At 57.9% G+C, this 133,550-nt stretch overlaps 9 protein-coding genes across 10 annotated transcripts in view; 4 read left to right on the top strand and 5 right to left on the bottom strand.

Moving 5' to 3' along the window:
• The window catches only part of TAT (tyrosine aminotransferase), a 5,954-nt gene extending 4,243 nt beyond the window's left edge, over positions 1-1,711 (bottom strand). The window contains exons 1-5 of the mRNA XM_056862647.1: positions 1,486-1,711; positions 1,289-1,393; positions 810-877; positions 422-580; positions 1-42 (exon numbers count right to left, since the gene is read on the bottom strand). The exon at positions 1-42 is cut by the window's left edge and continues 97 nt beyond it. Of these exons, the coding sequence (XP_056718625.1) occupies positions 1-42; positions 422-580; positions 810-877; positions 1,289-1,393; positions 1,486-1,711 (600 nt within the window). The remainder of the gene's footprint in view (positions 43-421; positions 581-809; positions 878-1,288; positions 1,394-1,485) is intronic.
• A 15,049-nt stretch (positions 1,712-16,760) lies between these two features.
• On the bottom strand, positions 16,761-40,260 carry AP1G1 (adaptor related protein complex 1 subunit gamma 1). Of its 2 annotated transcripts, none has more exons than XM_056862644.1 (23): positions 40,141-40,260; positions 32,999-33,202; positions 29,986-30,110; positions 29,366-29,507; positions 28,401-28,497; positions 27,499-27,582; positions 25,289-25,386; positions 25,016-25,096; positions 24,804-24,902; positions 24,074-24,129; positions 23,047-23,160; positions 21,623-21,763; positions 20,979-21,033; positions 20,473-20,595; positions 20,250-20,339; positions 19,978-20,105; positions 19,348-19,452; positions 18,720-18,861; positions 18,337-18,463; positions 18,009-18,098; positions 17,745-17,905; positions 17,324-17,422; positions 16,761-16,924 (listed from the first exon to the last, which is right to left on the bottom strand). In XM_056862644.1, exons 2-23 carry the CDS (start codon positions 33,197-33,199, stop codon positions 16,823-16,825), a joined length of 2,460 nt encoding a protein of 819 aa, XP_056718622.1. In that variant the 5' UTR covers positions 33,200-33,202; positions 40,141-40,260; the 3' UTR covers positions 16,761-16,822. The 2 variants fall into 2 exon arrangements, with proteins under 2 accessions (XP_056718622.1, XP_056718623.1); XM_056862645.1 differs by having other exon boundaries at positions 25,289-25,384; positions 27,506-27,582.
• A 1,146-nt stretch (positions 40,261-41,406) lies between these two features.
• ATXN1L (ataxin 1 like) lies at positions 41,407-43,489 on the top strand. The gene has a single exon (XM_056862646.1). The coding sequence runs from the start codon at positions 41,407-41,409 to the stop codon at positions 43,426-43,428; it is 2,022 nt and encodes a 673-aa protein (XP_056718624.1). The 3' UTR covers positions 43,429-43,489.
• Positions 43,490-45,302: 1,813 nt separating this feature from the next.
• ZNF821 (zinc finger protein 821) lies at positions 45,303-51,185 on the bottom strand. The gene is made up of 8 exons (XM_056862426.1): positions 51,146-51,185; positions 50,279-50,392; positions 50,018-50,169; positions 49,496-49,603; positions 49,046-49,212; positions 48,014-48,711; positions 46,894-47,032; positions 45,303-45,336 (listed from the first exon to the last, which is right to left on the bottom strand). The coding sequence occupies exons 1-8, from the start codon at positions 51,183-51,185 to the stop codon at positions 45,303-45,305; spliced, it is 1,452 nt and encodes a 483-aa protein (XP_056718404.1).
• A 1,298-nt stretch (positions 51,186-52,483) lies between these two features.
• On the top strand, positions 52,484-56,158 carry IST1 (IST1 factor associated with ESCRT-III). The gene is made up of 9 exons (XM_056862649.1): positions 52,484-52,571; positions 52,890-53,070; positions 53,190-53,277; positions 53,518-53,601; positions 53,746-53,856; positions 54,325-54,519; positions 54,650-54,742; positions 55,359-55,385; positions 55,885-56,158. Exons 1-9 carry the CDS (start codon positions 52,484-52,486, stop codon positions 56,107-56,109), a joined length of 1,092 nt encoding a protein of 363 aa, XP_056718627.1. The 3' UTR covers positions 56,110-56,158.
• A 2,112-nt stretch (positions 56,159-58,270) lies between these two features.
• PKD1L3 (polycystin 1 like 3, transient receptor potential channel interacting) lies at positions 58,271-79,670 on the bottom strand. The gene is made up of 32 exons (XM_056862425.1): positions 79,546-79,670; positions 77,098-77,900; positions 76,757-76,855; positions 76,546-76,586; positions 75,923-76,417; positions 74,965-75,096; positions 74,582-74,758; positions 74,195-74,322; positions 73,962-74,094; positions 73,719-73,844; positions 73,014-73,242; positions 72,646-72,833; positions 71,386-71,616; positions 71,171-71,272; positions 70,758-70,936; positions 69,804-69,950; positions 69,321-69,511; positions 68,861-69,060; positions 68,303-68,471; positions 67,914-68,097; positions 66,651-66,885; positions 66,450-66,549; positions 66,191-66,337; positions 61,864-62,049; positions 61,389-61,689; positions 60,418-60,551; positions 60,122-60,246; positions 59,758-59,918; positions 59,327-59,537; positions 58,721-58,822; positions 58,485-58,616; positions 58,271-58,381 (listed from the first exon to the last, which is right to left on the bottom strand). The coding sequence occupies exons 1-32, from the start codon at positions 79,668-79,670 to the stop codon at positions 58,271-58,273; spliced, it is 6,024 nt and encodes a 2,007-aa protein (XP_056718403.1).
• A 426-nt stretch (positions 79,671-80,096) lies between these two features.
• On the top strand, positions 80,097-83,546 carry DHODH (dihydroorotate dehydrogenase (quinone)). Its single transcript, XM_056862424.1, has 9 exons — positions 80,097-80,123; positions 80,239-80,457; positions 80,557-80,756; positions 80,872-80,954; positions 81,064-81,251; positions 81,532-81,645; positions 81,806-81,959; positions 82,047-82,206; positions 83,492-83,546. The coding sequence occupies exons 1-9, from the start codon at positions 80,097-80,099 to the stop codon at positions 83,544-83,546; spliced, it is 1,200 nt and encodes a 399-aa protein (XP_056718402.1).
• Positions 83,547-85,971: 2,425 nt separating this feature from the next.
• DHX38 (DEAH-box helicase 38) lies at positions 85,972-97,757 on the top strand. The gene is made up of 26 exons (XM_056862648.1): positions 85,972-86,384; positions 86,612-86,802; positions 86,877-86,990; positions 87,173-87,332; positions 87,506-87,624; positions 87,720-87,796; positions 89,088-89,243; positions 89,382-89,543; positions 89,646-89,753; positions 90,109-90,230; positions 90,315-90,452; positions 90,552-90,738; positions 90,881-91,066; positions 92,474-92,614; positions 92,949-93,059; positions 93,161-93,277; positions 93,872-93,979; positions 94,062-94,174; positions 94,721-94,929; positions 95,026-95,180; positions 95,263-95,418; positions 95,507-95,641; positions 96,273-96,398; positions 96,507-96,602; positions 97,408-97,529; positions 97,621-97,757. Exons 1-26 carry the CDS (start codon positions 85,972-85,974, stop codon positions 97,703-97,705), a joined length of 3,807 nt encoding a protein of 1,268 aa, XP_056718626.1. The 3' UTR covers positions 97,706-97,757.
• A 305-nt stretch (positions 97,758-98,062) lies between these two features.
• On the bottom strand, positions 98,063-115,941 carry PMFBP1 (polyamine modulated factor 1 binding protein 1). The gene is made up of 24 exons (XM_056862423.1): positions 115,891-115,941; positions 114,550-114,622; positions 112,003-112,265; positions 107,555-107,707; positions 107,114-107,329; positions 106,817-107,038; positions 106,577-106,732; positions 106,372-106,494; positions 106,152-106,278; positions 105,827-105,984; positions 105,502-105,748; positions 103,529-103,718; positions 103,257-103,410; positions 102,975-103,142; positions 102,734-102,895; positions 102,489-102,656; positions 102,209-102,367; positions 101,942-102,109; positions 101,777-101,839; positions 101,201-101,310; positions 100,903-100,977; positions 99,497-99,590; positions 98,416-98,511; positions 98,063-98,212 (listed from the first exon to the last, which is right to left on the bottom strand). Exons 1-24 carry the CDS (start codon positions 115,939-115,941, stop codon positions 98,063-98,065), a joined length of 3,546 nt encoding a protein of 1,181 aa, XP_056718401.1.
• Between the last annotated feature and the right edge of the window lie 17,609 nt (positions 115,942-133,550).

Genomic DNA, 133,550 nt, shown 5'->3' with positions numbered 1-133,550 from the left:
GGACTCCATCTGCTTCAGATCAGCTTCCCAGGACTTCTCTGGCTGGTGTGAAGAAGAAAAACAGGGAAGAGTCCGGTGTTGCCCCTGCTCTGGCCTGCCAGAGGAAGCCACTGGAGTCTGCTTTGGGGCTGGCCGGCCCCCTTGGGCCCAGGAGATGGGCAGCAGGCAGGCAAGAAGGAAGCCATCCTCTGTCCTGCGGGAAGACCCTTGATGTCCTCCATAGCTCAAGGCCAGTCCAAGGTCCTGGCGAGTGAAGAGGATCACAGTCCTGGGGGGTGGGCACACAGCACCTCCACCCCTCCCCCTCCCTCCCTCCCAGCTACCTCTGGAAGGAGAGGAAAAGGAGCCCTTGCGGGGGGGGGGGCTGCCTGCCGGTGGGGGGGGGAGCAATATTTGTGAGCCTAGCTGTGCCACATCTTACCAAGAGGTTGTAGAATTTCACCTCGATTCCCAAGGAAAGAGCCAGGGTTTTGTAGAGGGAGAAGCCAGGGCGTGGCACCAGGATGTTCTGACCGGGGTTGGCCAGCACAGCCAGGGCAAGTTCAATGGCCTGGCTGCAGCCGCTTGTCAGAATGACATCCTGCCAAGAGGAGAGTGGGCAACTGTGAGCCTGGCAGCAGGCAAGCACATGCTGCCCTGCAACATTTGGGGCGCACCCTGCACCAACAAAGGCCACAAAATGCCCCCTTCTGAGCTAGGGTGCCCTAGAAAAGATTAAGAACAGGCAGGCAGGATCTCCTGTATGATGATGCCCCCCCCTGCTCACAAACACACACAGAGAGAGAGAGAGAGAAATTAAGCTCTGTTACCTGGGCTTCTAGAGGAGCTTCTGGGCAGCTGTGATACTTTGCCACCACCTCCCGGCAAGACTGGTAACCTGAGGGGGGAGAAGAGTGAAGAAAGGGCCTTTGGTGCCCTTGCTTGACTTTTCAGAGCTCTGTGCTGAGGGGTGCCAAGTCCCAGTCAAAAGCGGGTGGCTCTCCCGCCTGCCCCAGCTTCGACGGGCAGCCCAAAGGCTCTTGTCTGCCTTCCTCTGGGTCATGTGGCCTGACCCACTAAGTTGTGTCCCACGTCCGGTTCCCTTTCCCCTTGAGCAGAGGTTGGGGTGGGAGGCTGCGAGGCTCTGGCTACATTGGCCCCCTCAAGCTCATGAGGATGGGTCCTGCGGCTGAGGAGAGCCCGTGCTGCTGCTCTTCCCCATGCCTCCCCCCAGCCAGAGGCAGAAGCCCACCAGCCCAGCAGGGAGACCTGGAAGGGGGCAACGTGCACTGTGAAGGTGCCAACGTACCCACAGAAGGGGCGTAGCCATTGCAGTCCCCTGTGTCAAGGGCGTCCTTCATAGCCTGCACGACTTCCTCATCCGTAGGGAGGTTGCCAAACACTGTCGGGTCACCTGTGGATAAATGGGGAGGGCAAGATCCCGGTTGGTGGCAGCAGCGCAACGCCAGCTCGGCCCCTGGCTGCACACCCTGCCCTCCGGCTTACCTATGGATAGAGAGATGAGGGGCTTCTGAGGATTGGGGGCCACTTTCATGCTGTCCACAATGGCGCGGATGGGGTTGAAGGTCCTCTTGGACATTTCGGAGGCCCTGACCGCCCAGTGGGGTTTGCGGCCTTTCACTGACCCTGAAGATGGGCTCTTCCCGCGGAGGCTAAAGTGGACATCCCGGAGGGAGGGCTTCCCCTTCACCTGGATCAGGTACTGGTCCATCTCTGGAAAGGCAAGCCGCACACACCTGCGCTGGAAGTGCAAAGAGAAGGTGGGCAGAACAGTGAGATTTGAGTCCAGGAGCGCCTGAGAGACCAACAACAGTTCTGGGGTAGGAACTTTCATATGATTCACAGGAAGCTGCCTTATACTGAATCAGACCCTTCGGTCCAGCAAAGTCAGTATTGTCTACTCAGACTGGCAGCAGCTCTCCTGGGTCTCAGGCAGAGGAGGTCTTTCACATCACCTGCTGCCCGGTCCCTTTTCATTGGAGATGCCGGCAGGGACTGAACCTGGGACCTTCTGCATGCCGAACAGATGCTTAGCCACCGAGTCCACAGCCCCCCTGGAGAGTCAGAGCTGCCTTCCTCAGACACAAGTAGGAATCCAGATCTCTAAGTCTTTTTATCACATCAAAAGGAGTATCATAAAGAATGCTTGTAAAGGATGCAAAGATACAAATGCACATTGTAATCAGCTTGGGGGAAAGTTTGTGGGGCAGAAAATTAGCATCTGTTGTGAGATAAGAACCCTACGTCCCTATTCAACCCAGGGGGCCCATTGTTCTGAATTTTGAATGAACTCAAGTTCAGCAATCTCCTGTTGTAGTCTCCCCTTGAAGCCTGAGTTCAGAACAATGGACCCCCCCTCAAGGGCTGAATAAGGACCTCGTGTTCTTATCTCACTACAGATGCTAATTTTCTGTCCCCAATCATTTTCCCTCCTCACTACTCAAGCTGAATACAATGTGCATACTCATAAGAACAGGGAAGAGCCCTGCTGGGTCAGGCCAGTGAGGATCCATCTAGTCCAGCATCCCGCCTCACACAGCGGCCAGCCAGTTCCTCCGGAGGTGGCGTTTCCCTGACGTTGCCTTCTGAACGTGAAGGTTCCCTTTAGTCTCCATGGCTAGCAGCCACTGATAGACCTGTCCTCTGTGAATCTGCCTAAAACCGTCTATGCCCCGAGGCCATCACTACATCCTCTGGCAGCAAACGCCACATTTTAATTACTCATTGTGTAAAGAAGAATTCCCTTTTGTCCATCCTAAATCTACAGCCTGTCAGTTTCATTGGATGCCCTAGAGAGTGCTAGCATTTTGGGAGGGGGAGAAACAATTCTCTTTGTCAACTGTCTCCATCCCATGCATAATGTTATAAACATCCCCACCCCCCCTAATCATCTTGGTTGTCCTCTTCTGTGTTTTTTCCAGCTCCGCAATGTCTTTTGGAGATACAGTGATCAGAACTGCACACAGTATTCCAACGCCTGTCGAAGGAAGTTTTGACTCTTGAAAGATTATACCCTGAAACTGTTATTGGGCTCTAAGGTGTGTACTAGTGTGGGTGTGTATTGGGGGAGGGAGTACACACAGCGCTATTGTTGTTTTTAAAATTCCCAGTCCTCACATATAAGGGCAAGTGTCCAGTAGCACCTTAAAGGCTAACAAAAATATTTTCTGGTAGGGTATGAGCTTTCGTGAGCCACAGCTCACTTCTTCAGATACAGCTAGAATGTGAATAACATCTAAGGTTATGCAAATTTCCACTAATCTCCCCCTTCCTCTGCAGGTTCCCACTAGGCTGTTCCCCTAGAAGAAGCGCATATGAAGAGTTAGGAATAATCATCCGGTAAAGCCATTTTTAAAGATTATTTAGCCTTTAAACGTAACATTAATTTGTTCAGAACAGTTCAGAACAAAGGAAAATAATTTGACATGATAATAAATACTGATTTTTAAAAAAACCTTTAACAGGGCTGGAAGTGTCTCTGCGTCACGGGTCATTCCTGCTGCCCTTTGGATGCCCGGGACAGCGTGGCTCAGGGCAGACAACTGGCTTTTATCGATCACCCTCCACTCTTGGTACACATGTCAGGAAAACAGCCTCTAGATGGGTCCAGCCTGTGAGCACCTGGTCACCAGAGGGCCCCCCTCCCACCCCCACCCCCCCGCGCATTTCACCTCTCAAGTCAGAGAGAGCAAACTGCCCCCTCCCCCGGGGGCGGCAGCCAGGACAGAACCAAAGCCCCCGGCAGGGCGAAGTGGGTGTGGAGAGCAAAGGGCATCTTTCGCCACAGAACCAGAGGCCACCTGCAACCAGCCGGGAGTCACTCCAGCCGGCCCGCACACAGTGGCGTGTTCGCTCCAGAGGGCGGCTGGGTTGGTCGGCAGGAGAGGAGCCAAGTCCAGAAGTGCCTGAGAGACCGATAAGATCCCCAAGGACCCAGCTTGTGAGCGCTGAAGCTCTCTTCATTGGGTACCTCGAAAGCTTATGCCTTAAGAATCTTCTTGTTCTCTCAGGTACTACTGGACTCAAAATAAGCTCTCTGCGTATGTCAATTTTCTTCATTTATACCTTGCCTTTCTCTGCTTTGGGGAGCCAAAGCAGCTTACATTGTTCTCCTGGCTTCCATTTTATCCTCACAACAGCCCTGGGAGGTAGGACAGGCTGAGAGCACATCACTGGCCCAAGGTCACCCCAGCAAGCTTCCACAGCACAGTGGGGATTCAAACCTGAGTCTCGAAACATCTCTCCGTCCATCTACTGGGACTTCCGTTCCATCCAGGCGCCGAGGCTGCCTCCGCCTGCCCTGCCCGCTGCCCCGGGAGCCCCGGGGGCCACCTCAGGTCACGGCTGCCTTGGAGACGCGAGCTCCAAGTGCCACTGGCCAGCCAGCACCGGGCCTATTCTCCACTCTGCCGCAGCCAGCCAAGCTACCGCTCTTGGTTCTGGGCGCTCCGAGTGGCCTCAGCCCCCAGTGCTGAGGAGGGGCTGCGGCTCAGCGGGTCAGTCTGGGGCCCCTCCAGTGAGACAGAGTCTCAGGGACGTCCTTGTAGTGCCCCAGCCCCAGAGGACTCAGAAGAGACACGGCTGACCCACCACCTTGGGCAATCCTCTGCGGCTGCATGAGGTTTCCCCCACCTGGCATTGCCCGCACATGAGGTCAGTGTTTCACACCACTGGGATGCCCAGAAATGCATGTGAATCTTCCATGAACGAGCAGTGTGCCACCAGGAACCCCTGACCTGTCTGTGCATTTGCTCCCTCCCAGGACTCCGTCACTGGTTCAACATGCCAGGGGCACTGCAGAAGCTGAGATGCACCCACACACCCACTGCCCCTCGCCATACATCCCCCACATCGCTGTCCTCCCCTTCCTCCATCAGGAGCTCAGAGCAACAGACATGGTCCTCTCCTCCTCTGTTTTACCCATGCTGACTTCTCCACGCACCAGGTGCCTTACCTGATAAGTCCCGGAGGGTAGGTGCTGCTCAGCACAGGGGAGATGGTGGCACCCGGTGCCCCTCCTGGCCTGCCCGCTTCTGCAGCTGGTCCTGTGATGAGGAGGGTATTCCACACGTAAAGCAGCGGAGAGCCCCGATGCTGCCTGGGTGGGGAAGAAGCCTTTTATGCCCGACAGGCAGAGAGCAGCTGGCAGCGCCCACCCGCCAGGTTCCAGCCAAGAACGGGGAGTTTGCCTGGAGGCTTTTAGCCATTGGCTGATGGGGAGGGCTGCGCTCCCAGCTGGAGCCAAGGGTGCCTCCAAACATCTGGGGCAAACCCTGCTTGCACATTAACTCTCTCAGAAAAGGGCTCGGTGCCACTCCGGGCTGGCTTGTAGAAGCCCACCCTTGCCTGGAAGCCCCTAGGGTGGGGATCTCCAGGGCTGGCCAGGCTTCCAGTGCCACAAGCAGCAAACATCTGCCAGCAGCCTCAATGGGACCCTTGGCCACTAGCCAGAGAGATGCGCAATACCCTTCTGCATAGGTTCCAATGGGTACGACAGTAACCTCACAGGGCTGAGTACTCACTCTGCCGGGCTTGACGCAATCCCCGCACCCAGCCCCTCAGCCGCAGGTCCACGTTGCAAAGCATTAACAAGTTCCAAATGTGCTCCCCCCCTGCACACGCTAGCCAGAAGGGGAGGGGGCTCTGCTCCAGCTGCCGGGCGCTCCCCCACCCCTGCAGCGGGACGAGAAAGGCTCAGGCCTCCAAGGCAGGGTCTCTGTTGGGGCGGGGGAGGCCTTAGCAGCCATCACCGCTGATGGGCAGATGGAAGTGGACAGCCCTGGTGCCCAAGTATCCTGGCACAGAGAGCTGGCCAATGAGCCAAAGGGCATAGGGCAGCCAAGGGACCGTCTGCTTTGCTGCCAGCCTGGTTTTGCCCCTGCAAGGAGGCAGGAGAGCGGCTGGCCTGAGGAGCGGGGTGCTTGAAGAGCCTTGGGCAGTGCCCAAGGACCATCTCACTCCGTGCCCCACACATCCCACACCTAGATGCCAACCTCTCTCCCCCAGACTGCCGGGCTTCAGACTACCCCATGGCCCAGGCCTTGCCCTCTCTTTCCTCACCAGGAACACCTCTTGCTGATGCCAAAAGGGCCTGGCAAGCATGAGGCCCTGTGACCCTGGAGGAGGGAACACGGCCTTGAGCGCCCCCCCACCCTGCCCCCTTCGCAGTCCGCCTGGCAACACGTCATCCGCCCCCCGCCTTCCCAGGTGATGCAACTGTGTGCCTTTGCCTCTCTCCCAGTGTGGGGCTGCCAGTCCTGGGAGGGGCGTTTCCAGCAGGGGCAGGTGGGGCACTGGGGTCAAGTGACAGTCTGCGTTACGTAAGGCAGGGGGGGAGGGAGCGAGGGAGGGGGGGAGGGAGCGAGGGAGGGGGGGAGGGAGGTCTTTCCGCAGGTGCAAACATCAGCCTTGTGCTTCTGGGGCGACCCCAGCTTCTGAGAAGGCCCCAAGAGGCAAAGAAGGCTGGGAGAGCAGTCAAGGGAAGGGGGCTGTCAGCACAAACCGCCCCCCCCCCAATCGTAACCCATCTTTGGATTGCTCTTGTCTCAGCAGTGCTAAGCACATCTGTGGCTTCTCCGGTCTCTGGCTCCTGACGCATTCGGTGGCCCCCTTCTGCCGGCAGCCTCGTCTTGCCTGCCTGAATCCCCAGGGCTTTCTCAGGGGATGGACCTTTGTGTCTGCACACACACCTGCATGCCGCAGGACACCATGGTAGCCATCCTCTGGGCAGTGTTGCCGGGTGTCCCCTTTTGGCCCCGAGGTTTGGGTTTCAGGCCCAGGCCCGTTGGAGGCCGGCAGCAAGCCTGGGCAGGGGATGCCTTCCTCCAGTTGGGGCAGACAAACCTACTGATGGGGGGACCTGTATGCCCCAGTGGGCGAATGCCAGCTCCCTGAGGCCATTCCAGACTGGGAAAACAAGGGGGCCCAGCCTTTGCAAGGCAGTCCTGGTTGGGATCAGCCCCCCAGCAGCCCCTGCTCGATCTGACAGACTTCCGCTTGTGCCTCCTCCTCCTCCTCGGGGTGCCGCACTTGGAGCGAGTCGGCGGCAACCATGTGGCAGGAATCAGCTGTCTCCATTTCGCATTGAGCGCATGGCTGCTTTCCACCATATTTGCCGTGTGCGTGTGGCAAACGGGGTGTCCCTTCCAAGCCCTGTAAGCGTCCCTGGCTCTCTGGGTAGAACTGCTGGTGGTGGGTGGAAGTGCTCCCTTTTGGGATGGTTGTTGGCTTCATTCCCAGCCCAACTTTCTCGCTCAAGGCAGGCCACAAGGCCCACAGCGCTGTAGATGGGACCAGGGAAGCAGGGCAGCAGGGCTACAGGAGGATGGCACCACCATGCACTTACCAAAATGCTCACAGTTGTCATGAGCCATGGTAACATGAATCGCAATACAGCTCGTCCAGGGAACATCATCAGCCCCTGCTCGTGGGGAACCTTGCCCACGGGCCCAGAAACAGGGCCCTGCTGGTGCGCCTGCGGCCTTTGGGAAAGAGGTCGGGTACTCAAGAGCTCCCCGGGTGCTTCTCCCAGCCCCGTCCGGAAGGTGCCTGGTCTGCCTGAGGGACGGACAAGGCAACCCCCTGCCCCTGATCCCCCCACCCTTCCCTTCCGCCTCTTGGGGAGGGGCTGGGGGTGCCACAAGATGTCCTAGCCCACTCTCTCTGGCAGCCATCAAGTGGCACCAATGACAGGCAAGATGGAGGTCTGCCTTCTGGTCCTCATCCAAGACACACTCGCCGTCTTGGGCAGGGCTTGCGTTAGGGGACGTTCCCCAGGGCAGCGGTGTGCAGTGGGGAAGACAGGTGGGCTGGAGGCCTCTGCCTCTCACTTGTAGAAAGCCCCCCACTCCCTTTAAAGCCAAAGTCAATATTGGGTCGTTGCATCACTCCTGTTTGCGGTGTGACTTCACATATCCCCCCCTTGCCTGTTCTGCTGTGCCTGCCCTCTGCCCTCCCTGCCTCCACGGCCTTGGTGCCACAGAGGGCTCTGCAAACAGCAGGGGAGGGGAGGGGAGGGGAGGGGAGGGGAGGGGGCAGCTGGGTGCCAGGGCTTGCCAGGACTGGAAGGGAAGGCCAGAGAAAGGAGGCCTTCCTTTCGGGCTCCCTCCCTCCTCCCTAAGCCAGAGGGGCCAGACCTTAGAGAGACCCAGCCTGGAGTGGCTCATCCAATATTGCCACTCAGGTACAGTTGCCAAACTCCAGGTGGGGCCTGGAGTTCTCCTGGAATTACAACTGGCCTCCAGAGGACAGCAATCAGTTCCCCTGGAGAAAAGGGCCGCTCCGGAGGGCGGGCTCCATGGCACCGCAGCCCCTCTCCAAGCTCCATCCTTCCCAGGCTCCCCCCCCCCCCGCTCACAACCTCAGATTTGCCCCCCAGGGAACTTTTTGTGTCCCCCTCAGTATTATAGACTTCCAGAGTTCAGTAATCCGCGTCACATCTCTTTTGGCTCTTACCTGCAAGGTTTATTCTGCTATGTGGGCAGCGGCCACGCCATTAGCACAGGCATGGGCCAGGATCCCAAGTTTCCTGGATGTCAGTCCGTGGAACAGAAATCAGATGATGAAAGGTACCCCTCTTGGCTGCCCCTCTGTTTCGGAGCACAACTCCAAGTGCGGGTTCTCACCTCTAAAGCCCTCCACGGCTTGGGGCCAGGGTACCTGAAGGACCGTCTCCTCCACACTGCCCATTAAGCACTGCCTGACAAGCCCTGCCTTCAGAGGTGAGGTGCTTGCGAACCAGAGTGGGGCTTTTTCAGTGGTGGCCCCTCGCTTGTTGAACGCCCTTCCCCTGGAGGCACCTACCTTGCTTTCTTTGAGGGGCCCGGCCAGAACGTTTCTGTTCACCGAGGCTTTTGATTAATGGCTTGGTTTTTTAATCAGCATTTTAGTCTGGAAACTGTTATTTGAAGCCATCAGTGACCTGTTTTCATGCTCTGTGCCTTTATGCTAGGCCCGGGCCTTTTTTTTTTTCAATGCTGGATTTTAATTGATATATTGAAACTTTTTGTTTTTATTTTGTAAGCTGCCTCAGGCAGAGAGGCGCCATACTTTTTTTGTAAATAAAAGAGATGATGTGCTTGTGTTGAAGTATTCCTATGTGGAAGAGCCAGAGCTTGTCAGGGGATTCTGCCACGTCTGCAGAATCAGGGCTGTGCTCTATTAAGGCTCTATCCAGCAGCTGCTTCCAAGACTCTGGGCAACTCCAAAAACAGCTGTGCTCAAATGAAAAAAGAAAGGCTCGTCACAATTGTATAGATGCACAGAATCCCACTGATTTAGCTGTAGGAAAACTATCACGGTGGCAAGAAGATGCAGAAAACCCCTTTGAACACATGAAGCTGCCATATACTGAATCAGACCCTGGGTCCATCAAAGTCAGTCTTGTCTACTCATAACAGCAGTGGCTTTCCAGGGTCTCAGGCAGGGGTCTTTCCCATCACCTTACTTGCCTGGTCCCTTTAACTGGAGACACCGGGGATTGAACCGGGGACCTTCTGCATGCCAAGCAGATGCTCTGCCACTGAGCAACAGCCACTCCCCTTTGAAAACTCAAAACCCCAGAGAATCCAGCCATAGCTACTGAAAATACAGAAATATTGGTGAGGGGTACCAGATCGACCAGGAAAAAAGGCTCAGTCTGGGGCACACAGGGGCAAAAAAGAAGACGTCCGTTTTGACTGTGTGACACAAAGCTTAGGGTTCCAATGTGAAACTTTCTGAGTGACCTTGGACTGGCCACCCTTCTCAGTCTTATTGACCTCACGAGGTGGCTGTGAACATATAATGGGGAAAGGGGAATCATACACACCCTTTTAACTCCTTTGAAGAAATAAGGGATGCCCTGCAGAGGATGTGCCAGGCTGGCTTCCGGTTGTGTTGGATGAGAGGATTCAGACTAATGGATATAAACTACAGCAAAGGGCTACATTTGAGGAAGAACCTCCTGATGGTGAGGCCTGTTTGTCACTGCGACAGTCTCCTTCATGGGGTGGTGGATTCTTCACCAGAGGTTTTAAAGTAGGTATCAACTGGATGACTACTTGTCAGGGATACCTACAGTTGTGATTCCTGCATAGTTCAAGCCTGAAGTTTCCTTAGAAGCCAAAATGACCAAACTGCAGATATCATACTCTGGTCACATTATGAGAAGACAAGAGTCACTGGAAAAGACAATCATGCTAGGAAAAGTCGAAGGCAGCAGAAAAGAAGACCCAACATGAGATGGATTGACTCTATAAAGGAAGCCACGGCCCTCGGTTTGCAAGATTAAAAAAAAACAAAAAACGTTTTTATTTCCTTCAAAAATAACAACAGAAAAAAACAAAGAAAACGTTAAGAAGAATATACATAAAGACAAAAATGTAATAACAATGGTGACGGATCTAAACATAGGTTACTATAAATGGTTTCCAAATATCTAAAAACAAGTCCATGCACAATTGCCGTTTATATGCCATGCGTTCAAATATTGAGAGTTCTAAGGTCCTCAGTCCACTGATTTACCAGAGGTGGGCTTTTATTTTTCCAGTGTTGTAGTATAAATCTTTTCGCTGTAGTAAGGGCACAAAGGGTCCGAATGACTGGACACACCCAAAGCATATGTTTAAGGGACGCGTCCGGAGAGTTACAACACCAACAATTAAGACACTTTACTCATTCCTTTGCTAAAGAGTCGCTGTGGTGTTCGTTATGTCTTGAACATAATTTCTGGTTGAGTAAGACTCAACTTAAAATCCACAGTGCAGGTATAAGATTTAAGGCCATATCCCATTGCTTTGGCAAAATAGGGCAATCTGGTTCCTTATTCCATTCATTAACGAGACCTTGCATATCATATTTATTAATCAACATCAAATATTTATAAACAAATATTGTAGGCACTGTTTTCTGCCTTGATTCAAGGCTCTGTGCTTTCTACCCTTTTTCTTTCTTTCTTTTTTTTTGACTGGTTTTGTTAGGGCCCCATAGTTGGGGCGCTTTTGAGATTGGGTTATTTAAAAGACGGGCTCACCCAGTCCCATCCGGAGGGATATACCCTCCAACTAAAAGAGTCAGCTTCAACAGCCACCCACCAGGATTCCAAAGGAGAGTTCTTCATCCACGTGGATGAGCATTCTCCTTCAGACAGCCCCCCGTGGTCATGACTTCAGCTGGCTCCGATATCACCCCCTCCCCATTTTCCAAAAGAAGGTTTCCCTGAGTTGAGGCTTCATTTCCCCACACCGTGACCATCCAGATTTTTCATGACCACAATAAAGGACTGTTCACAGGATGTCTCATCATAGGGTTTTCAAGGTAATGGTTGTTCAGAAGTGGTTTACTGTTGCCTTCTTCTGCGCAGTACTAACCAGGGTTATTAGCTGTAGTGGCACTGCCGTTGTCTACAAAAGATCCTCCGCCAGTGTCACCTTCCACTACTGCTGCTGCCCAGTAGCTAGCCTTCAAGGATTCCTTTGCCCTCATCACCACTGGAACTGCCTGTTCTCTTCTGTGGATGTGGCCATTGATCCCTGAAGTGGGTGGATGCATCTTCATCTGGTGTCTCAGCTGTGACCATTCCGTCTTGAGTGACTCTGCTGGGAGTCTAGTCTCTTGTCAGACTCTAGACCCCATATGGTATTGTTCCCAGCTTCACTGACACACACAAACCCCCTCACCACATTAATGTGTGCATCCAAAAGGGGGTGTGCATCCCAATTCCCAAGAAAGGAGATGTCAAAGATTGCAGCAACTATCAGACCATCACATTAATTTCTCACGCAAGTAAAGGGATGCTCAAAATCCTTCAACAAAGACTGTTACCATATATGGAACAATAAATGCCTGATGTTCAAGCTGGATTCAGAAGAGGAAGAGGCACTAGAGATCATATTGCAAACTTACGTTGGTTAGTGGAGCATATGAGAGAACTTCAGAAGAAAATCAGCTTGTGTTTCATAGATTACAACAAAGCTTTTGACTGTGTGGATCATGAAAAGCTGTGGCTGTTTTTAAAGGAAATGGGCGTGCCACAACATCTGATCGTTTTGATGCGCAACCTGTATTCTGGACAAGAGGCCACAGTTAGGACAGAATATGGAGAAACAGAATGGTTTCCAATTGGCAAAGGTTTTAGACAAGGATGTATTTTATAGTTCATAGTACTCCAACGCATCTAATAAAACTCTAAGATTGTTCTTGATTTGTCTTCCGGGAACAAAACCCGCTTGGTCTTCATGAATTAGATGTTTAATTAATTTTTTAACTCTATTTGATAAAACAGAGGCATAAATTTTATAATCCACATTCAATAATGAGATTGGTCTATAACTTGTTACTTTTTCCGCGCCTCTTCAAGTCTTGTGAATCAATGAAATGAAAGCATGTGACCATGTTTCAGGTGATACACCTGTATCCAATATTGTATTACAAACCATTAAAAAAGGATTCAGCAAATTCGATTTAAATATTCGGTAAAACAGAGCCGTTATTCCATCTGGTCGTCCTCCCTGCTCTCTTGAGGAAAGAGGGAAAGAGGGCCACGGGCAGGTGAGTGGGGCAGATTGGAACAGAGGATCTAACGTGCCCTAAGATGGCCAAGCCTGGGACCCCTTCCACGTGAAGGGGCTGCACAGGAGACTCTTCTGCTGGGTCCGTGCACGGAGCAGTTACAAGAGGCACCAGAGACAGAGGTGACCCAGTAAAAGTGTCCATGCAGTTATCTAACATAGACGAAAAAGGGTTTTAACTGGCACAGCTCTGAAAGGTGAAGCTATTCCCCCCCACACACACACTCCTTACAGCCAAAGAAGAGTCACTCCTCCTCCAGCATCCCTAAAACCTGTCTGAACGGCAAGAGGCCTGCAGCAGCTCAAATATGGACACGTTGAACTGGGAATAAGTTGTCACAAGCCAGAGCTCCTGCTGGTGGGTGTGGTCCACTGTAATGCCACGGAGGTTTCTCACCAAAAAGCTTAACAAGCTCTCTTCTCAGTCAGGCATCCGAAAGCCTGCAAATTCCGGCAGAAGACCACCGCTGGTGCTCCATTCCAGCACCCAGACTGGTGGCACTTTGCCAGAGGGGGAGCTGTGTTTGCCGTCTTGGGGCACCTTATACGCGAAAAACGTTTTATGCTAGCAGAAGCTTTGTGGATGTGAGGGTGTGTGAGATGGCATGGGTCTGAGTGGGTCTTCTCTAGACATCACAGGCGATGAAGACGGTGTCAGCAGCAGATCCTGAATAGCCCTTCCCCCTTGCAGCTTCCCCTGAACTTCGTGACCTTCCCAGGGCATCTAGTGAGCCACTGCATGAAACAGAACTCTGGCCTGATCCTGTATAGCCATTGTTATAGTGCTAAGAACTTTTTAACCTTCGTAGCCTTGTATGTAAATCCACAGCTTGCATCTGATGAAGTGGGCTGTTTGTTGTCCACAAAAGCTCCTGCAACAATAAATCCTGGTCTTTCCACACCGCAAGACTCCTTTTTTTAAAGGCCCAGCGTTTTTATTTCATTTGTATCCCACCTTTCCACCCAATGGGGACCTGAAGTGGCATACATTGTTCTCTCTCCCCACGACAGACCTGAGAGGTAGGTTAGACTGAGAGCATGAGACTGGCCCAAGGTCACCCAGCAAGCTTCCATGGCAAAGTGGGAATTCAAACCTGGGTCTCCACGCTTACTACACCACACTGGCATAAAGACAGCCCTGCTTAGCACCTGAGCACCGAAGGTGGCAGTGACAAAAGTCCCGTTGGCACTCCCCTGTGCTGGTTTCGTCAACGCTCCCAATGCCCAGCAGAAGGGCCGAGCGCCATGCCACAATCATGCCTGGCGGGTGACAGTTGACATGGCAGGAGAAAGCCCTTCATTTTGGTTGGAATTTACAGATGAAAGGCACTGGATCCCAAGGGCCAAGCCTTGAGAGGCATCCCACCCTGCCTTGAGTTTAAGAAGAGTTGGTTTTTATACGCCGACTTTCTCTACCACTTAAGGGAGAATCAAACCAGCTTACAATCACCTTCCCTTCCCCTTTCAACAGAAACCCTGCGAGGTAGGTGGGACTGAGAGAGATGAGACTAGCCCAAGGTCACCCAGCTGGCTTCATGTGCAGGAGCAGGAAAACAAATCCAGTTCACCAGAATAGCCTCCACTGCTCATGTGGAGGAGTGGAAAATCAAACCCAGTTCTCCAGATCAGAGTCTGCCGCTCTAAACCACCACACCATGCTGGCTCTCAGCGCCCATAAAATGTTTGCAATCCTTTAAAAAAACACGGTCCCACCCTGCTCCCGCCCCCCACAGGGCCAGGCAGAGGTGTTGAGATGGTTCAGAGACCTGAGGCAAAGGAGCACTTTGTGGCCAAAAAGGAAGGGCGGGGCTAAGGACCAAGATCCGGCTCAGACAGTAAGACCAATAGAAGGGTGGTGGTGGTGGAAGTTACAGCTGAGGCTGGTGCTCACCCCCCACCCCCGAGGCAGCTCATCTTCTTGGAAGTGGAGTGCAGATGAGACATGGGCAGCACTGCAGGGGAGGCTCAGAGCTTGAGGGGAACTCGGCCAGCCTGGGGTGGGGGGGAAATCAAGGGGTCCGGTAAGCTCAGTGTGGAGGTGGCCGGCCCTCGGGGCTCCCTCCCCTTCTGCCTTCTTCAGCTCTGTCTGAATTTTTAATCCAACCGCTTGATGGTTTCCCCTCTTTGGAGGCGTTACCATTCATTACATGCAAACCACCTCTGATTCACTATGGGAAGAAAGGCAGTAGATAAGGACTAAGGTAAGTAAGAGCATCTGGTCTCACACAGCAGCCAACCAGCTGCCCAGGAGGGCCAAGATCCAGGACACAGATCCCAAGGCCTCCCCCAAGGTTGCCTCCAAGCACTTGGCTTCAGAGACAGAGATCTCCTCAAGATAGACAGTCTTCCTCCGGTCACCACAGCTAGTATTCATCAATGGACCGTCTACGGTCACTCTCTTAAAATCCCCATTTATCCTTGTGGCCATCACTATTCCCACTGGCAGTGAATCCCATGATTTAATTACTCGTTGAAAAAAGATTTGCCCACCAACTTTCATTGGGTGCCCCGGAGTTACAGTATTTTAATTAAGGAAAAAAGGAAAAGCATTCTAACCCCCTCAATCTTCAGGACTTTCCCCAGCTTCTTCTTCTTCTTTCTTTTTGAGAGGCAGCGACCAGAACTCAAGGCAGCCGACTGGCGGGGTGTCTCCCCAGTGTCTCAAGCACAGGAAAGCCTTTCCCAGCCCAACCGCCTGATTTCTTTTAACGGGATATTGCCAGGAATTGCCGCTGCCCTGGCCCTTCTAGAAGTCTGTACCAAATGCCTCCAACTGAAAGCCAGGCCTCATTCAAACCCTGACATCAAGGGTGCATCTGCCTTGGAGGAGGCAAGAGGCCGGGGAAATCCCAGAGCCTCTAAGCAAGTCAGCTGCTCTCATTTAAAGGCAACTGTTACTAAGCAGCAAGAGCTCCCCCCGCACCAAACCCTACACACACACACACACACACCCCGCGCAGCCTGCCCTCCAGTGAGCCCCTAGAAGAGATCCCATCCATGCCTCAAGAGCCAGACCTTCCTTGGTAAAAACGCCTCCCTTCCTCAGGGATTCACATCCACCCACTTGGGTCAAGGGGGCCAGAAGTTGTGCTCTCAGCCACCACGTTCATTGGGGGTCCATGGTAAGCCAGTTCCTCTCTCTGATCCTAACCTACCTCAAAGGGTTGTTAAGACTCGGGGGGGGGGGGGGCGGCGGCAGGATGCCACCCTGCACACCTTGGGACTGATCACTCTCCCGGGAGAACCGCAGTTTGGGGGCCCTGGGCTTGCAAGACTGGAAGCAGGACGTCTTGTTCAACCGCACGGTCTTTATTTCAGTGCCAATATTACAGATACAACACAAACGTCCCAGGAGGAGAACGAATTCAAATGGAATCCAGGACTCAGACAGGAAATGAAAAGGGCCAAGGGGGAAGCGACTGTGCAGCGAAATCTGGCGATGAGTCTTCCTGCAGGCAAAGAGGGTGCCCCCTCGCCCTCTCTCTAAGCACCTCACCTAGCAACGAGCATTTCCTTCCCACCCACCTACCACAGCTGGCAACGAAGGGCCAGGCCCCCCAGCAGACCCAAGGTGTTGGGCGGGGCGTACTGAAGAGCCAGCCACTGGCTGGAGTGGTCCATCTTGTCCATCCTGGCGCTCTGAGAGCGGGGCAGCAGCCAAGGCTCAGGGGCTCCTGCTCACCTCCAGCCCCGAGTTCTCCAAGGAGGGAGGGCTTGTCCAGAAGAGCAGACCCCACCAACCCACACTCACCCCTTGCTCAGATCCCAGCCACTACCCTACCCGTGGGGTGTGCAGTCAAGCGTAGAAAAGGCCCCCAACATCAGGGAACCCAAAGAAAAAGGATCATTCAGCATCCTTGGAATATGCTTCCAACAGGAAAGTGCCTGAAGACAGTAACCCAGCCAGCAAGGAACCACACCAAGGCCCACCTCACACACACCCTCACCCCGGAGAGAAGACAGCGGCTGCTCCCCGGTGGCCAAGACAGAGGAGCGCACACGGCTGCCGTGGGTCCCCTCTCCCTTGCCAAGCAAAGGGGGCATGGCTTCAGAGGCAGGGATGGCTCAGCAGCCCGGAGAGGAGAGAGAGTCAGTGTCTGAAGAGAGATGCTTCCAGGTGAGCAACACAAGTCCTCCTGCTCGGCAGCAGCAGCGGCTCTCATCAGCTCCCCAGGGCATGGTGCAGTTGGGGGGGGGGATGTCTGCAGTCACCCCACCCTGCCCAGAGTTCCTTCAATCAAACGGGCGGGGTGTGAGGAGGGAGGGGCCAGAGCTCACTGCCAGGACTGAGGGGGGAAATTGTTGACTTCAGCCAGGTCCTGCATCGCGGCTCCCTTGTGATTATACGTCAGCTTGATCCGCATGCGGAGCTGTTGCTATAATGAGAGCAGAACAAGGAGAGGTGAGCATCTCCCTCCAAGTGCTCCAAGACCCCCCAAGACACGCCCCCGCCCCAGAAGGACAATTCCCTTCCGCCAACCGAGCACCCAAGGCACACACCAAACCTTCCGAGAGGACCCCAGAGCTCAAAAAGAACCCACAGGCTCTCCCCACCCTAAGATACCTTTTGTTCTGACGCTGGCCAGGGGAGAGAAGGGGGGACTCTGCCCCCTGCCCCAGTGTGCTCAAGAGCAGCATGCAAAAGCTACTGATGAAGGGCTTCTCAACCCAAGTACTCTCTCCAGCCCGAGGGGGTCAGAACCCTGCTGCTGTTACAGGGCAGGAGAAATGGGGTCAAGCTTCCTCCCCCACCCCCAGGGCAGCCAGCCACTCACCTTCTGTGGGTTCAGGACTTTGATGACCTGAGTGAGGGTCCCCGTATTAAACGCAGGGATGATGCTGCTGCTGGGAGACAGGAGCTGCAGCTGGAATGTCTGGAGGAGAGAAGTGGGGGGCACTCTCACCGGGGGTCACGCCAGAAGAAGCCCCCAGGGCTCACCAGTCTGCTTCACCCAACAACCACCCCCCTCTGCCTCAAGTCTACTGGAGGCAACAGGCTCCGTTCCAGTTGGAACACTCTCCTCTTTCCCTCTCCCAGCTGAACACCAACTCACATCAAAGGGGTGGGGGTGGGGGAGGGCTTCATTTTTGGCTGTGGCGGCTAAAAGGGACCTTCCTGACACCGCCTCCCACCCCACTTTGGAGGAGCCCTGGCCGGCTGGCTGTAGCACTGCCCTCCCACAAGAGCCCACTTGCCTTTGGTACCGCAGCCTGGAAAACAAAGTCGGTCATGTCCAGCTCCGTGCTGTTGGCGGCCTGGATTGTGATCACGGTGACGATGGGGTTGGTGTTGGAGCGCTCAAAGGCAAAGTCGATCTTCAGCCCATTCTTGCTGTAGGCTGTGATTGTGGGGATGCCTGTCAGGAGAGAGCACCGCTCAGAGACGGGGCCACCGCACCCCCTCACCCTGCCCCAAGGTGGTGACAGTCTCCCAAGCAGGGAGCACGCCGGCATTCCTACCAGCAGTGATGTCGTTGAAGATGGGCTGCGAGGAAAGGCCATCCAGCAGAAAGGAGGGGTGCGGCATCTGTGGGGCAGGGGCCGGAGTGCCTACAGCAGCAGACAGACCAAAGCAAGGGCAGCGTTCAGCCGGAGCCCTCGAAGGCCCGTCCCGGCAGGGCTCTGCCAAGAACCTCCTTCCAGCAACCAGGGCAGAAGAGCCAAGAGGCCTCCCCTCCCCACCCGGCACCTCACCTGGCGGGTTGAGATCCCCCAGGAGGTCAAGCAGCTCCCCACCAGCAGACGCTGGCTTGTGTGGAGGGGCCTCCCTCCCCACCCGGCACCTCACCTGGCGGGTTGAGATCCCCCAGGAGGTCAAGCAGCTCCCCGCCAGCAGACACCGGCTTGTGTGGAGGGGCTGTCGGGATCACAGGAGGGATGTCGTTGCTTCCCAAAAGGTCCAGCAGATCGTTTGCCTGAGAAGAAACAGCCCAGCCACACCCAGCCAGCCCGTTAATACACCCGTGTTGTCTGTGCCCCCGAACCCTGCCTAGGTGCCAGAAGGGTCTGAAGGCAGGATCGGTCCCACAGGAATTTGCCACCCACAATTCCTGACATGGGACTAAGCCCTCTTCCCCCCTCCAAGGTCCCCACGGGGTTCTGCATGAGAGCCCAGGAGCCCCAAACCCACTCTGCTCACTGGAGGGGAGGGAGATTTGCCACTTCTGTTACCTGGCTGGTGGGCTGCAGGCCTGAGGGGGGAGGCTTGGTCTCCAAGACTGCTGGCTCCACCTCCCCATTGGGGTGAGTGACATCTGTGGGGCCATTGATGGTAAGTTTTTCCATCACTGGCATTCTTTCCAGTAGTGCTGACCTGCAAGACAGACACCAAAGGTGTGGCCTTCAAGGCAACTCACTGGCTAGGGGGACCCTGGACTCCGCTGGTCGGTTCCGGCGGCAGCCTCACTAGTCCCAGCCCTGCAGCGTATCTGCTAAGCAAACATGCCCGATCAAGATACCGCTCTGTGGCACAGCTACGCCGAGCCAAATGATGCCTGCTGCGGACCCCCGAGCCAACCCCCAGCAGGTACTGGTCCTCTTCAGATGGGGCGCCCCTTCCTGTGAGGCGAGTAGCCTGAATGCTAGAGACGCTTCAATAGGTCACCAATACATTCTGGAGGCATCTGGTTAGAATCTTACACCAGATTTACTTATATTTGAGTATATGCATTGGAAAAAGGAAAGATCTTGGACCCCTGCCAGGTGACCCACAACACGTGAGCAGATTCAGCTCCAGGCTGAAGGCGGCCCACGCTGCCACCAGCCGGGTCTGCCCAGGGATGGCCCCTTCCAGGCTCACCTCATGTGATCGTACTTCTTGAACAAAGCGTTGTACTCGACTGCCCTCTGCTGGAGCTCCACATCAATGCTGCTGCCATAGACAGACACCACCTTCTTAATGCGGCTGGAGGAGAAGAAGAGCACCGCTCAACGTCTGAGCTGCGCCCAGAAACGGCATGGGCTGGGCGGACCTCTGGCACTCACTGGACGTTGACCCTCCCGCTTGCCATTATTTCTCCCTTCACTGGCTGGGGGTGTGCCAGTGAAGTGGCATCAGCTTCAGTGGCTGGCTGGCTGGCCACAATACCCTCTTCTCTTGTAAGCACTGAGAGCAGGTGCTGCCTAGCCAGGGCAGCACTCTCTTTCCAGTCATCACTGCTCAGGGCAGCCCACCCTACATGGAATCAGGGAGGCAACTCGGGCCCCTCTCCCCCCCTCCCTCCGGGGTCCGTGGGAACAAAACATGCTGCCCTGGTGCACACGGGTGGCAACACTGGGCCTCATCCGCACACGGGAACAGAGGATTCCTAAGAAGCATGGAAGCACGCAGGGTTCCCTGCACCAGAAGGCCACCTGCGGGAGTCCAGGATCAAGATGAGGGCGCCCCCCCAGAGCTGCCCGGTGCTGGTGCCCATCAGAAGGAACTCACTTGACTGTGCAAGCAAACCGTGTGGACAGCTTCATGGCGGCAGTGAGGGCATAGCCTCGTGTGACAGAGGCAGTCATGTTGGAGATGAGGACGCTTTCCAACATATCAAGGACTTCGTCCTCCGTGACCTGGGCAACCAAAGGCAAAGGTGTGGTGTTTGGCACATTTCCCCCAGGCCCAGGAGAAAAGCTACGGGCAAGGGGCCCAGCATGCAGCTCTTCTCAGGTGCAAACCTCCCCAGGGGTGCCCCATTCCTCTTTCTGCAGGAATACCTGGATTGGCTCCTCCTCCTCACACTGACCAGACACCAAGAGGTCTCCATACTCTCCTATGCACCAGGCAGCCACCTGCACCAGAGGTTGCTGGCAGAGATAAGAGAAAGATCTCAGGAGGCAGTGTCAACAAACAGCTCAAAAAGTCGATACCATCTTGCAGCCGCAGAGTTCACACCACACGCTCTTTGGCAACGCAGGCAGCATTACATGGAGCACTTACTTGGGAGTAGTCACCCAGGATGGCTTTGTAGAGTCGCTGTACAGTGTAGGCGTGCATCTCCACGCTATTGGTGATCAGCTGGATAAGGTTGGGAACGGCATCATCACGAACATAACTCCCTGCCTGGAAGAAGGAGACCACATATGCAAGAGGGGTTGACAAAAGCCACTGAGGAAAGCCATGGGAAAGTTCTCAAGAGCTGATCTGGAGTGGGAAACCACAGGAGCTGCCTCAGCCAGGTGCAGCACTCCAACTAGGGCAGGGCCTCCCTCCCAAACACTGGAGCCAGAACCAAGCCCTATTAACTAGACAGAAATCTACTGAATATTACAGTTCTGCCGTGCCTTCAAATTTGCTCCAAGGAAACTTTCAAGATGCACAAAAAACATATTGCAAATACGCACAGCCCTCTACCAGATTCAGAACACCGGTGCAGATGGTTGCCAAGCTACCACAGGTTGTGTTTTTGCACACACAGTGGTCCTCCTGCGGATGGGAGCACTTACTGTTGTCAAGACTCTCATGATGGTGTCTATGTGCCAGCGCTTGGAAGGAGCATATCTGGAAAAGCAAGGACAGGCGCAGGTGGGTGAGGAGGGTCCCTGCCCCAGACGCTTGGCCATGCGGGCCAAATACCCATTCCCCCAGCTGCGGAAGGCCACACTGTTGCCCTTTGATTCAGTTTCCCCACATTGCCTTGTGGAATTATGCAAGGCAAAGAGCGACATGCTCTGGCCGCCTTAAGGTACAGCAGCTTACTTCCAAGGAGCAAATAGTACTACACTAAAGTCAACAATGAAGCAAAGTCCCTAAAACCTACTGGGGATGGGGGCTGCCCCTCACATCTGCCTGCCTCATAGAGACCAGAGGCTCAGGTGCAGCCACAAGGGTGGAAGCTTAGCAGGTGGGGGGGGGGCACCGACAGCTTTCTACTCCTCCTCCTTCCATGGGGCAGCTCAGGTGACCGAGCGAAATCCCTTATTGAGACTCTTAAAACTGCAAACACGTTGGAAGCCGTAAAACTTGCCACGAGAAAGCCCACAGAGGCCTGGAGCGGGTCAAACAGGGCCCCCCAAAGACCTGATGCAGAGCTGAAGCATGCAGAGACGCTTGCAAGCAAGGGAACAACCCAAACCCCAGGATATCTTACTTCTCTGCCGCAAGGAATATTCCTGATGCACAGTCTGCCTTGAACTCCGGCTCACAGGAATCCAGGAAATAGAGTAGCTCCTTCATCATTCCTCGGATGTTGTTCCCATTAACGAGAGCAAAGCTTAGCTCCATTGCTCGCCTGAGAAAAGGGAGAGGAAGGTATTTTTTCAAGTCACAGCTGTCTGCCCATTCAGTCCTAGGCAGCCAGAGCATCTCTGGGTTCATGGATGTGATTGTTCAGCGGCTTGAGTGTCGCCACTGCGCCAGGAGCTCTGAAGGTGGATCACTCGCAGGCCTCACCCTATAACACCACCAGCCAAGACCCTTCCCTCCTGGAGCACCCAGATATCCTGCTGGGACGGACATTGCCATCCTCCTTCTGCATCCTGGCAGTCACAGAAAGACACTAGGGGATTTGGGACAGGGAAGCAGGAGGCATTTTGCCCTTTGGGAATCTCTTTAATACCAAAGAGCACGAGGGAAAGAGAGGCTGGCTGGGTGATGGGAGCTTCTGCATTTGCCCCCATGGAAAATATGGGCCCTGCTATAGAGGCTGACAATCCCTGAAAGCAAACACCTGCCTCTGGCAGTTCTAGAGAGCTGTATCTCCTGGCCCTCAGGAGACAATGCAGACAGGGCCTCTCCTGACCAACTCTCCAGCCCTCCTCTACACTGTCTCATCTACATCTTGTGTAATGCCCCCCTCCCCATTCTACAACTAAAATACTGAATTTTACAGCAAATATTGCAACCAGCATAAAGTCACACAAATGAGAATGTGGAAGATTTATTCTGAATGCAGAGTCATCTTCTCTGTCACAACTCTTCTTAAAGAATCTTTGCTTGGTTGGTCTACAGACTTGTGCAACGGTAGGCTGTGGCACAGATGCAATCCCAGGAGAGCCAATCAGGAAAGATACGAGATTTAAGGAGCAGACAGAAGCATTTAAGGAGTTCAACAGTCGCAGCAACGGGGGGAGAGACACCGGGACAGTCCAATGGAGGGTGAGTACCAGGAGAGAGCGACACTCCTACAGAAGAGGGGCCAGGCTACAGAAAAACCTCTCCAGTTGCTAGACAGGGAAGCCAACTCCCCACTCCCAAACCACCAGGCCATGCAAAGCAGGCCACCTCCCACAAGAGGCAGATGGGCTCTCTGGCTGTGGGCAGAATATTGCCAAGTGGCCACGAACCTGAAGACATGACGTGTGCTGTGGTGATTATCTTGAAAGTAATGTTAGCAGCTAGATGCATTTAAAATTAGGTTGCTTCTGGAGAGGTCTCCCACAAGGAAAAGCCATGCATCTGCGGCATAACCGGGCTCACTGGAAATGTCAGGGTGGGCATAAGAGACACCCACCAACCCGCAATCCCGAGCCTCACAACAGCGGTCACCTCACCTGCCAAGTCAGCCCCACTCACCGCTTAATGGAGACATCCAGATCCTTCAGGCAGTCCACAATGGTGCTTCTGTGCCGCTGGACCGCGTTGTGGTCCGTCTGCACAGTCTTCAACAAGGAAGTCAAAGCTACATATCTACGAGAGAGGAGGAGGAGGCAGGCAGCCGTTCTGCATCACCACAGGGGGGAAAGAGTTTGGGGGGAGTGGCAGGGGGCGGAGCTTGTAAAAACAGCCACCCTAAGCCCTCAGGGGATTTGTGCCAACTCTCTATATGGAAAGCGGAGCATGTAGGAAAGTAAAGCTCCCTTTCGAGCTTGGCCTGCTCATCTTCTGGTGCCCCTGCTGGAACGTGACCCAGGCTCCCACATGGCAGACTTTATTTATTCAGTTTATTTTATTATTATATTTTTCTCCTGCCCTTCCCAACTAAAGCTGGGCTCAGGGTGGCTAACAGCATAAAATTTATTACAATTAAAATCACAAATACCATATGAATACTTAAAACCATAAATAGTAACAAACAACAATGGTGCCCTGATCACGGCTCTCAGATGATGTTGCTGTTCCCAGGATCAGAGAAACCAGGCACGCCCAGCATGGGGAGCCACAAGATGCGGATGGATGGGCATAAGAGAGGATTAGGGGGAAAAACAAGTAGGGAAAGGAAAAGGGGGGAGGAAGGGGGAAGGGAAGAAAGGGGAGGAAGAGAAGGGGGTAAGGCAAGGCCGGCTAAGAGAACTGTTGCTGTCCTCAACCATAAGCCTGGCGGAAAATCTCACAGGCCCTGCAGAACTGAGCCAAGTCCTACAAGGCCCTGGTCTCATTAGACAGAGAGTTCCATCAGGCAGAGGCCAAGGCTGGAAAAGCCCTGGCAGACTCTGGATATGTCCAGGTTCAGGCAATCTGCACCTAGTTAGGCCGCCCATTCTCAGAAGGAAGGCAGCATCATTGCCACGCCTCAGAAATTGTTTGTTGGGGACCTGGGGTGTCTGTCAGGGGCCCTGGGCATGCCCCGGCCACAGGGGTTTCCCCAAACTCTTGGACTCACCTAATATTTTTGTCGTTATTGAGCAAGAACCGGCCAAGGATGTTTATGGCCAAGACCTGGAGAGAAACACACACACAAATAGTGACTTTATGATCTTTCCATAGCCAAATCACGCCCCTACAAACCCAGGGCCAGACCCAGGGCTAGCTGCCCTCAATGTGCTATGCATGGGACCCCCTGGGAGGGAAGGAAACAATTTCCCGCACAGATCAGATACTGTCCTGGCCTGACGTACAGTTAATGCCCCTGCCTGGCCTACGCAGGGAGGCCCTGCTGAAGACATCCGGTGGTGACTTCATTATGAGCCGGTCCCCAGAGAGCAAGTCTGGTTGCCACTGGAGAAACAGCGGCTGGAAGGCCGCGACGTAGACGCAGGCAAAGACTTCTCTGCTTTTCCAGAGTGTGAGACTCGATCTAAGGGGCTGATGCTACAGGAAGGCAAATTTCAGGTGAACTTTTGGGAAAGCCCCTTAACACTAAGAGCAGCTGGACAACGGAACTCCCCTGCTGAGGTCCTCAAGCAGAGGCTGGCTAGCCTCTGTCAGCGATGCTTTGGACTTCTGCACTGAGCCCAGGGGGAGCTGATGGCCTTTCAGGCAGGCCCCTGCTAACTTGACACTTGGCCAGAACGCCGCCTGGACCAGGCTTCCAACGCTCTGCCCCATGAACACAGCAGAACTACCCGATCCCACAAACACAGCAGAACGTCTGACAGGGGAAGAGTCCATACTCGCAGGCCACTCTCTGACTTGATGTCCATAATGGTTAAGACGGTCTCGTACAGAATGGCGTTGCCCACGTTTTTGCTGGTTTCAGTATTGGTGGCCACCTGGAACAGAGGAAGAGAGCCAATCTCGTTTGGCAGGCCTTCCTCCAGACCCGGGCCCAGCCAACCACCTTACTGCGTTGGCTGGGCAGGTGGCAGCCCCCAGATGCCCTCACCTGGGCAAGAATGTCATTCATGGCTTCACTGGAGTCATCATCATTTCGCCCAAGAATTCTCAGCAACCGGAGGATTCGCACCTGTCAGGACCAAGTACACCTTTAAGCCACAAAGACACACAAAGCTCTGGCGCTGAAGCTGGCCACAGGGTCCCTCTGGCGTTTTGAGAAGAGCGTGACACCCCACCCCACCCCCAGCTTGCCAGGAACCTTTCTCCCTGCCCATCAGTGCCAACTGGCAGTGAGACTTGGGGCTGGTCACTGAGTTCTTACCTGCAGGAAGGGATCACTGATCCCAGAGACGTCATGCTCAGGGGAGTAGCCAGACATGATGAGGTTCTTTAGGATACGAACTAGTTGAGGGACTAGCTGTAAAGAACGCAGTATTGTCAGGTGTCTGTCTTGTGATGCCGCTCTTCCTCAAGATGGAGGTGTCCAAGAATGAGGATCTCACCAAGCCTGTGCCCAGCTACAGAAAGGAACGCTCACCACTTGCCTCTCTCACCCCAACATCCCTTCCCAGAGCAGACAGTTGAGGCTGGCCTGCAGGCTCTCTGCTGAGAGTTCATGGGCAGCCCGCCCAGTGGGCAACTGGTGTGGAGGAAACCACTCACAGCAGACGGAATGGCTTGGCTGGAGCCACAGCACTCTGGGAGCCCAGCGGGTGCTTTCCTCCGCCTGCTCCTCCTGGCCAGGGAGAAGGGTGCCAGCCAAGGGACCTTCCTTGGGCATATGGCGGGGGGGCCCTCTAGAGGGGCAGCTGGGCTACCGAAGCCACTTTGAACACAAAAGCTCCAGGCTGCATTTCAGTTTTGCTTGTCCAGCTGTGGTATCGATAATTTTCATTTTCACTGTTACAGAGGATGTTATTTTACGCCAATGTTAATTTTTGCACCATGGTTTTATTTTTCAGTTCTGCTTCAGATTTTAAAAAACCCTGAAAAGCAGGATACAACTACCTTACATAATAAATAGAATGTCAGCTAGCAGGCAGGGGGCTTAGTTTAGGACTGAGAGCCTGGCAGAAAGTCCCAGCCCAACCCCTACTTCACTGAAGGGGGCCTTAAAGAAGTCACTCTCTGCCTTCAAGTCACAGCTAACGTACGGGAACCCAGGAGGGCAATCAAGGCAAGAGACAGACAGAGGTGGTTTGTCATTGCCTTCCTCTGCACAACAACCCTGTACTTCCTTGGTGGTCTCCCATCCAAGTACAGATCAGGACTGAACCTGCTTAGCTTCTGAGATCTGACGAGATCAGGCTAGCTGGGGCCATCCAGGCAAGGGCCACTCTCAGCCTGCATGTGTTCAATTTGCTCTCTTGAGGACAAGGACTATAATGCCTCCTGCTCTTCTTTCAACACTCTGTGTGAGAGGCAAAATGTGATGGCAGGGGAAAGAGGCACTTTATGCTAAAACCTGGCAGTCAAATAGCCTCTGAACGGGCAGGCAGCCTTCTCTCAAGGGGGCTACTGTCAGCATGAGCAGGAGACAGGAGGCAAGGGGACGCCTGGTGCCCGGTAGCTAGCCAGATGTACAAATCCCAGGGCACTCTTTCCAAGGCCAGAGTCCTCACTCCCCCATAGGGGAACAGACAGCCCCACAGCCCCACTTTCCCATCTCTTGGAGCCCTGCATAAGCATCGACTGAATGCTGCTTCCCGTACCCAAGCAAGAGATGCCAGAGACCCCACGGGTACCCCTGAAAGAGCCATTCAACAAGGGAACAGGCGGTAAACGAGATCCATGGCTGCCTTGAACGTGAGGCTTAATTCGGACATGAACGGAGTTGACCACAAGCAAGTTAGACAAGCTGCAGCATTAGTGCCATGAGCAGAAACCCCTCAACAGGCCCGCGGCAAGCATGCACTTGGGGTGGGAGGAGGGGAAGAGTGAGCACCTCTTACCTTCTCATTCTAACTCACAGCAGGGTTCCAAACAGAGAAAAGGGACAAAAGAGATGAAGCAGGCATTAGGCCAAGGAGACGGCTCACAGCATCCTCCACCACCACCACCACCTCCACCAGGGCACCAGGCGGGACGAGCAACGGGGGCAACACCAGAGGCACACTTGCAGCCAGCTCGCCCGGGGGGGGGGGGGAGAATGATGGCATAGCTCCCTCCCCTACTGCATCTGGCAGCCACCAAGGTCAGGCAGCAGGAGAAGTGCCAATCCTCCACTGGTCCAGATGGGAGGAAAGGAAGGCCCCCTCCCCTCTGGCTCCTGGGCCTTAGGCAGACCGAGGGAGCAGAAGCTGTTGGCCCATTTTCCCGTGCCACTCAGTCCAGGAGCAGAAGCGTGAGAGACGCATCTCAGGACACACCAGAGGCTTCAGTTCCCAAAGGGGTCAATCAAGCGACAGTTTTGCCCGCTGCTTGGATGGAGCATTTGCTGCTATACTGCAACCCCGAGCAACCAGCCATGGGAGCAAACAGCCCCCTCCAAGCTGGGTCAAGGCTTGGCTTTGCCCACAGCAGCAGGATCAGGGCTTACCTTTCTAAAGTGGGCAAGCATGTCTGGACTTCTCTCACACATTTCAGTGAGGAGGACAACAGAGGTGTGGAGCACACCTGCCAGGAAAACAAGAGGACATGGAGCCCACCCTCTTCATACAGCAGAGCCCCAGGGACTGGCCAGGGCTAAAAACAGACAATCCAGAGAGGGACGACAGGATCCCCCCATTTGCACGCTGGCCTCTGAGCAGCACTGCCTGGGTGGGACCTCTGTGCCCCCACCCCCATTCACAGGAGTCCCCTGCATGGACCCCAGGGCCCCCTTGCGCTGCCCAAGCAGCCCTAGGCCAGCCAAGCATTTTTATTCTGCTCTCAGAAGGCAGGGCCTCTTTGGACCCCGAGGCCAGGGGCTCCAGGACCTGGCAGCACACGGCCCGCTTCCTGCTCTTGCAGGAACCCAAAGCAAAGCTCAGGGACAAAAGCAGCTTCGGTCTCCCGCATCCTCCTCCTCTCACAACACAGACTGGTAGAAGTCACCTTCTGCGCTCCCGCCCCCCGAGCAATGCATTCACATTCACACCACAGCAGACCAGAAACACACACTTGCTGGGGCCTAGAGAGGCCTGCAAACCCCAAGGCTGGACGACAGCCTTTGCCTGGGGGGACGGGCTGCCTTCATTCTGCCAGCCAGGAAAAGGGGCCACACCACCGTTCCCAGGCTGAAGCACAGCAAAATGGGAAGCCAGGGCACAGGGAAGCAAAGGAGACACAAGGCTCCCCTTGCGCAGGCTGGCCCAGGGCATTCCTCAGCCATACACAGGAGCTGCAACGCTCCGCTTCTCCACCGTAAGCTCCTGCCACTCTTCTTCCCCTCCCCACTTAAAACAAAAGAAGCAGCGGGGGACCTCCTCGCTACTCTCGACAGAAGGCATTACCATGATTCTTCTCATTCAGCAAGTTTTTTGTGGCTGGGAGGAACATCTCCATGAGCTCAGGCACCTTCCTGATGACGTGGACAGCACACAGGGCTGCCTGCAGAGGAACAAGGGGGAAGGCCATTGGACACCTGCAAATGCAGCCTCCCCCACCCCCACCCCAGTTCAAGAGCAAGAATGCCTTACTTGCATCCCCCCCTATTTTGGGAACTCTAAATATGGGCCAGTGGGAGCCTCCAGTGGGAAGGACACTCTAGCCTCCCTCCCAAAGACACAAGAGGCTCCCTATTGTTGGACAGGATCATAGGTGACCTCACCAGCTTTTTAAGGCTAGCTCCGCCTAGCCTGGAGCTCCTCCTCCTCTCTCCAGCCAGCCAGCCCCACCCCACCTGCACCTTCTCAGACCTGGAGGTACCCTAGCACACCTTTCCCTGTTGCCTCTACCACCACCACCACCCCATCTCCACTTCCCCTGCCTTATGGCACCACCTGCCTCCCTTCTCCTCTCATGATTCCGTCTCCCTCCAGGCCCGGCCACACCAGCAGCAAGCCCCCCCACTCATGTCCCCCAGCTCCATCCAGGTCTCCACAGAAGGAGGAGTCTTCCCTCTGGCGTGGCTGCAGCCAGCGGCTTCAAACCTGCTCCCGCTGGAAAGTGGCTTACCAAGGACACTGGCAGAAGCAGCCCCTGCCCTGCCCTGCCCCTCCACAGCAGCGGCTCTCCCGTTCCTGCTCTCTGCCGTGATGGAACTCAGGAGAGGCCAAGCAGGCTGCGGAGGGGCTGTGCAGGGGGCACCACAGAGACTGGCGAGGGAGGACGCCAACGCCCGTCTTAAGAGAATGAAACTGCTCCAGTTTCACCAACCTCAGGGGGAAAACCAAGTCCTCTTATGGGTCTTTGCACTTCCCTTATCACCACGTGGGTGCTAAGCAAGGGACCCTCAGACCATCCAACAGTCAGATACCTTTTTCCTCAAGTAAGAGTTGGAAGTTTTCAGGAGCTTCTCCACCTCCCCAGCTAGATCACGGCACATCTCAGAAGAGCCCATGCAGCCCAGGGTACAGAGTGCGAGGCCCTGAACATACTGCGTGCTGTGGTTAAGGTCGCTAGAAGAGAAAGAGAGCAGCCAAGTGAATACCTGGGCCACAGGGCTCTCTGGGCCAGGGGCAAGCTATCCTTCAGACAACTGGAAAAGGGCTCCAGCAAGAGGTGGGGCTGTTCTGCCTGCTGGGCATGTTCAGCAAGTTCAGCACAGGAGGGGTCAGGAAAGCTTTCACTACCTGAGGTCCTGGACAGCCACTGCCAGTCAGAGCACACAGCGCTGAGCTAGGCGGATCAGTGGTCCTACTTGGTTACCTGCCCCATCAGCAGGCAGACCACTGCTACCTTCTCGGCTCTCTATTCAAGCTGGGAGCTAAAAGCTTCTGCATTACAGGCTCAGTCTTTGGAGGGGGTGCCCGAACACCAAAACCCCTCGAGTCCATTCTGAGCCCGGCCATCTGAATCAGGCCTCTGCCAAACTCCCTCGCTCCACTACCGGCCAGAGCCCCGAAAGCCCAGCAGAGGGACAGAAAGAGGCTTTACTTCTTGATGCAGTTGGTCATGAGAAGGTGGACATCCTGCCTCTCGTCCAGCAGCAGCATGGCTCCCAGGTACCCAATCCGTTTGTCCGTAAATTTCTGAGAGGCGATCAGTTTGAGGCACTCCAACTGCAAGAAGGGACAGAGAAACGGAACACTACAGCAACCTTCATATCCCAGCGGAACCTTCCGGACACAGAGGCACACTCCTCCTTCGGCCAGCTGAGGCCTGCAAGGCCCTGCCCTGCTGGACCTCCAAAGCAAAGGCAGAGAACTGGGGGTGAGGTGGGGGGGGGAGAAGAAAGCTGCTGCACAAAGAGGCAAGCGCCTCCCGTGTCCCTGAAGTCCGGGGGCTCTGAGGAACCAGCAGAGAGGTCAGCGGTGACAGGGCCAGAGGGATATATATCAAGGAAAATTGCTATTTTGCACGACTGTGAGATGCCATTGCTTACCTAAACTTCTCTCATTTATTTTTGTTTATTACAATATTTATACCCCGCTTTTCCTCTTGGCTCAAGTTTGTGAACGTAAATTCATCATGTACCATTCAGTTTAACAAATAGAATTTTGCAGGAAAAACCCCCAAAACGTTAGAACAAAACAGGCAGGGTTAAATTTCCCAAACTCGCCTCAGCATCACCCACCACTGTGGCTGAATGGGGCTGGGGAGGGGGAGGATTCATACCCTACACTGAAGGACACTTACCCTCCCCCAGCTCCCCTTCATTCTTAACCTGGCGCCTTTTTCTGAGTCTTTCCGACTGCAGAAGTCTTGGGAACAAGAGATGGCAGAACTGTCCAGTGGTCAGAGACAAGACGAACAGAACCCAACATTCAGTCATGATGCCTTCCAAATCGTCAGCTCAAGTGGTAACAACTCTGAGTTTATCATTTTAAACTAGGCCTAGAAACACCATGGGAGTGCTAAATGAACACCATGCCAGGAAAAAGGACATGCCAATTATTTAGCACATTTTTATCCATCCTTCCCCAAAGGAGCTCAGGGTGGCATGCATTTATTCTCCCCAGCTACATTTTGCTTATCTACCCTGAGAGATAGATAAGGCTGACAGTGAGTGAGGGGCCCAATGTCACCCAGTGATATTGTCAAAGGCTTTCATGGTCAGAGTTCATTGGTTCTTGTACGTTATCCGGGCTGTGTAACCGTGGTCTTGGTATTTTCTTTCCTGATGTTTCGCCAGCAGCTGTGGCAGGCATCTTCAGAGGAGTAACACTGAAGGATAGTGTCTCTCAGTGTCAAGTGTGTAGGAAGAGTAATATATAGTCAGAAAGGGGTTGGGTTGAGCTGAATCATTGTCCTGCAAAAAGTATCAAAGGTAATGTGGTAATCATTGTCCTGTAAGTATCAAGATAATGTGCTAATGAGGGTGTGGTATGTTAATATGGAACCATTGTATCCTGAAGTGATCTGTTAATGTGTGAAATCCAAAGCTAATCTGCATGGCTATTGTTGACTCTAGTCTTTGTCAGTCTGGAGGTTTTCAGGACAGGAAGCCAAGCCTTATTCATTCTTAAACTCTCTTCTTTTCTGTTAAAGTTGTGCTGATGTTTATGAATTTCAATGGCTTCTCTGTGCAATCTGACAAAATAGTTGGTAGAATTGTTCAGTCTTTCAGTGTCTTGGAATAAGACCCTGAGAAATCAGCAGTGGCTGAACATGGACTGACACAAACAGGACACAGGGTCTTATTCCAAGACACTGAAAGACTGGACAATTCTACCAACTATTTTGTCAGATTGAACAGAGAAGCCATTAAAATTCATAAACATCAGCACAACTTTAACAGAAAAGAAGAGTTTAAGAATGAATAAGGCTTGGCTTCCTGTCCTGAAAACCTCCAGACTAACAAAGACTAGAGTCAACAATAGCCATGCAGATTAGCTTTGGATTTCACACATTAACAGATCACTTCAGGATACAATGGTTCCATATTAACACACCACACCCTCATTAGCACGTTATCTTGATACTTACAGGACAATGATTACATTACCTTTGATACTTTTTGCAGGACAATGATTCAGCTCAACCCAACCCCTTTCTGACTATATATTACTCTTCCTACACACTTGACACTGAGAGACACTGTCCTTCAGTGTTACTCCTCTGAAGATGCCTGCCACAGCTGCTGGCGAAACATCAGGAAAGAATATACCAAGACCACGGTTACAGAGCCCGGATAACCTACAAGAGTCACCCAGTGAGTTTCATGGATGAGTGGGGATTTTGGCCCTGGGTCTCTCAGACCCTACTCTGACACTCTAACTACTGCACAACACTGGCTCAAATTGTACTCCTATAAGCCGCTGCTGTCTCCCCGCCCTTTTCAACTGCCTGCTCAACGCGTGGCACAAACTGCCTGTCCTGTCCTGCCAGAAGAAGACAGTGAAGCAGAATCCTTGGCTTGGGGAGGAAACACTGTTCCCTCAACCAGCCTACATTGCTATCAAAATGCCTCTCTGCCTCTTAAATTCAATCAGGCTGAAGCCATCTAGTTAAGGTGGAGAAACCCTGACACCAGCATATCCCTTTCTCCCAAAGGGAAAGGAACAAGGTAGCAGAGCGACAGTAACATACAGGAGGAACCTGGCCCCGTGCTCTTGGGTGCCTTGCTGCTTAGGGCACAGGCCTTGGCTCAGGAGGGCCTTTTCCCGGGAGGCTTGAAAACCCCCAAGCAACTCCTGCAAAGCCATCAATAGCTGCCCACAGCCAAGCCCTGCTCATCCGGAGCAGACCTGTGCATTCATTGGCCAGAAAAGCCAAATGCTTAAACTCCCCATTTGCCCTTGAGTCAATTATTTGTTACATGCACCTCCGCTTGTTAACTACAGTTTTGACCAAGAAGTTCAGATGCTCAGGAAGTCTACCAAGCCAAGTAGTACCCTGAACATTCTGTGGTCTTTTGGATTTTGAGGGTCAAGTGAAGCCTCTGCTGAGACTACAGGCTGTCACCAAAGCTCAGTTCCAGCTACCGCTCAAAAGGACGAGGGCCCACCTGTCCAAAGTGTGCAGGGTAGCCCAGCATATGCATGTACAACAACTTTGCTACATTCCGACAGCGGTACGTGTTGTCCTCTTCTCGGAAAGATGACCGGATGGCAGCACATTCTTTCTGGATCATCTCCCGTTCTTCTGCCTGTGTCCGTGCTGTCCGGATGGTCCGAATCAGCTCCCGGAGTCTGATGGGGGCTGGCATGTTCTGCAAAAAAAGGGACAGGGGAGAGTCAGCTGGCCTCTGCCTACATGTGTAAAGCAAGCACTGAAAGCTCTAAGTTTCTGCAGCCAACAAATCTGTATTCCTTGAGAGCTTGCAGAGTGATACTGGCAGGGTTTCCTTACTGGGCTCAGTTAAAATATCCAGGCATACCCCAAATCAACAGTCTAAACATTGGTCCATGAATATTTAAGCTGCAATAAAATGGTGCCGAAATGCTATGCAACTCTGATTTCAACCCACAAAGAGACATTTCTAGGTATTTTAGCCTCAAAAGGTTTACTGCACCTGCCATGGTGCTCAAACCATTTGTGGCGTTGGATAAGGGTTAGTTCTGTTTCTCACAATTAGCAGAGCTACAGTCAGGCCCAGAGGCTGCAGTTCTGCTGATACAGTTGGCCTGCAGAATCATATCATGCAAGACAGCTGGAGCAGAGTTATGTGGCTGCTACCATGCCCGCTTGCCAGGTGAACCACCCTCATCACAACTAGCCTCAATTTCAGAGTATTTGCCCTTTTCAAAAAAGAACATTTCCTGCTCCAAGTTGCTCTTGAACTGGAACCTCTGCCTGACTCTGTATATCACGTGTGGTGGCCTTGAACATGTCTCTCTGCCCACCTGTCCTCCCTCCATCAGGCTGAGCGGTGAGCACCCATTTTGTGTGAAGAGGGTCCTTCGATCAATCCCTAGCATCACCAGGTAAAGAACATCAGTTACGAGAGTTCTCTGCCCGATACACTAGAGAGCTGTTGTCAGTCAGCCTGTCAGTCAGATGGACTGCTTTGACATATGGCAGCTTTGTATGTTCTTCCAGACGAGGTCAGAGCCCCTGATCTTCCCCACTTAAACCCGATTCTGAAAATAAGCCAAAGGGTGCAGTAGTCCAAGGAGCCGATAGAGGGAGTGTGTCGTCCCCGTTGGTGCCGCTGGATCTCTTGGCCGCTTTCTCCACCATCAGCCCTTCTGGGATGACTGGGACAGAATGGGGGAGGGGCACTGTCAGGCTTAGAGACCCCAGAAGGTGGTGCAAGTGGACAGCTCGTCTGCTGCTAGGCCTACAAGGTCCTGCAGGGTCCATCTTGTCCCTCATACCCTTTACCATTTACATGAAACTCACCTGAGCAGGACCTTCTGCAGCTGCCCCCCTGCAAACAGGTGAGACCAACCACCGCCCGTACCTGTGCTTTTTCTGCCTTAGCCCTCACCTTGTGAAAGGCCCTGCCTGAAGGGATCAGGGGAGTTCTCACGCTCCTGTCATTCTGCAAGCTATGCAAAACTGAGTTGTTCAGGAGTTTTTCTATAAAGGTAACAGGGCTATTACACCACTGCGTACAGGACATATTACAGTTTGCTGCATATTTTCATTGTTTTCAGCTGATGTAATACCACTTTATTTCATTGTATCCACTCTCTGCATCATGCCTAATATGCTGTGTTCATTCAGATTTCGGTAATCCTAGCCCTCGCCCCATTGCTCATTAGCTCTCTCCTCATAATGACTGGATTGACCTACACCGGGCTTATTGTATGCCTCTTTGTATGAACTGTTATCCACTGATACCATGCAGTCTGCTTTGCGCCTCAGGGAGAAAAACAGCACAAATGAAGGCAGGTGCCTGTTCCACCTTGCACTATTCTACTCAGGCTCTGCTAGGCAGAGAAGCCCACGGCCAATCGGAAGAGGTGCTCAGCACAAGAGCAATTGTGCTGGATCAGATCAAGGGTCCTTCGAATCCAGCATCCCATTCCATATGGTAGCCAACCAGATTCCCCCAAAAGGCTTACAAGCAGGGCACAGAGACCACAGCAGGGCACTGTCCTCAGCAACTGATACTCAGAGGGTTACTGCCTCTAAAGATGGAGATTCTATATAGTCATCATGGATAACAGCCTCTTCTCCGTGAATTTGTGCTCTTTTAGAGGCAACTACCCAAGATAAGCTACTAGGACATTTCAGAAGAGCTTCTTCACAGGCTGTAGTAGTTATTCAGGCAGGATGGTGCTGCCGCACTCGTCCTGTTAGTGGCTTCCTAGAGGCACCTGGTTGGCCACTGTGTGAACAGACTGCTGGACTTGATGGGCCTTGGTCTGATCCAGCAAGGCCTTTCTTATGTTCTTATGTATTCGGAGTGACAAATTGGAAAGCAGCACCTTTCTTGAGTCTTGCAAATTCATTCCCTGCCTGCCAAAAAAAGACACTAGAGGAACCAATATTCCAGGTAATTGTCTTCCACGTTATAACTCTTATTTGCTAGCTACGCCCCTTCACTTGAAAGTAATGCATGACTGTGGAAGATCCCTCTGGAAAGCAAAATCCTATTGGTACAGATTTAGTTATTTGTGCGAGATGGTTGGCAGTGAACCAGATTACCCAGATCACCCAACGCTTCCATTCTAGACTTCATATCTTCCTGTCATGCAGCTTTACACACATGTATTTTCAATCAATAGTTTATACCAGCACATCTTTCTTTGAAAGTCACCAAGGCATTTGTACCACTGCACAAGTCTTGCTGACTTCCTTACTCCTCTCAACAGAGATGTAACCAGTACTAAACTGAACCAATTTGCATCTTTCTTTTTCTTTTCTTTCTTTTGTGCATGTGGGAAAATTCAGTTATTAAAGACAGAAGAAACTACAGAGTTCCTCACCTCCTACTAGCAAAAGACTTTTCTCTCCTGAGGCTCAAGAAAAAGTTGTTAGGCGGACCCACAGTCTACCCTGGTATAAGGCTGTTTCACACATTTATATGCTGCTATTCTTTCTATGTAAGCCAGATTCTACAGGGGCAGTTGTGTTAGTCTAACACAGCAAAGAAAAATACTGTGACACTTTAAAGACTAATGAATTTCTTGTAGCTGCAACTTTTGTGGGCTTAAGTCTATTGCACAAGATGCAAAAAGTGTGTCTTCAGTTAGTGGATATGTATATGTCCTGGCCACAGAGGAACCCCCCACCCCACGAACAGTTGATTGAAAAGGCAGTGAAATGCAAGAGTTCCATATGAATTTCTGCACACAGCCAAAGTGTATGCAAGGTAAGTGTAGCAGCGGTGGTAACTGACGTAATTCCCATCATGTGGCTGGTGAGGTCCATTGCCTGAGCTGTACATGAAATGCTCAGACATGGGATTTCCAATCTGTGCAAAATGTCTTTGCCTAAGACATTTTACATAGATTGGAAATCCCAAGGCTTATCCTACAATGTTTAAGCTGACCCCACCTCTCTTCTTCTACACTAAACACCTTAAACTTGGCAAAAAAAAAAGGATAAAATGTTATCCTTTCAAAGGTTTACCCTCTTCATGGAACTTACGAGACATAAGCTGAGCTGATCCTGACCAGCCCCAGAACTTGCTGAAGGTACTTACTACATTCAACAGGTATCAGAGCATCCTATACAACTCAAAAACAATGTCCAGGTACCTGAGCACTTTTTGACTTGCCCCCTTTCTTAATGGCACACTATGAAGAAAATCAGTAGCCAATTGCCACAAAACACTCACTTATAAATGAGGATTGCCAGTAAAGAGCCCTTAATACCATGAGCACTTCCTAAATAATAAAATTAGACACAACCACACAGTCCAACAAGCAAATGTGAAAACTCTAACTGAATACTTCATCACTGGTCTGTGAAAGGAGAGGGAGTTAACCACCCCAAGATGACTAGTATACATAAGGGAGTTATAGCATAGCAATACTAACCCAACTGTCGTGTACTGAGCTTTTGGGGGTCAGAGTTTACAGGCTTAGCTCAGCTAACTGCAAACTTGCAGGACTTGAGACTGTCCCTTGCAGTAACGGTACATTATGCACCTACACACCTTCTACTGTTCCATGTTCAGTGGAATCTCAGGATGCAGGAGAATGGTGTGGCATGAAACACAGAATTCTGACCTTCAAGCATCAATGTATCACACAGCCATCAACCAATGTTCAACCAAGCATGGTTTGGAGAAGAGAAAGAGCTTGCCCTCACTTTAACACTGCATCTTTTAAGGTGTTCCCCAAAACAACAAATGCTAGACTACAAAAACCCTAAAGGAAAGAACCACCTAAAAATGAATGTTGAATAATGAAAAGTGGTTTCACAAAGTCAGACCGCTGAGACGAAACTGAATTTACACAGACAACAAAGTTGAGATATGGCCATCTAAAAGTGAAAGTGCCATTATCTCAAGAGAAACTTACTTACTTTAAAAATATACACCAACAATTATAAGCCTAAAAGAGCTTTACATAGCTTCCAGTACACAATTAAAACAAACAAAAAAGGTAAAAATATCAAATGCACATATGAACTAGACAGAAATCTACTGAATGTAATAGTTTTGCCATGCCTTCACATTGCTCCAAGGAAACTTTCAAGATGCACAAAAAACACACTGCAAATATATCGGTACAGATGGTTGCCAAGCCACCACAGGTTTGTCAACTGCCCATGCCCAGAGGACCTACAACCTAAATTATGAAAGCAGAGGAGGCAAACCGAGGGAGAAAGGGAACAAGCAATTGTTCTCAGTAAATACAGTTCTGTATTTATGTTAGGGTTTGTTTCTGTTCTTGATGTGGACCAAAAGGTTTAACAAAAAAGCATGAAGAAGAAATGAATTTTGGGGTGGGGGTTGAAAAGAGACTGAGCAGCACCATGTGGGTATTCTGAGAGGGTGCACCAGGCATAAAGGGAGGTAAGAGAGACTAAACAGTCATTTAAGAAGGCCATTGGAGCAAAGGTCATAGGCAAATATTTGTTCATCAACAACTAAATGAAGGTTTCAAGTGTGTTTGAGAAGTTCAGCAGCATTTGTGTTGCCCTCTGTAACTTGGCAAGAATGAAAGTCATGCTCCCCCTGCATGATTATTAACTTCCACAACAGCTCCCTGGGCGAAGGAGTCATCACCCCACCCCACCCAAGACAATCATGATATCTGAACAGGGGCACAGAATGAAGATGAAGAAGTCCACACAATGGGGCTACATAAACATTGGGGGGATTTCCCTACAAACCCAAGAGAACCCCCAGATTTACAGGAAAATTCAAACAATTACATTGCTGTTGAAGGCTTTCACGGTCAGAGTTCATTGGTTCTTGTGGGTTATCCGGGCTGTGTAACCGTGGTCTTGGTATTTTCTTTCCTGACGTTTCGCCAGCAGCTGTGGCAGCTGCTGGCGAAACGTCAGGAAAGAAAATACCAAGACCACGGTTACACAGCCCGGATAACCCACAAGAACCAATTACATTGCTCTTTTAAAAACTAAACTGGAGAAGCAAGGTCTGCACTTTTGCAGTCACTGCAACACAAATTTTAAAAGTCAACCAAATCTAATGAGATCAACACTGGCTTAATAACCAATGTTTTTTTCTAACCTAAAGGCTGATTAAGGAGAAGGGAAGTTCATGCCAACAAGGAGCAGGATATGGCAGCACTGGAAGAGAGGAAGTGGGGACCAGTGAGGGGATGAGGCCTCCCCTCCCTTGCAGGCCACGGTCCACATCTACCTAGCACATTTTTAGTCTGCCCCTTCTCCTGATGCTGATAGCGGTGTGCTTGCACATGACTCTCTGTCCCCTTTCTTCCTCTCAGAACAATCCTGTGAGGTGTCAGAGAGAGAAAAAGAGACTGGACCAAGTTTGCAAGCTTCGTGGAAGAGTGGGGATTTGAACCCAGGGCTGCCAGATCCTAGTCCAACACTCCCGCCATCATGCCATGCAACCTGCCCACACCAGCACTGCCAGCCTCTCTCTTGTGCAGTCGCTACTCTGCGATTCCCCCTCGTTTCTCTTCCCTACTCTGTCCTCCTGTCAGCTTGCTTGCACAGCAAGGAGGAAGTCAGCAGTGGTGCGCTCTCACTTCCTCTCTGGGAACCTCAGCCAACAAACGTACACTGAACGCGCCCTGTGTGTCTGGGAAAGAACCAGAGGTGCCCGTCTCAACCCTATGAAAGGGTCCTCGCCAAGCTTCCGGCTCGCCCGTGCCTTACGGTAATGGCGGCAGCTCTTCTCCCCGAAGCCTAAGCACACGCTGCACACAGGATGCTGAATGTTACCTGGTTACTGGCTGCCAAGGCACGCAAAGTACAGAATGAGAAAGAGAAGCAGCCTCCCGCTCTCTCTCCTGCTTCGGCCTCCGGCCTCCCCTCTCCCCCAGCATCGCCAACAGGAAGACCCGAGAGCGGCAGCTCACCGGCAGCCCGACGGGCCCGCCTAGCCCGGCACCCTTTCAGGCCCAGAAGCTCCCCCAGGAGGCCGCTGAACGCCGGGGGGTCGGTGGGTGGGTGCGTGGGGGGGGGGCACAGAGCCCCAAGCCTCCCCACCGGGCTGCCCCCCGCCCCGCAGCACCCGGGGGGGGGGGCTCTGGCGGCGCGCGGGACCCCCTCCTTCGCCGCCGAGGCAACGACTCTCGCGGCGAAGAGAGGCGCCCTTTCCCCTGCCCACCCCCCGCACGCCCGCCCGCCCTTCCCAGAGCCCCCACCCCACCCCACCCCGGCCGGGCCCCAGCAGCGCCGCCCGCCACCGCTTCCCACCCCACTCGCCCCTGGCCGCCAGGCTCTGCCCGGGCCGCTCTTGGCCGGAGGCCTTCGCCGGCCGGCCGAGGGTCAGGCAGGGCGGAGGCAACTGGGGGGAGGCGGCAGCCCCTCCTCCGGGCCCCGGAGGGCGAGACCTGTGCGCCAGGGCGGGGCGCCCCCAGCCAGCCAAGGACGGAGGGCGGCGGCGCGAGGGAAGGAGAAGCGGGCGAGGACCCCCCCCCCCCGGTCTTCGCCGCCTCCTCCTCCTCCCTGGGAGAGGAAGGGCCCACTCGGGCCGTCGGGGGCTGAGCCCGGCCGAGCCTCCCGTCCACGGGCCGAGGGGAGGCCCCCCCCCCGGCGCCGGCGCCGCCCCGAGAGCGACCCGCCCCCCCTCCCCTCCGCGCTACTCACCGGGCCGGGTCCCTGCGGCGAAGGCGGCGGCGGCGAAGGCGGCGGGAGACAGGCATCCAAAATGGCGGCGTCGCGGCCTCAGCACCGACACCGCAGGCGGAGGTATCCGCGGCCCGGGAACTGCCGCCCGCCCGCCCCGCAGGGACCCCCCGCTTGCACGCGCCCCGCCGAACCCCCCCCTCCCCTCCCCTCCGGGCCGCCGGCGCCCCTCGTCGCCCGCTGGGAGCGGCGCCGCTCGGAAGTGCCGCCCGAAAGCCCCGGGACTCGTTTCCCTCGCGGAAGCACCCGCGACGTCTTTGCGGCGGCGACGAGGCCAATGCCGCGCCAGGGCGGGCAGTGATGACGCAAGACGCCTGCCTAGTCACCGCTGCGGCTGTGCTCTGGGCGGCCCGTCCGGCGGGTCCCCCGCGGCCACCCACGAGGGTTCCGCGCCACGGAGGGGGCCGCTCTTGCTGGGGGGGTGGGGGGCGCTCCGTCCGTCCGTCCGTCCGTCCGTCCCTCCTCGGCGGTCGGGCGTGGAAAGCCCAGGGGCGGGAGCGCCGCGGCTTCGCGTGGACGGAGCCCCGTGGGCTGCCCAGGCAGGGAGCGGAGCCCCCCCGCCCGTGCAAAACGGGGGCGTGACTCTGCCCTCCGAGCTGGGCGAAAGGGGGGGCCTTCGTGCGCAGGCCCCCTGGGCGCCCCGCGGCCTCCCTCCCCGCCCCTCCCCGCTCTCCCCACATGTGGGACTGTGGCCCCTCCGAGCCTCCCTCTCGCTGGACAGGGCGGCCCAGCCGGACGAGGGGGGGGGGATGGGAAACACACACGCTTGATCGGGCCGGCCGCGGAGTTGGGGGGGCGTGGCTCCGTGCCCATGGAGGCCGGGGGCGTGGCCTCGGCAGCGCTGGTGTCGCCTCCGGGCGCCATGGCAACCAAGGGGGGCGGGTGTGCGTGGCGAGCGCCGTCGTCGCTGTCGTCATCAGCGTGAGCCGCGCGCGGCGCCGTGACGTCCCCGGCGCGGCATTCCGGCGCGCCTCGCGAGGCGGGGTCAGGCCGGAGCTGCGGGAGTCGGCGGGATGGAGCCGGGCCATGGCGGCGGCGGCGGCGGCGGCGGCGGGTGAGCGAAGGGCCGCAGAGGCCCCGCCGGGCAGGGGGCAGGGGGCGGGGGGACCGCCGCCGCCGCCGCCGCCCCCCCGCTGACCCGCTCCCCCTCTGTGTCTTCGCAGGTGAGGAGTGCGCCCCGCGGGAAGGAGCCTCCGCCGCCGGGGACGTTGCGGGCCGGGGCGAGCCATGCGGGCGGCGCAGGAGCGGAGCCAGGAGCGCCTGCCGCCCAAGAAGCGCGACCTGCCCGCCGCCGCCGCCGCCGCCGCCGCCGCCGCCGCCCCCCCTGCCGCCGAGGAGGCGGGGCGGGGGGCCCCCGAGCGGCCGGCGGGCCCCCCCAGCGGCCAGGCCTCCCCCCCGGCCGAGTGGGCGCGGGGGGCCGGGGCGGCGGCGGCGGGGCGCGCGCCCTCGCGCTACGGGGAGGAGGGCGGCGGCGGCGGCGGGGCGGCGGCGTCCGCCGGCCTGACGGTGGACCAGTACGGGCTGCTGTACAAAGTGGCGGTGCCGCCGGTGGTGAGCGTGAGCCCGATGCCGCCGGCCTTCAGCGTGGCCTCGCCGCTCCTGCCGCACCCGGCGGGCCTGCCCTACTCGCCCGTCCACTACGCCCAGCTGCCCCCGGCCCCGCTGCACTTCGTGGGCTCCCACTACTCGGTGCCCTACGCCGTGCCCCCCGGCTTCTTGCCCGGCCACCTCCTGCCCGCGTCTGCCGGCCTCGCCCCCTCCCGCATCCCCCACTTTGTGCCATACGCGCCTCTCCTGCTGGAAGAGGCCGCCCCCCCGCCGGCTGCGCATAGCTTTGGCAAAACCGCTGCCCCCCTTTCCCCGCTGGGCTCCTTGCAGCCCCATGGGGGGAGTCAGCCGCTGGATGTGGGGCAGAGCAGGTTTCCCGTTCATTATCAGCTGCCGGCAGGCTATTCGGCATTTGGGGTTCCTGTTGTCGACCAGAGGCTGGACCTACCTCTGCAGGACCCCCAAACCGCCACAGCGAACGGGGTGGAGAGGCCCGCGGTTGGGTCCAAGTTAAACGAGGCCCTGGATGTGGACAGTGGCGATGCCGAAGGGCAGTTGCCGAGGACGACGGTGGAGTCTGCCGCCGACAGTCACTTCTTGGGCAGGGGCCATTCAGTGAGAGCAGAAGTTCCGATGACCTCTCAGCGGAGCACCCCAGACACAGACTTGGAAGTGCAGAGGGTGGTGGGGGTGTTTGCTTCTCAGGACTACCCCGCTTGCTCAGGGCGGCAGAAGGCTGGCTTGAGTCCTTTGAACCTTTCCCATCGTGATCTCCCTGAGCAGGGGGAGGGATCGGGAGCGGCTTCAGGACAAGGTGCCTCTGCTGGAAAAAGCCACTCGCCAGGGCCGCCTCCCGAGTCTCCAGAGAAACAGCTCCACCGTGAAGAAATGCTGAGCAGCCTGGCAATGGCCAACGGCAAGGCGGCCTCAGGGTCCCTCCTGCCTGCGGCTCCGGATGGCCTAGGGAGAGCCAGTCCAGAGGCACCCGCCCAGGAGGGGCTGTCTGACCTAGACCGTGTTCAGTCCCAGGGGCACTTGCCCTCCCACTTCATGAAAGGAGCCATTATCCAGCTGGCCACAGGGGAGCTGAAGCGGGTGGAGGATCTGCAGACCCAAGACTTTGTGCGCAGTGCAGAGGTGAGCGGGGGACTGAAGATCGACTCCAGTACGGTTGTGGACATCCAGGAGAGCCCCTGGCAGGGTTTTGTCACGCTACATTTTGTGGTTGGAGAGCAGCAGAGCAAAGTGAGCATTGATGTCCCCCCAGAGCACCCCTTCTTTGTGTACGGGCAGGGTTGGTCTTCTTGCAGCCCAGAGCGGACGGCTCGGCTCTTTGCGCTCCCCTGCCACAGGCTGCAGGTGGGCGATGTTTGCATCTCCATCAGTTTACAAAGCCTGAACGGCAGGCTGGCTTCTCAGGCCAGCCCCCAGGGAGCTCCTAGGGAGAAACTTGGGAGAGCCAGCCAGGGCCTCCGAGAGCCACAAGCTAGAGCTGGGGGGGGAAGCCCCGTGCAGAAGGGGGCTCTGCCCCTGCCCTCCCCCCTTGAGCCCTCCCATCTCGAACCCACTTCTCAGCATGGCTGGGCTGGCCCCAGCTGCCAAAGGTTTAGGGAGGAGCCTCGGGCCCCCCTGATTCGCCCCTCGTTCATTCCCCAGGAGGTCAAGCTGTCTATTGAGGGTCGTTCAAATGCAGGGAAGTGAAGCCCGGCTGGTGAGTAGACTGTTGGCCGTGCAGAACTGGGCTTCTTCTCTGCTCCTGAGAGGTGCCCAACTCCTCCTCCAGCTGTGTGCCTAAAATCATTCCACTGGCATCCCCCCCCCCCCCGCAGGAGCAGTTGGTTGGCTGCAGGTTAAGCTCCAATGGTAGCAGTTCTTCTGCTGTGGAGAGGAGGGGATCAGGAGCCCAAAGTCCCTCTCTTCACACGAGCACTTTAAGAGGTCACCTGCTGAAACATGGCTGGATGCTTTTGGGGGTGGGCCCCCCTACAAAGAAGTAGGTTGTAGCAGGAGAGGTCGCCGCTCAGGCACAAGCTGTGCCAAGCCTGCTCTGGACGTTGCAACAGATCTCAAGTGAGGAGTGAAGGGAGGCACAGCCGGAAGCAGGGTGGGCCTTCTAGTCTGAGCTTCTCCTCAGGGTATTTATAGGCATTGATTGCATTGGAAGGAAACGGTTAATTCACACCCTGTTGTATGGGAGCTCCACCCAGAAGCTCTGCGTCCTCTGGGCTCTGCAGCCTCTTCCCTCCATGGGTTGTCTACTCTGCCGCTCCCTGAAACGTTTGTGGCTCAATCTGGTCCAAAGGTTTAGCATTGAGTAATGAGGTTCCTCTTAGTGTGCTCTTATCATAGACCCGCTGTAGATGATGGACTTGCAGGAGCAGCTCGAGGGAAGCATCTTCTCTCTGGGAGTTGTTTTAAGCCCTTCTGTAAGGGCTTGTGGAACTGAGGATACTGTGGCTGTTGCAATAATCTCTGAGCTTGTTGAAAGGACTTGAAAAGTCCAGTGCATATGAGCGCACTTGGCATCTTAATAAAACGAGTTTGGGTTCTTTAGACAACAGTTGGACACTGGTGCCTCCGGAAGAATGAGAGTTTCGTTTTTGAATCTGGCACACCAGAGCTTATGGCTGCGTGCCCGTGGAGCCGGCTCCAGTTAGAGAATCTCTCCTGGCTTGGTGCCTTCAGGCTGCTGTGGAAGGGTGAAGGGAGCTCTGTTGATTTTTCCTGGCTCTGTGTGCTGGGGGGCCCCAAGTCTCCTGTCCAGTGCAGCTGCTAGAACCTGCCTTCCCTCTTGGCCTGAAACAGCGGTTCTCGCACAGCTCTCATGCTGTATGAAAAATAGTAGTTGTTCTTTCTCCTGCCTGCCTCTCCCTGCCCCTTTTTTGCTGTCTTCTTCCAGCACTTTGCACTATTCCCAGCTGCCCGTCAGTCAGTCAGTCGCCATCCCTCCCTTTCTCCACTACCTCCCACCCCCTCCAGCACTGCTGTGTGCCTCAGGCCTATCCCGATTGCCACGTACCCTCCTGCTGTCCTTTGAGCAGGGCTGCCTTGCTCCTCTTCCCCCAGGGCAGGCTTCTGGGGTGTGGGGGGAGGCGGCTGAGAAGAGCTGTGGCGTATAGCTGGCCACCCCGTGGGGTTGTCCCTTTACCCTCTTGAGAGTTCCACTCTGGCTCTCCTTGGCTTTTTGCGCCTGGTCTGTGCTGGGTTGTGACAGCCAGTCGGGACTGTGCTTGCTTTGGCCCCAACATCTGGGAGAGGACAGCACAGAAATATGCTAAGCAAGTCCCCAAAGTATTGCTTCTGTTCAGGCAGTTGGCAGCTAGCATTTGGTGTGCAGGTTTCCAGGCGGAGTAAGGGTGGTGGATGCAGGCCCAGCATGGCTGCTGGAGACTTCAGGGGCTGGCTTCCTAGAGCAATAAGCTGTTTCTTTTGGTGGTCACTACAGAGAAGCCTCTTGCCTGCCTGCTCCTGGCAAATATTTCTGGAGGGTTTCTGATGTGCAATAAAGTGGGGCGTGTTTCCCCCCATTGCCATGCCATGGAGCCCCTGGCCAACCCCTACACATCCTCGCCACCTCAAGCTTTGCTTTCTTTTGTTGTTGGCTGCTTCCTGCAAGAGCACACCCCAGGGCAGTTTTTGACCGGCCTACAGGCTTCTCTGGCCCCTCGGGGATAGACCAAGGCTGGTTCTGGGACCCCCCGCAGCCAGGGCAATCCTTGCTCAGCACCTTAATGGGAGTGGGGCGCTGGGCGGGCTGGCGAGGGGGCTGTTTGTTCGCGAGTGTCGTCTTCTGTAACCAACTGCACCGTATCTAAAGCCTTAGAACTAGCCCAGCCCTTTCTCCTACCTGGTCTTTAAGGAAGCATTATGAGTCTGAGGATAATCTATTTTGTTGTGTTTTTGTATCTGTTTGGAAGAAATCAATTTGTACTGTATATTTGTACTTTTGGTGAGATCCTTTTCCTGTTTTACCATTTAAAGTCTTTCAACACAGATTGTATTTTTATTGTTAATGCTCTTAACGAATACTGCATTTAATTTGTTGACTATGTAAACACAGTATATATATACATATATATATACACACATATATCTATATAATTATAAACCAATAGTTTTTCCTTGGCCGTGTTTGCCTCTTGTTTCCCTTTGGCAGCCCACGGTGGCGGCAGCTACAGCTCGGCGCAGGCTCTGACTGTTGGGGGGGGCTGTGGTATTGACAAGGTGCCACATGTAGGAAAAATTTGGAAGTGCCTGGTGGGGCCTTCATGTACCTGATGCTGCAAGGCCTGTGTGTCGCCCCTCTGCTTGGCCAGGGCAGTGTGTCTGGCCTCCCAGTAGGAGGGCTCTTTGCCACCTCACTGCTCCCCTCAGGCTGTTTTGGCCTCATCCAAGTGCCGAAAGGAGGCTTGTCCTCCAAGAAGCTCAGGGAGCTCCTCTGCTTTAGCCTCATAGCAGCTCTGTGAGGCACGCCGGGCCGCAGGTGACCGGGCCAGTATTGCTCAGTGCCCTTTCCATGGCTGAAGGAAGACTGGGAAGCAGCATGCCCCAGCTGCCACACCACACAGCATGCACATCACATGTTCTCTGATAACAGTAATTCTAAATCCCTTTGGCAAATAGGCGTGAGCTCCCCCCCATGGGGGGGGGCTGGCAAATCTGCACCATGGGCCTACACAGAGCTATGATACAGGAGTTCCCCCAGGTTTGCAAAAAAAATTTTAAAAAAAAATTTCAGTTACAAGGTCCCTCCAGTTAATATTGTCATCTCCAGGTGTTATATACCGCCCCCACCCCCAGCATTTCAGCAGTATTTTGTGTTGCTGGAATTGACATTGGAGTTGAAAAGGATGAGAAAGTGGAAGGAGGCAGCGCCAGCTTGTCTCCTGCTGCCCACCTCCTCTCCACCACACCAGGCAGGAGGGCACAGGGAAGCCAAAGTCGGTGGGAGACTCCAGATGTGGCAATGGAATCTCCCTGCTCACACACGCACTCCTATATACGTGCCCATAGAGGGAAAAGGTTGAAGAAAATTCATTTAACTTATTTTTCAGCCAGATAGATCAGGTGATTATGGTTCTGCCAGCAAAGAGGTATCCGAAGAGTGATTTAAGAAATACAAGAGGGACCTGTGAAACTCATTGCTGAGCTGGAGTGACCACTCACCTTTGAGCCCCACTGCGGCAGCAGCAGTGTCTGGGAGCTGCTCCTGGGGTCCGCTGCTGCTGTAGCCGGGCCTGGAGCAGCTCACACCATCCACCGTAGCTGGGCCCAGCGTGGATCCCTGCAGCCATCACCACCACCACTTCAATAGGTAAGAGCACACGCAGACAACACTGTTTTTCAAAGTGTGTGTGGGGGTTAAACCCCCCCAAGTTTGCAAAAAAATCTGTATTGCATCCATGTGGTCCCAGTCTGCAGATTTAGGTATACGCAGATAGGGGTCACATGTCGCTATTAGATATATAGATACCAATTGCCTGGTAAGTAAAGTGCTGGGGGGTAGGGCTGAAGCTGAATTATTCCTAAAGCAGCAGCTTATTGAGTTTTAAGGCTAGGAGAAGTTCACTGTCAAATCGACTAAAGTAGAGCTTTTCTCTTTTAAAGGGAATTTGTACACACGGCAAGAGTTCAGTTCTAACCAGCAACCTGTTCCCACCAGTCTCCAGGGCCCAGAAGTGAGTTCCCAGTCTTCACGCATGTGGGGCCGTTCCTTCGTTGCCTCTTGGGGCTTCCCAGCTCTGTTTGGATGTCACCGCTAAGCTTTGTGAAACTGGGGCGGGAGTAGGGACCAGAATAGAATCTTGGGCATTGCTGAATTTTTCTTGCCCCGCCCTGGCAAATCCAAAACAGGCTGTGCTAGTAACAGGAGAGCTGCTCATTCTGAGGCAGCTAGGGCTTCCCAAGGACACCAGTCTGCACAGATTTCCTTTAGAAAGGCAGAACCCACAACATGAGGATCACTCTCTCACTCCCCAGCAAGGAAGCTGGGTGAACGGGAGACGAGGGCTTCAAGCCAAGAGGCACCTGCCCTTTACTGGTGGCTTCCAGTCTTATCTCTCCACGGCCTCTTCACAAGAGGGGAGCAGGAGTGGCATGTACCGGCATGGCCCTTACTGCAGAGGAAGATCTTGGTCCCCTCCCCCGATTCCGAACAGCCTAGACCTCGACGTAACTGCTGGCCGGAGCGGTAACAGGGAAGGATGGACACCTCAGGCTGCTGCGAAGCCCACCAGGCATGGGCAGCAGATTTATTTTCCCCTCTGCTCCCAGCTCCCGGGGTCACAGGCAGCTCCCGGGCTGCCAGCAGTCTTGTCCAAGGGAGCAGCTCCATGCAGGGTGCCAGGGCTCGGCTCCTCAAAGGCCATTTTGCTGAGCAGCTGGCCATCCAGCTCCACGCCACTCACAGGCAGCGGGAAGAAGTTGATCTCTGCTGCCAGGGCAGCCACTGCCGAGGGATCCTGGCCAAACTGGGCCCGCAGCATCATGTCCATCTTCTCCAGCCGCCGCTTCAGCCTCTTGGCTTCCCGCTCACGGATGAGCCGCGCCTGCCGTTTCTCCGGGGTCTCGTTGGCACGTTTCAGGCGCATAGCTTCCCGGTCCCGTTGCAGCCGGCGTGCTCGCTGCTCATCCGTCTCCTGCATGCGCTGCAAACGCTTGGCCTCACGGTCCCTCATGCGCCGCACTTCTCGCTCCTCAGGCGATTCGTTGTCTCGGCGACTCTTCTTGGCGGTGCGCTCTCGTTCCAATCGCTGCAACCTCACCTCCAGGGGCTCGTTCTGCCTTCGCAAGGCCCACTTGCGCACGCCCGGCGACTGTGCCTCCAGGAGCTTGCGGTAGGCCACGCAGCTGTTACACACCAGGAGGATACCAGCAGGATACACCGGGGAGCTAAGAGCAGGGGTCTTCTCTTCAGCCCCAGAAGACCCTTTGGGCAGAGGAATGGGCAGGGCATCTGCACACAACACCTCTGGCACCTTCTCACTGCAGGAGGCAAAGAGCAGAAATGTGACCTTAGAGACTTCTGTCTGGTCCGCCTGCATTACAGACACCCCAGATCTGCCGGGGATCTTCAGGTGCGCCTTGTCCAGCCACCAGCCCTTACTGTCTCCTGAGCGTGTCAACACACCGTACTCCATGGCTTACGAGAGCAGCCCAAGCACAGCGACCCCAGCCTCTACAGTCCCTGCTTCTGCTCCCCCCACACACTCTTTTAGACCCTTCCATTTCCCACAACCCCACCGGTCCCCCTTTCAGGCCAGGCCCTCACAACACGGCCCGCTGCCATCCACCTGGGCAAAGGCCAGAAGCTTCTCACCTGTTGAACGTGGCATGGCTGGTAAAGCGCGCCCCACACACTGCGCAGTTGGACAGCTGGTCCTCAGAGTGGATGAGAAGATGCCTGCCCAGGGAGCCCGGGGAGCTGAGTGCTCGGCCACAGACGGGACACAGGTAGCTCTTGGCGCTGACCACGGCCGCTGTGTGCTGCAAGGGAGTCTGGGCTGTGAGGCAAGGAAGGGCTCCGCTATCCGCTCCCCAAGCCAAGAAGCCCTCTTCCCCCCTTAAGGGAAGAGGGGGAGAGACCCACAAGGGCCTCTTTCCCTCCCTGGGGCATGGTCCGGCCCACCAAGAGTGATGGGAAGGGCAGTCTCCCAGGTGAGAAGGGGCTGTATTCAAGCAGGTATGCTGGAGAAACGTGCAAGGGTTCTAAACAGAGAGTGAGCAGTTTCCTGGCACGTCAGCCTCCCAACTCCCCCCCCCCCAATACCTGATAGACATGAGTGACGAGGTGCTCCCGGCTCCCGCATTCCAGCTGGCAGAGGGGACAGCGAGAGAGTCCCCGCGTCAGGGCATCTGGGTTCACATGCAAATCCAACTAGATGCAACAAGAGACCCGGAAAGGAAGGTCAGGGCAACAAGCTGTCCACCTTGGGTAGGCGCTGCAACCCTCTCCCCCACCCCCCGAAAGCTGCTGGGGGGTTCTGTGTGCCTTACAAACAGCATTTCAGGGATTGCAGCCCATGCCCAATGTTCACAGTGGTTCAGGTGTCCTTTGACTGTAATCCTGGTAAGGTCAGCTAGACTGGCGTTGCCGGGACTGAGGTCGGCGTGACTTGGTAGAGGAGGGCAGCCTGCCGCTTGGGCTGTGCCACAAGTCACTCTTGACCACTCTGCCGCAGAGTCTTGGAGCCTTCACGGTCCCGTCTGAGCCCCTGGCTGCTCCCCCTGGGGCCCCCACCTCCCTGCATGAAGGCCTGGCCCCTTTGCGCTGGTACAGAGGGGGAGGCACACTTGCCTCCTGGTCCAGAGTCCCCCGCGTGGGGGAGCCCAGCGGCTCATCCGGCTCCAGCTCCTGCTTCACTTGTGCCAGCGCACTGTCTTCCTCCGATGCAGGGGAGGAGACCTCGTCTTGGGTCGTCTCTTCGTCCCCCTCGCTGTCACCTGGAAGTCAGGAGGGCGGCCGGTTGGGGTCCCGCGTCCCGGTGGCGGAGCGCACCGGAGCTGCCCCCCCGCGCCACCCCGCGCCACCCTAGGAGGGGGCCCGACTCACTGCTGCTGGAGTCCTGCTCTCGGAACGGCTGCTGCTCCCCAAGCAGGCCGGGGAAGTCCCTCCGCATCATGGCCTGCCGCGTGCGCTCCTCCAAGCCGGCAAAGACGTGCCTCCCTGGAAGCACAAGGCGGGTCGGGGTCAGGCTGCCGCCGGCCTTCTCCTGCACCCCTCGTCGCCCAGCGAAGGTCTCCCCTACCTGAAGCCGGCCCAGCACGGGACTAATGCCTGGGATCCACGCCCCAGAACCGCTCTCCCCAAACCCTTCCTGCCAAGCAAGGGCGGCCTGACCCATCTGTCCCTTCGCATCCTTTGCACTATGACCTGGAAATACAAACGCCTTCAGCTGCATTGAGCCCGCGGGGGGGGGTGGATGGGGAAGGGGCTCCTTCTCCAGCGGGACTCTGCTCCATCGCCCGGCGGCCCTGGCACTGGTTGGCGTGGCATGGCATGGTGTGGCGGGCCCACCTTCAGCTCGGGAAGACCTTCCCCTGCGCCCCACGGTCCTCGTCTGGTGTTGCTCAAGGGCCCGCGCCCCCCCCAGACCTCAGCCTCCCCTCCCCCCCGCACCCCGCTGGGCCACGTCTGGAGCTGCCCCCACCGGCCTGGCCTCGCCCCCCGCGGCTGCACAAAGGGGGGGGCGGCGGGAGGGGGGCGCGCGCGCGCTCGCTCGCAAGCCCGTGCCAAAGCACGAGCGCCCACGGAAACGCCGCCCCCGGGGGCGACGGAGCCAGCAGGGAACCCGGCCGGGGGGTCGGGGCCCCGGAGCCCCCCTCCCCCTCCCCCTCCCCCTCCGACAGCCCCGCCGGCCTCTGCCCAGCTGTGCCCTGGCTGCAGGGCCGCCCCCGGAGCCCCCCCCCCGCTACTCACAGCGCACTTTGTTGGGGGTGGTCTGTTTCCGACGGGACATGGCTCCCCCCCCCCGGGGTGCACCTGAGGAGAGAAAAGGCCCGTCAGCGGTGGGGGGGGTGGGGTGAGGCGCCCCCGCCATGCGCCCCCTTGGCCCGCCGCCCCCTTACCGGCCGGCGGGGGCTCCTTGGCCCGGCGGGGCGGCCCAGCGGACGGACAAAGGGCGGCCGGGACCGACGGACGGAAGATGGCGGCGCGGCGGGAGCGCCAGGCTCGTGCACGGCGGGGCCGACACACAAGCGGGCGGGGGCGCGCGGCGGCGGCGGCGCCCCACCCCCCGCCGAGCAGCGGAGGAGCCCGGCCCCTCCCGGCCCGGCCCGCCCCCCCCCGACCCGCCCCTCGCCCGCCTGCAGGCGAGCCCGGCGGGCTCCGGGGTCCCGGGCACGGCAGAGAGGGGGGGAGCGCCCCCGCCGCGGTGGCGGTGGGGGGGGGGCTCCGGCTCCGCTCGCCCCCCGCCGGGCGGGGCTGTGCTCGGGCCCCCGGGGCGCGCGCGCACACGCGCGCACACGCACGCCGCCGCCGCGGGAAGGAGCGAGCGGAGCCGGAGCCCCCCCCCCACCGCCACCGCGTGCTTCTCCTCCTCCTCCTCCTCCTGCCCGGCAGGCGGCGCTGCTGCTGCTGCTGCTGCTGCTGCTGCTGCTGCCGCTCTGGGGCGGCCCCGCCCCCCGCCCCGCCCCCGCCCCGCCCCCGCCCCGCCCCCGCCCCCGCCCCGCCCCCGCCCCCCTCCGCGTATCCCTCCGCCGGCCGGATCTCAGGCTGCGACGCCGCCGACGCCGCCCTCTTGATAGCTCCGACGGGGACGAACGGACGGACGGGGGGAGAGGGAGAAGGAAGGACGCCGCCCGCCCGCCCGCCCGCCGAGAGGGTCAGTGGGGGTGGGCGCAGGGCCCGGAGAGCTCCCGGCGGCGGGTCTGGGGGGGGTGCGCGAAAGGCGCCGGGGCCGCGACGCCCCCCTCCCCCTCGCCCTCCCCCTCGCCCTCCCCCCGCTTGTCGGCGCGGCGTCGGCGGCAGGAGCCCTCCTTCGGCTGGCCCGGGGGGAGGGAGGGGGTGGGGGGGCGCCTGGGGGGCGGGGGGCGGGGCCAGCGCGGGCCGGGCTGCTGCTTCCGGGTCGGCGGGGGCGCTTCCGGGTGTTTCCGGCGGCCCGGCGGGGGCCCGCGGAGGAGGAGGGGGGGCGGCCGGGCGGCCGTGGAGCGCCCGACCCCCGTCCTCCCCCCCCTCGGGGCGCGCTGACCTCTCCCCTCCTTTCCTCCCCTCCGCGGGGCGGCAGCCGCCGATCTCGCCGCCGGCTGCGGGCGCGCCATGCTGGGCGCCGGGTTCAAGGCGGAGCGCCTGCGGGTCAACCTGCGCCTCGTCATCAACCGCCTCAAGCTCCTGGAGAAGAAGAAGAGTGAGTCGGGGGGGTGGGGGTGGGGGTGGGGGGCGCCGGGCCGGCCAGGCCAGGCCAGCTGGCCCCTGGGGGGGGTTAGGGCTGCCCCTCCCTGGCCTGGCTGCCCCTGCTGCTCTGGGCCGCCCCCCTCTCACAGCCGCGCCTGCAGAGATCCCCCCCCCCGGTCGCCACCTGCGCCTGCCAGAGGTGGCAGCGCAGAAGGCTGGCGTGGGCCCCCCCCTCCACCCGGTAGGAGAGCGTTCCGGGGGCCCTCCCTGGAGACGCTGCCGAAGCCGGCGGGTGGGACCTCGGCCTCCAGCGTCCCCCTTTGCCTTGCAGCCGAGCTGGCCCAGAAGGCAAGGAAGGAGATTGCGGATTACCTGGCCTCGGGCAAGGATGAGCGGGCTCGGATCCGCGTGGAGCACATCATCCGGGAGGACTACCTGGTGGAGGCGATGGAGATCCTGGAGCTGTATTGCGACCTCCTCCTGGCGCGCTTCGGCCTCATCCAGTCCATGAAGTAAGGAGCGGGGGGAGTGCCGAGGCCGGGGAGGCTGCTCCTGGGCAGCCAGGAGTCCTGCCCTTTCCCTGGTGCCCGAGGCAGGAGTGCCAGGGCTCAGCCTCCTGTGGTTTCTGCAGGGAGCTGGACTCTGGTCTGGCAGAAGCTGTTTCCACCCTCATCTGGGCTGCCCCCCGACTGCAGTCGGAAGTAGCTGAGCTGAAAATTGTGAGTATTGGGACTCCTGGGTCTCAGAGAAGCCAATGAGTTCTTGCTGCTGGTTGCTGCCCTTGGCACAGCTTGCAGGGGTGGGGGGCTGCGCTTTCAGGAGGCGATGTGCCTTGAGGCAGCCTGGGAGTTGCTTGGCTCAGCCAGGAGCGGAGCTCAGCTCTCCTCTGACCCGGCCGAGCACTTCCATGCCTGCTGCTCTGGTGCTTCTGCTGCATTTGCCTGCTCTGTCTCTGCCAGGTTGCTGATCAACTGTGTGCCAAGTACAGCAAGGAATATGGCAAGCTGTGCCGGAGTAACCAGATTGGCACTGTCAATGACCGGGTGAGTGGGGCAGGGGCCTGCCCTGGGGCGTGCCGTCTCAGGCCTTGCCTGAGGGAGGGGGCCGAGGCTGTTCCGTCAAAACCTGTGCTGCTTTTCCTGACCTGCTCAAGCCAAAAGCGATCTTTAACGTTTTCTGTCTCCCAGCTGATGCACAAGCTCAGTGTCGAAGCACCCCCCAAAATCCTAGTGGAGAGGTACCTCATTGAGATTGCCAAGAACTACAACGTGCCCTACGAGCCAGACTCTGTCGTCATGGTGAGTAGGATGGATGGAGAGGATTTGCTGTGGGTGTGGCAGGTGGTTCTGCCTCTGGCATGCCCAGCAACAGCCCCTCCCCCACTCTCTCCAGGGGCTGGTTGTTTCTGGCTTGTGAGGGAGCCAGTGTGGTGCAGTGGTTAAGAGCGGTGGTTTGGAGTGCTGGACTCTGATCTGGACTCTGATCTGGCTTGATTCCCCACTCCTCCACATGAGCGGTGGAGGCTAATCTGGTGAACCGGGTTCAATTCCCCACTCCTCCGCAGGAAGCCTGCTGGGTGACCTTGGGCTAGTTGCAGTTCTCTTAGAGCTCTCTCAGCCCCACCAACCTCACAGGGTGTCTGTTGTGGGGAGGGGAAGGGAAGGGGATTGTAAGCCGGTTTGAGTCTCCCTTAGGTGGTAGAGAAAGAAGGCGTGTAAAAAACAATTCTTCTCATCTCTCCTCCCCCCCCCCCCCGGTCTTCCCAGGCTGAGGCTCCTGCTGGCGTGGAAGCGGATCTCATTGATGTGGGATTTGTGGATGATGCAAAGAAAGGCGGGCGTGGGGGAGGTGGCGGGGGTGGCTTCATAGCCCCCTTGACTGGCCCCGATGGGGTTGTTCCAATGCCAATGCCGATGCCATCTCCGGGGGGCCCTTTCTCTTACCCACCTCCTAAAGGGCCGGTAAGTATCTGCTTCCCTGCAAGGGAGCTGGAGGGGGGGGCTGTGCGGGAAGGGGCAATTGATTATTTGCTGGGGGTGGGGGAGGCTGAGGCAGGGTCCCATGCGGCTCCTTCGCCTTTCTCACCTGCAGGAGAACTTCAGTGGCCTGCCTGTGGGGACGTACCAGCCTTTCTCCAGCCTTCACCCCCCTCAGATCCCAGCCACTCCTCCAACGTATGAGTCGGTAAGGGCCTGAGCAATCCCTGGTGTCCGTGCGGATGACCGCAATGGAGCCCCCCCCCCCAGCCAGCTTCTCAGGGCAGCTGCGAAACAGCCAGCAAAAAGAGGCCCTCTTCCGTTGCCAATTGAGAAGCTGTGTTTGTCCGTGTTTGCTCTGTTCAATTTGGGGTAGTGAGTTCAGTTTTTGCCAGGGCGGGCTGGGCTGTGGCTGGTCTCTGGAGAGGAGCGGGGCCCGGCTGCTGGGGTTCCTCCTCTTCCTGGTTCTGTCTCTCGTGACTCTGACCCAGCTTCTGGGAGGCAGGTTGTGTGCCAATTGCCCGGCTGGGTGGTAGCTGTTTTATCCCTGTTGCCACCCAAAAGAATCACCTCTCTGGTCCCTTTCCCTCCACTAACGCTGCCCAGAGTCCTCCCAATACAGGGTCAAGTAGGGGTGTTTTAAGGTAAAACGAGCACGCTCTTTATGTTCTGTGATCAGGTAGAGGAAGGACCCCACCCATTAAAATGGTTGCCCCGGGGGGGGCAGTGACTAGGCTTAGCCCTGTGTCTTCTGCCTGCGCTGCTGCTGTGTGTTAGGGGCGAAGGGATGATCCTGCGCCAACCCGGCTCTTGGTCTGTTTCAGATTGATGACGTCGGTACTGACAAGGACGTGTCCTCCTTGCCCCGTATGGCTGGTGAGTCTCCCGGGATGGGGGCCTCTGGCGCTGGTTGTGGGCCCTGAGCTGCTGGGGTTGTGCTGGGAAAGGGGGCAGAGGTGCTCAGCAGCGCAGCAAAGGTGCCAGTCCGGGTGCCCCAGTCTCCTTTGGCCCTGGGCTGGCGGCGCCTGTACCTGCTGCCGGAAGGCCGTGAGTTGGGTGCGGTGGTTCCTTCTTACCAAAAGACCATGGAATTTCTAGCAGGCCGTCGAGTTTGTGCCGGTGCTCTGAGGAGGAAATGACCAGCACAGCAGGGCTGGCCTCTGTCCTGAAGACCACTAGGGAGGAGGAGAGCCTGAGTTGCTTGTTTGCTGCGCGAGAGGCATCCTGCTAGAGCCAGCGAGTTCCTCTGCCCCAGTTGGCGGTCTCACTCTGTCGGCGGGCCCCCTGAGCTCTCCTAAGGTTTTCTTTTGCTGTAGCTGTTTGCATCTTGGGTGGGCGGCCCCTGCCAAGGACTCAGTGTTGATGGTGCCCTCTTTGTCTGTTGCAGGGCCTGGACTGAAGCCAGATGTGGTGGCAAAGCCGCCCAGCTCCCACGATAACTTTGTGCTGCCGGAGTTGCCCTCTGTTCCAGACACGCTGCCTGCCGCCTCTGCTGGCGTGAGCACTTCAGCATCAGAAGACATTGACTTCGACGATCTCTCGCGAAGGTTCGAGGAGCTGAAGAAGAAGACCTAAGATGGGAGCTAGGAAGGGGGGGCAGGCCAGCTGGCCTGGCTTGCTGTGGCCACAGGCGGCACGCTCTCCTCTTCCTCCTCCTCCTCCTCCTGGCCTTTCCTTCTGTCCTTCCACCGTGTGCTGCTGCTGCTGCTTTTCCGACGTCCTCTGCCCCAGGAGGGGAAGTGCAGTGCCTCTCTGCAATGGGAGAGTCCGGGGCAGTCCTACAGCTGTGCGTCCTGAGCAGAGCATTGGAGGGGGGTGGTATGTGCAGCCTCCCCCCTTCCGGACAGAACTTAGCATGGGGCACCCACCTCAGAGGTTTCGGGGCAAAAGCCAGCTGTCACTGGGTGTGTGTGTGTGTGGGGCTGGTGTTGGTCCTCAATGGCTTTGTTTTGCCTGCTGCATTCTCAGGGAGCCCTCTGGGGCCTTTACTCCTTTTCTCTTTGGGGAAGGCAATGCCACGCGTATGACTGGCATGAGGGGGGTGAGTCTGTGGCAAGGCTCTTGTTGGCCTACCTCCCTGCAGCTGGTGAGGAAACAAGGCCTCTTTCCCTCCTGGCTCGGCTTTTAGGCAGATCCGGCCCCCACAGCAGCCCCGCTCTTGGCTGGGAGCCGGCGCTTGCCTGGTGCGTCACTCTTGGTTCTTCACTCACTCACCCTCCTGCCTTACTGGCCGAGGCCGCCTCCGGCAGCTGCCGCCTCACCTCTCGCAGTGGACCGGCCCTGGCAGCAGGAGGCCACCTCTGCGCCTCCCCTACAGCACGCCTGTCTGTAAGGCTTTCTGCGGCTTTTCTTAGAACCGGTTGGTGGGTTTGTACCTTCTCTATTAACTCAATAAACCTGAGGAGTCATCTCTATATTGGGGCAGCCACAGGGGCCCCCATTCCTCCTCTTGGCTTATTTCCGAGGCGGGCGCTGCAGCGGAGGCTGCAATAAGAAGTGTGCTACAGAGGAGAGACTGGATTCCACCCCCACCCCCGTGGGACAGGTGCCCAGCAGCTCCTCTCCTGTTCTCTGTGCCTCTTACCATACCTGTGAGACTGATCACAAGAGCCAGCGAAGGGGGAGTGTGTCGCCCACAGCTTGCTTCACCTCTGCAGCAGAGGATCATGGGCCTCGCAATAATGGGTTTAAATTGAGGGCAGAAAGGTACCAGCTGGATATTAGGGAAAAAACTTTTACAAGTAAGAGTTGTTTGACAGTGGAATCAGTTACCTAGGGAAGTGGTGAGCTCCCCCTCACCAGCAGTCTTTAAGCAGAGGCTGGACAAACACTTGTCAGGGATGCTCTATGCTGATCCTGCATTAAGCTGGGGTTTGGACTAGATGGCCTCTATGGCCCCTTCCACCTCTGTGATTCTAACTCCCATTCTACTTGTTGAGGGGGGAAAGCCCATAAACAAAACAGCAGAGGTTAGCCTTTTATTTTGGATTCCAGGTAATGTTTTGGCAAGGCTTGTACAGCAGTTTATTTTCCGCGCAAATTGAAAAAATGGGACATCTCGATTAGCTGAAATGTTTGCGAGGAGTCGCCCATCCTCTCCTCTAAATGTTTGCGAGGAGTCGCCCATCCTCTCCTCTTCCTCTGTAACTCAGCAACTTTTTTTTACTGGAAGCCCCAATTCCTGGCCATAAAGGGTTTTCTTTAGTAAAGAAATGTGTGCTGCTTCTTTTGAGGCCTGTTCAATGCCTGGCTAGTCTCTGGGACCGGCTCCTTAACTGCCATGTAGGATATGAAATCCTGTGCATGGTGAGTTCCTACAGGAAAGGATTCACTTCTGTTTCCCGGGTCTCAGAATGCTCGGAGTGGGGTTTGGGGCCTCCTTTCCCCACTGTGAGGAGAGGAGGGGCCTGCTGGCGTCTTCAGTGCCATGGCTATCCTTTGGGCAGTGGGTCAGGCTGCATTATGCCAAGAGCAGAAGCAGTTGTTTCTGCACGTGGCATCTTGGTGCCTCCCCCACCCCACCCCCCAAATAACAGTAACACTTTGTGAAGAAAATCCAGACAGTGTGGGGGAGGCAGCTTTGCTGTGAGGGGTGAGGCTGCCCTACTCCCAAGATGCTTGGGGAGAAAGAAGCTGCTCTCCAGCCCAACAGAGATATTTTTAAAATGGGGGCCTAGGAACCCAAACAAGACACACACAGCCCTTTGCTGCGTCTGTGTTGACGGGAGGGGGAGTTTCAGTCCCGCGCGGCTCCCTCCTGGGCAGGTCTTGGGGCCCGTTGCTTGATTCCAAACCAGCTGGAGATCTTCAGCTGTATCAGCTGCATCATGGACTCCTCCTGGCAGATCTGCCGGAAGGAAAGGGAGGAGTGCCGGGGTGAGGCTGGCTGTAGGCGGGCAGAACCCGCTAGCTCTGGAAGGTGGGCAGGAGCCGCCAGGAGCCCCGCTTACCTTCGCGGCCTTCATCTCCCTGCTGAAGACGGTCAGGAGGGCAGAGACCAGCAGGTTGATGGTGACAAAGACCATGGAGAGGACGCTGGTAAGCAGCAGGAGGGAGCCCAGCAGGGGGTCCAGGGCCAGGACCTGAGGCCAGACACAAAGCAGGGCGTCAGCTGTGTGCCAGCCAGGACGAGGGCACAGGCTGTGCAGTGTGCCAGGGTTGGGCAGTGCCTCTGCCAAGCACTCACCGCTTCATAATTGAATATCCCGGCCAGCAGCCCCACAATGGTCACCACTGAGTCGAAGAAGGTCTTGAAGCTGAAGAGGCTCCATCCAAGTAGGAGGTTACACTGGGAGTTGCACAGAGAAAGGGGAAAGGCGGGGGGGGGGAGAGAGATGGTAAAAGTTTCTTGCCCCATTTCAGCCCTGACCTGCCATGACCTTAAGGATCTCCGCCATCTAGTTCGTTCTAGGAGACCCTTTGGTGCTGTGGGACTTGCCCTTGGTCCCTGGGACATCCCAAAAGGAAGCAGTGCTGATGGCGCTACCCTTGCCTTCGCCAAGACCCTCCGCTGCAGTTGCCACGCCTGTCCTAGCCCTTTCTGCCACCACCCCATCATGAGCAGCCCTGGCCCTCCTCGCGTGCTGGCCTTTGTTGGACTGAAGCAAGGCAAGAAGGGGCTGGGACCGGGGGTGGGGTGGGGAGGAACGCCAGCGCTTTGCTCGGCTCTCTGGTGGCAAAGGGTCTCTGTGGGGGGGGGGGTCGCCCCGCCTATGGCCATGTGTCCAAAATCCTATGTGGGCAGGGGCTGTGGCATCACCCCAACAGAGGCAGCCGCTGGCACGCATCTTACCGCAAAGGCGTAGCCCGTCAGGAGCACCAGGAGCGTGAGCAGGAATCCCAGGATCTGGTCCCAGGCCTTCCGCAGGGTCCGGGTGATGAGGTACATTCTGGGGTTCAAGCGAAGCAGATTCCACAGCTTGATGGTGGTCAAGGCCACCAGGAAGGCGATCGAGTAGGTGAGCGCTGTGTCTGCTTTGGCCACCTCTGAGATACGGACAAACCTGCCGGTAAGGCACAGGTGTGTGGGGGGGGGGCTTTGCTGTCACTCTGAAGGCCGGCGGGGCCAGAAGGGGGGGGAGCTGAGGGTGCCCAGCAAGTGCCAGTCCGTGCAGGCCTCGCTGCAGGGTGGGCAAGACCCAGGGAGCCATTCTCGTGGCATGGGGAGCCATGGGCCAGAGCCACCGCACCTGGCCAGCCCTGTGGCCCGTGCTGCACACTGACCTGCTGCGGTCCTGCCGATACTGCCTCAGGACACCAGCTGCCAGCAGCCGCCTCCGGACATACAGGCCCACGACAGTCAGACTGATGAGGATGCTGAAGGCGTCCAGCAGGTTCTCCTGGGAGCGGCAGTACCTCCATTTCTGCTGCTTCACGCACTGGCCCTGCGTGACACGGGGGCCTGTCAAATGGCAGCTTCTGCCTGGATAGGTGGGATGGGTGGCAGTGCGGACTCTGGGGCCCCCTTCCCCAGAGGAACCCTGCCCTCCCCAAGAATCCCACTGGCCAAAGTCCTGGCTCCCCCAGCAGCACACCAGGCCAGGCCGGACTCCCCCCCACCCCCACATACACGAAGCCCTCCGCTCACCTGCACAACCACGTAGTACAAGAGCAGCAGCAGGAAAGTGAGCTGGGCGCAAACCAGCGGAACAAGCATCTGGCTGTTGGGGTAGAGCCGGAGGATCTGCAGGGCAGTTGAGCCAGCGAAGACCCCTGCCGGGGAAAGAGCCTCTAGGATTGGGGCCTGAGAGCAACGGGGCTGGCAGTGAGGCAGTGTTCGCCCCCCCCCCATGCAGTCCTGAGCCAGTGCTCAACGGCTGCTTTGGAAGGAGTGTGCCCTCCCCCCCCCCCAGCCATGGGGCCCATTTCCCCATCCCTGCTTGCCTATCCCGTTGGTCTCCAGCATCACGGTGACTGCGCAGAAGAGGTTGGCGTTGGCGTTGTAGACGGTGAATTCTACGAAGACGGCCCTTGTGCACCTGTCCAGCCACTTACCCCGTGCCAGAGCATGGAGGGTTCTAGAGGAGACCCAGGAGCAAGGAGAGAGGAAAAGCCGGCTGCCTCATTACAGGGCTGGCAAAGGCTGGGGGGGGGGGGGTTCTAAACAGAATCACAAGCACAGAGGCCTCAGTTGTCCCCTCTAGGGCCAATGGGGGGGAGGGCAACTGCAGGCGGCCAGTACCAGCTCCCCCTTGTCAGTTTCCTGGGCACCTATGTGCTTCCGGCATGGTGCTTCCCCATTTCCAAGGTGGTCTCTGCTAATCTGAAATCTTTAGTGTAGAACTCACTGAGAGGCAATGTCTACTCTAGAGTAAGCCTCAAAAGACTGGTTTTGTAGAGCCCTTGTTAGAAAAATTCATTAGTGGGGTGGGGGGGAGAGCTATAAGCCAAGTGGACTGCAGCTCCGGGATCAGTGAGCCACTGAATACCGCATAAAGCTGGCCGAAGGACAGCAGAGAACCATTGCCTTTGCCTTCTGCCCCAAAGCAGCTGATTTGACCCAGCTGCAAAGAGAGCGCTGTGCCTGGAACGAGGGTATGCGCCAGTTCTGCGAGAAGTCCTTTGCAGCCTGGAAGTTGGGGAGGCAAGAGCTGCCGAGTTCTCATAGCCCCAAGGCAGATGAGATGACCAGCGAATGGGAAGCTTGTTGGGCATGTAAGGTGAAACGGAGATGCCCCAGGGAACACTCGCCAGTTTATTCAACCAGAATGGAGAGTCAGGTGTTTCCAAGCCCTGCTCCCTCCTCCAGAGTCACAAGCCGTACTGCTGGGGTCACCCCAGATGATTTGGGAGGCTACTCAGCAAAGACAAGAAACCCAGAGCGGCCTGCTTTGAGTCTCTTCTGGTCCCCCTACCTGTTGGCATGGCTGGCATTTGTGCCAAGATCTGCCAGGTAGCCACCTCCTGGATAGACAGCAAACTTCCCCCAGGTAGGGTACTCCTGAAGGGTGGTCTCACTCTGGAAGACCCAGGCATCCTCATGTGCTCTGCCGCCAGGCCCCCAGTGGGCACACCCGCTGCCCTCCTGGCTGGCAGCACCGGACTCAAGCTGGGGCCAGAGGAAAGCAGGCCCAAGTTGCTCTGGGCCTCCCTCGGCCCGGATCTGCCGGAGTCGCACGCTGCCCACCAGGAAAGAGTTGGCACCTGTGGCAAAACCTGGAAGAGCAAGGGAGGGGGGGAGGCTGCTGTTTGGGTGCAGAGAAGAAGCCGCGCGCACCCACGTGAAGAGTGGGGAAGGGGAGGCAGGATGGCTGGACAAGAAGGCTGCTGGTCTCTGCCGGGGATGGCTCCCCACCCCCCAGCTGCATCCCGGTGCCAGGCTGGTCTCACCTTTGGAGTCACGATAGATGGTGGGCAGCAGGGTGCGCCTGGCCCAGTCACACAGATGCTCCAGAGTCTGGACGCCGCCCACTTGGGGGGCAAAGCTTTTTTGGAGGGCGTCATTCAGGTAGAACTCACTGGGGCTCCTCTCAGCATAGCAAAGGACCATCAGCACTGCCAGGAACACCAGCTGCACTGGGGGGGGGCAGGGGGGGCAACAGACAGGTGGTCAGAAGGGGGCGGGGGCTCTGTCCTACGGCAGCCCAGTCCTGAGGGGGCTAGGAGGAGCCATCTTGGAAGCAGCCACACCCTTCCAGCAGAGCAGTCGGCCATCTCCTGCGGCCCAGAGGTCTGAAGTGAGCGGGGCAGCTCTCTCTGGGGCTGCAGAGCCCACAGGGGCTGCACCGGCTACCCGGCAGTTTGTGTAACCCACCCAGGCGCGGCAGGAGCTGCCCAATGACCTGATGCCACAAACATTTGCCTGGGCTTCTGGTGCCACAGCCTCTTCACAACCTGGCCAGGCCTGGCAGCGCCCTCACGCAACTCACCTGTGTGACTTGCTACTGCAGGGGTCCCCAATGTGATGCCCAAGTGTTTTTAGAAAGCCAGTGGGCCAAGTGGAGCTTTTGCCCAATAAGGCTTCTGGTCGCCTGTGCCAATTTAAAAAAATGTTGCTTTGGCAGCAGCTGCCACCGCAGCACAAAGATCTTCACCGGGTGACTGAAGTGAGCCTGCAGCGGCCATTTTGTGGCTGTCTCCGCCTCCTGCGGCATCTATTTAGTGACTCTGCTCACCACCCAGTGTCAGAATCCCTCAGGTGCCCGTGGGTTCCAGAAGGCTGTGGACCCACACCCCTGTGCTGCGGTGTCTTTTTTGCAACTTGGCCAGGGAGAGCCTGCCACCTGGGAGGGGAGGGAGCGGAGAGCGCTAGAGGGGCGCCGTGGGCAGAGCGCCAGGCCTGGGGGAACAAGGCTCCGAGCCCCATTCTGCCATGGAAGCTTGCTGGGTGATCTTGGGTCAGCCACTCTCTCAGCCTAGCCCACCTCACAGGGTTGTTATGAAAATGGAGCAGGACCCTAGGAATTGGCGTCCTCCAAAATGTCTAATCTTTGACAGCCTTGTTCAGGTCTTGCAAACTGAGGGCCGTGGCTGCCTTTACTGAGTCAATCCATCTCTTGTTGGGTCTTCCTCTTTTCCTGCTGGAGCAGAGGAGAATTATGTAAACTTCTTTGGGTATAAATGAAGTAAATAAATAATAAATAAAGCTGAAGATGGGGGTGTGGAGGCAGATGAAAGGTTGGTGAGAAGGAAGCCAGGAGAGGACAAAGCCTGCAAGGGTGGCCAAGAGGAGGAGAGAAGCCGGGGATTGTGGGGTGGATCCAACCATCCTCAATGCAGCCTTCCTCGGACAGAAGTGGCTCTTCCTCCAATGGGGAAAGTTCTTCAAACTGGAGTCAAAAGGAAAGGTGGGGTTGGGTATTTCAATAAATAAGTGAACTTTGCCCGGTGGGGGGAAATGAGAGAACCCCTGCAGATCCTCTATGTGTCTGATGACCTTATCTGTAATTCCACCGCTGAGTTCCTGGGGAGGGGGGGGATGCCACCTGGACCCAGTGACTTCTTGATTTTGATTTATCATCCCTAGAACGTCATCTGATGCCACCTCTATTTGATTCCATTCTGCCAACACCCTTCCTGGAAACAGCAGCTCCATTGGGAACTGCTCCATCTTTCTTTCCTTCCTTCCTTCCTTCCTTCCTTCCTTCCTTCCTTCCTTCCTTCCTTCCTTCCTTTCTCTCTCTCTCTCTCTCTCTCTTTAGGAAAGCAAATTTTAACAAGCTTAAACTGATGCTGAGTAGAATCCCCTGGTCAGAAATGTGTGTGTTAAGCGCCATCAAGTCGCTTCCGACTCATGGCGACCCTATGAATGAAAGTCCTCCAAAATGTCCTATCTTTGACAGCCTTGCTCAGATCTTGCAAACTGACGGCTGTGGCTTCCTTTATTGAGTCCATCCTCTTTTCCTGCTGCCCTCGACTTTTCCTATCATGACTGCCTTTTCCAGTGACTCTTGTCGTCTCGTGACGTGACCAAAATACAACAGCCTCAGTTTAGTCATTTTAGCTTCTAGGGTCAGTTCAGGCTTGATTTGATCTAGAACCCACTGATTTGTTTTTTTGACAGTCCATGGAATCTGTAACACTCTCCTCCAACACCACATTTCAAAGGAATCTATTTTCTTCCTATCAGCTTTCTTCATTGTCCAGCTTTCACACCCATACATAGTAATAGGGAATATGATGGCATGAATTAATCTAGTCTTGGTGGCCAGAGTCACATCAGAAATACTTAAGGAGAAGGGAGTTCAAGAAGGGTGGGAGTTTCTTAAAAATGAAATACTGAAGGCGCAATCCCAAACCATTTCCTATGAGAAAGAAAAAATGGGAGGAGTCTAAAGAGGCCAGGGTGGCCCCCTAAACAGCTTTTTAAAGAGTTGAGAAATAAAAAAAGACTCCTTTAGGAAGTGGAAGGAGGGCCTTATAACCAAAGAGGAATATAAACAAATAACTAGTGCTTGTAGGGAGAGTGTTAGGAAAGCTAAAGCTCAGTATGAGCTTAGGCTAGCAAGAAATGCAAAACACACCAAAAAAGGGTTCTTTTCCTATGTACAGAGTAAGAGTAAGAACAAGGACGAGATAAGCCCATTGCGTGGACCGGAAAGTGAAATTGTAACAGGAGATGAAGAGAGGGCAGAACTCCTCAATTCCTACTTTCCCTCAGTCTTTTCTTATGAGGGAAGTGGTGCTCAACATGGCGTAAACAACACATGATGAGGAAAGGGATTTGCAGCCAAGGATTGGCATTGGGGTAGTGCACAAACACCTGGTTTCTTTAAATGAAACAAAGTCCTCTGGGCCAGACGAATTGCATCCAAGGGTACTTAAAGAACTTGCAGATCTAATTTCTGAGCCTCTGTCCATTATTTTTGAGAATTCTTGGAGAACAGGTGAGGTGCCAGAAGACTGGAGGCGGGCAAATGTTGTCCCCATCTGCAAGAAGGGGAAAAAGGAGGACCCGCAGTGTGATGCGGTAGCTAAAAAGGCAAATGGGATCCTGGGCTGTATCAACAGAAGTATAGTGTCCAGATCACGCAAAGTGATGGTATCACTTTACTGACCTCACCTAGAGTACTGTGTTCAGTTTGGGGCACCACAATTTAAGAAGGATGTAGACAAGCTGGAACGTGTCCAGAGGAGGGCAACCAAGATGGTGAGGGGTCTGGAGACCAAGTCCTATGAGGAAAGGTTGAAGGAGCTGGGTATGCTTAGCCTGGAGAGGAGAAGACTGAGAGGGGATATGATAACCGTCTTCAAGTACTTGAAGGGCTGTTGTATAGAGGAGGGTGCCAAGTTGTTTTCTGTTGCTCCAGAAGGTCGGACCAGAACCAATGGGTTAAAGTTAAATCAAAAAAGTTTCCATGTAGACATTAGGAAGAATTTTCTAACCGTTAAAGCGGTTCCTCAGTGGAACGAAGCTTCCTCGGGAGGTGGTAAGCTCTCCTTCCCTGGAGGTTTTTAAGAAGAGGTTGGATGGCCATCTGTCAGTAACGCTGATTCTATTATCTTAGGCAGATGATGAGAGGGAGGGCACCTTGGCCATCTTCTGGACATGGAGTGGGGGTGTAGGGGGGAAGTGGTTGTGGGTTTCCTGCGTTGTGCAGGGGGTTGGACTAGATGACCCTGGTGGTCCCTTCCAATTCTATGATTCTTTCTGTGAATACCGACACTAAGATTTAATCCAATTCCTCTGGACTCCCCCAGCATCACTTGGCAACGCTTCCTCCCTTTTGTGGTCCTCATGCGCCCCCCGGCCAGCGGGGTCTTGCTTCTGATACGTCTAAATACTTTTGTCTTGATATTTTTGAAACCCCCTGCTCCTCCTCCTCTTTCCACCCGCCCTGTTGTCAACGTGCGTCTGCTTGGCCAGAGCCAAGGGGGGGAGGGTGGCCTCCCTTGTCCCCCAGGCTTCAGCAAGACCTTCCCCTTGGGCAAAGGAGCAGCCGGCCTTCTCAGGGCTTCCTTGGCCGCCCCACCCGTTAGCGGTGCTTCTCTCCCCTGGGGTCTGGCCATTCCCTTCCTAAGCTGCAGGACAGACACATTGTCTGAGCTTCCACTGCCGTAGATGTGAAGCACGCGCTCTCTTTCCGCTTCCTTTGGAGCAACGTGGCCGCCTCCCCGCTCCCCCACCCCAGGAACCTTCCCCCACATGGAGATTTCCAGGACATCCTGGGCCAGCGCTGGGAGGCTCCGGCCTCCCGGGGGGCCTCTTCCTTCTCACCCACAATCTCTCGGACCAAGGAGGACAACATCTTTTCTTTCGTGGCTCTTTCCTTGGGCTGCACTGCTGGCTGGAGAGTGGGCGGCCTGTAGATGGGGTCAGGGGTCCAGCCTCTTGAGCCGGGGCTTGCAGCGGGCAGAGGCAGTTCTGGAGGGGAGGGAGGGAGGGCTGCTGGGGTCAGTGCCAAGAGAAGGGGGCTCTTTGGGGGCCGGGGCTGGGGGAAACGGAGGACCCCAGAAGCTGTTGGGGCTTGGATTACCTATGAGGGCGAGTGCCCACCGGAGTGTCTGCTCCTGACCCCGGTTGTGCCACAGCTCCCTTCTCCGCATCAGTGAGCAGATCCCGGTCAGGGCCAGCACCTGCGGGCGGGGAGAGGAGGGGGCCATGAGGTGGGGGCCCTTGCCGGGGGAGGCCTGGCCCCAGCCCCCCTTCCCTCCCTGGCTGGCGCAGAGCACTTTACCTTCAGCGGCTGCATGAGGAGGACACCCTGCAGCGTGGAGAGGACGATGCTGGTGACCCAGCGGGTGGCCTGGGCACTGCTCAGCTGCAGGCTGTACAGCACGGTGAAGAAGCCCGCCCCCAGGCCCGCCAAGACCACCACCAGCCAGCAGAGGAACTGGAGGCGCCCCAACGGGCCGCGGCAGCAGGGCCCTCTGCGCTCCAAGGGGGCCTCCATCGGGAAGCTACTGAGCTGGCTGCCGGGAGGGAGGGAGAGAAGCAATCATTCAAGCGGGTCGGAAATCACTGGGGGAGTCGGGTGGGGGCCCCTAGATCGGGGGGGGTGATGCTGCCTCTCCAGGCCCCGGGCTCCCTCCCCAGCCGCTCCAGAGAAAGACCCTTCCCTGCCTGAGACTCGGAGAGCTGCTTCCAGCTGCAGGAGCCACGACGCATGGGACAGGGCCATGGCGAGAGGTGGCAAGGGTACTTCCTTGGCAACTTCCAGTCCACGGAGCCAGGGTTGAAACCCAACCAGAAGGAGGCCAGTGTCTTCTCTGGAGACCCCAAGGACCATTTGTGGAGAAAGGACACCACTACCCCGCCCTGTTTCCTGGTTCAGTTGCTGACAACACCCAATAGTGTGGATGGCAGACGGTGCTCTCCACGCCTCTGAGGACCTTGGACTTCCACAGCCCTACGAGGATCACTCCCCACCCTCCTCCCCCAGGTGCCCACAAGTGCAGCGCATCAAGGACCACCCTCCAGGAGGGCAGCTGTGTGCCCCCAGGCCCGTCCTTTCACTCAGGAAGGCCTCTGGTAGGTCCCTGGTAGATCTCCCTCTCCATGGCGATTGGGCCCAAGGCCATCTTTGCCTTTCCGTGTTCAGTATGGAGCCAAGGCAAAGGAATCAGCACCCCCCCCCTTCAGCCTCCTCCCACGAGTTTCGGTGCCTCGACCCTGCTGTAGTCTCCCACGTTGATTCTTTCCCAGACTCCAAAAGACCCAAGCACCGGCCCACCCCGGGAACGCTGTGTTTTTTCTTCCCCTCTTTCTCTTGGCCTCCCCACACAAGGGAACGAGAGCAGAGGGCTGGCTGGTGTGGGGCACAGCCTGCTGGCTTCTTCTTGGGGGCACTCTCTGTGTAGTGCACACATTCACATTGGGGAGGGGGGGCAGATCTTCACTGCCTGGAATGGAGCCTCCAGGGACCGAGCGGCCCAGCCCCTCCTTTCTGCTCCTGCAAATGCCTCGGGCGACTGGGTAGTTGAGAACAGGGCCTGGGTACCTGGGTCGCTCCATGCCTGGCCAGGGGTTCTGCTGCTCCAGCTGCTGCCGGAGTCGGTGCAGTTGGTCCTGGGCATGCAGGTGGTCGTAGGGGTTCGGAAGGCTGTGCCCATCCAGCCTACGCAGCTGAGCCTCCAAGTCACGCACTACATGGCACAGGTAGCTGTGGAGACTGCTGGATCGCTCTGAAAGGGGGGGGACAAAGGAGTGTCAGGCAGTTGCCCCCCCACTGCCCCAGGCTGGGCAGACCCTCCTCTCCGCTCCTCTGAGAGCATGGCAGGCAGGGTTCAGCCGCTCGGTGAGGTGTGGCACCCAGCACTGGCCTTTCCTGGCTGCTGTCCCTCTCGGGGGTGCACGTTGGGGTGAGTTGCCTCTGCCAGCTCTCCTTACCTTGTGTGAGAGTCTCAGGCTCCTGCAGCTGCTGCAAAGAGGAGCGGACGAGAGCACAGAGGCCGGCCACCAGCTCTGGTGTTTGCTTCCAGGTCCCAGGGAAGTCGGCCGGCTCTTGGCGGCGGCACAGCGGGTTCTTGTACAGGAAGCCCACCATCTCCGTCAGCTCCTGAGGAAGGAGTCAGTGGGATGGCACCCGCTGGCTCTGCAGCCTGGGGCAGGGGGGTGGACAAGGTTTGCTGCCCCCTCCCAGTTTGGGGCTGTGCCAGTTGGCAGCTGCTTCCAGGGATCTCTGGAGGTTCTGTGGCAGGAGCTTCCTCCGTGAAAACCCTGGCATCAAGTCCTCACGAAAGAGTGAATGAGCACGGCTGAAGTGGCATAATTTGTGATTTCACAGCATGCAGCTTGCTTTGTCTGGGCGAGGTATTGCAAGGGGAATGCAGAACTGCGGCTGGCGACTGACCGCTGGGAGCATGTAGGAGGGAGGTGGCCCACGCCGGCAATGTGTTCAGCACCCAGAAATGGGCAGTGACGCAGGGCCCACTTGGGTGTCCTCACCTGCTGAATGAATGTGATTGTGGGCAACTGCTTGGAGGGCACTGCTGCTGGCGGTGGGGGTTGGGGGCCTACAGGAGGCGGCTCCAAGGCAGGAGGCGGGACCAACTGGAAGATGTGCACGATCAGCAGCTGCAGCGGCATCAAGAGGACGGCTGCCTGCAGGCTCACCACCAGGTCCCGCCACGTCACCGCAAAGGGCCCTGCAGCAAGCGACACGGAGCCAGCCCCTTAGCCCAGATGCGGGCAGCGCTGGCCCTGCGCAGAAGCCCGGTGCTCTCGCAGCCTGAGGGCCCAGCCCAGAGATCCCTGAGGTCGAGGCAGGGACCAGCCAGGCTGCAGCAGAGAAAGCCTTCTGGAGGCAGTCGGGAGAGCCAGGCCCAGGGGACCGGCGGAGTCCTCCTCCCCCAGGCTCTGCTGCCTGCCCAGCCCTGCCCAGCCAAGGGCAGCGCCGGCTCCTCACCCGGCTGGGGCTCTTCCTCCACCGGCCCCTTCCAGAACATGATATTGATGAGCATGGAGCACAGCAGGAGCGACAGGCAGCAGGAGAGCCGCTGCACCCGGGTGAAGGGGCTCCAGGCCGAACACATCACCACCGACAGCCACAGGTGCTCCTGGCTCAGCTTCTCCACCAGCCCTGCCCAGAAGAGGTTCCTGTGGGGGGGGGGGAGATGGGGCACACTGTGGGTAACCTGGGGGCAAAAGGGGGCAGAGGGAAGGGCCCCTGGCAGTCCCACTCCCTTTATCGGGGCCCTTTCCTCCTGACACCATCGCACCTATTCAGAGGGAAAGGTGCTCTGGGCATGTTCAGAGGATGTTCCCTGGCTGAGCAAAGCCCTCCCAAGTAGGTTCTGGGCCTCAAGCCTGCTGGTGGCCCGTGGTCTGCGTACATTCACAGGGCACACAAGTGCCCGTGACATCCCTGGGGGAGGGGCTCAGGGCCTACCCAAAGGAGCACAGCTCCCGGTCGGAGGCGGCTACGAAGACCTCGTCCACTCGGCCCCCTTCCATGTCCACGGCCAGCCAGCAGTTGCAGAGGAAGTACCACTTCTTCCTGGCAGCGAGGTCACTGACAACCAGCCGACGCACAAACCTGCAGACAACCCCTGTCACGACGTGGGCAGCCAAGGGACCCGCTCCCCTCCCCAACCCCCCCTTCTTATTGTTTATTGGGGTGATGGCACCTCAGTGCCAGGTCGAGAGAGGCCGTCGCGCCATAGCTGGCTTCTAGAGCCTGGTGCTGGAGGCTGGGCACGTGACTGCTGCCCTCTGTGGCCCCCTTGGCAAGCGGCGCCTTCTCCTTCCTTCCTGCCAGAAGGGCTCCGCTCAGGCCCCTCCCCTTTGCCATTGTGGAGTGGCAGAGGTGTCTGCTTCTCAGAGCATGGAGGGCGACACCAGGAACCAGTCTGGGAGGGGTCCATTTCCTGGCACAGGCACTCCAGAGCGACACCCTTACACGGGTGTGTGTGTCTGTGTATGCCAGTCATGTGCCTCTCTTTGCAGCTGCTACGAAGCTGGCACAGATCCCTGTTGATGGGCTGGTGGATGCTGTGGGGGTGGCCACAGGAGCTGCCAACATCCAGCACCTGCTAAGCCTGGATGCAGTCCCACCTGCCCCCTAGCTAGGGTTGTCAACCTCCGGGTGGTGGCTGGAGATCTCCTGCTATTACAACTGATCTCCAGGTGACAGAGATCAGTTCCCCTGGGGAAACTGGCCACTTTGGAAGGTGGACTCTGTGGCACTATGCTCTGCTGAGATGCCTTCTGTCCCCAAACCCCGCCCTCCTCAGCCTCCACCCCCAAAACCTCCAGGTAATTCCCAACCCGGAGCGGGCAACCCTACTCCTACCTTGTGTCCTCTCTCCTCCCTCCCCACCTTTGATCTGGACCCAAGATTTACCAGCCGGGGCTGGCACCAGAGTTGTTGTGCCAGAGACGGATGGCGTGAAGGGTGCCCAAGGGCCTCTGAGTGGTGAGGAGGAAGGCGTCCATGCTGCCAGTCTCAAATCTCGGTGCTTGTGGGTGCTGCAGCAAGTGTGGCTCACTCCGCCCCTCTGCCCCGTACAGGGTCAGGATCACCTGGGCCCCAGAGATGGTGGTTAGGCAGGAGTCCCAGCACCAGGAGGGGAGAGGCGGAGGGCTTCCCTCTGCCCCTGGCCTCAGCAGGCCTCTCTCAAACAGCGGCATCTCTGGGCAGCAGGCACCTTTCCCCCCTGCAACAGCCTGGAGTGCTGGAGAGCAGTTAGCTGGACTCAGCCCAGCGGGAGTAGGGGCGCTTCCTTTGCTCCATGCAGCCCCTGAGCACCTCCCTACCTTCGCTGAGGTGGCTGCTCCTCGGCGGTAGCCTGTGAAGACCTGCACCAGGTAGCAGCAGTGGGCGCTGGCGGCATTATCTGCCAAGGCCGTGACCTTCGCCTGGGGTGGAAGAGCACACAGCAGTGGGCTCTCACCCTGGGTGGGGAGGGCAGCTGGAGAGGGGCCGAGGCAGCAGCCCCCGGGGCCCCTCCGCCACCCGCCTCCTGCCTCACCTTCCCCTTGTCCACCTTCTGCTTCCGGCGGGCCCAAAGCAGGAGGGCTCCGTAGGCCAGCAAGAGGCAGCACAGCAAGGCCAGCCCGGCTGGGTTCTGGCCCACTCGGCTCAGGAGCTGCCCCACGCGCCGGAGGTCGATCACGTGCGGCATGACCAGGAGGAAGCGGCCAAAAAAGCTGAGGTGGCTACACAGGCACTGGGTCCTTCGGAGTGTGCTGAGGGGTCCCACCTGGGAAGAGAGGGTGGCCCGTAGCCTGAGAAAGAGTCCCCCGAGGGGCCCCCCCAGCCCAATTCTCTCTCTCTCTCTCTCATTGGGCAAGGAAGGGCTTCTCAGCACATCTTGTCCATGGGTTGCCAGCCTCCAGGTGGGGGCCTGGGGATCTCCCAAAATTACAGCTGATCCCCAGAGAAGAGAGGGCAGAGCCCCTGGAGGAAGTGGAAGGTGGACTCTGTAGCATTCTGCCCCACTGAGGCCCCTCCCCTTCCCAAGCCCCACCCTCTTGACCTAGAGTTGGCAACCTTGTCTGGAACTTGGGATCCTGCCGCTGCAGACGCTGCCACGGACTGAACCCAAGACCTTTTATGCATGGGTTGTTTGCCTTGTGATCACTGCCAGACTACCGCGGGGCTTCGTTGGGATGATGCACGATTTTTTCAGTTACAGCATATTCTTATAGGCGTGAATGCCTTGTTTGTTTGTTTGCAAGTGCAAGGCTACCGATGGAATGATAAAATGGTCACGAATGACTGTGCGGGTGTTTCTATGTTCGTAGGACCCCTGCATTGAGATAGCTGGAAACAAATTGGTTGTATGTGTGGTGTGTGTGTGTGTGTGTGTTTGTCCGGACCGCTCTCTGCTTTGGCTGTAAAATGGCCCCTGGGTTCAGTTCAAATGAAAGAATCCCGCTGCAGAGCTGGCGAGGGACTGGCGATGTATTTGTAAAAAACACACTATAGCCAATTACAAAGCAGCATTTTCGGGAGAGGGACTCAGAAGCTCCGCATTTTCACTGGGGATGCATAATTGATCACAAGGTACTCCTGGAGTTTCTTCGGGGGGGGGGGAGGGAAAGCCCCTGTGCACAGTGTTTTGAGAATTAGACTGCAAATACTGTGCACTCAGAGAGCAGCAGATCCAGCAGAAACAGAAGGTCCAGCAGAAACATGCCCTGGCGCCACTCTCCTTCCCCTGTGGGGCCATCTTGCCTTTGCTTGCTCTGCCCCATGGCCGGCTGGCATTGCTTGCCCCCTTTCCTACCCGGCATCCATTGCTTCTCCAGGCCTGGGCTTGGCTGTCCCAGTGGTAGCAGCCCATGCTGGCAACAGAGATGGAGAGGTTCCTGGGGCCCTGGGGGGGCTGTGCGGCCGCCTCTGCAGAGAGGGAGTAGGTGCCTGGGCCGTGCAGACGCAGGTTCTCTGGGGGAACCACCCAGACGTAGGCACCCTCTGGAGGAACAGCAGTGGGGAGTCAGGCGGGCAGAGGGAGGCGGGTATCCTTCCCCCCCCACCCCCACACACTTGGTCACTGAGACACCCGGGCCTGCCCTTGTTATACCAGTCCCACCCCAAAGACTCCTCCCGAGCCCTGCCTTGGCCCCAGAGACCACCCGACGGCCTGCCCCTTACCTTCTTGCCAGCGGCCCTTGGGCAGCGTCGTGTTGAGGAGGCAGCTGTTGCTGTGGGCGTGGGGTGGGGACACCAGGCACAGGGTGATCTGGGAGGGGGCGGTAGGTCTCACACTGACCAGCAGGGCGTCCTCCAGGGATGTGACATTCACCTCCATGCGGAAGTGCCCCCAGCTGCCGTTCAGCCAGGCGGCAGAACCCTCCGCTTCACCCTCTCCCCCGAGAGCAATCTGAAAGCAGAAGGGTCAGCCACCAAGCCTCCCCCTCCCACAGCCTCAGCAGCCCCAGTTTTGTTGCTATAGAAGCAAAACTGTGGGTTTTAATTGCAGGTGGAAAAGTACCAGCTGGATATTAGGGGGGCAATTTTTTTTACAGTAAGAGTTGTTTGACAGTGGAATAGGCTGCCTGGGGAGGTGTCGAGCGAGCTCCCCCTCAGTGGCAGTCATTAAGCAGAGGCTGGACCAGCACTTGTCAGGGATGCTCTAGGCTGATCCTGCATTGAGCTGGGGGTGGGACTAGATGGCCACTAGGGCCCCTTCCAACTCCATGATCCTATGACTCTCCAATTCTGGAAGTGAGCCCTTGTGTCCAAAGGCCAGGCCTGGTCCTGGCCAGGAAAGTCATCGGCGGCCGGCCCTTCTCCGTGACCCCGGGGGTCCTGATGGGAAAGAGGCATTCCTTCTGGGGCAGGCAGCCCCCTCCCTACCTCAATCTCCTCGGGGAGGCCACGGATGCTGAGGGGCCCCCCGCCGGCACGGAGAGCGACGCTGGCCACGCTGGCCATGGGCTTCCCACCAAGAGGCCTGAAAGGGTCGCAGGCAAAGGAGGCCACCTGCAAGGAAGGTGGGGTGAGCCGCCGCTGGTGCCTCCACCCCCCAACCCCCTCTCTGGCTGGCCTCCCGCCAAGGGGACAAGCCCCACACCAGCTCTCTGCCTGTGTACCACTGACCTGGACCTGGACCGGAGCCTGGCCCTGCTGGCTGAGCATCGGTGCCAGGGAGGAGGTGGCCGGGAAGGTGACTGTAAGGGGCTTGGGCTGAGGCAAGTGGAAGGAGCTGTGGGGCAGAGAGGTGGCACTGCGGCTGCCGGGAACGGGGGGGAGAGGAGGAGAAGTGGTCATCCTTGTGCCCCCCTGGGCAGCTGCCACCCCCCTTCTCAGGGGAGGGGGGAGGAGAAGGCTACCTGCTCAGGGTGGTGCTGAGTGCAGGCGACGCCACAGTCACACCAGCCTCTGTGGAGGAGCTGGCCAGGAGGAGCCCCGTCTGGATCAGGGGCAGCGCCGCCAGGGTCTCCGCCAGAGCTGCCCCCCACTGCAACAGGGGGGATGGCGTTGATGGCAGGCACCGCACGAAGCCAGCCACAGCACTGCCAGCTTCTGTGGGCACTGCCAGTGTCGGGCACAGAGGACCCCCATTCCATCCCCAGAGCCCAGTGGGGAGGGGACGTCAGGCCAGGCGTCACAGTACCCTCGGATGCCCAGCAAAAGACCTGCCCGCCCCGCCTGAAGGCCCAGGGATGAAGGCAGGCAGGCAGGTGGGCCCCTCCCGTGAGGACAGGCCCCCTTCCCACCTGCTGCTTGCTCCCGTCGGAGCTGGAGGCGTTGGCACCCATGGCCAGGAGGAGGCTGCTGAGGGACTGGAAGAGAGACGAGGCTGCCGCCGCCAAGCCTGGGTGGGAGCTGTTGCTTGCCAGGGGCTCTGTCGGCAACTGAGCACTCAAGAACCGGAGGGCATGGCTGGCCTGAGCCTGCGGGAACAAGGCAGCTTGTGCGAGGGGCACTGCCCAGGCCCGGCCTCCCCAGAGCTGGCCGCAGGGGCTCTGCTGGCAGCTGCCAAAAAGGGCCCGGGAGAAGTTTGGCCCAGCCAGGACCCAGGAGACTTCCTGGCTGAAGAGGGGGGGCTGCGGCTCCCCCAGGGCGGATCTGGGCCCACCCACTCGCAGCAGGTCAGTACCTGGTCATCCTCAGACAGCAAGGCAGGAGAGCTGGTCAGATCCTGCAGGGCCTGGCTCGCCCTCTCCACCGCCAGCGGGTGGCCCAGGGTCTGCACCAGTTGGTTGAACTGCGACACCAGCTGCTCCAGGGCCTGCCAGGGCAGAGGCAGGGGCTGGGGGAGGGGGTCTGGCTTCCGCCAAAGCCTCCCACGGTGTGGCCTGCAGGGACCCGGCCACCCGGCTCCCAAGGCAGCTCTTCCCCAGCCAGGGCTGGATGAGGCCCAGTGCTGAGAAGGCAGCCAGGGACCCCCCCATCCCCCTCCTGGTTGCTCAGGGTACCTGGGCCGAGAAGGCCACGGGGCGGGAAAGGGGCACCCACCGAAAGGCCTCCCCCAGAAGGGACTCCCTGCCTCCTCCAGAGCCAGCACGGTGTAGTGGTTAAGAGCGGTGGACTCTGATCTGGAGAACTGGGTTTGATTCCCCTACTCCTCCTCCACATGAGCGGCAGACACAAATCTGGTGAACTGGATTTGTTTCGCCACCCCTCCACACGAAGCCAGCTGGGTGACCTTGGGCTAGTCACACCTCTCTCTGCCCCACCTACCTCACAGAGTGTTTTGTGGGGAAGGGAAGGTGATTGTAAGCTGGTTTGAGTCTCCCTTGAGTGGTGGAGAAAGTCAGCATATAAAAACCAACTCCTCCTCCTCCTTCTTCTTCTTCTCCACCGCCTCCTCCTCCTGGAGAGCTGCTGTTCAGGCCCACCCCCCACCCCCGGCCCCACCGCTTGGGCTTCCCTTCCACTTGCACGTCCTCCCCAACAGGACAGACAATGCCTAACTGCAGGGCGACTGGTCGCACCCATGCCCTGCTGGCACCCCCAGGGACGGGAGGCAGAGTGGGTAGTGGGTAGATCCCAGAAAAGGCAAGCTGGCAAGGGCACCGTGGCACTGGCGCCTGCTGGCATGGAGGCTGGCCTACCTGCCCCTTGTCCTCATGTGGGACGTCCTGGGGGCTGAGTGTGATGGACCCCACGGTTGAGCGGGGCAGGGGGCTTTCTGGCCCCTTGGCAGAGGTCTTGCTGGTGGGCGGTGGCTGGGTGCCAGGTTCTGGGCTAACGGCAGCTTCTGGAGTGGGGGGTCCATCGTCAGGGATCGGCTGGGGGCTGGACTGGAGGCGCGCTGTTGATGCTGCCGTGGTGCCGGAGCGGTGCTGGTCGCTGCTTTCCAGGCGGTGGCCGGGCCGTGTCTGGGGGCTGAGCTCCAACCCGGTGCCGGGGCTGTGCCGTATGCCAGTCACTGGCTCGCTGGTGGGCCGCCAGGGGGTGCTGCTGCCATCGGTTGGGCCATCAGCTTGCTGATGGTTTGGGGTTCCTGGCCGGAAGCTCTGAGGGCCAGTCAAGGGCTCTCTGGTGAGCCCCGGCGTTGTTCTGGCCCCTGGCCTTGGTCTGCACCTCACCGTGCAGGGATGGCGTCGCTAGGAGACAGGCAATTTGTGACAGCACCCCTCCCTTCCCCAGCGAGTGGCATAAGGTGCCCTGCGGGAGCAGAAGCCCCCAAGGGTGCCACACGGGATGGGCAGAGAGCACTGTGCCTGAGACTTACCGGCTGGGGGCGGGAAGCCTCTCTGCGCAGCCTGTGCGGGCCTGAGAGAGAGTGGGGGTAGGGTGAGCTCAAAAGGGGTCCCGCCAGGCCTCAACCAGCCCTGCCGATGCACACGAGGCCTCCTCACCAGCAGGCCTCCTTCTATGGTGGCACAGAACAGGAATCCCCCGTCCTTGTGTGGAAAAGACACCAGGGGATGCCAGGGACTCACCAGACTGGCAGACGAAGGGGAGCTTCTCGGTGCAGGCCCCCCTCCTGGCCCAGAACTGGTCCCCGATCCGGATGAGGCTCTGGCACACAGACGACTGCCCTGTGGGAAGGAGGCTTTGGTGGAGGGGACAGCCTGGCCTGGATGGGCAGGAGGGGAATCTGCCCCAACCCACCCCCGTTCCCTGCCCGTGGTCCTGAAGCAGAATGGTGCCAGCTGGGGCCGAGGGGCCACCTCCCTCCCTCCCTCCGAAGGCTGCAGAGGAGGGCTGAGTCTGAAGCGCCTGGAGCAGGGAGGCAGACCAGGGCTGGCAACGCCCTTCTCCCCAGCCCGCTGCCTCTCACCCTGTCCTCTGGTCTCCCCTGGCTCCTGAGGCACCTCTGCATGGGGTGCCACCCAGCTCTTGCTCCCGCTGATCAGGTGGCGCTGCAGGAAGCCTCTGGCCTGTGGGTCCCAAGAGTGGAGGAGGGACCCCCCGTGCAACCAGCACCAGGCCTGGGCTGCAGGGAAGCCCTGGGGCGGTCTGACAAGCCGGTAGCCGGCCTCGCCCCTCGGGGGCTGGTGCGGCCGGCCGGCCACGAGGGCCCTCAGCCAGAGGCAGAGCCAAAGCCACAGCTCTCGGTGGCGGAGCTCCATGGCCCTCACTCTTCTGTGCCGCAGGGCCCTGAGCCCCCTGCTCATATCCCCAGCACCCCACGCCCAGCCACGCCGGGCCAGGCCCACCATTGGAGGAGCGAGGAGGCGGGGCGTCATCCAGGACAACAGTGCCCGGGCTGAACAGACATAGCGGCGGTGCCAGCTCGGGTGGGGCCCTGTTTGCGCAGCTGGGGGCCCATTGTCAGGGCTCTGCTTGACAGACAGCCCCCCTGCCGGCCCCCTGCTTGCCAGGAGCTTCCGCCAGGAGCTGGTTGGGGGTGGGCTGCCCCAAAGACTGGCTTTCAGGCTAGCAATGGGACGCCTGGCTGAGGGTGGGGGCATAAAGCCCTTTCGAGAAAGGGGCTGGGTGGAGCTGCCAAGGAGAAGGGCGCTGCGTTGACCCTGGCGCTTTGGGGAGCCCTCCAGGCCGCCTTTGGCCTGAAGGAGCCCGCCGTGGAAGCTGAAGGCTTTGCCCGTTCCCACCAGGCCTCCCTGTCCCTCCAGCGTCTCTCTGGAGGAAGGGTCATCCCAGCAAAGAGCAGACGGGGACACCCAAGGCCCCCCTCCTCCACCGACAGTGCAGCTCTCCAGCTGTGAGGGCCACAGTGGGTGGCGCTGCCCACGTGGGGCAGAAACAGCATCGGCATGGCTTTAAAATATCCGTACCTCACCCTCATCCATTTCTGCCTCCTGAGAAAGGCCCAGCAGCAGGGAACGCAGGAGAGCTCGTGGAGAGGGCTGGAGGGCTGGAAAGAGCCAGAGCACCGGCTCCGGTTCCTGGCACATCTGGAGCAGCCAGGGGCCCCGTGTGGCACACAGCTCTGATCAGCCCATCTCACAAGGGATCACACAGACCTCGGAGAGAGGCACAAAAAGGACTGGGTGGTGGTGGTGGGTGGCCAACTTTACAGAGAAAAACACAAGGAAACATCAAGTGGGAGCATCACAGCGGAGTCAGAAATATAATGTTTCTTTTTAAATGTAAAAATTAAAAATTCAGAAATCGTTAGCGGTGTAAGGAGAGAGATGTTGTTGTTATTGTGTGCCTTAAAACTTGGAAATTCCTGCTTTTTTGATGGCAGGCAGCCCAGTGCCACGGGGAGGAAGCCCGGCCTGTGTGGCCCCTGTCCCTCCCACCCATAAGCCACCCCATCCTGCCGTTGCCCTTCCCACATCTCAACAAGGCTGCCAAAAGCATCCCTGCCAAATACTGGGGCTGGGGCTTTCTGGAGAGCCCAGGCGCGGGGGGGTGAGCTTTGGGGGAGGCAAGGAGTTTTGTTCTGCAGCAGCTCCACAGAGTCTTTGTAAAATCTCCCCACAACACCCTGGCTGACCCACAGCCAAGGGTGGGATCCAGAGACCTGTCCAGCCGCCAAAGGCCTTTCATGAGCCATGAGTCAACACACCAAGGGTGGGGCTGTGAGCAGGTGGCTGGCCGCCTATAAAGGTTGTGGGGGGGGGGCGTGTCTCTTTGTTCACACACAGCTTTGATCTTTCTTTGTAAGTGGCATTCCCTGGGGAGGGGGCTGCTTTGAGATGAGGGTGGAGGGCTGCTTTGGGGGCAGCAAACTGGAGAGCTCTGTGGCCATCCCGGGGATGCAGTAAGACAACCCCAAAGTGGGGGTGGGTCAGCAAATGCAAACCACTTGGGAGACCTTGGGGGTTACCGCACTAGGTGTTCCCAGCGATGTATTAAGAGTTTGAAAATGTTATAAAAAACATCGCTTTAAAAGGGTTTTTGGATACCATGGCTAAAAAATGGTTGGAAGCTGTCTTCGCAGCTAAAGGGGCCAAACACAGTGCGAACGGTATTGTTTATAAGTTTCAAACTCTTGCTACCTCGGTGGGAATACATAATGCGGTCACTCCCCTTGGCCCTGACCTGGATGGCCCCGGCTGGCCCGATCTCCGGAGATCTCGGAAGCTAAGCAGGGTCGGCCCTGGTTAGTCTTTGGATGGGAGACCACCGAGGAACAGCAGGCTTGCGGCGCAGAGGGAGGCGCTGGCAAACCACCTCTGTTCGTCTCTTGCCCTGAAAACCCTATAAGGGGAGGCCAGAAGTCGGCTGCGACTCGAGGGCCCTTTCCACACCCACAAGTCCCCTTGAGCCGAACACAGGCGAAAGGAAGCGTTTCCCCACCCAACGCGGAGGTCACCTGTGGACCTCCCCAGAACAGGAGCCCCTCAGAAAGGCCAGCGGTCTGTTCGCGCCGGGCCCGAGCAGGGGCCTCCGGGAAGCCCCCGGGCCAGACGAGCGCTGCAGCATCCGCATCCGCAGCATCGGCAGCCTGCTGGCGCTCCGTGCCCCAGGCGGCGGGGCTGGCTGCCAAGGCGGAAGGCTGGGCGAGGGGCGTGGGCCTGTCCCCGGAGGAGAGGGGCTGGCTGTGGGTGGCCCCCGGCCAGGGCGCACGCCCCTTCCCTCCGGGGGAGCAGCGCTGGGGGCACCCGGGCCCGCAGCCTTGTGCCAGCCGCCCTGGGGCGTAGAAAGGCCGCCAGGCTGCTCCCGGCCGGGGCGGGGGGGGGGGGCTCGCCGCAAGGAAGACTCCTCTGGCGACCAGGCCGGCGGGCGTGGCCAGGCGGAGCTGGCGCGCCTCCCGCAGGCGGGTCGGGGGCTGTTGGGGGGGGGCGGCGGCGAAGAAGAAGCCCCTCCCCCCTCCCTCCCTCCCCTCGTCTGGAAGCCACGTGTGCTGCAGGCGCCTGCCCGGCCATGGCCGCCGGGGCCTCGGCGCTGCGGGTAAGGGCGGCGCTGCCTGGCCTCGGCCGGCTGGCTGGGCGGGCGAGGGGGCCGGCGGCACTCCCGGCGCCTCCCCCCCTCATCGTGTCCCCCCCTGATCGTGTCCCCCCGGCAGGGTTCGGCGCGGGAGGCGGCGTCGGTGCTGGGCGGCGGCGGGCTGCTGCTGGCGGCGTACCTGGCGGCGTCGGGGGACGAGGCTTTCTACGCGCGGCTGCTGATGCCGGCGCTGCAGCGCCTGGCCGCGCCCGAGGCGGCCCACCGGCTGGCCCTGCGCCTCGCCGCCCTCGGGGGGCTGCTGCCCGGCCGCCCCGGGGACCGCGACTCGCCGCTCCTGGTGAGGGGGGGAGTGGTGGAAGCGGGCGGGGGGGGCGGGCGACCGGGGGGGGGGCGGGCGGGCGACCGGCTCCCCCTCACCGGCCCGCTCGCCCCGCAGGAGGTGGAGGTGTGGGGGCGGCGCTTCGGCAACCCGCTGGGGCTGGCGGCGGGCTTCGACAAGCACGGCGAGGCGGTGGACGGGCTGTACCGGCTGGGCTTCGGCTTCGTGGAGGTGGGCAGCGTCACCCCGCAGCCCCAGCAGGGCAACCCGCCGCCCCGCGTCTTCCGCCTGCCCGAGGACCAGGCCATCATCAACAGGTGCGCGGCCGCCCGGGGCGCGGGGGGGGGGCGGGGGGCGCGGGGACCCCCGGGGGCGGCGGCGGCGGCGGCACACCGGCGTCTGCCTCGCCTCTCCCCTCCGCTCCCCTCGCAGGTACGGCTTCAACAGCCAGGGGCACGCGGCCGTGCGGCGCCGGCTCTGGGCCCGGCGGGAGGCGCAGCGGCGGCTGAGCGCAGGTGAGGCGCCCACCCACCCCACAGCCGGAGGGAGGGAGGGAGGGACGAGGGGGGCTCGCCCCCACGCCCTCCCCCCCGCCTCGCTCTCTCTCTCTCTCTCTCTGTCTAGCGGGGCGGCCCCTGGGCATCAACCTGGGCACGAACAAGGGCTCGGCGGACCCAGCGGCCGACTACGCAGCAGGGGTGCGCGCCCTGGGCCCCCTGGCCGACTACCTGGTGGTCAACGTCTCCAGCCCCAACACGCCGGGCCTGCGGGCCCTACAGGGCAAGGGGCAGCTCCGCCTCCTGCTCCTCCGGGTGAGCCACGCCCCCGCCGCTGGGAGGGGCTGGGCTGGGGGGGGGGGTCCTTTTCCCAGCAGAACAACTGGCTAGTCCCCATGGTCAGCAAGTCTGGTATGGAACCTTGTTTGGGAAGTAAGAAAACTACTAAGGAAGACCTCGTTTAAGTACTCAAATGGTGTCATATGAAAAGTTATAGGTATTTCTTCATGTATGCTGGCGGCGGGTGCTGCCCGTGCCTTTCTGTGCTGCGTGGCTGTGCCCAGGGTCTGAGCCAGCCCTGCATCTTTCCTGGCAGGTGCTGGCCGAGAGGGACGCTCTGACCTCCGAGCGGAAGCCGGCCGTGCTGGTGAAGATTGCGCCCGACCTGACCCTGCAAGACAAGGAGGACATTGCCAGCGTCCTGTGCGAGGTGAGGCGGGCAGAGAAGGGGTGGGGGCAGTGGCCCCTGCCAGCAGCTCAGTTTCTTCAGAGCAGCATGTTCACACACGCCGGGGTGAGCCGGGCTTGGGGGCTCAACAGAAGGAGGCGGCGGCTTTTCCCCTCATCGTGGCCGCGGGCTCTTTTCCCAGCTGGGCGTCGATGGGCTCGTGGTCACAAACACCACCGTGAGCCGTCCTGCGACTCTCCGCGGGGCTCTTCGTGATGAAGAGGGGGGGCTGAGCGGGGCACCCCTGCGCCAGCTCTCCACACAGACGGTCAGCGAGATGTACTCTCTCACCCAAGGTAAGACGGGGCAGGAGTGCTTGTGGGGCAGCTGCCGGTCCCAGTGGGGCAGGAATCCTTCTGCGAGCAATCTCTCTCTGCCTCCAGGCCGGATACCCATCATTGGCGTGGGTGGGGTCTGCAGCGGTCGAGATGCCCTGGAGAAGATCCGCGCCGGGGCCTCCTTGGTTCAGATGTACACTGCCCTTAGCTATCGTGGCCCCCCTGTTGTGGGTGCTGTGAAGCAGGAGCTGGAGGCCTTGCTGAGGTGAGGCGGAAGAGGTTGAGCACTCTAGCTGTGCGTGGGGGGGTGGGGGATTTACTGCTCTGCTGCCTTGGCCAGCAGTTGGAGGGGACGGGCCAGGCGGAAGGTGTCAACCCAGATGTGTTTTGAGTGTAGCCGATTCAGCCAGACAAACAGTACTGAGAAGGCAGCGCTGCAGGACTGCATCAGGCCTAGCCTTGAGAATCCACCCCCAGTTTGCCGCAGCAGGTAGTGGGGCATGAGGCCCCTTTAGACAAAAGGGACTATCTGCCTCACCTCTTTCTCAGGCTTGAGCAACGATCTCCTTTTTCTTCTCCTCTTTTAAACCCTAAAGACCCTGTTACTCTGTCACTTTTCTCTGCGTAAAAGGGTCACCTTTTTAGTCCCAAGTCTGGTCCTACTTCTTGCTTCCTTCCCCCCAAGAACGGATACAAGAATCCAAGAAGAATCCTGCTGGATCAGACCAATGAGGGTCCCTTTAGTCCAGCATCCTGTTTCACACGCAGTGCCAAATGCCAGCTATTGGGGAATGGCCAGTGCACAGGGCGCCGAGGCCTTCCCCAATGCTGCTTCCCATCCCTGCCTCTGCAAATGGAGGTTCCTTTTACTCTCCATGGCCAGTAGCCACTGATGGACCTCTTCTCTATGAATCTGTCTTCATCCCCTTTCAAAGCCACCTCTGCTCGTGGCCATCACGAGATCCACGGGGCCTTTCGATCTCTGCTTGCCTTCTCAAGAGCAATTTCTTGCCTTGCGTTGCCATATAGCACTACATCACTCTGCAGGACTGACTGATCCATTCCTAATTACCTGCTGACCCCCGTGAAGACGGATGTCTCTAGGCTGCCTCTGTGTCACTTCTGTCTTCAACGTCATTCTCTGTGTGCTGTCAGCCCGTGCCTGAATGCAGCACCAAAATTCCAGCATCGCTTTTATTCTCTGTGGCAGTCTTCAACTTTTTTGAACCCCCTTCCCCGCAGTATGGGATCTATGTATTTTTCGTGGGCTTCTGTTTGCCCAATTAAAAAGAAAACATCTTAAATAAAAAGATGACAATGGGATGGGGCCGCTGACGCAACCTGCCCTAGGTTATGGCCTGACTCAATTGTGGGTCAGATTGCTAATGGCAGGGTAATTCTCCGCCCCAGAGTAACATCTTCTGGGGGTGATTTCTAGGGACTGAGTGGGGATGGGGGAGTCGCCAGCACGTCTAGACATTCCTTAGAATGGGACTTCTTCATCTCCGGACTGCTACCTCACATGGTTTCCCCCCCCCCCCTTTGCTCAGGGAACAAGGATTTCGAAGCATCCAGGATGCCGTGGGAGCCGATCACTGCCTCTGAGGAGTCGTTGCTGAGAGCCAGTCGGGCCGCTTGTCCACAGCGGGCAGTGCCTCTTTGGGGAAAGGTGGGGTGGGGTTTAGTGGCGTCCAGGAAACCCCCCTTCCTTCAGGTTGTGTCTTTTCCAGTCCCACAGAACACCTTCACTCCCTAAGAAAGGAGGTGTGTTTTTCAAGCAAGCAAGCAAGCCAGGAACTGCCTGTACGTTCTGGTGGCCCAGCAGCACGCCTTTGGTCCTTGGCGTGAAGGAACAAATGTTGACACAAACAACAGCCCAGCCTGCACTCGGGTTCTGTTGCCAGAAATTACTGCGATGGGGAGTTGGTGCTTGTGCCAAGACAGTAGCCCGAGCCCTCAACCCTCCTTTGAACAGTCAGGCCCTGGTGTGTAATGTTGTGGCAGGGAAAGAGATGAGGAGTTCCCTCTCTTGGGCAAGGCCTGGGGAGAGAAGTGGAGTACGCTGGGCCCCCCATGTGCTTTGGATGCTTGAGCTGAGTAAGGGGGCTGGCGAGTGGGGAAGAGTTGGCACAATTGGAGGGAGGGTGGAGCTGGCAGGATGTTGGGCCTTTTCTCTTGCACAATGTTCCACTCGGCTCAGATTCAGCAATAAAGCGTAGTGTTGTTTACACTGTCTGCGGGAGCATCATTGTTCAGGGGCTGCTTGGTTGGTTTTACACCGTGGGGACAAAAGTTCCACGCTATCAAATGGACCCTTTGAACTCTGCTTGCCCTTTTCACTGGCCTTGAGAGTTGCTTTGCTTCTGAAGTGCTGGGGGGGGGGGGCGGCGCAGCTGGCCTTTAGCTACTTGAGCCCCTTTATGCGTGCGTGTGTGTGTGTGAGAGAGAGAGCCTATCCGTGTTCTGCTGTGGTAAGCAGCTTCCATCCTTAGGAGACGGCCACAAGCAGTGCTGGAGTACCAAGGCAGGAGGCATCCCGCAGGATGGTGGCTTTATGCCTACTCACCAGTAACTTGAGTTGCTCCTGGCTGCTGAGGCAGACTTGGAAACAGAGGGGTCGCCTGCGAGGCCCAGCTGCATTCAGCCTTGGAAGAGGCAGTGCCCATACTGACTCCAGCATGCAACGAAGGCCTTGGCTTGTACTGGCCACTTGCGTGCCTGACCAGATGCCAATCAAAAGGCACAAAGCACATGCAAGAGGCAGGGGGGTGCTGTTTGTGTAGTCAAGGCTCCCCGTCCCAGAGTCCTTGCCCAAAGACAGTGTGTACGTTGGGGGGGGGGGCGCCTGCAGTTCTGCAGGGTGTTGCTGAGGGGGTGTCCCCCCCCCCCCCGGGTGGAGAGGCGGAGGAAGCGAACCCCTACCGTGCTGCCTACCCCAGCCTGCCCCTTTGGGCGCCTGCATAATAAACACCGCTAATGCATATGGGACAGATATCTGCCAGGGACCTGCTGGTGGCCAGCCGCTGCCATGCCACCCCCAGGGCACGACACTGGCATAACTTGGAGATGTGCCAGGGCAACGCCCAGTCAGCTCCCTGAGTGCTTCTGGCACCACCCCACCCCACCCCCAAGCCGTGGTGGGGAAAGGGCTCGAGGGGAGGGGGTGGGGTGGGGGGAGAAGCCGCGTGAAACAAAACAGCTGCCCCCCCCCACGCGCTGATTTCTGCTGAGGAGGGTCTGAAGGGCCCAAGATCGCGGGTGGGGGGGCTGCGGACAGTGTGCGAGGAGCGCATCGACCCAGGACGCCCGTGGGCCGCCCGGGCTCGGGGAGGGACAAAAAGCCTCCTCTGGCGTTCGAGGAACGATTGACTTGTGGAACTCCCTGCCACGAGATGCGCGCGCCCTCTCTCTCCGGGGGGGGGGTCTGGGCTGCTCCCCGGAGAAGGCGGCGGGGCCCCTGGGGGGGTGGGGGTGGGGAGGGGTCCCGAGCGGGGCCGCCGCCATTTTCCATAGCAAACGAGAGCGGAAACAGTACTCAGGAAGTCCCGCCTCCAGACGCCGGAACTGGAGGGTTTACAAGAACCCTCGGCGGACGGGGCCTGTTGCCATCGCAACCGGGGGAGCCGCCCGTCCGGATGGGGCGATCATGTGACCACAATGGAGCGCAGAGTCCTAGACGGGCAGCTCTTGTTCCGCGTTGCCGGGCGTCGAAGAGCTGGCGGGGAGCTCGGACATCGGCACCGCCGCCGTCGCCGCCGCCTCCTCCCCCCCCACCCCCCCGGCGGTTCTGGTTTTCCGTTTGAAATGACAGCCCTGCAGGGGAGGCCTCAGGCCAGGAGCGGTTCAGCTTGTTCCGCGCAAGCGCAAAGCGGAAGGGGCGCCTTCCTCTCTGGTGCGCGGGGGAGCCTAGAGCGGCCGGCGCGGGGCATTGTGGGGCGGGCAATGGCGGCGCCCGGGCCCTGAAGCGGCGGGCGCGGCGGGCAGGGCGGCCTCCGGGACGGGACCCGCGGCGGCGGCGACGACGACGACGATGGGCGAGGAGGAGGCGGCGGCGGAGGCCTCGCTGCACCGGCTGGCGGGGCTGGAGCCCGGGGCGCAGGAGGGCGGCCTGGTGCTGAAGAAGCGCGGCGTCGGGGCGTCGGCGGCGTCGGCCGAGCAGCACGTCTTCAAGCGCCCGGCGCCGCGCGCCTCCCTGCTGGGCCTCGACCTCCTGGCCGCCCAGAAGCGCCGCCAGAGGGAGCGGGAGGGGGGCGGCGAGGGGGGGAAGCGCCCCCGGGGCCCCCTCCTCCCCCCCCTCGCCGCCCCCTGCAAGGACGGGCCCGACGGCAGGGACGACGCCGACGCCCCCGGGCCGCCCCCGGAGCGGCCGCAGCAGCCGGACGACGCCGAGCGGGAGGGGGCCGCCGACCCTGGGCACAGCAGCAGCAGCAGCCGCAAGGAGAGGTGCGCCGGAAGCCTCCCCGCCGGCCTCGTGCTCCCAGCTCTCTCCCCCCCCCCGCGATCGGCGGCCCTCCAAGCCCCTGGCCTGCTCCGGCCCCCAGGCACCCGGGGGTGGGGGGGGCTGCAGGCCCTGCAGAGCTCCAGTAGGGAAGAGGGTGGGGGGGTTTCTTTCAGCGGCTGGGCTGAACCTCTCTGTTCTGGCGCTTCTCTCCCCCCTCCCCCGACTTCAGGCACTACCGCTCCGCCCGGGTGGAGACGCCATCCCACACTGGGGGGGTGAGCGAGGAGTTCTGGGAGCGCAGCCGGCAGCGGGAGCGGGAGCGCCGTGAGCAAGGGGTCTACGCCTCCTCCAAGGAGGAGAAGGAGCGCCGGAGGGACCACGACCGCCGAGAGCGGGACCACGACCGCAAGCGGGACAGAGGTAGCTTCTTTCCCAAGCAGCCCCCACCTTGTCTCCTCTGGGTGCAGGTCGCTCATCACAGGCTTTCTCCGCAGAAGAGCGTGACAGAAGCCGGCGGAGGAGCAGCAGCCGGTCCGAGAGAGACAGCTCCTCCGAGTGGGGCGGCGCTCGGAAGAATGAGCCGGAGAGCCCTCGGCACCGCCCCAAAGGTGCGCTCTTCTCTTCTGCTTTCCATCCTCTGTGGGTGGAGACCTTCAGCACCCCAGAGGAGCTTGGCCAGAGCTGCTGGGCTCTGTGAGCCGACGAGGCTTCTGTGCCTGGAGGCAGGGAGCCGCTGGGTGGGTGTGTGGCGGAAGTCCCAACAGGCATGCTTTCTCCCCTCCACGTCCAGATGCAGCCACGCCTTCCCGCTCCAGTTGGGAAGAGGAGGATAGTGGCTACAGCGGTTCCCGTCGTTCCCAGTGGGAGTCTCCTTCCCCCACACCTTCCGGTCAGGATTCTGAGAGAAGTCACCGGGTGTCAGCAGCCCGTGATAGCGACAGGCGTGACCGGTAGGTAGTTCTGGGGGGCATTGGAGCCTGCTGGGAAGGGGGGGGGTGAGGGTTCCTGGGAAGGACCAAAGTGGGGGCATTGTATAGGTGGTGGGGATGGAGATCAGCAAAGGCTGAGCTCTGCTAGCTGTAACTCTTTGGAGCCGACTTTTCTCAACGCCTGATTTTGGCAGGTCTGTCAGAAGTAAATACCCCGAGGAAACCCCTTTGCCAACTCCATCTTACAAGTACAATGACTGGGCGGACAATCAGCGACCATTGGGTGCCCCACCCTGGCTTTCCAGGGGCAGAGGTGAGGGCTGGCTGGGAAGTGGTGTGTGCGTGTGTGCATGCGTGCTGTGCATTCTGGGGCCAGAGCCGGCACTTGCCAACACTGCCCTTTTCCAGGGAAGCGTGAAGAGGGAGAGGACGGCATTGCCTTTGAAACAGAAGAGGAGCGGCTGCAGTGGGAAGATGACCAGCGGGTGAGCATGAGCATCGCCGTGCTCCTGGGGTGGTGGTCTGTTTCTCTCCTTCCCCCCTGTCCCTCTAAGGAGGACTCACATTTCATCCACACCCCAAGCAGTACACAGCAAGAGTAAGGAGGGGGTACGGTGGCTGCATCTCAAAAAGGATAGCGGAAAAGCGAAATAAGTGCAGAAGAGGGCAGCCGGAAAAGGGGTTGCAGCGTCTTTTATAAGAGGAAAGGCCATGGGGGCTTGGGACTTTTCAATTTAGAAAAAAGGTGCAGGCAGAAACTTTTTTCCTTGTCTCTCAAAAAACACTCAGGAACTCTGAATGAAAGTTAACAAGCAATAAGTTCAGAACAGATAAAAGTAAATGCTACATTTTTCAATGAATAATTACATTGCATTATTCCTTGTCAGTACACACAGTGATAACCATCAACATTTTGATGGGTTAGACAGATCCACGGAAGAGAAATCCATCAATGGCTAATAGTCACGGTGAGCGAAGGGAGCCTCAGTGTCCACAAGCAGGCGGTCTCTAAACAACCGGAGCTAGCAGGCAACAGTGGGAGAAAACCTTGGCCTCTGTGCCCTGGTTGTTTGTCCCCCAGGGACAAACTGTGTGGCCACTGTGTGAAACAGGATGCTGGACTAGACGGGCGGGCGTTCCCTGGCCTGATCCAGCAGGGCTCTTCTGAGGTTCTGAAAGGAAGTAGCAGTGGGTTACATCTTGGCCAACAAGAACCCAGGTTAGTTTCTGTGCACTTTGGACACCGAAAGCTGTCTGCCCCAGCTTTGCTATTGTGTCTGAGCGCGGCAGTTTAAATCCAGCTGTGTAACCAAAGCAAGTGGCCAGGGATCCTGCCTCCGGGAATGGTGGCCCATTGAGCCTGTTCTGTGAAACTGTTGGATGGAGTGTTGGTGGCCAGGCTGCCAGCTGCTGTTTTGCCAGGATCTGGAGAACTTAGGCTGGGCGGTGGTTCGCGTGCTGGACTAGGGTCCCCTTAATTCACTGGCATGTCTTGAGCCTTGCAGGGATGCCAAGGTGCAGAGTGGGTGGAGAGAGCTGGATGCGCTGCCCTCCGGTCATTGGAGGGAGGGAGGGATCAAAATGTACCCAGCTGATAGATGGGCTTCGTACCCTTTGGCAGGGCGGGTCAGAGACGGGGAGGGCAGCCCAGTTTCCCTCTGCTTTCTGTTCCGAAGCACTGGCTGCCCCTAGTGGAGAGTGGTCAAGCTGGCTGGCAGGCAGGCAGAACTGTGCACCTAGCCAGCCCTGGTCACAGCCTGTCGTCCCTTTGCCTAGCAAGCTGATCGGGACTGGTACATGATGGATGAGGGCTATGACGAGTTCCATAATCCTCTGGCCTCCTCATCAGAAGAATACGTCACGAAGCGTGAGCAGCACTTGCAGAAGCAGAAGCAGAAGCGCATCTCCGCTCAGCGCAGGCAGATAAACGAGGTATGGGGAGGGGAGGCATATTCTGCTCGGAGGCTTGTGGGAAAGCCGCAGCTACTGTTCCCTTGGGAGGCTTGCGGTCTCTGCCACTGCCGTAGGGAGGGGGAGGTCCTGTATCCTCACATGGGCTTCTCTCTGCAGGACAATGAGCGCTGGGAGACAAATCGCATGCTGACCAGTGGTGTGGTGCACCGCCTGGAGGTGGATGAGGACTTTGAGGAAGACAACGCTGCCAAGGTTCACCTCCTGGTCCACAACCTCGTGCCGCCTTTCTTAGACGGGCGCATTGTCTTCACCAAACAGGTGAGGGGGCAAATAGGGTTGTGTATGGGGGGAGGGGGGATGGCGAGTGTCACTGCCTGCTCTCTTGCGGGGGGATCACTCTCGCTCGCGTGTTTGTTCTAGCCGGAGCCGGTCATCCCTGTCAAGGATGCCACTTCAGATCTGGCGCTCATTGCCCGCAAGGGGAGTCAACTTGTGCGCAAACACCGGGAGCAGAAGGAGCGCAGGAAGGTGTGTGGATTTCTCCTCCCTTGCACTGAGGGTGCTCAGATCTGGCAGCCAGACTTGCTTACCTAGCATAATCGCGGGTGTGGGAGTGCAGCCTTTTAGCCCCAGTGGCACTAGCAGAGAGCTGGATCCATGGGGGGTGGGCAGTAGTGCTAGGGGGCAGGGCCGCGAGCCGCATAGGCTTATCTTCACCTTTGCCTGATCTGTTCACTACAGAGAAGGTGGGCTGTTTGAGAGCCCCTGTGAGTTCGAGGAGGAAGTGGCCAACTGTTTGGGTGGAGGGTGAGCTGCTGGCGCTGCCGCCGCTCGCTAATGAAGGTGCAGCAGTGGTGTGAGTTACTGTCCTTGGCTCGCACAGGCTCAGCACAAGCACTGGGAATTGGCCGGCACCAAACTGGGGAACATCATGGGCATCAAGAAGGAGGAGGAGGAGGAGGGAGCAAGCCGGATCCTGGCGGAGGACGGCAGCGTGGATTACAGGTAGGGGGTGGAGGTGAGAGGGTGGCAGATGGGGGGGGGGGAAGGGTCCGTGAGGGGCTGATGACTCTGGAAGTCTCCCCTTAGGACAGAGCAGAAGTTTGCTGATCACATGAAAGAGAAAAGCGAAGCCAGCAGCGAGTTTGCCAAGAAGAAGTCGATTGCAGAGCAGAGGCAGTACCTGCCCATCTTCGCTGTGCAGCAGGAGCTCTTGACGGTTATCCGGTAACTCTGCTCCTGCCTCCCTTCCTTCTCCCTGCTTGCCCGATGGGGTTTTCTGGGAGGAGCCGAGGGGAACGTCATTCCTTTCCTCCCTTCTTACAGGGACAACAGCATTGTGATTGTGGTGGGCGAGACGGGCAGTGGCAAAACCACGCAGCTGACTCAGTACTTGCATGAGGACGGCTATACTGACTATGGCATGATTGGCTGTACGCAGCCCCGCAGGGTGGCTGCCATGTCTGTGGCCAAGCGTGTCAGTGAGGAGATGGGTGTGAGCCTGGGTGAAGAGGTGAGCACGGTGTGTGTGTGTGGTGGGGAGGGTAGCAGCGGACGAGTGGAGATGGGGAGGGAGGCGCCTGGGCGGCCAGCGCTCTGCCTGTGCAGATCTTCCCTGCTGGCTTACTGGAACGTGTGTGTGCTGCATCCCACAGGTGGGATACGCGATCCGTTTTGAGGACTGCACTTCAGAGAATACTGTGATCAAATACATGACTGATGGAATCTTGCTGCGCGAGTCTTTGCGAGAAGCAGATCTTGACCACTACAGCGCCATCATCATGGACGAGGCACACGAGCGCTCCCTCAACACAGATGTGCTTTTTGGCCTCTTGCGGGAGGTCAGTGTTGGCTGGGTTCTCTTGGGCGTCAGTTGTACCTCTGTTCCTGAGATGCCGCTTCTGTAAGAGTGGAAGGAATTCCGTTGTTTAGTGTTTGGATTTCTTGACCCTGTGTGTGCTGGTAGGGCTTGGGGTCAGGATGGGGGTGGGGATTTCCTTGTCTTTCTTTTACTGCAAAGGCATTCTGGGAAGGGCACTGTCCCATCATTTCTTGATGAAACTGTAGGCAGTTGGCTTTCTAGGAACTAAAACAGGAGAGTCCTGGATCCCAGAGACTGGGCTTGTCTTCAGATATCCACTCAGCCCTTTACATGTGCCCTGCAGCTGCTGGCCACCCTGGAAGGCTCAAGCAACCTGCAGCCTGAATCGCTGGGCATTGTGAAGTCCACTGTTCTGCTGCAGCTGTGAGAGGGCTTTGCCCATTGGTTCATTCCAGGGTAAAAGGCAGCAGCAGCAGCTGCAGTGGTGTTTTCCAAGGAAGTAGACGCTGGTGTACCTTAGAATCATGGAGTTGGAAGAGACCACCAGGGTCATCTAGTCCAACCTCCTGCACAATGCAGGAAAGCCACATTCAGTGGTGGCCTGTTCTGGCATACTGTAAGTGGAAAAACTAGTTATAGCACACAGATTCAGTGATTGGGTGAGGTGAGGCCAGCAGGCTTGTCTCCCCCCACGCCCGCCCCCCCCCCCCATGAAATCCACACGTGTCATGCTGGCAGAGAGCTGGTGGGTACTCAGTGTATGCCTGGCCCTGCCTGTGGAAATCATAGGATCAGAAAGCCTCCTTGGGTTATCCCATTGATGAAGAAAAAGCCCGTGTGCTACCTGGCACTTTATGGTCCAATTGGGGAGCCCTCCTTTGCTGGCAGAGTCTCCTGCTTCTCGTCTTCTGCTGCAGGGTCTGGCAAGGGAGGCAGAAATCTTTGGAATGTGCCACCTATTGACTTTTTAATGAAAAGCGTGCATTTGGTAACGTTGCTGTCATATGTGGAGTCTCTTCCTCACTAAGTTAGGAGGACAAACAACCAAGCCTCGAGTTCATAACTGAAGGGAAAATGGTCAGGCATCATTTGCTAGGTTTGTGGGGCTGGACAAAGAAGGTGGTTGTTGCTACCTCAAAGAGAGCTTTTTGTTATTCAGTAGAACTCAGAGTGAGCAGAGACCTTCCCTGGCACTCTGCAAGCTGCCAGCCCTTGCATCTGAGAGCATTGAGCAGCCCTGGTATCTCACAATCCCTTTGCTCACAAGCGTTTTTTTTAATTTTTTTTTAGGGGTGTGTGTTTAGAAATGAGGTTACTTTGCATGGGAAAGGTTTGGCAGCATCCTTGAGTGAGTAAGCTACATGCATTTGCCTAGTGGCAAGTTAGAAACCAGCAGTGTGACCCCTCTGTTGGGATTCCTCTCCAGGTGGTGGCCCGGCGCTCAGACCTCAAGCTGATTGTCACCTCAGCCACGATGGACGCAGAGAAATTTGCTGCTTTCTTTGGAAACGTCCCCATTTTCCACATCCCCGGCCGCACTTTTCCTGTAGACGTCCTCTTCAGTAAGGTGTGCGGTAACTTCGAAGCGTTGCTGGGTTTTGTGCATCGTAGTCTGCATGGGGAGGCAGTGGCTGGAAAGGGCCCTCGGGTATCATACATACGAACATGAGAAAGGCCCTGCTGGATCAGACCAAGAAGGCCCATCGAGTCCAGCAGTCTGTTCACACCGTGGCCAACCAGGGGCCTCTAGGAAGCCCACGAGCAAGACGGCTGCAGCAGCACCATTCTGCCAGTGTTCCACGGCACTTGCTGTAATAGGCATGCTGCTCTGATCTCTGGAGAGAACAGGTCTGCATCCTGACCAGTATCCATTTTGACTAGCGGTGCCTCTCCCCTTCCAGACCCCGCAAGAGGACTACGTGGAGGCAGCTGTGAAGCAGGCCCTGCAGGTGCACCTCTCCAGTGCCCCAGGAGACATCCTGATTTTCATGCCTGGCCAGGAGGACATTGAGGTAATCAGTGTGGGGACGCAGCCCCCCCTCCAAGCCCCCCCACCTGCCGCCTTCTCCCCTGCGTGACCCTGACCTCTCGCACCCTCCCCCGTTCGTTGCAGGTCACCTCAGAGCAAATTGTGGCGCACCTGGAGGAGCTGGAGAACGCACCTGCCTTGGCTGTGCTTCCCATCTACTCTCAGCTACCCTCTGACCTGCAGGCTAAGATTTTCCAGAAGGTAGGGGGAGGGCGTGGGTGTGATTCTCTGCTTCTTGAGCCTTGCCTTTTTGGAGGCTGCGTGCAGCTAGTGCTGGAGAGGAGAGGAGCGCAGCCTGTCAACCTCTGCCCTAGCAGAAGGAGCGGATGTGCAAAGATCTTTCGGGGCCGGGGGGCTGGTCTCAAGTTCCAGCCCCAGAAATCTGGGCTAGATCGATTAGAGGAAGGAAGGCAGCACAGCTGCAGGGCCGACTGGCGCCAGGGAAACTGCAGCTGTGAGAAGAAAATAACAGTAGCAGAGGCGGGCGAGAGTTGGAGCAGGAACAGCCGGGGCTTGGCAGAGGGGCCTGGAGAGGCGGTATGGCTGCCAGGCATAAACCCAGAGGTGGTAGATGACTCCCCCTGGGGCACCTGGAGTGGGGTGTGTGTGCAGGCTAGTCCTGGGGTAGAGTCCAAAATCCTCAATTGATGTCCAGCAGAGGCCGGGGAGCAGCTTCCCTTTGCCAAGCTGATGGGTGGAGATGTCCCAGCTGTAGTTTTCTGAAGTCCCCTCTGTGGTTTTGGGTTCGGCGTGGGTGGGTGGCCAGGGCCGCTCAGAAGTCTCCATTCCTGGCAGGCCCCAGACGGAGTCCGGAAGTGCATCGTGGCCACCAACATTGCAGAAACGTCCCTGACGGTCGACGGGATCATGTTTGTGATCGACTCTGGCTACTGCAAGCTGAAGGTGAGAGCCGTGTGGGGCACTGGGGGCAGGTGGGTTGGGCTTGTTGCTGAGTCCCTGGCTTTTTTCGCCCCGTGTGCCCTAGGTCTTTAACCCACGGATTGGCATGGATGCCCTGCAGATCTACCCCATCAGCCAGGCCAATGCGAACCAGCGCTCGGGCAGAGCTGGAAGGACTGGCCCTGGTCAGTGCTTCAGGTAGGGACCGGTTTTTAAAGTTTCTCCCTGTTTATGTTTGTTTTGTTCATGCTTATTATGGTCTCCCTCTCTCGTGGAGACTCAGGGCAGGTTAAGGTAAAGGTAAAGGTCCCCTGTGCAAGCACTGGGTCATTCCTGACCCATGGGGTGATGTCACATCTTGACGTTTCCTAGGCAGACTTTGTTTACGGGGTGGTTTGCCAGTGCCTTCCCCAGTCATCTTCCCTTTACCCCCACCAAGCTGGGTACTCATTTTACCGACCTCGGAAGGATGGCAGGCTGAGTCAACCTGGAGCCGACTACCTGAAACCAACTTCAGTTGGGATCGAACTCAGGTCATGAGCAGAGCTTGGACTGCAGTACTGCAGCTTACCACTCTGCTCCATGGGGCTCCTCACAGGGCAGGTTACATAATTAAAAATCAACGCAGGAGAGAGGACGCCACATTCAGCATACAAAATCCAAGGGATGTTGAAGGACGGACGCGGCAGGGGAGTCTGCGGGTCCCTTCCCCGCCCCGACATTTCGTGCCTCTCTCCCGGGCAGGCTGTACACTCAGAGCGCGTACAAGAACGAGCTGCTCACTACCACTGTGCCAGAGATCCAGCGCACCAACCTGGCCAACGTGGTGCTCCTGCTGAAGTCCCTGGGGGTGCAGGACCTGCTGCAGTTCCACTTCATGGACCCACCTCCGGAAGATAACATGCTCAACTCCATGTACCAGTTGTGGATCCTCGGGGCCCTGGATAACACAGGTGGGTGGGAGGCAGCCGCTGACTGTGTGTGAGGAAAACGCGGCTGTAGGAGGCTGGTGTTGCCTCACCTCCTTACCAGTGTGCTTTTGTCCGCAGGAGGGCTGACGTCAACGGGACGTTTGATGGTGGAGTTTCCCCTGGATCCAGCCCTCTCCAAGATGTTGATTGTCTCCTGTGACATGGGGTGCAGCTCGGAGATCCTGCTGATCGTCTCCATGCTCTCTGTCCCAGCCATCTTCTACCGGCCCAAGGTGTGTCAGCCCTCCCTGGGGCCCCCGTGCCTCGCAGGGGTTCCGTGCGTCTTTGCTAAACGTTGCTCTGATGACCCCTTAGGGCCGGGAGGAAGAGAGTGACCAGGTCCGGGAGAAGTTTGCTGTTCCTGAGAGCGATCACCTGACTTACCTAAACGTCTACCTGCAGTGGAAGAACAACGGTTACTCCACGCTCTGGTGCAACGAGCACTTCATCCACGCCAAGGCCATGCGCAAGGTGCCTGCTGGGGAAGGGAGGAGCCGGGGCGGCCTGCAGGGGGGGGGCGGGTGTCAGCCCCAGAAGCTAATGGCCGCTGTGCTTACAGGTGCGGGAGGTGCGGGCGCAGCTGAAGGACATCATGGTGCAACAGCGCATGAGCTTGGCTTCGTGTGGCACAGACTGGGACGTTGTCCGCAAGTGCATCTGCGCAGCCTACTTCCACCAGGCTGCTAAACTGAAGGTGAGGGCAGGGCGACTCGCCACTTGTGTGGCTGGGGTGGGCCCAGCTCCTCCCAGCTGCCGTTCTGGCTCAGCAGTCCCGCAGTCCCTCTCTTTCCCCCCTTGGCTTTGTTGGAGGGGAGGCCAGGCCCAGGGAGGAGCACTTCTCCCACCAGAGGCCGGCGGTCCTCTTTCCTTCTCTGAAGGCCATGAGCAGCAGCAGCAGCTTCAGCCTCCCTGGGATCTCAGCTTCCAAGGCCCACAGCAGCCTCTGCCAGGGGCCCCTTGCATTTCCTCTTACCGGGCCTGCCTGCCGGTTTTCCCCATGGCTGGGTACTGGTCCCGACATCCTGGGGCCTCTTCGTTAGGTCAGTGACTGTACTGGTTCTTCTGAGATTGCTTCTGGGAGAGGTGTGGGGGCGGGGGCAAGCTTCCAGGGTCTGGATTTAGCCCAGCTTATCAGGGTGACATTTTGCTGGGGGGGTTATTTCCTTTTCTGGTGTCTGGAAGCCTCCTCTCCCACCCACCCCGGCCTGGCTGTCCTGCGGCCGGTCCTTGTCTCCCGTTTGCCCTGCTAAGGCAACTAGCGTTGCTTGTGCCCGCCGGATATGGAATGGGCAGGTGGGTGACACTAACCACCTTCTCTGCCGCAGGGCATTGGGGAATACGTCAACGTCCGCACTGGGATGCCCTGCCATCTGCACCCGACCAGCTCGCTGTTTGGGATGGGCTACACGCCAGACTACATTGTCTACCACGAGCTCGTGATGACCACCAAGGTGAGTGGGGCAGCGCTCGTCTGCTGCGGCCCTTCAAGGGAGTGGGGCCTGCTCCTCTTGGGTGGTCAGAAGCGCCACGGCCTCTACCTCTCCCCCCTTCCCCCACAGGAGTACATGCAGTGCGTCACAGCTGTGGATGGCGAGTGGCTGGCGGAGCTGGGGCCCATGTTCTACAGCATCAAACATGCCGGCAAGTCACGGCAGGTGAGGAGGGGAGGCTGCGGCCACGTGCCCGCTCGGTGGTGCTGCCCCGAAGGCAGTCTGGAAACTCCGTCTGGAGCAAAGGGGCCTGTCTGTCACCTGGGACAGGGGGCCTGTGGCCTGTTGGTGGGTGCCCGCCCGCCGTGCCTTGGAACGGTTTCGTTTCTGGCCCTCCTTTGTCTGACATGCGTTCTACCATCCTGCTGGCTTGGGCTTTTCCAGCAGCTGCCCCATGTTTGTGGGGTGGCCCCCGGGAGAGGTTGGGGCTTCTACTGCACTGCAAGGCAGCTATCCCAGAAAGGCTTTGGGGGCAGCCTGAGCCTGGGCAAAGTGGGCGGGGGAGCACGAAAGTGTGTTCAGGTTGGTGTTTTAATGTATTTAACTGCTTTTGTGGTGCTGCTACCTCCTGTTTCAGGCCCTGAGTTATTCTAGAGAAGGTGGGGCACCACCATAAATGAGTGGAACGGAGGGAAGAAGACCTGGCCCCGCTCTGTCCCTCTGTCATGCCCCCGATTCATCTGTGCTGCTCCCTCAGTAGATTGAGCTGCTGGGTGGGCCAAAAGGCTGATGACTCCTTTTGTGCCTCCAGCCAGGACGGGCTGCCGGCCCTGCTGACCACGGCCAGGCCAATGGGGAGCCTGCAGGTAGCTCCTGATGCACATGGGGAAACTCAGGGACGGCACAGGCCGAGGCCGAGGAATCTGAGTGTGTCCCTGACCCATCTTGGTGAACTGCGGGCCATCTGCTTAACAAGGAAACATGTACATGATTCTGAAATCTGCCTTTGGGCTGCTTCCCTTTTCCTCAGGAGAGCCGTCGGCGGGCCAAGGAGGAGGCGTCTGCCATGGAAGAGGAGATGGCGCTGGCAGAAGAGCAGCTGCGTGCCCGCCGGGAGGAACGGGAGCGCCGCAATCCTGTCGGCAGCATCAGGTCTGAAGGGGCCTGAAGGGGCAGGGGAGGGGCATCACCTTGTGGCTGCCTGGCTGGCTTCGGCTCACTCTCCTTCCTTTTTTCTCGGTAGGTCCACAAGGATCTACACCCCAGGGCGCAAGGAACAGGGCCAGCCCGGGACCCCTCGGCACACCCCTGCTCGCTTTGGACTGTAATCTGTACAGAAGTCCCTGCTGTGCTCGGTTGGGCAGGGCCCATCTTGGGGGGGAGGGAGGAAGGGAGAAACTCTGAGAAATAATAATTTTATTGTTTATATAAACGTTGCTGCTTCTTGAACTGCCTCGGTTTGTTGCTTTGAGCTGGCAGGAAAGAGGTTTGCCAGGGGGCTCACCAGCTGCGCCCTTCTGCAGAGCAGGTGGCTGCCTTGATGCCTTTTGTGCCACTCCCCTGATCAACACCCCCCCCCCCCAATTCCTGCCTAGTGATGCAGTTTGGTGTTTGGGGGAAAGTGGCTGAGCATCTTCCCTGTTTATTGGCTTAGTATATTTGTACAAGTCCATTCTTTCTTCGAGTCACATGATTGTAGCTGCCGGACCTGGCATGTGGATCGGCGGCTGCCAGTCTGTCCTCTCTCCAGCTGTGGCTGATTGCAGACAGGGGCCTAGGGCTGGTCCCACCTTGAGGCGAGGGCCCTGCTCCCTCTCTGGTGTGGGCACGGAGGACTGCAAAGGAAAAAACAAGAGGCCAGTGGCTGGTCCCAGAGGGTTTTGAAAGGAGGAGAATTCAGAAAGAACCGTGCAAAGGAACTGGGGGTGGGGTGGGCGGGAGGGAGGGAGGACTCTTTTCCAGAGTTGTGCCCACTCCTTTGGCCAGCTCCACTCAGGGCATCCTCCACCCCAGAGGGGCGTGAAGAGGACCCTCCTACAGCCACTCTCTGGCCCCGGTCGCTTAGGTGGCATATGGCACTGGGCAAGCGGCACTTGTGGTGGTAGACGGGGCCGCCCCTTCTGCTGCCCCAGAGCTGGGAGGAAGGAAGGGGAAGCGGGGAAGAGAGGTGCTCCCCCTGCCCTTGGCTGGGTAGGTGTCTGTGGCCGACTACTGAACTTGGGGGTGGGGGAGCTGCCGGCAACCCTTCTCCCTGCCTCTCAAGCCAGCTTCTGCCTGCTCGAAGGGGTAGGGGGTAGAGGAACACTTACTCTGGCGCAGGCCAAGGCTGTCTGTGCCCCAAAAACAGGTCCCAGGATTCGCTGTGGAGGGCCTGCAGCACATGGGGAAGACAGGTGTGTGCAAGGGGCTAGGCTGGTGCCCACGCAGCCAGGCACGACGGCTGCTGCTCCTTCCATGGCAGGGCTTGGAGGCTTTCCGCAAGGGGGTTCCAGTTGTCCCCTCGCCTCCTGCACTTTTTGTGGCACCCCGCCTGCCTGCCTGCCTAGGGACAAAATGGCCCCTGCCCTCCAGTAGCCCGTGCCCCCCACCTGCTTCCAGGGACTCTGTGACGAATCAGAGGCAGCGGTGCTTGCCTGCATGGCCCCCTTGTCCAACAAGAGGGTTTGTTGTTGGGTTTTTTTTGGGGGGGGGGAATGCATGTCTGTGTGGGGGAGCAGTCGGGCTGCCTCAAGCCGTCCTGGGGCCTGTCCCTCTAGTCCCCCCTCGGGCTGTGCTTCGTCTGCCCGCCAAAGCCCCCGGAAGCCACATTTGGCTCCACGATGGTTTGCGAAGGGAGCCGTAGGCTGGCCATAGCGGCACACCTCCCCGGCAAGGGACTAGATTCTGCTTCGGCACATGCAAATCCACTGGCCTTCTCCCCCCACCCCCACCCCCCAGGAGAACAGAGGAAAGGAGCTGTGGTGTGGCCTGCCCGCTTCTTCCATTCTCAGCTGCCGGAACAGCACAGGCCAGCTCTGCCTGCTGGTCTCCGGCAGAGGGTGCTGCCCTGGCAGCAGGGGCCACGGGCTGTGTGCAGCTGGCCCTTGGCCGGGGCCTCCAGCTTTCTGTGGGGCTCTTACCTTGAGGCGCTCCTGCTCAATGCGCCACTCGTCCGCTTCGTTTTTTAGCCGCTTATTCTCCTGCTGGAGTCTTTCTGTTAATCCCTGGAAATGGCTGTAGAGGAAGCTTCCTTCAGAAACAGGCAAAGCTTGGGGTGTGAGAAATGTGTTGCTGAGCCCGGGGCAGGAGGGGGTCCTTCACGCAGGGGGCTCTTCCTGGCTGCGCCCGGACGAGGGCCCTGAAGAGCGGCCGTCTCTCGGGCTCTCAGCTGGTGCACGCACTCGCCTCTTTTGCCCTGGGCCCTCACGGCAGGCCGTCTGCAGCCTCCCCACTCAGATCACCTGGTACACCCCTCCGCCCGCCCCCCAGCCCAAGATGTTCTCCTTACCCCTCCCGGATGAAGGCTGTGTTTTTGCTTCCTCAGCCATGGCAGAAGGAATTGAGTGGTGGGCTCCTCAGAAGCAGTGGCCCTCTGCCTAGGTTGTGCTACCACAGTGAAGGGCTGTGTGTGTGTGTGCAGGGGGGAGGGGGTGTTGGTGTGGCAAGAGAGATGTGCGGGCAGGCTTCAGTGTGACGATGGAAGGGAGGAAATGGCCACCCTTCTCTTTGAGACTAGCAGTGTGACAGCTGTTGCGACTGATGACGTGTTCTTTGCAGTCCGCCAAGAGTAAAAGTTTGTGGGGACTCCTCAGCCCCCCAGTTGCACCCTATCCGCTGTAAGGAAACGAGCCCTCCTTTGGGAGCCTCCGGGCAGTCCTTTAGCGGCCAGAAAGGACAGTCTGCATGTTTGGAGCCAAAGAATGTTTGGCTGCAGAATTCCAGTCCACACCAGCCAAGGGGCCAGCTGACCCAGCGGGTTTCCCCCCTGCCCCAAAGCGTGGGGTGGAGCCACGTGGGAGGCTGCCTTCTCATACAAAAGTGAGGGAAGCTATGTGTCAGCGGCCGCTCTAGGCAATCTTCTCTCTGTGATCATGCTCACGGCAGGAGGCCAGGCAGGTCCTGGGAACCTCTCCACTTGCTCCTCTGGGTTGGCAAGGGCTCCCCCTTGGAGGGCAGACGGAGCCTGGCCTTAGCCTCCCAAAATAAAACACTGCCATAGCCCATAGCGGAGGGGCCGTAAGAGGCCTGTAACCTCAGGACAGACCACAAAGCGAGAAGGGCTTCTGGAAACCCCTCCCCAGTCACCCAGCTCAAGGGGTGCCGTTGTAGCCTGACAGGCAGCCGTTTTGGAACTAAGCAGCAAATAAAGCCCTTCTGGTATGTTGCGTGGCACCCTCACTTGCATTGGCATCGCAGAGGGCGAGGGCGCTCTGCTGCTCCCTTTCTCGGCACCAGCAGTGCACCCGGGTGGGGGGAGAATCAGGAAACTTGGCCCTGTACTTGCAGAGATCCCCCCCACCCCCAGGCCATGCTACCCCCCACTTACTCTCTTTCACCCGTCAGCTGAGCAATTTGTTTGATCTGGTCCCGGATCTTGTGGCCCAACCGCTCTTTCACCTGCCTGCCAAGTGAAAGTTGGGGGTTGGGAGGAAGCCCTTCAGGAGCACCTGCCCCCCACCCAGAGGCAAGAGCCTGGGAAGCGGCTACGGCCGAGTGAGCTCTGTTGCTCACCCACCCCACCCGCTTGGGGCAGCTCCCCTTCCAGCAGGGCCGGCCCAGCAGTAGCCCCACACCTGGCCCTGGCGAGGGGGAGAGACCAAGGCTCCCCCACTGCTCCCACTCACTTCTGCTCCTGGGCCCACTGTGTGACGTGGGCCACCATCCGCTCGCTCTCCTGGCGCAGGCAGTGGGTGTCGGCACGCGCTCCCTCCAGGGCGGTCTGCAGGCCTTCCACCTGGCACAGAGGAAGAGGGGTCCGTCTGCTGGCCGCATAGTCCTGGAGGAGGAGGAGGGGAGCGGCCCAGAGCTCCCTCCCCCGGGGAGCCTCATCTGCCAGGGACTCTGTAGGCCCCCCCCGCAAGGCCCCCCCCCCAAAGAGCGGGATGCCGCCAGAGAGAAAGCGGCAGGGCCCTGGGTGGAGGAGGTGGAGCGGTGCAGGGAAAGGGTGGCCCACGACGAGCCCACGGTCACCCGGCCCACTCCCACCAGAGTGGGGCGTTAGCAGTGGGTCTCTGACTACTACGCGGCACTGCCTCTACAGGTGCCCACCCCGCCGCCGCTTCTGCCCAGCGCTGCCACCCTGAGGTTGGCACTGGCTCCTGGCAGGGCTCATAGGTGGGAACTGGAGAGCAGCAGAGCTAGGGGAGATTGCCCTGCCCTGGTGGCAGTTGTGCCCGGGGGGAGGGGGGGCGACCACCAACCTCCCTGTTGGAGATGACAAACTTCTGCTGCGAGAGGAGGGCTTCGGCCTGCAGCTCTTCTCTCTGCCAAAGAAACCCCAGAGGAAAGGGAGCGCCTGAGCAGCCGCAGTCTAGAGGGCGGCTCCTGGCCACCCAGGCCTCCTCCCGGCGGGCTGGCCCGCTCACCTCCTCCGCTGCAGCGTGCTGCTTCTCTTCCAGCGTGGCCAGCTCCACCCTGAGCACCACCAGCTCCTCGTCTCTGTCTGCCAGGGCCCGCTCGGCCGCCCGGTGCTCCTCCTTCCAGTGCTGCACACGGCGCCCCAGCTCCCCCAGCTGCTCTTCGGAGCTGCAGGTCTGTGGGGAGAGGTGCCGGTGAAGCCCCGTGCGTGCAGCCCCACGGGGCTGGGAGATGGCAGAGAAGCACCCTGGCACCGGCAGCACAGGGCTGCTCACCTCTTCCTCCCGCTGCCTCTGCAGGGCTTGGCACTGGCTCCTCAGCTGCTGGGTCTGCTCTTGGTGGGCAGCAAGCTCTTCCTTCAGGTGGGCCTCCTTGTGCCGGCTGAGCTGGAGGTCTGCCTGTAGGTGGGACACCTCCCGGCCTCTCTCTTCTAGCTGCCGAGGAGGCAGGGGAGGGGAGCATGGCAGTGGGACGGCCCGGTTGATCCTCTGGGCAGACAGCCAGCAGCTCCACCCCAGAGGCCCAGCGCCAGTCCCAGGCCAGATCGTGCCTTACCTGCTCCAGAGCTGCCCTCTGGCTGGCCTGGATGGAGGCCAGCTGCCGCTGGAGGTCCTGGGCGAGGTCTTGGGCTGCGGCCAGGAAGTGGCTGCTCTGCTGCTCCTTCTCCTGCGCGGCTTGCAGCTCCGAGTGCAGCTGGGACAGAGCTGCCTCCTGCTGCAGCGCCTGAGGGAGACCACGCAAGCCCTCAGCCCAATGTGTGGCTGCCTGGGAATGAGGCAGGGCCACAGGGCAGGACTCACCTCCGCCGCCTGCTGGTGCAGCTGCAGCTGCAGGCGTGCACAGTCCCCACGGGCGGCTTCCAGTTGAGTTGCATGCTGTTTCAGCTGCTCTCGCAGGACCTGGTTTTCCGCCTCCCGCTCCGTTAGGACGGACTGCAGGCTGTGACCTTTCCGCTGCTGCTCCTGCCACTGGAAACGCCTGTGCGTGTCATACCTCTGTGGGACTTGGGGCCCCTGCCGCCCGCCCAGCCCTGCAGCTCACCTTGCGCTCACTGCTCTGGAGTTGTTTGTGCAGGGCCTTGCGCTCCTGAGCCAGCCCCGAGGCCTGCTCCTTGGCCCGGAGCAGCTGCTTCTGCAGGTCCTCCTCCTGGTGCTTCTGCTGGCTCACCTCTGCACGCAGCACCTCCAGCGTGGACCCCTGGGTCTGCATCTGGAAGCACACGGGAGGCTCAAGGGCCCTCTTGGGCCCTGCGGTGGAGGCTGCTGGCCCTTAGCTCCCTGTCCCAGGTGGGTGGGCAGGGGGGGGGAGGCAGAGCACTCTTACCTGCTGCCGCAGCCCCTGCAGCCCGGCCCGGCTGCTCTCCAGTTCCAGCTCCAGCTGGGCAGCCATCTGCCGGTGCCGCTTGGCCTCCTCCGCAGCCGCCTGGTGCCGCTGCTTGGACTGGCGCAGCTCTTCCGTACGGTCTTCCAACAGGCCTCTGGGAGACAAACCAGGGTGAAGGCGATGCCCAGCCCTTCCCTGGGCAGAAGGCCACCTGGCCTCAGAGGGCTGGCCCACGTGGACCTCCCTGCTGCCCCCTTCCCCCCCCCGCCTACCTCTTCTGCTCCAGTTCCGCTTCAGCAGCAGCGACCCTGTCCGTGAGACCCCGGAGCTCGGCCTCCATCTGCCGGCCAGCCTGCCTGTGATGCAGGACTTCAGCCTCCCGCTCACTCAGCTCCTCTTGGGTGTGGCGGAGGCTACTCTGGGTGAGCAGCACCAGCTCTTTCTGCTGCGCCAGTTCCTGTGCTGGGGGGAGGGGGGGGCAGGGAGAAGGTCTGAGTCACTGCGGGACCCTTGTGGGTGGCGGCAGCAGCAGCTGGCCAGTGGGCGGGAGAAGTAACAACGCTGGGTCTGCAGTTAGTGGAAGCGTGGGGGTGGTGGTGTCGGGTGGCATTTTCAGGGCTTCCCAGGTTGGCATCCCACTCCCATTTAACTCACTTCAGTAGCCCAAACTGCTTCCCACCATCATTTCTTAGCACGGTACTCTTTTTATGCATATTGTACTTTTACGGTTCTTGGGCAGCTATGGGGGGGGGGCTGTAGGCAGAAAGTCCAGTTAGACGGAGAGAACCGGGGGCCCAGCCCCACACACGCCCTGCAGGAGGGAGCCACGGAGAATGGAAGCGCCCTCTCTCTGCCTCCGCTGCTGGGACCTCTGAAGACATGCCAAGCGACGGTTGGCAGAGGACAAGAAGATGGGGGGGGGCTTCCCACGCTCCAAGAAGGAGGCCCTCGCCTCGCTTGAGATACAGGCATCAGACCCCCAAGGCTTCTGAGGGACCCCCACCAAGCGCTTCTGTTTCAGGGGCCAACCTCTGTGGCCCCCACAGGAGAGTGCAGCGAGAGCCATCGCCAAAGTCAAGGCTCAGAAAGACTCCAAAAGCAAAGCTGCCAGTATTGCCAGGGTCCTCGGAGAGCGACCGGGCAGATGCAAAGCCGCTGGTATACAGCACTCAGACACCTCTAAGGGGGAAACGCCCTCGTCCCTTGTACACACAAAACGAATGATCTGACAGGCCAATGCTAACAAATGCAATATGAAAATGATCAAACGAGCCATCTCAGAAATCTTTCAGTACTACATACTAAAAAAAAAGTTGAGTAGTTCTTTATTTAAGGGAGGGGGAGAACCCCACCCTCTCTGTAGCTCCTGAGCAATGTTTCTAAACCAGCTCAGGAAGCAGTCCGGGGTGGGGTCCCTGCTCCTGGCCAGCCCCTTGTGCCAGGGGCCCCTGCCAGGAAGCTTCTTCCAGAGAAGAGTTCTGCAGTGGCTCAGACGACTTCTGCCCAGGTGCAAGGGGGCGCCAGCTGACGCGCCAAATTAATGGGAACATCAACAAGGCGGTCCATTTTCATCTTTTCATGGGTGGGGCAACTGGGGCTCCCTCTCGGGCCCCACTGGTGCCTGTCTGTGAAATCTTTGTGTTTCCCAGCCCAAAATCCTGAAGACCGTCTCTGAGATGCAGGCATTATAGGGTTAATTCTTAGCCTTTCAAGGATTTTTCCTTGCCAGTAAAACTAAAACCCTTCCTATCTGTGTGGCTTCTGCTCTCAATTCCTTCTCATGCAATTTACCCAGCCAGTTAGCTGAACTGTCATGCCATGAGTTTTTCTGGCCTAGCTGCCCAGCACTGCATTGCCCTGTGGGCTGGGAGGGGAGGCCCCCCCCTCTTTCAGACAGCCATGAACTTGGTCTACTGGCTCTGGGATATCTCAGCTTGCAGCTAAAGCTAGCAGACACCCAGCAGAGGATAACCCACCCCCGCCCCGGGTGCAAGCCCATCCGCTTGCTCATCTGCTGGAGGGGCCCTGTGATAGGCAGACAAGAGGGGCTGCAGCTGCTGCCACGGTGCAGTGCCTAGAGGCCAGAGGAATGGTGCCCACTGGCACCCTGTCTTCCTTTCCCTTTTCGAAGCCTCTCTCGTTCATCAGCTGCCCTGTGGGCACGCTGGAGCTAAGACAGGCTCTCTCTGCGTCTGAACTCCAGCAAGGTCTGCTCCCACCGGCCCCTTCTTCTCTCCCGCCTCACCGGCTCGTTGTTCTTGCTCCCAGCTCTCCTGCAAGCGTTGCTGCAGCGCCTGTGCCTCCGTGCGCAAAGCAGCGCATTCCCGTTGGCTCTGCTGCAGCTCCTCCTGGGCTCTCTGCAGGCTGGTCTCCAGTTGCTGGGCCCCAGCCCGCTGCAGGGCCACCTCCCGCCCCTTCTCCTGCAGGGTGCTGCGGGCATGCACGATCTCCAGCTGGGACTTGCGGAGGACCTCGTCCCGCTTCTGGATGGCCTGTGGGAGAGAGGAGCATCCAGGAGACTCCAGCCTCCCGCCCCTTGCTGCCAGAACGGCACGGCGCCCCAGCCTCACCTGCTCCTGCTGGGCACAGCACTGCCGGCTCTGCTGCAACTCGGCCTCCAGCTGCTGCACCCGTTGCTGCCGCTCCTCCGCTTCCAGCTGCTGCCTTTCCCACTTGGCTGCTGCCTCCAACCGCAGGCTCTGGATGTCCAGCTCCAGGTGAGCCACATCTGCAATACGGTGCCAGTATAATATGGAGGGCGGCAGCGTGGAGGGCCCCTGCCTGCCCGCCAGCCCACCGCACCCTTCCTGTTCTGCAGCTGGTGTAGGGCCAGACAGGCGTGGGGCTGCACAGAGGCAGCCTTCAGCCGAGGGAGGTGCCGTGGCTTGCCCGGACCTTGTGTGGTGTTGTGCTTCTGCTCGGCCACTCTGGCGAGCTCCCGCTTCAAGTCCTGGACCAGAGCCTGGTACTCCTCCGCCCGCCGCTGGTGCTCTGAGCTCTCGCCTTCCACCTGCAGGAGCTTCTAGAAAGAGAGCCCCCAAGCCCAAGTCAGCCACCTGCCGCTGGAGCTCCTCCCGACCCCACCCCCCGGCCCCTGCTGGCCAGTGGGGCCTACCTGCCGGAGGGAGTCTGCGTGAAGGACCTGGCTTTCATAGCTGCTGTTGGAGTAGGTGTGAGCGGCCTTGTAGGCAGCAAGGTCCCTTTGCAAGTCTGCTATTGCCTCCTTTTGGTCTAGGAGCTGAGGGCACAGGTGTGTCAGTTTCCATCTCCCAGAGCGCACGAGGAGGCATGCGCCCTGCCCGGGAGCCCTTGGCAAGCACCTTGGTGTGGCTGGCAGCCAGCTGCGTCTGCAGTTCCTGGATGATCTCTTCGCACTGGCTGGTGAGATGTCGCCCCTGGGTGCCGAGCAGCTCCTGGAGCAGCCGGGCCAAGGTGTCCTCCTGCAGCTTCAAGGCAGCCTCGTCCCCCTCCTTGGCCTGGGGAAAGGGCACTGGTAGCTCAGAGTGGAGGCCGCAGCCAGCAGGCCCATAACTCCACCCTCCTGCCCGCCAAGGCCGCACCTGGCCGGCCAGCTCCTCTGCCAGCCGTTGCACGTGGCTCTCCAGCTCCCCGGCTCTGCCCAGCGAGGCCTGGTACTTCTTCTTGTAGAGGTCCAGACTGCTCTTCAGCACACTCACGCTGTGCTCTGCCTGGGCCAGCTGCTCCTGCCTGTGCCGGTCCTCCTCCTGCCGCTGGGAGAGCGCCAGTTCCTGCCGCTGTGTCACTTCCTCGTAGTAGGAGAGCTGAGAGCGGAGAGGGAGAGAGTTGGCTGCAGGGATGCCACCAGCCCCCGCCCCCCCCCCCCACGCCGGGCCTACCTGGTCCTGGAGGATCTGGCACTGGTGCAGCAGGAGGTCGGGGTCCAGGCTGTGCTCCTCTGCGGGCCACTCGCGGCCCTGCAGCAGGCGGAGGGTGTCCTGGTGGCTCCCTGTGGGGACGTCCAGCTCCCGCTGCAGGTGCCGGCGGTGGCCTTGGAGCGGCTCCAATTTGGCCTGCCCCTGCAGCTGCTCCAGGAGGGCGGCCTGGGCCCGGCTCTGCAAGTGGCACCGCCAAGGGGGTCAGCCAGGAAGGCGGCGGCGCTGTATGACTGCCGCACCTGCCACCACAATGCTGGCTTAGGGCAGCGGGCCCAGGCCAGGGGGCGCCTGCTTCCCCCTGGGGACTGACAGGCCCACCAGGAGGCACCCTCCCCCCTCCCCAGCAGGGACAGGGGGCAGAGCCGGCCCCCCTTGGAGCCCCCCGCTCGGCAGTGCTCTGACCTGGAGGAGGGAGGCCTCCTTCTTGTGCTGGAGTGGATGGATGACCCGTGTCTGCTCCACCATCCTTCTCTCCCGCAGGCTCCTCCCCAGCGTGTCCTGCAAGGGCTGGTCCTCCCCCCGGAGGCCGCCCCCCTCCTCCTCCTCCTGGGTGAGCTGCAGGCACCAGAGAGAGAGAGAGAGAGAGCGGGGGGAGGTGGTGTCCCCAGGAGGCCAGGTTCTAGGTGCCCCCATCCCTTCAGGGCAGTACAGCGGACAGCTCACCTGCCCATGGGGTGCCCATGGAGGGCGTGGCTCCCTGGCATTCTTCCCCTGTAGGCATCTAATGCTAATTAATTGCCAATATAGATCTTGAGCTGGAGACTCAACTCAGAAATGGCCACCTTCTTCCTGACACAGAGAGTCAAGGGGACCTGCCCAGCTTTCTCTCTCTCCCTGTGCCCCACCACCAGCTTACTGGGAGATGGAATGAGCGCCACTGGGGGCAACCTGTGTGGTGACCAAGCATGGTCCGTGCCGAGAAGGGAAAAACCCGCAGGCCGGGGTGTGTGGGCCTCCCAGCCCTGGGGCCATAGCTCTTTCCATCATGGCTCCCCCCAGCGGAAGCCTTTCCTCTGCCCTGGGGCTTGTGGAGAAGAAGGTCGGTCTTGGGAGCTCCATCCCCAAATATCACCGCCTTTCACGGGCACCCACCCTCTTCTACAGCCTTCGGACATGCCCAGAGTTGTCACGGTGACCAGATGGTCACAGATGCCTACCTGGCAGAGGAAAGGCCCTGGCTGAGAACGCATCTGTGAGCCAAGGGAATGCTGGAGATAATGCTTAGAACTTGGAACCTTCCTGCCCTCCTCCAGGGCGGGCGGCTGCTGCAGCCATGGCAGGCCCTGGAGCTCGCCCATCTGGAGGGGCCACCTGCTCTTCCCACAGGGCGGCTGTACCCTGTGCCCACTGCTGGAGCTTGGCATTTATTCCACACAGCAGGGGCCCGGCCCACTTGTGGCCTTCTCCCTACTTGCACTCAGTGGGGTGTAGGGGAAGGAATCTCTAGACAAACTCAAGCCTGGCAGGAGGAAAGCTGCTTCCTACAGGGAGGCCAGCCGACCCTCTGCCTCCACCCCCAGAAGAAGATCTTGGCCTTCAATAGCCTGCTCTTACCATGAAAAAGGCCAATTCCCTGCTGGCCATAATTAGACCAGGAATAGAGAATAAAACTGCGGCTATCATACTGCCCTTGTACAAATGTATGGTGAGACCACACTTGGAATACTGTGTACAGTTCTGGTCACCATATCTATAAAAGGATATCACAGAGCTTGAGAAGGTGCGGAAAAGAGCAACCAAAATGATTAGGGGGCTAGAGCAACTGTCCTATGCGGAGCGGTTAAGACGCTTAGGGCTGTTTAGCTTGGAAAGGTGGTGGTTAAGGGGAGGCATGATAGAGGTCTATAAAATTAGGCATGGTATGAAGAGAGCTTTTCTCCCTCTCTCATAATACTAGAATACTAGAACATGGGGTAATCTGCTGAAGCTGGAGGGTGAGAGATTCAAAATAGATGAAAGGAAGTATTTCTTCACACAACGCATAGTTCAATTGTGGAACTCCCTGCTCCAGGATGTGGAGATGGCTGCCAATTGGAAGGCTTTAAGAGGGGAGTGGACATGTTCATAGAATCATGGAGTTGGAAGGGACCACCAGGGCCATCAAGTCCAACCCCCTGCACAATGCAGGAAATTTACAACTACCTCCCCCCTGCACACCCCTAGTGACCAGATGGCCATGATGCCCTCCTCATGGAGGAGAGGGGTTATTCATGGCTTATAGTCCAAATGGATACTAGTCATGATGCACACCTATTCTCTCCAGGATCAGTGGAGCATATTAGGTGCTTTGGAACACAAGCACGATAATGCTGCTGCGGTTGTCTTGTTTGGGGGCTTCCAAGAGGCACCTGGCCACTGTGTGAACAGACTGCTGGACTTGATGAGCTTGGTCTGATTCAGCAGGGCCATTCTTATCTCTTGCACGACTCTCAACTCTTGGCAGTAGAAGTCTAACAATATTGGTGGTGGCGCTCCTGGGCCCTGTAGCTCTGCACCAGAACTTACTTACACACACACACACACACACCCTGCTTCTGGGTGCTCTCCCACCACACAAGAAAGCCCTGACCCTGAAGAGCCAGGATACTTCCCTGGATTGCACATGTCTTATGGACACACTGAACGCTTCTGTCTTCGTGTGGTCAAGCAGAAGGGCACAAGGGCTGGTGGGGGGGGGGTGTTGCTTAAGAGAACAGTGTGAGCTGGCTCTGGCATCCCATTCTTAAGTGCGCCTGCTTTTGGGAGGACATTTATGTGGAATGGTTTCCTCTGCTGTGCCAGTTCATTGGAGACAACACCCTTCTGCCTTTGCCACCCATTCCTCATGACCGTGTGCCATCAGGAGGTTTCCTTTGGGATTTAAAAGACTCTCTAGAGATACGCGTAGGCCAAACTACCAGAATCAGAGTTGGAAGGGACCACCAGGGCCATCTAGTCCAACCCCCTGCACAATGCAGGAAATTAACAACTACCTCCCCCCCCACACCCCTAGTGACCAGAAGATGGCCAAGATGCCCTCCCTCTTATCATCTGCCTAAGGTCACAGAATCAGCATTGCTGACAGATGGCCATCTAACCTCTTCTTTAAAGCCTCACCACCCTCCCATGATGTCAAGAAAGAAACCAGAGAGAGGAACCCCTGCTGCCTATTTCTATGTGAAATTAAATGCGACAACCTTAAGAAAAAGTAGAAGAAAACCTGAACACCAACCGTCCCCCCCCTGAAAGACCCAGCATCCCCTGGGAGCAGCACAGGCATCAAGAGGAACCAGGCTGGTCCCCTTCCCGTTTCTCATGTCTCTAGCAGAGAGCTGTGAGGGAGACTCGGGCCTCTGGGCAGTGCCCAGAGAGCGGACAAGGCAAGGAGAGACCAGTCCTCCTTGGGTGCCCAGCCGATTCAGCAGACCTGGAGAAAAAGCCATTGGGTCTGGCAGACAAGAATGGCCAGAAGGGCAGACTGCTCCAAAGACTCAAGGACGAAAAAGTCTTTCCAAGGATGCTGACTGATCGAGGCCGACTCCTTGACCAGAGGGGGCAAATGCTGCGGAAGGAGCTCCGGGAAACGGTGCCTTGGCCCTGGGCCTCCACTGCCTGACGCAGAGGCCTGTGTGTCCACAGGCCGCTTGGGCTCTTGCCAAGAACAAGTTGTTGGCAGTGAGGTTTTAATCCCGTCCTCCTGGCCAGCAGCAGGCCCAGCAGAGGATCAATAGTGTTTAGACAGCCCAGGCAAGCCCTTTCCCTTCTGAAGCTCCCGATCAATAGCGGCTTCATCCCTCCCTCCCTCTCAAGGCAAGAGGCTGGAGAGCCAGAGACCTTGGCCTGATTGGGAGCCCGACAGCAGGCAGGAGGCTGAAAGGGGGAGGTGTCTGCTGCTCACGCATGTAGGGCCAACCCACGGCATATCACAGCCAGCTTTTAGACACAGCTTGCCAAATCTGGGTGCTCCGGGGCCCACAAGATCCTGGTGCATAACGTGTAAATCAGATCCAAATTCCTGTGTGTGTGTTTCCATCTATCCTCTGAGCTATATGGGAGCGCATCTGTTGCCCCACGCTGGAACCAATGGAACAGGCAAAGCATGTGAAGACATGAAGCTGCCTTCTACAGACTGAATTAGGTCCATCCAGGTCAGTACTGTCTACTCAGCCTGGCAGCGGCTCTCTGGGGCAGAGTTCTTTGACATCACCTACTGCCAGGTCCTTTAACTGGAAATGCCGGGGATTGAGCCTGCGACCCTCTGCATGCCAAGCAGATGCTCTACCACTGAGCCACAGCCCCTCCCCTAAACACAACCCTCTCCACGGAGGAGCTTTCTGAAGCCACACACACATGCAAGGCAGGAGAGACCACCGTTGCCAGCCAGAGAGTCTCTGCGCTGCCATGGATGGGGCCCCAGCGGCACCTCTCCCCAAACCAGCCCCATCTTCTCTGCCGCCCCACCAGGTCTTTCAGTCCTGGGAGAAAGGGACTGCTTCTGCTCTCGCACCTTAGGCCTGGATCCAGGCGAGAGAGAGAGAGCCTCCTCGGCCTGCGAACTGCTTGGTCAGGGCTTGCTGCTCAGATCCCTTCAGCGTTCAGGTGAGCCGCCAGCCGGCTCCTAGCTGCCTGCTTGGCATCTCTGGAGGCACTGGGAGAGCCAGGGTTTGCCTGCCCTTCAGGCAGCTGCTTCACAACTCAGGCACATTCATGGCTCACCACAGCACCTGCCAGAAAGGACACAAAACATTTCTTCTTAGGGTGGAATCTGCAACGATGCACTGGGGATCTCGCTAGTTGCACTCACCCTGTATTGCCATATGAAAGGAGACTTGGAGGGCTCAACCTCAGGCCTGGAGCCAGACTTTGCCCACCACTGCTCCCACGGGAGCCGAGCGGGGCTCCTCCTGGCCAAGGACCTTGCACGGCCGGCGCTTCTGCTGGCTGCAGGGACTCCACTGGGCCAGGAGGGATGGCGGTGGGCCTAGAGCTGGCTCCACGGTCCTCTTCTTCCCAGCGGCCTGGCCTCCAGGACCCCTGAGGCACACGGAGGGCCTTGGGGGAGGCAGGGCTCCTCGGCCGGTCAGCAGGGCCGCGTCACCAAGCGGAGGCAAAGCGAACGAGAGGCTGTTCGGTGCTGGCAAATATGCAAAACGAAGCCCGAGTGCAGAGCCCCTCATTAACATCCGCCTCCAACATCATTAAGATGTTTCCAAGAAAATTAATTGAGAGACTCATTAAAAATAAATTAAGAAAAATGTGTTGCAGAGCGCTTGCTCAGGGCTCGTAAATCACAGCTCAAAGCTCCAGGCCGCTGCGCAGACAATTAACGCCGGCCAATTTGTTTTATCCTGACTGAGAAAATTAGAAAGCAGACGTGGAGATTAGATTAGGGGCGTCTGTCGGGCAGAACTCGGAGTGCATATTTTAGGGTACAAAATGGAAATGAGGAAGGCTCAGGAGGCGTCAGTCAGAGGCGGGTGCCCAGGGCCACCGGCGGCAGGCTTGGCGGGAGAAGCCCCCCACTGCAGTCAGCTGCTTTGCACCCGGAGGCTGTGTGGAGAGACACGGTGATCAGAGGGCCACTCTGTCCACCTTCCAAACAGTCTGGCCACAATGCAAGCCAAGCTTACTCACCCCTAAGAGCTGTGGGCAGAGGGCACAAAGGGCTCTTTTCTTGCTGCCCCGCATAACCCTCTTTCTCTCCACTGGCACACCTATGGGCCAGTGGCATGCAGGTCAGGGCAACGAGTCTTGGAGCCAGCCATTTGAGCACGTCAAGAGTGCCTTTAGCCCCCAAGCAAGGAAGGAAGCAGCTCAGAGGAGAGAGAACAGCCCTGGCTCACCACCAAGACCTGTGGGCACCGGGCTGGCGAAGCTGCCCGCGCTGCATGCTCCGGCACTGCGGCTGCCACCATGGCCCCCTCTCACCCTTTGTGACACATGCTCGGGTGCATGCCAAACAGGTATGAGGCAGGCCTCCCCCCATCGCACACCATCCCGCGCCCAGAGGGGCACATCCTGCGCTCCAGTTTGAATCCGAAGAGCGCCAACTCCTGCCCAGGGAAAACCCCAGGGAGGGGGTTCTTCCAGAGGGACACAGAGCTGCTTCTGCTGACCCAGTTCCTACCTGCTGCTTCCAAAGACAAAGAGCCCCTCCCTCAAAACATGGCTCAGGCAGCCTGGCATGGAACTGCGAGTGTCAGAACTGGCTGATAGCCAGGGGTGTGCATGCGTGCGTGTGCATGCACGCGTGTGCAAATCCAGGGAGCAGCAGTGCTGTTCAGCGGCCCCCACCCTGCCGTAAAGGGGTGTCTGATCTAGGCTAAAGGAAAAGCCACCTCATCTCGGAGGACCCAGATGCGGACCTCAGGAAGAAGTGCTAGCAGAGGGCACCAGAAAAGGCATTTGAGGAGTAAACTGCTGGAGCTACACAAACGAATGGCAAAGCTCTTTCAAGACTGTCTGGTGCCGAGGTGGGTGGGTGGGTGGGTGCCCCCCACCCGAGTGCAAGAAGCAACAGGGGAGAGAGAGGCCTCCTCCCTGGCTCGCCAGCCCCTTTTGACAGATTAGGCGCTTCACGCCAGCCTCCTGCTTCCATCCCCACAGTGGCGGCGGCAGCATCGTGAGCGCCTGCAAGTCTCAGCTGCGCGCTGGGTCAGCCCTGCCACTCTGGCAATGGCCAGCAGGGGGCGCCCTCGGCCTTTGCATGGTGTGCTTGCCCCCCCCCGCCCCCCGCCCCCCCCCATCTACAGTGTGGTTCCAAAATGGTTGCTTTTTGAAAATTCACCTTGATTATCAGACATGAGAAGTGACTCATCCCGCAGTGACTGTCTGGCAGAAGGACAGGATCAGACAGCAGACAACGAGGGAGGGGACACATTAACAGTGTCTGTTACAGAGCCCTCAAAAATGCCTTTGTTCTGTCAAAGATCCCCTTTTGTGGCACTCGGGGCTCCCTGGAAACAAGGGAATTAAACCCCAAGGATTCTGACACCTTCTCCTCCCAGGGACTGTGTGGGGAGAGCAGCAAACAGGCAATGCCACCCCATGAGCCCCATGATTGTTGGGATCTGCCCCCTGGAAAGCCACTAGCTGCCCATCCACAGCTGCTCCGGCCCAGCCTCCAGGCGGGACCCCCAGAATTACAGCTCATCTCCAGACTACAGAGATCATTTTCCCTGGAGAAAATGGATGCCTTGGAGGGAGGACTCTGTGGCGTTGTGCCCTGCTGCAGTCCCTCTCCTCCCCAGGCTCCACTCCCAAATCTCCAGGAGGTTCCCAAAGTGGTCCTGGCAACCCTACAGCTCCCCCACTGGTGGCAAGGGGGGAGATCCACTTGGGGCATCCTGGGTGGAATCTCTCCTCCTTCCTCAAGGAGGTGAGAAGCCAGCAGCAAGCACAGATGGCTCCTCTCCCACCTTGGATGCTCCTCTTGCCCCCCAGCCCTTCCAGCCACACCTCGGCCTCAGCCTCAGCCAGCCGGCCCCCTGTCTGAAAGGCAGACCTGTACCCTGAGGTCCGTGTGGGCCAACACTGGTTTTTAGAAGGGGAAGCCTGAAAACTCTGGGGATGTAGGTGGAAACCGGAGCATTCATGGCAACGAATCTTGCAGAGGGAGAACCGGCATGGCTTCTGCAAAGACCCCCACCCTGCCTGTCCAGCCTCCTGAAGTTCTGGGGGAAGGTTCATGTGCATGCAACTGCCCCTGTCTACTTGGACTTCCAAAGGCTTTTCCACACAGTCCCTCGGCAAAGGCTCCTCAGCAACTGTGGCCGTCCTCGTGGACTGGGAGGATGTGATTGGCAGTAAGCAGAGAGAGCCAGTGCCATCACTGCATCTCGCCATAACTGGCCTTGAATCGGGTGAGCAGTGAAGTTGGCCAAGTAGGCAGGAGGCCCTGAAGGCTCCAAGACAGGTGTGTGTGTGTGCGTGAGTGTGCATAAAGAAATACCTGAGCTGAAGGTACATAGGAAAATCGTTGTTTCAGGTTATTGCTGAGATTTTCTGGAATGGTATTAGGAATCCCGGGTTCTTGGTGAAACAAAACTCTCCCCCTTGAAGAAATCTGCATTGTTGTTGAGTTTGGGTGCTGCTAGCAGGCTGCAGCACGTGCGGCTCGCGTTCTTCCTTGAGTCTACTGGTATTTCTCGAGCAACAACGGCATTTCTCCTTCCAATCAGATCCTTGCAAGGGAGGAGGGGCACAGAGGGTTTCCAGCCAATCACCGTTGAAGACAAGCCACAGAGAGCTGCAGTTCTCTTTCCCTGTCTCCTTTGTTGGGGGGGGGGGATGGAGCCCCTTTGTTCTTTTTTTTTTGCCATCAAGTCACATCTGACTTATGGCAATCCTGTAGGGTTTTCAAGGCCAGAGACGTTTGGAGGTGGTTCTGCCATTGCCTGCCTCCGTGTCACTCTCCTGGTATTCCTTGGAGGTTGTCCATCCAAATATTAACCAGGGCCAACCTTGCTTAGCTTCTGAGATCTGACGGGATCAGGCTAGCCTAGGGCTACCCAGGTCTTCTATGAGTAGCTTGTTCACGGGCCCATGAAATTTGTCCCCTTGGTCCAATTTGCTTGTAACGTGGTTCTTTAGTAGACAGGCAGTCTTGGCCACCTTCTGGTCACTAGGGGTGTGTGTGTGTGGGGGAGGGTAGTTGTGAATTTCCTGCATTGTACAGGGAGTTGGACTTGATGACCCTGGTGGTCCCTTCCAACGCTATGATTCTATTCTATTCTACTCCACAGCAATTTTGGTGTTACTGGTTGATAAACAGCCACTCCAGCCCCCTTGAAAAGTTCCCCATAGGGCATAATGGTGAGATGCACTAAAATGAATGACAGGAATGCCCATCGGGAACAATGGGAGATGCCTGAAGGCCCACTGAATATAATGGGGGCCAGGAATGCCAATGGACTTGCATAGGAACCATTGAAATATATTACAACACACAAAAGTTGCAATGAATTTGTGGAATGGATTACGAGAAACCTGCCCTGGGCCTAGAAATACAGCCTCCCGAGCACTGACTCCCGTCCCAGGAGCTGCCTTCCTCTCTGGGGGCTGTCACCCCAATCCCAGAGCCTTTTATCTGGGCCGGGGGCCATCAATCTCCTCTAGAGGCTGGTCGGAGCCTCCTCGGCCCAACGCATCTGGCCTCGTGGAAAAGAGCGCAGTCCTGCTCTGCTCGCCAGAAAGGTGCTCACGCCACCTTGTGCAGCAAGGCCGATTCACTCCAAGGAGCCAGGCCTTGCTCCCCGCCCGGGACACCGGCGCACACCTCCAGACACAAGACAGCAGGAGAGCCCCAAGCGACAGGTATGATGGCACCACCTCGGGAAGCCTCCCTGGTGTGGACGAAGCCCCTGACCACTGGTCCTTGGGGAGAGGCGACACTCCAGTAGCGGCGGCGGCGGCAGCAGCAGCAGGGTTCTGCCCCAGTCTCTGCCCACAGGACCTCCTGCGCTTGGCCTCTCCCCCTCGACGGGGAGTCCGGTCAGTGCAGTGCGACAAGCCCGCGCTCTGACCCCAGCAGCCGCCACCACCAGGAGCAGGGCAGACCCAACCGGAGGGCTGCCCCTCTGCTGCCGGCTCCTGCCCTCCCATACCTGCATAGGGGGTTCCTCCTGCTGGTGGCTGCCGGCACCTGGGGGGTCTCTCTCCAGCTGTGGGGCTTGGCCGCATCTCTGCTCCTCTTCCTCCTGCATCTCCCTTTGCCCGGTCGGCAGCCGAAGGGGAGGCTGACCTGGAGCATCCATCTATTGACCCCCCCCCCATGGAAAGAAAGAAAAGGGCGGGGGGAGAAATCAATCAATACTACTTGGACCCTTAACAAAACTCCCCCCCCCCCAACAGCACAGACCCGACACTGTAAGGAAGGAGATGAGGGAGGGGGGAGGGTCTAATGTCGATGATCTTCTACATCTGAAGGCCAGTGCCCCCCCCTGCCCTGGAGCCTCCCAGGGGCCACGGCAGGTCCCTCGGGGAAGGAGGGCCTGGTTGTGGCTGCCTGCGTGCGCGTCCCCTCCCTGCCTCCAGCCAGCTTCCCTCCTGGCCTGAGACCCTCAAGAGTCTCCTCTTGAGAAAAGCTCCCAGCAAGCACACCTGCCCGAGAGGCACAACCCCCCCCCCCCACAAAGTGACTCTGGTGCCCTGGGCTACAAACGTGCTGCCATTGCTTTGGCACTTGGGGGGTCAGCGTGGTAGGGAGGGGCAGCCGAGCACCCACAGAATAGCTCTCAGGCCAGCCAGAAAGGTCAGCCCAAGGGAATCTGGTGGCTCTAAAAGGAACAGGTCCTCAGAGCCCCAGCCCTCCCCCACTCCCCCCCCATGTTTGAACTGGGGCCTTGCCCGGAGACCAGTTCCCCCCACGGGGCGGTGCACCAAGGGAGCAGGCAGACCAGGCGCTTCAACCCGCACATGACAAATTCTCCCGCTGGTTACAACTACTCTGCAACTCCCACCCACCGGCAGGAGTTGCAATTTCGTGGAGGGGACGTTCAGCCTCATGTCCCAATTCCGCCCCCTTTGCCACCGAGGTGGATTCCTCCTTTGGCACAGAAGCCCCCTGCAACACAGAAGCCCCCAGGAATGTTGCTCATGACAACCGAGGCTGAGCACAGACCCCCTCAGTCCGCCTGGTCTCCAAAAGACCCGGCCCACCGTTTCTGGTGTAGATCTGTGAGGATCTCTTTGCAGTTCCTGAATGTTAGCTTCCTTCTCCAGAAGTCAAGCACAAACATATGATGGGTGGGGGGTCTTCGCAGGCCTATAATTAATTTGAGGGCAGCCGCGGGTGTCCTCAGTGCTGGCCTCCCTACCCCGCCCCCCTCCTCTTGGCTCTGTCTCCTTCTGCACTACGGGGTGGGGGGCTGGGGGGGTGCGACTGACTGCCGAGCGCTCAGCAACCATCACGTTCCTAATTGAGCGCCAGCTATTTAATGTTGTAGGTAAGATTGGTTGATCTCATTTGAATGATATTGGATGTTGTTTTAATATATATGTAGTACATTTATATTTATAATTTTATTGTTACCCACCCTGAGCCCAGCTTTGGCTGGGGAGGGCGTGATAGAAATTTAAATAATAAATAAATGAATAAAGTAAAAGATGAAGCCACCAGGACCCCACCAGCCCCCTCCAGGCAACGGGAAATGCAAAGGCTGCAACGAGTCCAGGCAACGCTTGGAGAAAAGCAGCCCCCCCCCGTACAGAAACGGAGGGGAGCCACACATCGGGCTCTCCGGGGTCGGCTCTGCCGGAAGGCTCCTCTGGAGTAGGAACCAGGCTTTGGTTCCATTTTGCAGGCACAACAGCTTTGCTGGGCTCCATCCCCAGAATGCGCCCACCTGCCCATCAAGCCTTATCAACGGTGCAGCCCTAGGCAGCCTCCGCCGCCCTCCAGCACCCCACGAGACACGTCCTCCGTTTCCTCCTGCCTTCCATTTTGCTCTTTGAAAGCCAGGCCGGCCCCTCGCATCCTTCTCCCTGCTGCACAGGGCAGATGGATTGGAAAGCAGTCGCCTTGAGGTTTGGGAGGGGGTTTCCTGCCTCCCTCTGGCTCCCAGAGCCAGGCCAGGCCGCTGGTCTCCACTCCCCATCTGATGAACACCAGCTCTTCTGCAGCCCGCCAGGCCTTCTGCACGGCTCAGCACCTTTTGGCCACTTGACCCTTCTGCATATTTTGGAACTAATTCCCTCTCGGAAGCTCCAGCAGCAAGCAGTTGCCCTGGTTAGGGGCCACGGAGGCAGCAAAGAAGGGAGAGAAGTCCTTTGTGACTCTGCTTCCCTCAAAGCAAAGTGAGATCCATTGGATGCGCCTTCCTGGAAACCCTCCACCAAGACCCTGCGAGAAGTTCTCAGAGAAATTCTTGAACGGAAGTATTATCTCTCTGAAGAAGAGTTGGTTTGTATATGCCAACTTTCTCTGCCACTTAAGGGAGAATCAAACCGGCTTATCATCACCTTCCCTTCCCCTCCCCACAACAGACACCCTGTGAGGTAGGTGGGGCTGAGAGAATGCACACCTGGCACCAGGAGCTGGGCAGGCAGCCGAGAAAAGAATGGGCAAAAACCACGGGGAATGATGTGGCCCGCAGGTGCGACTGTGGATGCCCCAATTCAGAGGCAGGCTGGTCTTCGGGGTGCCCCAGACTCTTTCGTTTGGGCTGCCGCTGGAACGTATTGGGGGTGTGTGTGTCCCATTTTGAACATCTAGATTTCGGGTATTAATAAGCACACCGCTCTGAATAGCAGCTGGTGGAGACTCTTTCCCCGGCCCAGCAGCCAGGCTCAAGCCAGAAGGTGCCGGTGAGTCCATGACGCTGCCCAACGTCTCTGTACAGCAGGCAGAAGCGTCCTCTGACCTGAATGTTAGCAGAAGGGTGGCAGCCCTGAGGCTTGCTGGGCGGCAGTGGGCTGGGCCCTCTCGATGCCCAACCGACTGGGCAGGGGGTTGTTGCAGTGAGGATAAAAGGGAGGAAAAGACCCACCTGGGCCATCCTGAGGTCCACAGTGGGTCAAAACTGCAGCAAGACTTGTCTACCTCGGATGCCCCCTGGAAGGCCAACACCGTCAACCAAGCTGTGGAACGGATCCTGAAGAGGAGCACAACTCTGGCTGCAGAAGGCCCAGGCCCAGTCAAGGCCCAAACATTACGGCTGCCACTGACCAGCCCTTCTCTGCTCCAGCTCCACCTCCAGGCACCCCTCCAGTGCCTCCTCCTCCTCCACCACCACCACCCCTGGATCGGGGGGGAGAGAGGCCCTAACCCCCACCCCATGGGAAGGGGAGCCCTGGTCTCAGATCCTTGCCATTGGCTGGGAACAAGACTGAGGGGCTGAGAGCCAACTTGCTGAGGTCTGCGGTGAGGCTTCCCAGGGCAGATGGACCCCCAGCAGCTGACCCCTACAACTGGCCCCGTCATGCTAGGTTTTCCCGCCTCTGAAGAATCTGCCTTTCTGTTCTAAAAGAAGTCCTCCGCAGCCTTGCCTAGACCAATGAGACACACCCGGCAGAGGCTGCTGGCCGACCCACCTCGTGAAAAAGAAAATGCCACAGAAATATATCGCTGGGTAGGAAGAGCCACTGGCCCCAAACTCTTGTGCGGGGGGCAGAGGCTCTTGTGCTCCAGCTGACGCACGAAGGCTGCCCGCAGCACCAAAGGGGCTGGCTTCCCTTGGAGAGGTTGGCATTCACCACCTGGCGGGCTGCCGCTCCCCCCACCCACCCCCCTCTCCACAGCGTGTGCGTGCGTGCACACACACACACACACACACACACACACTCCTGGCAGAACTCTGCCCCTGCCCACTGGGAGCTCCAACCCTCAGGCTAACCCTGAAGCCAGTATTAACCTACTTAGCGCACCCTGAGGCAACCGGCCGGCCAAGAGGAGCTCTGCTCTCGGGGAAGAGGATGATCAGGGCGCAGCAGCACTTGGGCCCCTCCTCCGGGCAGGCGAGGCGAGGCAGGGCTGCCCGGCAGGTCCAGGGGGGCCACCTGCAGACATCCTGCCTGGCGAGGGCAGAGGGAGAAGGGACGGTCTTCCTGAGAACAGGCAGTTTCCTGGCAGAGTGGCTCCTGCCCGTGTGCTGGAGGAATGCCACGGCTGCCACCTCAGAGGCCACAGGATGGTAGGTGTCGAAAACAAATGGACCACGGCAGCCTCCTCTCTCTCTCTCTCAGCCTGACCGATGCTCCTGATGGCCACTTTAGGTGCCGGGTGTCTCTCTGCTTTGTTGGCATTGACTAGTCATGGGGGGGGCAAGGCCCCCCCTTTCTCTGCTTTGCCATTTCTGTCATGCCGGGCCACCCCAGCGCGGAGTGCCATTGAACTCCTGCCAGGGTTATTGGAGGACAGTAAGACTGATCTGGCTGGTGTGGCTGAGACCCGGCTGGAAGGAAAAGACGAGGCTTCTCTGTCCCGAGTTCACTCCACCCGCCAGGTTCACTAACCATGACCCAGAGGCTGGGGAGTGCGGGGCGGGGGGTCAGCTGTGTGTTCCTGGTGGGGCTCCGGGGAAGGCCGCCTCCCACCACTTCTCTCCCTTCCATCAGGTTTCTTTTGTGCTCACAATATCTGGGTTTTCCCTTAAAACCAGTTCTTGCATGTTGGCTTGGAGGCTTCTGGCGTGCCGGCGGTGGCTCTTCTGGGCCCTGCATTCCCCCCAGAGTGGCCCCAGCCCAGCGTCCCAGAAGGGTGAGCCAGGCCAAAGCCCTGCAGGGCTCGTGGCCAGCGGGTGGCCCCCCCATCTCGAAACAGCTGCCGCTGCTGCCGCAAGCACAGCCTAAGCTGCGGGTCAGCTGCCAGGGATGGCATTCAGGGGAAAGAGGTGTGGGGGGGTTCACCCCCCTCCCTCCACGGCCAGCTTGCTCTCCTCCAGGTGCCCTGGCAGGCTTGCTGCTGCTCTCCGTGCCAGTCAGAGAGCAGGAGGGCAGAGAGGAGAACCTTTCCCGCCACTCCCGGTGCCCCAGGGCCAGCTGAGGCTCGACAGTGGTCGGGAGGGACAGGCCTGCAGGCTCAGAAACGGCCTGGTCATTGCAGAGGTCAGAGTTACATGCTTAATATGAACAGTAGTCTCCTGCGTGCGTGTGACGGAGTGGCGCGCAGCATGCACGTGGCTCTTTGGGCTGGTGGAGACGGTGAACGTGGCTGTCCACAGTGGGGACCACTCTATTAGGGGCAATGTTAGAACAGGGTTAGAGGGAATGCACTTATTCAGTTTTCTTTTAATCCTTGCATGGTTCTGCTGCACAGGGAAATTAAGTGAATGCTTTTAAAAAAAAATTTACACCTTTCTAGTTTGAATACTGCCCTGACCTGGATGGCCCAGGCTAGCCTGATCTCGTCAGATCTCAGAAGCTAAGCAGGGTCAGCCCTTGTTAGTATTTGAATGGGGGACCACCAAGGAATGCCAGGGTTGCTGTGCAGAGGAAGGCACTGGCAAACCACTTCTGTTAGTCTCTTGCCATGAAAACCCCAAAAAGGGGTTGCCATAAGTGGGCTGCGACTTGATGGCACTTTACACACTGAGTACTGGAAGTCTGATTTGCGTGCCCCTGCCATTCATGTTCACGAAAGGATAAGTATTGGGGGGCGGGTGTCAATCTTTTCATCCCTGAGCGTGAGAAAGAGAGCGATGGGAGTCCCGGTCCTCCAGAGCAGGAGAGGCTCTTGCCGTTGGGTGGCGGCGTCATGAATACCAAGCAAGCAGAAGCTACAGGGGAGTAGAGGGCGTCGCCAGGCAGCGTCTGAGCTCCCGAGCTCCCCGGGGCCTTGAGAGGACCATTCTGCTGCGTCGCTGCTCAGCGACACCCGAAGGAGCAAACGGGAGCGGAGCGCAGGGCAGAGATCTGCCAAACTTGGCGGAGGATAAGGCTGAAACGTCAAAGTGGAGCACAGCTGGTTAAAAAGGGAGTGACCGAAGGTCATGATGGGAAGTCAAGCAAGCCAGACAGTCGCCCAGCAGAAAAGGATCACGGGTGGGGTCATCGATGGTGCTATCTGCACACGCCTACTCCTGAGCGCCTCCATCGCCATTTAAAAGGAAAAGTTCCACCAGGTTTCCCATTCTCATGGCTGCAGGAAAACGGCAGGCAGGGTTTGCCAAAGACCCTTCCTTGTTCCACGTTGATATCTGACTTCTCCTAGTCCAAACGGTAAACCCTCTGCCGGCTCTTTTAAACACCCTTTCCCATTTCTCCAGCTATTACATCTCTCTTAGCAAATAATTATAAATGAAAACAAATAAACCTTTCAAATGTACAACAAATCTAATATTTAGTTTGGAAAAGCATAAAAATGAACATTTATGCAAAATAAGTCAGTTTGTACATATTATGCATAAATTATACATAATTTATTCTCAATATTTTTCCTGGAGGTTTCTTTCCTTAATGAATGACAAAGGCATTTGGAACGTCGGCCTTATCTGTTTGGGAGGTTTGTATCCCGGCCGTCAGCAAAAGCCCCCTGCCTGGGCGGCTCACAGCTCCTCCATTAAAGATTTAACCCGCAGTAACGAAACGGACAATATTCATAACAAATAAACTGACAGAAAAGCAACAACCGAGACTGAAACCCCACCCGAAACTTAACACAGCAATCCAAAAAACCCTGCTATGAAGAAAAGGACAAACAATCAAAGCTGATAAAACCACAAAATAGAAGCAGGGCCTAAAAGCTGTGTGTGTGTGTGTGCCCCCTTCGAAGGCCCTTTGGAAGAGAGTAACCTCGACAGCCGTGGGGCGGGCCCGCTAAGAGGGGGCAGCCAGGGCGTTGGAGGGAAGGCGCTCTAGAGCCTGGCTCTCCGGGATGCGGAGAGGAGCGAAGAACTTCCCAGCGTTTCTTTGTTCGTGGAGACCCAAAGTGGTGGACACTGTTCTTCTCTCCTCTGTTTTATCCTCACAACAAACCTGTGAGGTAGGTGAGGCTGAGAGTGTGCGACTGGCCCAGGGTCATCTATGGTATAATGGGGATTTGAGCCTGGGCCTCCCAGACACTAGAAGAGGAAGAGTTAGTTTTTATACCCTACTTTTCTCTACTGAAAGGAGTCTCAAAGCAGCTTCCAATCACCTCCCCCCACAAGAGGCACCTTGTGAGGTAGGTGGGACTGAGAGAGTTCTAAGAGAACTGTGACTGGCCCAAGGTCACCCAGCAGGCTGCATGTGGGGAATCTAATCTGGCTCTCCAGACAAGAGTCCGCTGCTCTTGACCACTACCCCATGCTGACTCCCTGGCAAGGGCTGCCAAGGCAAGCATTCGCTGAGGGGGGGGGCACAAGGGTGCTGAGCCACGCCCTGCGCCAGGGGTGCCTGACTGATTCCCAGAAGGCGGCCTGCAGCCTGAGCAGCCTCAAGACCCATACCCATGGCTGGACGTGAGTTAGGGGGTAGCAGCAGCCCCCTCCCAAAGGCCAGAAGCCAACCACAAAAGGTCCACGGCCACAAGCCATAGCACTGCAAACTGGAAAATTCAGGCTGCCTGGCCCTCAGCCCAGGGAAAAGCCAAGAGGACCCCTTTGGCCAGCCTCCAGAGCCAGCATGCCCCTCCAGGGCACAGAGGAAGGAGAGCCGGTGCCGTCTCCGCAGGCCAGTTCTCTAGGAAACCTTCTGGTCATGGCAGGGTCGGGAGGCCAGTGCTCAAGACCCTGAGGGACCCCCTCGACCGGCACTGAGAAAGAGTGAGGGAAGCCAGCCGGTGCTCAACCCCTCCGGGGAGCTGTCCCATACCAAGCCGGGCCCTGTGGCTGCCCTGCTGCCCGGACAGGCAGGCCGGGCTCCTCACCCCCGCCCCCCCGCCGCCAGGGGCTCTGAGAAGTGCAGCCTCCTTGGGGCAGGGAAGCAGAGGGGCTGCCCAGGAAGCACAAGATGACTGCGGGGGGGGGGTGTTGTCCAACTTTCTTTGCTGTTTGCTGAGTGAACCTTTACATAGGTTTACAAGTTTGCAGGCAGACACGATGAATAAATTATACTGCTCGTTTGCATATCCCAGTCATGAGACATTATGCAAATACCCACCTATTTGCATAATGGATTCCACTCCTCGCTTCAGTTGCTGTGTGTGTGTGGTTTTAATGAAATAAAATAAAAGCAGAAGACGGTGGAGGCAGGGTCTAGCCAGCCGCTCCCCCCATCCCTGTTTTGCAGAGGAGCACCCCCCGCCCTGGTAAATTTTGCTGTTAATTGCAAGACTCCAACTTGGATTGCCTTGAGATTCTTCATCATAAGCAACACATCTGAGCCAATTAAGAGGGAGGCCGACCAGGGCTCCCTTTTCCCAGGCTCTCCAGCATGGCTCCGAGTGGGGGGATCCTTCCCTTCATAACTGCTGGATTAAATACAGCAGAGACAAGTGCCTTTTTTGCTAGAAGAAGCCAAGCTGGAAAGGGAAATGCACCCTCCTTCCTCCCTTCTCCATGCTAAAAAAAGCTCTCATTTTCAGCGGGTGGGGGTGGGGTGGGAGGGGGCGGAAAGAAGGGCTCCGTTGATTATTCATAACCAAACAGACTGGCAGCATCTTGCCAAGGAAGAGCCAGTGGGGGGTCGCCCACCCGCCCGCCTGCCATCAGCAGCACAAGCGCTTCTGCTACAGGGGCTGCCTGGGCTTTGCTGAGTCTCTGCGGGTGCCTCCCAGCTCCCCTGTGAAAGGCAGAATTGTGCCAAGCTGCTGGCGTCTGCACCCGGTGGGAAAAGTTGACTGTAATTCTTCAGCTTTTAAAATCAATTAATCCGCGTGTTAATTAACGTCAAGTCGATGGGGGGAGGAGGAGGGAAGAGAAAGCGAAAGGGTGGGAGGGAGGGAGGGAGGGAGGGAAGAAAGGAAAAAAGCTGCAAGGGCGGATGGCAGACTAGTTGGCACCCTGCCATCCATTCAGTGGCAACGCCACAGTTCCGTGTGATAACAGCAGCGGGTCTGTCTTCCGGGGGGCCCCGTGCGTGGGCCAGACAGTGCGAAGAAGCGAAAGGAGAGCAGCCAGACTGCAGCAGCAGACGGCACACGGCAGCCGGGGCACGGGTGCCAGGATGACGGGCAAGCCCTTTCTCCACCCCCCCAGCAGACCTGGGGCTTCCCGCGGTTCCGGCGCCAACTGGACTTCTAGCATCACTCCGCTACAGCCGAGCCAACGCAACGGGAGACAAAGGCCACCATCTCCGCCATGATGCCGCTCCCAAGCCTAGCCTGGCATCAAATCAAGACAGAGAGAGGCAGGCAGCAAAAACGGGCCGTGAATCCCACAGCTGCTGCGGGGCAGCGGGGCATCTGCCATGGCAGGTGGGCAGGCGGGCGGTGCCCCTGGAGGCATTGGTTTGTTTGCCATTCGGAGTCCCTTCGAACCAGCAGCAAAAAAGAGGCGGAAAGGACAAAAACAGAAAATATCAACCCACACCACGACCAACGCCAGGAGAACAATGCCCCAGGAGGCTTCCAGAAGACCAGAGGCAGCAGGGGCAAGAGGGAGGCACCGCGACGCCCAAGCCAGGCAGAAAAGCAGCAGTTGGGGGCCAAGGCCAGAGCGAACATTTGGGCTTGCGGGTCCCCGATGGGCTTGTGCCAGGACAGCTGGGTGGCACAAGGTGTGCGGGACTTCAGACACAGGTACGTACGCGTGCCTGTGTGCTTGCTTGGGTGTCCCCCTACTCAGATTTCGTACCTGTATGTGCATGCTTGCACATGTTGGGAGACGCACGGGTGCACGTGATGGGAAGAAAATGCCTGGGTGTATACTTGCCACTTTAGACCCAGGTAGCCACAGGAGGCAAAAATCAAAAAGCCTACTCCAGCAGCAGGAGCAGATTTCTCTCCTTGCGTTGCAATCACCAGGGAGATGGACGGGGCCAACGGGAAGCGCTCTGGAAGATCCACCGTGGAGTTAAATGTGTGTGTGTGTGGGGGGGGGGGAGTTAGGTGAAATGCCCCTCTGCACCAACTGCAAGGCACAGCAAATTGGAAGGAGCTCCTTGCGACACCCGGGCATCCCGGCAGGGCCCCCGCTCCAGAGCCCCAATGGGTGGCGCTGGAGGGGTTCCGGGCTCCTCTGTGGAGAAGCGCAGCTGCTGGCTTACTCACCCTGCTGGTCGTGCTGCTGCAACTCCCGGGAGGTGTTCAGCTGGCATCAGGCGCTGAGCCAGGGGCGGCGGCTGGAGACAAAAGGAAGACACAAAAATGAAGCCCGGCTCCTCACTTGCCAGGAATTTACAAAACGTGCCTTCAGGGGGGTTGTTTTCCTTCTTCTTCCTAAAAGCCCATAGAAGGTAGCATGTGGATTGGCGCACGTTTCTTTCGCGTGGAAACTACAGGCATGGGATTTACTGCCAAGCAGCAGAGCTCAGGATTAACAACACTGGCATCTTTGGGGCATATTTTTTTTGTAATGAACCAGTTTTTAATAGTTAATGAGGAATAATCATTTAGCTAATGAGCTCTGAAACAGTAAGAGAAAAGCAGGGTTTTCTTCTGTTCATCACCTGGGCGCTACTGTGTAGATGGATTACAAAAGACAGCGGGACAAAGACACGGAATGGGTGCTGCATCGCTGGCTCCTGCCTCCGCATTCCCTGCCAGCTCCCCACCAGGGCTTCCCACAAACTCCAAAGAGGATGTACAGGAAAGATCACCACCATCAAACAGCACGGCACAGCTGTTAATGTCTCCAGTGTTTAATCATCATACAGTAGAAAGGTTTTATGCATATTTGATCTGCATATTATTAAACCACGCTACGGTGGAATGGAAAGCGCGGGTGGGGGGGTTCGGGGGTGAGCGGCAGGATCCACAAGTCAGACATCCACCTGCCTTCAGCGGGGGCACCAGTTACCAGGACTTGGCAAGCTCTGAAGCTGGATATAACCTTGGATCCATCTAATTCCAGCAGGAGCGCATTACATGGAAGGCTGGGGGGAGGAAAGCTGGGACCAAACCAAACTTGGGGAGGCATATCAGCTCCAGTGGAATGGAAAGAGTCTTCACAGATACTGCCCTGGGTGGTTCCCGTTAATCACGGAGATCGTAAGAAGGCAAAACAAAAGAAGATGGCGGGGAAATTCACGCAGGAATCAAAGCCCACCCCAGCACCTCTCTTCCCTCATGAGCGAATGGCCGCTTCCCCCATTCTCTGTTTGCTTGCCTGTCTTTTGGGGTTCTCTCTCGAGGGATGCTGCATTTATGGATGGCTATGGCTCCTACCCTGGCATGGCCAGGAGAGGAAGGTGGCAGCTGTGGCTCAGAGGCGTGCCCGGCCTCTTCCCTGGAGCTTCTCCATACTCCCTCAAGAGGATTTTCCCAGCCCTGCTGAGAAAGCAGCTGGCTGCTCGGTGTTTTCCACAGCTGGGCTTTCCCAGTGAAGCAGGGAGGTTCATGCCAAAGCAGCCTGATGAAATGTGCAAGCTCACTGTACAATGTGATCTTAACTCAAGGCACATCTTCGGGGGGGGGGGGCGGGATTTTACACAGCAGGGGCCCTCCTTTCTCTTCCCCAGCTTTCAGCTGTCAATCTTGGGAGACGATGAATATTCATATGAGTAGGAAAGTGATTACAGCTTGGGAAGACTCGCGTGGTGGCAGCGGTGGTGGCGCTACCAGGAAAGGAGGGCAGCCAGAACCAGTGAGCCCCCCCTCCACCTTGCTTCTCTGGGATTGTGGGCTGCATTTTCCCCTGTGTCCACAGCACTGCGGCACATGCAGATGTCGCTGTTGTTCTTTTAGCAACCCTCATGATATGCAAAAGTGTAACGAGCAATGCTGACTCTGTGACCTGTGAGGGGGGAGGTAGTTGTGAATTTCCTGCATTGTGCAGGGGGTTGGACTTGATGGCCCTGGTGGTCCCTTCCAACTCTATGGTTCTATGATCCCATTGGGGTGCAAAGGATCAAGGAAGCAATAGTCTTGGGGTGGAGGGAAGAGAAGGCAGGACGGCGGGCGTCCTGGTGGAAGGAACGCCCACAGAAATTGTTTCTAGTCAGAGGAGATGGAATTGGGGGGGGGGGAAGTCAGAAGGTCCACTGCATTGCAGGGCCCCCACACAATCCCCGCACAGAAAGGCTCTCTCCGGTCGCTGCCACAGGCAAAGGAAGGAGCCTTCAGCCTAGGCTGGGCCTTGTGGGAGTGCGGCTTGCGTGCCATGAGCAGAGTGGCTCAGTCCCCACCAAGAGGCTGGCAGTCTCCGAGCAATCCAGAGGAGATGCAGAGGCAGTCGACAACCAGATACCTTGCAGGGCGAGTGGAGAGCCACAGGCGGGGCAAGGCAGGCTACTCGCTCCTGTGGCAGGCGGGGGCTTTGGCCCGACTGGGTGGCTCCCCAGAGGTTTGAATAAAGATGGGCTAGGAATACCCCCAGTGATGGGGCCACAGCCCTCAGCCTGGCCTAAGCGCTCCCAAGCAGCCGCCACGGTGCCTTGGCCCCAGGTCACTGTCCTGGGGCCCACAGAAAGCTCCCCAAGACAAGGCCCCTGTGCTATGCAACCGCTTTGGGATGAGACCCCCACACCCTGTTCGCGACCCAACCAATATTCAAACACTGATCTTGAACTGCAAAATGAAATGGTGGGGGGGGGGGAGAGAGACGAGGCGAGAACACAAGTGCAGGTCATGAGGAAGAGGCAAGACATGAGTGTGCGGTGGAGCAATTAGTGTGGAGCAATCGCTGTTAATGCATTGCTGATTCTGAGCCTCAAACAATACTGTTCTCAGATGCCCAAACGTTTGTTCACCAGGACAAAGTCTGGAAATATTTCAAAGCATCTGACTCTCTCCACAACGTAACCCTAACCCTCCCACAAGCAGACTTCCTGGTTCAACCAGAAGCAAAGGTGGTCAGTCTCACTTCAAGGGGAGATTACAATGCAAGATTGCTGAACTTGAATTCATTCACAAATTCAGAACAATGGACACCCCCCCACACACAGGGCCGAACAGGCACATTGCATCTACAGTGAGATGAATCCTAATTTTCTGCCCCTCCCAAGCATTTCCCCTCTGAACTACCCAAGCCGATTACAGTGTGCCTCGTCCAGCTGCCTCCTGGGTCCCTTCTTTGCAACCCCCCTCCCTCCCACCCCACCAGGATCAAAGGGACTCAGAGATGTCCATTATGACTCACATCTGGTGAAGGGAGCGTTGACTCTTGAAAGCGCTACACCCCGGAAATCTTGTCAGTCGCTAAGGTGCTGCTGGACTTGAATCCAGCTTTTCTACTGCAGACCAACACGGCTGCGCTCTGGAACTCCCTTCCACAGGAAAGGTGCTCCAGCCCTTTAACCACTGCGCTTTAATCACCTCTGCAACAGGCCCTTTGAAGCACAGCTTTGAGGACCGTGCACAGAATTCCTAGTGAGGCCACACCACACAGGGCGTTACGACGCTGGTGCTCCTGTTTCCCACCCCTTTCTTAACAACAGAGTTGGTCTTTGGTGCTGCAGCTGCACAGTCAGTTGACATTTTTTCAGAGCTAGCCACTGCAACCTCAAGATCTTCCCTTCTCAGCCAGTGCAGGACTCCACAGACCCACAAAACGCAACTCCAGAATCACCAAGATGAGACTGGGAAGGCATCCCAACAGCCTGTGGCCAAGGGGAAAGGGGGGGGGGCTGCTGCTCAGGGTTAGAAGAAGGAGAAGGAGAGCTGGTTTTTACACACCAACTTTCTCTACCACTTAAGGGAGACTCAAACCGGCTTACAATCACTTCCCCTTCCCCTCCCCACAACAGACACCCTGTGAGGTAGGCGAGGTTGAGAGAGTGTGACCAGCCCAAGATCACCCAGCTGGCTTTGTGCGTAGGAGTGGGGAAACAAACCCAGTTCACCAGATTAGCCTCCGCCGCTCATGTGTAGGAATGGGGAATCAAACCCGGTTCTCCTGATCGGACTCCACAGCTTTAGACCACTGCTCTTAACCACTACACCACGCTGGCTCTCAAAACCCGTGGGGAGGGGCAGCTCCCACGGGCCCAGCAGCCACAGGCCATGATGAGCTATCAAGGTAGGATTATTCACTTAACAACATTTATATAGTACAACAAGACTAGCAGCATAAAACTAAGCCACTGACACCAAAACAGCATAAAACAAATGCCAAGCAGCCTAAACGATACAATACAGTTCTCAGGGTAGAAGCAGACCATAAAAACCAACAAAAAGACAGAAACCCCTGCATTAAAAGCCAGGGTGAAAAGAATTATGTTGATCTGGCACCTAAAGGGGAGGGCAAGATGCCACCACTGAAAAAGCCCCATCTGTGGTCAAAACTCCCCTCCCCTCTGCCTGAGACCCTGGAGAGCCGCTGCCTGTCTGAGTAGACAATGCTGACTTTGATGGACCCAGGGGGTCTGATTCAGTAGAAGGCAGCTTCGCGTGTGTGTTCAGGACAACTGAGGTAAGAGTCCCCTTCAGATGATCAGGCCCCAAAGTTTCACAAAACTGGAAACGAAGAGTGGATTTCCTAGAGAATCAGGGCGTTAATGGCCCTAGAATCATAGAGTTGAAAGGGACCACCAGGGTCATCTAGTCCAACCCCCTGCACAATGCAGGAGACTCACAACTACCTCCCCCACACACACCCCTGCTCCATGCCCAGAAGATGGCCAAGATGCCCTCCCTCTCATCATCTGCCTAAGGTCATAGAATCAGCATTGCTGACAGATGGCCATTAGCCTCTGCTTCAAAACCTCCAGGGAAGGAGCGCTCACCACCTCCCGAGGAAGCCTGTTCCACTGAGGAACCGCTCTGTTAGAAAATTCTTCCTAATGTCAAGATGGAAACTTTTTGGATTTAATTTCAATCGGTTGGTTCTGGTCCGGCCTTCTGGGGCAACAGAAAACAACGCGGCACCCTCCTCCATATGACAACCCTTCAAGTACTTGGAAGATGGTTCTCATGGTCCCCTCTCAGTCTTCTCCTCTTCAGGCTAAACATACCCAGCTCCTTCAACCTCACCTCATAGGACGTGGCTCATAGCGTGGCCTGCACACCCAGGCAAACCAGGGCTGGCCAATGAGCGTGTAGGGGAGGGGGGCTGGTCTCTTTTTTACGTTGTGCAAAAAAGTCTGCCGTGGGAAGCTGTGTACCCAGAACACAAAGGCCGAAAAGGCCAGGGGCACCTTGCACCCGCTCTCGTAACTCATGGAAAAGGCCAGCGTGAATGCCACCACCTGAGGGCATCTTGGCACCACCTTGGCTGAAGGGTCTTACAGAGGCGCCTGTGGAAGCCACCACCATTCAGCTCCTGACGCTTGCAAGCTTGCTTGAGGAATTTCCATCCTTTTGTTTTTCCCTCCATATGTGTGTGTGTGGGGGGGGGGGCTCGGCCCAAGGCCTCAGTGAATTTTGTTTGCTGCAGTGCCTCTTAAGTCTAACCTGGGGTTGCCTGGCCTGGCCCTCCATTCTCATTCTCAGGACCCATGTTCACCAGCTCCAACTACAAGCCATCAGCAAAGCTGCCTTGAGGCAGGCAGGCAGGCAGCCAGCCAGCCTCATTTCATAACCCCGGCAGAGCCCCCTCCCCACATGCAAGCACTGCCAGGCCGGCAGAGCTGTCGAGCCACCGCTCTTCTCCCCCAACCCTTTAAAAGCAATGAGCTATTTACTCCCTAACAATACTGCTTCTGAGCTGGTTTAGCATTTTTATTGGAATGTGAAAGCTCTTAAAAGAAGGGGGAAAAAATCTAATCAGGCAGCAGAGATAGAAAACTTACTGAATTTTTGCTCTCCCCTCCACCCTATCAAAAGCACATCTCCCATTCATTGCTTCCCGGTGTCATTATGACAAGCGGCTACAAATCAATAGCCGAAGGAACGGGGCGGGCAGGCCCGGCCCGCATCAGCCGGTGATAAAGAGCCGCTCTCAGCCCCGCTCGGCTAATGGCACATAATAGCGGCCACTGGTGCCCTGCATTAAATCATACATTTCGCTCGTCATTTATTATGGGATTTTTAAAACTCCTCACCAAATTGGATTTTCTTGATAGTCTCTAATTTCCACATTTATCATTTAAAATTAAACTCCTCTATGGGGACAGAAAATGAAAAGGGGGGGTGGGGGGGGAGCGAGAGAAAGGGGGTGGGATTAGTTTTGTATTTTTCGTCTTTCTTAAATGAAAACCCATAAATAATACCCAAGTAAAGCCACTGCAAGCACTAAAAATTTTAGCATGCTAAAATGTTAGAAGTTGGACTAGACTCCCTCTGACAGCCTCCCCAGGAAACACATAAAAGGAACAGACCCCTTTTCTTCGGTCAAGGCTTTTGACCGTGTGAGACCTTGTGGGCAGGTCAATCCCCTCTCTCTCCTTCAGCGGGCAGCTTCACACTGGCGCAGGGCACAGAAGGCACGGTGGCCGGGGGCAGAGGTTCCTGGCACACCAGCCCTTTGCCTCAGCCCTGCTTGCAGAAGGGCACAGCGGGAAAGACCCCTCCCCTCCTCCTCAGGGGACGGAGGTAACCAGGCACGCAAAGGGGGCAGCATGGTTGACCCAGTGTAGGGCAGTGGTCAGAAGGGAATTCCCCTGCCTCCCACACACCCCTGCTCGCTGTGAAATGCTGCTCCTCAGGGACAGACAGGGCATCCTGCCCAGCGACATCGGGAGGGGACTGCAGCAAGAAGGGGGTGGGGGAAAATTGCCCCTTCCCTTTCACTGGTGGAAAATTTCATCTGGATCCAACCCAGAACTCTTGAGTCTCTGGCTGATACCTCTCCGTGCGAACGCCCCCTCTGTCCGGCAGCTTTTAGGTACAAGCAGCTGAGCTTGTCAGGGGAGGGGTCTCTCATGCTCCTCCCTCCCCCTTGGCAGGCACTCTGCTGGGGGGTGGGGATGGTCAAAGGAAGTTTCCTTAAAGCAGCCCAGTGTGGCTAGCAAGAGATGGGTTGCCTCCTGCCCACCTTCGCCAACCTGCTGCAGGCGAGGGGCGGTGCATGAACAAGTACAGAAG

This window comes from Euleptes europaea, chromosome 17 (genome assembly GCF_029931775.1).
Source record: "Euleptes europaea isolate rEulEur1 chromosome 17, rEulEur1.hap1, whole genome shotgun sequence".
Classification (NCBI taxonomy): Eukaryota; Metazoa; Chordata; class Lepidosauria; order Squamata; family Sphaerodactylidae; genus Euleptes; species Euleptes europaea.
This window is presented reverse-complemented; position numbering and strand designations above follow the sequence as displayed.

Excerpts from the sequence above, each read along its gene's own strand:
- PKD1L3 (XM_056862425.1), bottom strand. The coding sequence starts at position 79,670 with ATGCTGCGGATGCGGATGCTGCAGCGCTCGTCTGGCCCGGGGGCTTCC. Across the intron at positions 72,834-73,013 it reads CAAGGGCCGCTGGCAAGAAG|AGGGTGCCTACGTCTGGGTG; the intron begins GTAAGGGGCAGG and ends CTGTTCCTCCAG. Across the intron at positions 66,338-66,449 it reads GTGGGCACTCGCCCTCATAG|AACTGCCTCTGCCCGCTGCA; the intron begins GTAATCCAAGCC and ends CCTCCCCTCCAG.
- IST1 (XM_056862649.1), top strand. The coding sequence starts at position 52,484 with ATGCTGGGCGCCGGGTTCAAGGCGGAGCGCCTGCGGGTCAACCTGCGC. Across the intron at positions 53,071-53,189 it reads GGCCTCATCCAGTCCATGAA|GGAGCTGGACTCTGGTCTGG; the intron begins GTAAGGAGCGGG and ends TGGTTTCTGCAG. Across the intron at positions 53,602-53,745 it reads TTGGCACTGTCAATGACCGG|CTGATGCACAAGCTCAGTGT; the intron begins GTGAGTGGGGCA and ends TCTGTCTCCCAG.
- DHX38 (XM_056862648.1), top strand. The coding sequence starts at position 85,972 with ATGGGCGAGGAGGAGGCGGCGGCGGAGGCCTCGCTGCACCGGCTGGCG. Across the intron at positions 93,980-94,061 it reads CTGGCTACTGCAAGCTGAAG|GTCTTTAACCCACGGATTGG; the intron begins GTGAGAGCCGTG and ends CGTGTGCCCTAG. Across the intron at positions 96,399-96,506 it reads AGCTCGTGATGACCACCAAG|GAGTACATGCAGTGCGTCAC; the intron begins GTGAGTGGGGCA and ends CTTCCCCCACAG.
- DHODH (XM_056862424.1), top strand. The coding sequence starts at position 80,097 with ATGGCCGCCGGGGCCTCGGCGCTGCGG. Across the intron at positions 80,124-80,238 it reads CCGGGGCCTCGGCGCTGCGG|GGTTCGGCGCGGGAGGCGGC; the intron begins GTAAGGGCGGCG and ends TCCCCCCGGCAG. Across the intron at positions 81,646-81,805 it reads TTGCCAGCGTCCTGTGCGAG|CTGGGCGTCGATGGGCTCGT; the intron begins GTGAGGCGGGCA and ends CTCTTTTCCCAG.
- ATXN1L (XM_056862646.1), top strand. The coding sequence starts at position 41,407 with ATGCGGGCGGCGCAGGAGCGGAGCCAGGAGCGCCTGCCGCCCAAGAAG.
- PMFBP1 (XM_056862423.1), bottom strand. The coding sequence starts at position 115,941 with ATGCCCTATGGGGAACTTTTCAAGGGGGCTGGAGTGGCTGTTTATCAA. Across the intron at positions 103,143-103,256 it reads TGCAGGGGCTGCGGCAGCAG|ATGCAGACCCAGGGGTCCAC; the intron begins GTAAGAGTGCTC and ends GTGTGCTTCCAG. Across the intron at positions 102,368-102,488 it reads AGAGGGCAGCTCTGGAGCAG|CTAGAAGAGAGAGGCCGGGA; the intron begins GTAAGGCACGAT and ends CCTCCTCGGCAG.
- AP1G1 (XM_056862644.1), bottom strand. The coding sequence starts at position 33,199 with ATGCCAGCCCCCATCAGACTCCGGGAGCTGATTCGGACCATCCGGACA. Across the intron at positions 25,097-25,288 it reads TCAGTGATCCCTTCCTGCAG|GTGCGAATCCTCCGGTTGCT; the intron begins GTAAGAACTCAG and ends TGGTCCTGACAG. Across the intron at positions 24,903-25,015 it reads TGAATGACATTCTTGCCCAG|GTGGCCACCAATACTGAAAC; the intron begins GTGAGGGCATCT and ends CCTCTGTTCCAG.
- ZNF821 (XM_056862426.1), bottom strand. The coding sequence starts at position 51,185 with ATGTCCCGTCGGAAACAGACCACCCCCAACAAAGTGCGCT. Across the intron at positions 50,170-50,278 it reads AGAGCAGGACTCCAGCAGCA|GTGACAGCGAGGGGGACGAA; the intron begins GTGAGTCGGGCC and ends CCTGACTTCCAG. Across the intron at positions 49,213-49,495 it reads TCGTCACTCATGTCTATCAG|CACACAGCGGCCGTGGTCAG; the intron begins GTATTGGGGGGG and ends ACTCCCTTGCAG.